Source organism: Tamandua tetradactyla, chromosome 2 (genome assembly GCF_023851605.1).
Source record: "Tamandua tetradactyla isolate mTamTet1 chromosome 2, mTamTet1.pri, whole genome shotgun sequence".
In the NCBI taxonomy this organism is placed as follows: domain Eukaryota; kingdom Metazoa; phylum Chordata; class Mammalia; order Pilosa; family Myrmecophagidae; genus Tamandua; species Tamandua tetradactyla.
The window spans coordinates 210,145,514-210,265,882 of record NC_135328.1 but is presented as its reverse complement, the minus strand read 5'-3'; the positions used below and the strand labels follow the sequence as shown (position 1 = coordinate 210,265,882).

The window sequence follows — 120,369 nt, the reverse complement described above, 5'->3', positions numbered from 1 at the left end:
CCAGAATACTCAGATATTCTACCAAGACAGAGTTAGGGACACTGAAAGATTTTTATTCTCTGGCCGTAATTTTTTTAACTTCCTTGCAGACCAGCAAGCATTAACTTACATGCTAACATTACCTGAAAGTTCATTATATTTTAATGTCTTTCGTTTTAAGACGCATTCTTGTTTCGTTTATGTTCTTTTTGGCACCACAACACTAGGCAAAGAGAACCTCTGCAGGTGGCCAATTTTTCATCTACTTTATATTCACCTTTCAGTTTTGATTTTCTAGACATCCTTACATCCGGGCCTCTACCAGCGGTGTGGCCTTAAATAGGCTGTTCACCCATTAAAGTAGCAAGTATTTATTGAGCAGATTCTAGACTGGGTGCAAGAACGGCACCGTGCTAGGTGCTGCCGGCTGCGAGGGAAAGAAAATAGTCTAAGTAGAGGGCAAGCTGTATTTACATGGTGGGGGCGGGGTAAGGAGCCTTGAAGGAACTGAGAGTCGACAAAGTGCAGGACAGGGGTGGGGGACGGGGGACGCGGCGTGGGGGAAGCGTTCAGGAAGTCAGGCTGGAAATGTAGGGTTCTGCAAAGTAGGCAGGGTAATTTGGGTTTTAATCCTAAATCATTGGAACAGAAAGTAAATTAATCTCTCTGAGCGTCAATTTCTATCTCGGAAAATGTTTTATAATTAACTGCTTACTTACCCGTCTTCTCTACCTGAAAAGAATTCCTTAAGTGCTAGGGCCTCTATTTTTACCCACCTTTATTTACCCAACGCCTAGCACATAGTAGGCGCTTAATAAATGTCTGTTAGATGAATAGATAAAGTTATGGAATACTGCATTGATTTCAGTTATTAAATCAATCGATTAATTCATTTCTTTTCGCCCCATTCCCTTCCTTCCCTTTTCTCTCACCCCCTCCCTCTCCCCTCCCACACTTTCACCCCCTCCAAGCCTCCCCTCGCTTCCCGCCTACTCTCCTCGGCTCCGCCCCTCCATGGCGTCGTGAAGGCTGGAGAGGGTGAGACGAACTTTGCGGCAGTCGCGTTGCGGCGGGGCGGGGCGGGGCGCCAGGAGGCCGGCGCGCTTGGCGGCAGCGGTGGGAGGCAGGCCGGCAGACAGGCAGAGGGACCTGCAGGCTGGTGGTGGCGACTCTGCTCGCTCGTGAGGGCGGGAGGGAGTGAGTCACTGAGCGTGTGTGAGGGAGGGAAGGAGCCAGCGAGGCTCGCGCCGTCAGTCCGCAGCACCAGCCAGGCCCCGCAGCCCCGTGCCGAGGCCGGGCCGAGCCGAGCTGGGTCGGGCCCGGGCCATGCTGCTCACCGTGTACTGTGTGCGGAGGGACCTCTCCGAGGTGACCTTTTCCCTCCAGGTCGACGCCGACTTCGAGCTGCACAACTTCCGTGCTCTGTGCGAGCTCGAGTCCGGCATCCCCGCAGCCGAGAGCCAGGTAAGCTGGGCAGCGGGCGAGGCCTCGGTCCGGAGTGTGTTCTCCCTGCCTGGGGGTTCATACTCCCTCTTTTGCTACGGATAGATAATGGGAGGGAGACCTAAGGGCTGGGCATTCCCAGTTCGCCCCCTCATCCGGGAGCCATCCGGAATCGGTGCTGCCTCCACGCACCCCGAGCGTGGGTTAGGGTGCCAGGGGTGGGAGCGGAGAACCCCGCCTCAGACGTACCGTCTGCACCGTGAGGGGCTAGTGGACACTGTTGGAGAGCCCGCCTCACATTCTGGCACTTGAGCCCCATCTCCCGTAGTCCGAGTTTGGAGAGTCGTCGTGGACCCAGAAGGAGTCCTGGGTTTGCAAGGGTTCATACTTCCAGCTTCCCCAACCAGAAATACCAGTTTAGAAATACCAGTTTGGATCACCGTGGCAGATAGATGTTCATTTCTGTTTTGGAGAGGGTTCCTGCCTAAGTAAATATATGTAATTTACCTTTAAATGTCCCGATTTGCACCTTAGATAGGGGGGAAAGTTTGAGACTTGCACTACCTCGTTTTTGAGGTCTTTGGAAGGGCTCTCTTCCCTATTACATACGTTTCTGGCTCAGTTCTTAAAAAAAAAAATACAGGTTCAATACAAACTATTTGTTTCTCTGTTTTCTTCATTGCTTGTAGACCAAAAGCCCTTCTTTCAGGTCACGATTCAGTTTGGGGCAGTTCAAAGCCCAGTCCTTTATAAGGATATTTGCTTGAAAATGGTCTAGTATTTTCACCTTAGTGTGATTTGGTTGTTTCATTTCCCTAACCTGCTGGAAAGAAGTTCAGCTCTCTTACAGTTTGAATAAGCAAAGTAATTTATTCTCAAATTGCTTTAAGACTGCGGCTAGTCTTTATCAAACACAGTTGGTGGCACTGACTCTATAACCTTTAAATTCTGACTTGATAAGTGAAACTTGAAGTGCATACCTAAACATTGAAGGAAATTATAGAAGCCCTCCAAGGACCCAAAATGTAAATCTTGATTTCCTACTGCAACTATGAAATAGTTCTCCAGGCCATCACCCACTACTGCTTGTTCTGTCCTGTATTAGGGTACAAATATGTGTCAATATTTTGTTCTGAAGTGAGTGTGATTACACTTTGTGAACTTTAGAACCTTGGCATAGAGCTGAATATCAAAAAAGAACTTGTTTCAGGGTTCAAAGTGTCACACAAAATGTTCCTTAGCAACAGGTACCAAAATTTTGTACAAGGGATTTTTTGAAACTTCTTCCGTAAGAAGTTAGTCTACAAAAACTCAGGAAGCAGTTTCTGTTGATGAATCATTCATGTGGAGAATGAGGAAAGGACAATTTAGAGAGAGAAAATCAACTCAAATTTTTGGAGGTGGCTATTTCAATTGTTCTCTTCCCTCTAGCTGCAGTATTACCCTGGTTATAATCACTACCTGGTAAGGGAAATAGAAAATTAAGATGTAAATTGATTTTGTTTTTAGGGCTTGGAAAAAGAGAAAGATTGAGATTGTCTCTATTCTGTACTTTTTTTTTTAACATTTGTTCCCCCTATCATTTATTTTTATTCCATATGTTCTACTCGTCTGTGACAAGGTAGACAAAAGGAGCATCAGACACAAGGTTTTCACAATCACACAGTCACACTGTGAAAGCTATGTCATTATTCAATCATCTTCAAGAAACATGGCTACTGGAACACAGCTCTGCATTTTCAGGCAGTTCCCTCCAGCCTCTCCATTACATCTTGACTAACAAGTTGATATCTCCTTAATGCGTAAGAATAACCTCCAGGATAACCTCTCAACTCTGTTTGGAATCTCTCAGACACTGACACTTTATTTTGTCTCATTTCACTCTTCCCCGTTTTGGTCGAGAAGGTTTTCTCAATCCCTTGATGCTGAGTCTCAGTTCATTTATTCTGTACTTTTTGAGATGACTGTAACAGAAAATTTAAGTGAGTTAAGGGAGGTGTCAGATTGCAAGACAGATGGTCAAGGCATAGTTGTGAGGATAGGAACACCTTACTTAATTGAACAGTTAGATAACTCCATATTTATTCTTGATCATTATGTCAATGTTTTGGTATTTACTTCCTTCACAAGCCGTATTAGCATATAGAAATTTGGGCTCCCACTAATAACCTGTATTACACAGCTGTAAACAGCTCTTGTTTTTCAAGTTTGTTCTTTTGGCTCCATTATAACCTGACAACACAGTATCTATTTTAAGATGTCTGGTGGTCGGTTGTCTTTAATTTGCTTGCCTGTCAGGCAGGAACAGGATCCATCCTAGACACTTGAGTCATTTCCTTTCATAAAATCATAATAGTGAACATCATTATAGTTTTTACCCACAAATATATCATCTTCCCTTACTTGAGTCCCCACCCCCCTCACCTCCCAGGGTTCTTGCACTTTATTCCTCTTGTGATTCCCTGATCTTTTTACCTCACTCCTCTCATTTACGTTCTCCATTCTCATTCTTTCGCCTTCCTTTTCTTAAAAGGAGTATATATTTTTTATGCTTCTGGCTATTCTTTTGGCCACTGTGTGTCCAGACCACTGGTTTTCAAAGTTTTTTGATCATTTACCTTTATCTTTAAGATGTTTTTAAACCTGCATCCTTGTATGTATATAATAAATTGTATATATGAACTAATATACTTTATTATGCATATGTATGTATTATATGTATATGCATATGTAATATACTTTATACATGAATTACGTTATATGCATGAAGTAATGCATCATGTATATTATAAATAGGCACAAAATTGAATTACAGGAGGGTGAAATAAAGTAAATTCAACTGAAAATTCTAGTATTTTTAATTTTCTTTTCACACCCTTAAAGAGTTATCATCCACACCTGCCCCACATTGGGGTTCACTGGTTTAGAATTGTCTTTCACATCAGCACCCATTATGCTTGAGCATAAACTTAGAAAGGTGGTAATTTTTAAGAGCTCCAGTCTGATTTTAATGGTTATAATGCTGTGTTGAGCATGATAACAAATTTAGAATAGCAATCATCTCTACTTTTACTTATGATTAAAGCTAGATGTGTTCCATCTCTTAATGCAAGGAGCCAATCGTGGCTCTGTTTAATGCTTTGCTGTAGACTTGACTGAGTGAACTCAAACAGTTACCAGATTTTGACTTCAATTTAAATTAGTCTTCAAAGTTTTGAAGCATCATTATAATTTACCTCTTTAGGTGGCATGTGGTAAAATGTGTGCAGAATGTTTTTAAGAACCCTCAAATGAAAGGCATATTTAAGAGTCAAATAATAGTAACTCTATGATTCTGCAAGTGGATCTCCACACATAGCATGATTTGTGATTGGTAAAACACTATTTTAAACTAGTGGAAACTGAAATTTTCCATTGTAACCAGTTTTGGATGTTTATTTTCAAAGGTAAGTTTCATGTGTTGCTTTGTTGTTGTTGTTTTTTCTGATTAATACTGCATATTCGTTATAGAAAATGTATAATGAATAAAAAACTGCAAAAACGAGCACAGTCACTTCTTAACCTTGTAACCCAGAGATAACTATGGCTTATTTTTTATTGTATTTTTTCCTAAAAATTTCTCCTTTATATAGTTGATGTGTCTCTTAAACATAATGGGACCTGAACTGTATATACAATGTAATATCTTTCTTCAGTCAACACTGCATTGTCAGCATTTTCCCGTTAAATTTCAGGTTTTTCAAATTTATAATTTTTTTTCAAACTTATGATTTTTAACAGCTACCTAATCCATTATATTAGTGTGCTATAGTTTGAAAATTTATCAATTGCTGTTCATTTGAATTGAAGAACATTGGAAGCATTATGAGTAACATTGTCAGGGATATCCATATACTTATGGCTTTGTCCCATTTCTTATTATTTTCTCAGGACATACTCTTAGATTTGGAATTACCAGGTCAAAATTATAAAACATTTGAAAGACTTAGTAAATATTGTGAAATTGCCTTCCGAAAAGGTTAAAAAGTCAAGCTGGGGTGGGCCACAGTGACTTAGCAGGCAGAGTTTTCACCTGCCGTGCCTGAGACCCGGGTTCGATTCCCAGTGCCTGCCCATGCCAAAAAAAAAAAAAGTGAAGCTGGCCATTACATGGGTAAGCGTATGCAGAGCACACTCAACTAATTGTGGATACTTGGAGCTATTCAGAGTGATTCCAGAGAGTTTATGGCCAGTTTTTGGTCCTCAGTGCTAGAAATGCATTGTTAAGATTTCTGTTAATTGAAGTCTCTTATCAGAGCCAGAAAACATTTGATATCATGCTTAAAGATTTTAGAGTTTTATTACTTAGTCTGTTGTTAAATGTTGATTAAGATTAGAATTCAGTCTCTAGGGTGCCTCCTCTGTCTGGATTAAGTACTAGCAGTTGTGCCAGTTCTGCAGATTTAGACTTCTAGCTGTATAAATTTTCCTGCCTCTTGTATGTTGTCATAAGTAACAAATCTTGAATTATGAGCATTGTATTGTAGCCTTATAGTTGGTTGGATCATTTGAATTGTGGAAGGTGTTACCTCTAAGTCTGGAATACTGTTACCAAACTTTTTAACTGGTAAAGATTTTAAATCATTAGTTCAAAAGATACACATAGTAAGTTTGAAAATCATGACGTAGATTTATTCTGACATTTAAGCTGTCAAATATCTTTCTTATACTCATGTCTCATCTAGCAAAAATCAGTTCTTCGTGAAAAGTGTAATTTCAGCTAAGCTTTTATTTATCTCACCTGAACTATGCCTGTTTTGTCAGAATAAAGAATGTTTTCCTCTTCCATGCTCCCAGTATCTCTAGGAAGTTAGGGGCAGATAACAATATTCCATATTTCAGAAACATGCTTGGTGTTAGTAATTAACTGTAGTGATTACATTTTTATTATTGGATCATACAACCTTAAGAAAAAAAAGATGATCATCTGCTGAGTAAGTATCGTGGCAACTGAATAATGATGGAGTGAGGTATGACATCTGTGAAATGGGAATCCAAATAGCAAGGGATTGGTAGTATTCCTTTCTTTATTGTTGGGGCAGGATAACACTGAACAATGTACAGTATTTTGATCCCCTTGGCAGATATAGCCACTTAGTGGGGATGGATGTCTAAATAGTTCTTGTTGAAGTCACCCAGTTAATTCACCAGGCCACTTTGGGATTACATTTGGGGAAATTGTACATAGTACTAGAAAAGTATGGGCTTTAAAGTCACACAAATGGGGTTCCAAATCCTAGCTCTCAAAATAGCTGTGTGACCTCGGGTCACCTATTTCTCTGTGTCTCAGTTTCCCTGTGTATAAAATGGAACTAATGATGTCCACTTTATATAATGCTTATGAGCCTTAAATGAGAGGATATGAGGACTAAGTGGGAGAATTAAAAAACCTAGTAAGGTGTGGCTCTTAGTAGAAAAGCTCACTAATGGTAGCTGCTATTTGAATTTGGCTTTCCATGTGGCATTTCCTACATAGAGAGAATTTAGTGGTCTTGTCATAGAAACATTCTCATTCTCCCAAATTTGATTCCTAATTGAAAATAAATAAATTGACATTCTCTCATAAGTACAGTTAGACTTTATCATTCCTCTGGAGATTGGTCATGTATCTCTAAAGATTCTGATAGCTGAGTTTCTGAATTTGGAAAATTAAGGAATACTTAGACTACTGGTATCTTTCTTGCTGCACACCTCAATCTGTGACACTTCAGATTTAAGTGTTTTTTTTCCCCCAAGGCAGTCCCCAAGTTATAAATATGATTTATGTTGCTTTGCAAAAAAAAAAATCTGTGTTGATTATGGTATAGTTTTGCTATGCAGTATGTAATTAAATAAGGACATGCTATTGAGATGATGGTGTGACAGGTGCAACCTGTTATGATGTTGCAGATTGAGGGTGAAAACTAATACTTTTCTAGTCATGTATACTTCTTGTAAAGTGTAGTTGAACCTACAAGTTCTGCAAATCAATTTTTTCCTTTCTCTCCAGAAGGACTCAATTTTAGAGGGAACTAAAATCAGTTTCCTATTGGTTCTGTTTCTCAAGTCAGTGTAAATTCTGAGAACAGATATAATAGAATCAGTTTTGTTTTCAGTTTAAATGCTGCATATTCATTTCTGTGCCACGCAATCTTGCTATGAGACCTATGAGGACACGTGAGGAAACACTGTAGAATGCTGGTATAGCAGAAAGAACTTGAAGGGACAACTGCAATGATTAGTCCCAACTGCTTGTTTGAAAAATGGGAAATGTGAGGCTTGAACCAACTGACTGACAGAGCCAGGACAGAACTCAGGTTCTTCAGTTTGCATGTGGCCAGGTGTTTTGTTGTTGTTGTTGTTGTTGTTTGTTTGTTTTTGTATGGACAGGCACCAGGAATCGAATCCAGATTTCTGGCATGGCAGGCGAAAACTCTGCCTGCTGAGCCACTGTGGCCAGCCCATGGCCAGGTGTTTTGTGCCCTAAAAAAGTGACTCATTAGGAAGAAAACCTTTTAAGCCTGAGATTTATTCTAAATGTCCCTCTAGAGCAAATGGTAATACAGAGCAGGTTTCATGTTCCTTCCCGGTAAAATTATAGTATGCCTTTTTGTGTGCTCTTTTTTTCTTTTCACGACACATTGTTTCATCTATTTTTCTTCAATGTTTGATTACGTGTCATAAAAATATTTTTATTGGTAGTACGTTCCTGATCCTTTTGCATCTGTATTTAATTGTTATTTTCTGGATTTCTTCCATTTCTTACTTTTACTCATATACATAAGTGTAATAAAACTTTGGAGATGGAAGAAGAGAAGGAAGAACGCAGAAAGGGTGATATTTGGGAACATTTAGGACCTGCAAGAATACAATGATCATTTAAAGATTTATGCTTTTTTTATTAATATGGTAACATATATAACATAAAATTTCCCATTTTAACCTCTTTCAAATGTGTAATTCAATGGCATTAATTACACTTAACAATGCTTTGCCACCAGTCCCACCACCATTACCAAAACTTTTTTATCATCCCAAACAGAAACTGCACACATCAAGCATTGACTCTCTGTTCCCCACCACCACCACCTATAACCTGTGATACACTTTCTGTCTCTGAATTTGCATTGTCTGGGTTATTTCACATATGTGAAATCATACAATACTTGTCCTTTTGTGTTTGGCTTATTTCATTCAACATGATGGCTTCAAGGCTCATCCATGTTATGGCATGTTACCAGCACTTTTTGTGACTGAATAATATTCCATTGTATGGATAGACCACATTTTGTTTATCCATTCTTCTGCTGATGGACACTTGGGTTGCTTCCACCTTTTTACTATTCTCAATAATACTGTGAACATTTACTTAAAAATATCTGTCATTTGTGCTTTTGATTCTTTGGAGGTATATAACTAGAATGGCATTTCTAGGTCAGATGGTAGTTCTATACTTAACACTCTGAGGAATCCCCAAATTTTTTCCCCTATAGCTGTACCACTGACAAGATATTAGAATTACATTCTCACCAAGAAGATATTAGTGTTCCTATATACTTGCATCCTGAAAGCACCCCTTTTCTTTCTTTTTATTTTAAATAGTCATTCTAGTGGGTGTAAAGTGGCATCTTGTGGTTTTGATTTGCATTTCCCTAATGGCTAATCATGTTGAACATCTTTTAATGGGCTCATTGGCCATTTGAGTATCTTCTTTGGAGAAATGTCCATTTTTTAATTGAGTTGTCTTAGGAATCCCTTTTATGTTCTTGATATTAAACCTTTTCAGATTTCCAAATAATTTCTATCATTCTGTAGGTTGTCTTTTTTTATTTTTTTAGGAAATATGTTATTAGTTTCTATAAGCAAACCATGTAGATAAAACCTTACATATGTAATGCAGTGCGTTATCCCTGTTCAAATGGAAAAAAATTAAGTTTACTCTTTCTAGGCCAGTATGGCTGTTAATTTCTGTGCGATGCTAACTCAACACAGTACAACTGGGATGTTTTTTCCAAAGTTGACATCACAGCTAAAATTTCCAAAAATTAAGATTATGTATATATGTATGTATGTGTATGCATATAAAGACCAATAGCACTATGTTATGTAGCAGTAGCAACAACAGTTTTTCTAGATTCTGCAGTCATCTGAACCAAATTATAGAAACATCCAGCAAACTCATTAAAAAAAAATGTGAAAAAACAAAAATCCAAGAAAACAGCAAGTTCTATTACTGTTATGGTACCTGGCGCCATTTTTTATTAGCTTTTCAATCATCTGGAAAGAAAAAAAAAATCTAGAATAACGGCATTAAAAACAGGTCTGAAGGGGAAAAAAAGCCTGATATAGCACAGTCACTACCATGTATCATTAAGCAGGTAACAAGATATTTTACATTCACAGAGGTATAATACAGTGTTGTTGTAGGTTGTCTTTTCATTCTCTTGATAATGTCCTTTAATGCACAAAAATTTTTTATTTTGATGAAGTCTAGTTTACCTATTTTTTCTTTTGTTGCTTGTGCTTTGGGTGTAAAATCTAGGGATCTATTGCCCAGTACAAAATCCTAAGTTATTCTCTTATGTTTTCCTTCCAAGAATTTTATAGTGTTAGCTGTTTTATCGATCCACTTTGAGTTAATTTTTGTGTACAGTGTGAGGTAGTGGTCCTTTTTCATTCTTTTGCATGTGGTTATCCAGTTTTCCTAACACCGTTTGAAAGAATAGAGACTATTTTTCCCCATTTGAGTGGACTTGGCACTGTTACCTAAAATGAGTGGCCATTATGTGTGGGTTTATTTCTGAACTCTATTCTGTTGGTCTATGTGTCTGTCCTTCTAAAAGTGAACACATTAATTAATATTTCTGTAGTTAGCATACCCAGAGTAAAGCATTGCCATTTTCCTCCCTGCTCAGTATGTAAACCTAAAATTATAACCACTACTTGCATAGATTCATTTATCTTTTAATTCAACAGATATTTGAGCATCAGTTATTTAACAGGCCTTGTTCTAGACCTTGGGGATGTAGTGAACAAAACAAACTCTTTGTCCTCAGGTAGCTTACTTTTCAGTGAGGCAGAAAGACAGTAAACAAACAATAAATACATAGTATATTAGGGGAGGATACATTTCAAGTAGGTTGATTAGGGAAGGCCTCTGAAGAGGTAATGTTTGATCAGGAAGAAAAAATGGCTAGAGAAAAAGTCCTCAGTTGGAGAGAAGAGCAAGCGAAACAGCCCTAATGGCAAGGTTGATCCCTGTTATTTGAGGAACAGCAATCATAGTAGGAAATGAAAGCAGAGAGGGAGATAAGGCCAAATCATTTGGACCTAGAAGTTAATGGAAAGGGCTTTGGGTTTTATTCTAAGTGTGATGGGCAACACTGAAGGGTTTTGAGCAGGAAGTGACATCTGATTAGGAGGAAGCCTGTGGACTTTCTGCTTTATACCTTGTTATTTCTTGATGCTTTGTGCTGTTACATCTTTTCTTGTAGATTGTCTATGCTGAAAGACCTCTCACGGACAACCACAGATCACTGGCTTCTTACGGCTTGAAAGATGGGGATGTCGTGATTTTACGGCAGAAAGAGAATGCAGATCCTCGACCTCCAGTGCAGTTCCCAAGTAAGACATCTCATAACTGGTTAGCGTATCCTAACACACACATCCATAGGTAGCACCGCCTAGTGGTTCCGAGTACAGATGGAGTCAGAATACCAGGGTACACATTCTGACTCTGCCCTTTGCCTGCTGTGGAGACATGGACAAGCTATTTAACTCTCGAATTTACTGTTTCTTCATCTCTGAGATAAGGACCATAATTAACCCCAACTCCTACAGTTGGTGTGAGCATAATGCTTGTAAAACTTTTACCTCATAGTAAGCCCTCAATAATGTTCGCTTCTGTGATATCAGTGATAATTGCACAATAATCTTTATCCTTGGGAGGAACTGTGAAGTTACATATGCCTGACTTTTTATTTATTCATTTTATTTTTTTAAATACAAAAAAACACCAAATAAATGTAAACATTCCTATTTTGATCATTCTGTTCTATATATATAATCAGTAATTCACAATATCATCAACATAGTTGCATATTCATCATCATGATCATTTCTTGGAACATTTCATATGCCTGACTTTTGACTGTCTGACTTTTACTACTTTGTGTCTGGCCCTCAATGGCAGGCCTTTTTGGTGCATTTTCCAGTCAGCCAGGCACATGAGCCCACATTTCACATGATCACATAACTCTCGTTGTGAGGAAAGAGATTCCACTTTACAGTTTTTTATTATTAGCAGATGAAGCTCAGATTTAAAATAATGTCTTCAAAGTTAAATAGCCAACAAGTGAAAGCACAGAAATTAAATCTTGCTGCTTTCTCCATTACACTGAACTTCATGAACATTAAGCAGTGAAACCACCAATTTCCTATTCTTCCCTACAAACTGTGTCAATCGTGTAAAAAGAAACTTACATGTATTCAATGCTCCATCCAGAATAGATGTTTATAACCTGGAATCTGTGCATTAAGATTTAGGAGGTCTGTGTCCCTGAAATAATCTGCAGGGGTGTGTGTGTGTGTGAAAGAGAGAGAGAGAGAAAGGATGTGGGAAGAGGGTACATAGATTTCTTTATAGATTCGAATGGGTTCATAATTGACAAAAAAGTTTATGAGTGTTTTCAGTGTAACTGCTTAATGAAATGTATTTTTTTTCCCATTCTCTACCAAATTCTGGTAGATTTATTTAAACATTGTTTAGTCTCCAGGTCACTGGTTTTAAAGTTTAAGGTAACAGGTGATAGGTGTTCGGGTGATGATAGGCTTCAGCCTGTTATGCAGTGCTTCCATTCAGCCTGAAACTGGAGCTGCAAGAGGTCATCAGGCACCCTCCTTACCAGGTCTGGATTACATTAGTCTCTTGGGGCTCCTGCTAAACTTTAGAAAGAGTAATGGTGAAAATATGCCAATAGGGCGGGCCGCGGTGGCTCAGCGGGCAAAGTGCTTGCCTGCCATGCCGGAGGACCTCGGTTCGATTCCCGGCCCCAGCCCATGTAAAAAACAAACAAACAAAATACAATAAAACAAGAAAATGTTTAAAGATGTTTCCCTTTCTTCCTCCCTTCCTTCCTTCCATCCTTCCTTCCTTCTCTCTGTCTTTCCTTCCCTTCCTCCCTCTCTCTTTAAAAAAAAAAAAAAAAATATGCCAATAAATAAAAATTTGCAAAGGTGGCTAACCAAGTCATCCACTATTTAATGTGCTTGTTCGTTCTAGGATTTGCTTTTCTTTCTTTCTTTTTTTTTTCCTTCCTTTGTTGTCCCTTACAGACAAGAGTGCCAATAGATGAAAACAAAAACTTGGTTTATAAGGTAAACAAATTTTTCAAAATTATTCTGAAGTGAATGGATACTCAAGATAATGTTTAACAGGGGTACTGATAAAATTTCTCAGCCAGCAAAGTCTGCCTGCCCATAGTTGGTATAGAATAACTACCTCAAAGGGATCCTGCCATTCATGTCACCTTTTCACTGGTTGGAGTTCTTAGGTATATACTAGCTGCTGGCTGAAGTCTATTTGGAGAAAGAGGCTGGTTAAACCCATGCCAGGAGGCAATAGCCTTATACCTGAATTTAAGCATTTTGTCGTCAATTTGAGATCCAAAAGGCTTTAAGCTAGCCCCAAAACGTGGGACAAGGGTGACTATCAAGTATATATATATATATATTTTTTTTTTTAACTTTTTTTACTGTATAGTATAACATATATACAAAGCAAAGAAATAAAAAAGCAATAGTTTTCAAAGCACTCTTTCAAATATGTATTTTTTGAGGTTGAAGAAATGTGGGTTCACTCAATCCTGGCCTCTTGTTCTGGCTCTGCTTGTTTACTTTTCTATTTCTAAAAAAAAATAACAGCTTCATTGAGATGGATTTCACATACAATACAATTCATCCATATAAAGGGTACAATTCAGTGGTTTTTAGTCTATTTTTGCAGTGTTTTGCAATCACCTGCACACTCAGTTTTAGAACATTTTCATCACCTTAAAAATAAATTCTGTACCTATTCCCCATTTTCCCCCAACCCCTACGGCTCTGGGCATTCAGCCACAGATCTACTTTCAGTCTCTGTGTTTTTTTCTGTTCTAGGTATTTCACATAAATGGAACCACATATTATGTGGTCCTTTGTGGAATAAAACTCTTAAAAGGACCAAAATTTCCTTTTATTTTCCTTGAATTATAATAAAATCAACTCACCTTGAATTATAGAACCCTAGGAGTTGTAGCTCCCTAAACTTTTGTGGCTTTTGCTGTATTCAGTACTAAGAACCTGTGCAAGTCCCTTCTCTTCTGTCATTCTCTCCTGTAACATAATTGTACGTGCTCTGTCCAGGAGCATGTGCAGTGAGTGATGTTCAGATGAAAGTACACTCTCAAATCACTGTTCAGAAACCTCACAGAATTTAATATCTACTGTTTGTGCTAGTCACTTGATAGGTGTTTTAGTTTCCTAGCTGCTAGAACAAATACGATACAGTGGGTTGGCTTAAAAACAGGTATTTGTTGGTTCACAGTTTCAAAAGCTAGGCTTGTTTTTTCCTGGGATCAGTATCTTCAGGCTGGCTGGCACTCTTTGTGCTTTTGGCTTTTCTGTCACATGGCACTGCACACAACAGCATCTTTACCTTTCTCTTCTGGGTTCCTTCCAGCTTCTGGCTGTTCCCTTTGGCTTCTCCCTCTGTGTCCAGTTTATAAGGACTTCTGCTATTTCAAATTAAGGCTCAATCTCATTTGCTATGTGTACACCTCATTTAATAACATCTTTAAGATCCTGTTTAAAAATGGGTTCACACCCACAGGTCTAGAGGTTGGGATCAGAATATGCTTTTTGCAGGGGAACATGATCGAATCTCCACCAATAGGATAGTATTCTTTATCTAACGTATCAAGGCTCTTTGAAGTATATGTCAGACCAGTCTAGGTGTTTCTCAAGAACCACATCCAGATTTATGAAACGGAGTTTGCTGAAACTAGATTTAAGTTTTTAAAACCATAAATAAATAAAATTAAAAGTTGATATCCATTCTGAGACATTTTATAAGCTGAAAATTTGGGGTTGCTATCATTCTTCCCCTCTCCCCCTTTTCTGTTTCTTATCAGTTCACTCTCATAGACTCCAATCTTCATACTGTAAGTCAGCATAAGAAGGGTAGTGAGAAAGCAAGGCAGAAGGTATTACCATTTAATATCATGGGTTCTTATATAAGGAAATGTTCTGTTTCTTTCAAATGTTTGTATTATGGGGTTACTTGGAGTAAATTTTGAATTGATTTTCCCCAACAGATTTACCCCGAATAGACTTCAGTAGTATAGCTGTGCCTGGCACATCAAGCTCCCGGCAGCAACACCAGCCATCGGGAGCGCAGCCGTCCCACACGTCTCCTGGAGAAATCGCTGCTTCTCCTCAGGGCTTGGACAACCCAGCCTTGCTCCGAGACATGTTGCTGACCAACCCCCACGAGCTGTCCTTGCTGAAGGAACGCAATCCACCCCTGGCAGAAGCTCTGCTCAGTGGAGATCTTGGTAAGCAATAAACTTGGAAGGCTGTCAAGCTGACCTGAGGTGAAATAATTGTGCTGCAGCAAATGTGGAGAGAAGCAAGCAACTGGTTTGTTCAGCTCACTGCGTCAGGTGATTTGTCGAACATACCTTTTGGTCTGTGGGGGGTAAATTAGTGCTAATGTCAAAGGCTGAGTTAACTGGCGATAGTGATAGGATTTTAGGACTACATAGATCCCCGACTTTCATATAGCCCAACCCCTCATTTTATATTTTTTTCTATTTTTTTTTAAACATACAACCCAGGTACTCATTTTCTGGCCCATTCTGTTGAGACTTAAGAAGGAATCAGTAAGCCAGCTGATGCCAGTTGAAATGCTATTATTACTAGAAAACAGGTTCAATACTATCAACTTGTTTGGCAAAATGCAACTCCTTTATTCTCATCCAGCCCAGGTTTGGATAATAATGAGGTCATTGCCAGCAGTTTGTTTGGAGCTGTAGTTGAGCTGTGCTTTTATTAAACATAACAGTTATTTTTCTAGTCATCTTTATGAATAAAGTTCTCTCTGTAAATGTCCCGTTTCACTCTGGGATTATGATGCTGAATTGAATATATATATATATTTTAAATAATTTTTTATTAATTAAAAAAATTACCAGAAAGAAATGCAAACATCTTTAATGTATGTTCATTCTGTTCTACAGATATAATCAGTATGAATTGAATATATTTTAAAAGATAACAGACACTCAAGAATTCTTTCCTGAATTCACCTTTTTTTTTTTTTTTTTTTTTAGTGGAGGTAATAATTATCTACAGAGAAGTACACAGATTGTACTTCGGAATTGTCAGTATATAATTTGATGAGTTTTGATGAACATGCACGCTCAAGTAGCCACCAGCCCAGTCAGGATAGCGAACATATCTATTGCTTTAGAAAGTTCCATTGTGTTTCCTTCTAGTCAGTTTCTTCCCCGTTAGGCTACCACTGTTCTGATAACCATTATAAATTTGTTTTGCCCATTTTAAAATTTCATAATAAATTGAATCATATAGGATGTACTCTTTTGTGTCAGACTTCTTTCACTTAACATAGTGTTTTAGATTCATCCTTGCTGGGTGTATCAGCAGTTCATATGACTAATCTCGATTTCTTAAATTTCTTATGTCCAAAGACTGATGATAACACACTTAAGTTTACACATTTAAATGCATCACTGTTAAAAAATAGTAAAAGATTCTTTTATATATCTTATGGAAGCAGTGTTTTCTCCTTACTAATTTTACTGCATATTGTCCATTAAGACATGACACACAAAATATAGGCTAACAGTAATTTGTATTTAGTTTATGTGGTTTAAGTCAAGATTATTATAGAGGAAAGGGGGGATTGTGGCACTGTTTTATTCCTATTTAATAGCATAATGAGAGCAATGGCAAGGAGAGGAGTGGGGGACATTTATCTGCCACGCTGACTTAAACTGCAAAGTCATTTTCTCTATATAGAAACAATATGGGTACCTTCTTTTTCTTTATTTATTAATTTAAAAATTAACAACAAACTAAAACATTAACACATGATCATTCTGTTCTACATATATGATCAGTAATTCACAATATCACATAGTTGCATATTCATCATTTCTTACATTTGCATCAATTCAGAAAAAGAAATAAAAAGACAACAGAAAAAGAAATAAAACAAAAACAGGAAAAAAAAAAATTATACATACCATACCACTTATCCCTTGCTTTCACTGATCACTAGCATTTCAAACTAAATTTATTTTAACATTTGTTCCCCCTATTATTTATTTTTATTCTATATGTTCTACTCATCTGTTGACAAGGTTGATAAAAGGAGCATCAGACACAAGGTTTTCACAATCACACAGTCACATTGTGAAAGCTATATCATTATTCAATCATCATCAAGAAACATGGCTACTGGGACACAGCTCTACATTTTCAGGCAGTTCCCTCCAGGCTCTCCATTACATCTTGGTTAACAAGGTGATAGCTTCTTAATGCATAAGAATAACCTCCAGGATAACCTCTTGACTCTGTTTGGAATTTCTTAGCCATTGACACTTTGTCTCATTTCCCTCTTTCCCCTTTTAGTCAAGAAGGTTTTCTCAATCCCTTGATTCTAAGACTCAGCTCATTCTAGGTTTTTCTCAATCCCTTCATGCTGAGTCTCAGCTCATTCTAGGATTTCTGCCCCATGTTGTCAGGAAGGTCCACACCCCCTGGGAGTCATGTCCCACAGAGACAGGGGGAGGGCAGTGAGTTTGCTTGTTGTGTTGGCTGGAGAGAGAGGCCACATCTGAGCAATAAAAGAGGTGCTCTTGGGGGTGACTCTTAGGCCTAAATTTTAAATAGACTTGACCTATCCTTTGTGGGGTTAAGTTTCATATGAACAAACCCCAGGACTGGGGGCTCAGCTGTAGCTTTTGTTGTCCACACTGCTTGTGAGAATATCAAGAATTCAACTTGGGGAAGTAGAATTTCTCCCCGTTCTCACCATTCCCCGAAGGGGACTTTACAAATACTTTTCCACTCACTGATCAAATCACTCTGGGATTCATTGGGACATCACTCTGGACAAACCAACAAAATCTCATGTCCTACCCAATATTCCAAGTACTTATGGTGTCCATTCAAGCTATCTACATAAGTTATATTAGGAAATGCACTAGTCAAAATATAAATTTTGTGCCAAGTAAACATTTTTTGCTTTAGTCTCACACTAAGGTGAAATTACTAAATATTAAATACCATCTATTTTCAGCACCCTGCAGTAATAATATTCCTTTGTTCTTCATCATGCAAAAACATTTTTTAAATTTGTACATTTAGTCACTATTATTATACACTCTAGGCACTCCTAGATTGTACCATTTCAATCTTTATCGTCTTTCTTTCTGATTTCACTTATGTCCCCAGCCCTCCTCCCTCTATCATTCTCACATGCAACTTCATTCAGTGTTGTAACATAATTGTATTACAGTTAGGTAGTACAATATGGTTACCTTAACAGAATAAATGATCTTTGCAAATATTTTATTTCTTTACACTGCATTTAAATAAAGAAATAGTCTTGCCTCACAGAATAGAAGCTAAATGTAATTGCTCATTCCAAATAAATTTTAGGTATCTTCTCTGAATCTCTTACAGTTGCATTTTGTGAAATTGTTTGGTCTGCTAAAGTACTAATAAAAAATGAAATTATAGCAGTACTTAGATGTCCCACCCCCTTTTTTTAATGTTTTTATTGAGGAATTTTCATGCACATGCAGTCCATACATGGTATACAATCATTTTCCCCCTTACTTTTGCAGAGAAATTTTCTAAGGTCCTGGTGGAGCAGCAGCAGGACCGAGCGCGGAGAGAGCAAGAAAGAATTCGTCTTTTTTCTGCTGATCCTTTTGATCTTGAAGCTCAGGCAAAGATAGAAGAAGATATAAGGTAATAAGCTATATTAGTTTCTTGTGGCTGCCATAACAAAGAACATAGACTTGGTAGCTTAAAACAACAGAAATGTATTGTCTCACAGTTCTGGAGACTAGAAGTTCTGAAATTAAGGTTTCAGCAGGACCATGCTCCCTATTAAATTGGTCTTAAATTGGTAGGGGAGAATCCTTCCTTGCCTTTTCCTAGCTTCTGGTGGTTTGCCAACAGTTCTTGTTTTTCCTTGGCTTGTAGCTGAAGCACCTGAGTCTCAGTCTCTGTTATCACATGGCATTCTCCCTTCCTTGGTTGGTGCCTCTTCCTCCTTTATAAGATCAGCAGTCATACTGGAATAAGGACTGCCCTATTTCCAAATAAGGTCACATACCAAGGTACTGGGGTTTTGGACTTCAGCATATTTTTTGGAGGACACAGTTTAACCCGTAACGTGATGCCTTCACCCAAGCAAGACTCAGACAATGCAGATTTCCTAAATTGTAGGTAATCTTGCATTAGGTAGGAATCTGCTTTGAAGTAGCCTCCCTCTTTTGCAGTTGAGATAGTAACTTCAGTCTTTTATTATCTCCTCTTCCATTTTCCTCAATTCAACATTACAAAGATACAGGTACCTAACTTAATAACTTTCCTTTCTCCCAAGCTTTTAATAAGGACTCCCTGACAAGCAGAGAGAGCATCATTAAAGTAGCTCCAGGTAGATGATCCCAGGACTGAGCAGAAGCTCCCATCTATGAAACAGTTATATGATTCTCTTTCCTTAGATAGGATGTGAGTCCTGATCAAATCTGGGGCTCAGACATGATTGGATTAGGGAATGGCTCTCCATGAATGGTGCCTTTAGTTCTAAGTCTGTTTCTTTCCACAGTCCTTGTACCACCCTCGTAGGTATATTGGTTGTTGAACACATTTCTGCATCACACATTTCTGTGATGTAGTGATTCTCCCCTAGGGCTACATTAAAATCACATGTGAAGCTTTCAAAAATAGTCAGAATCTTCAGGCATGGAGCCTAAAAAAATACAATGATTCTAATGTCAACCTCGGTCAGTATAAAAGTCACAAGCAAAAAATTGTTCAGTCAGTTCCTTTGAATAAAAGAACAGCTGCTCCCACACACACACATCCCTTTTCACATTTTCTTGCTAATCGTGAAGGCCTTAGTATAACTAAAACCAACATATAACTGTGATGATACTACTTTTAGGCTGAGTAGCCTTTTAGGGCAATGTCATCATTATTGTGTTTACTTAAGTGTAGCCTAACTTGATATGATATTATATTATCAATTTGGTAGTCAAATAGTGCTTTTCTTATTTGTCTGAATACACTGGAAATAAGATAAATGTAAATTGTACACCAGAATCAGTCAAGAGCCTAAGCCATTCACTTGTATTCTTTTGATTAAGTGTTCCCATTAACTGTATCAAATACTAGTGAATATCCTGGAGAAACGTCATGCTAATTAAATTTACCCAGGGAAACAGGAAGATATTTATGTGCTCTGAAGTAGATCCTATTATAGCTATAAGGGAGAACTGGTAGAATTTTCAAGAACAGTTGTGTTATTTCCAGGAAGCAGTGGGTGCATCATAGCCAAACCATGATTCTAAACTGTTGAAAGAATAAAAGTGAAATGGGACATATCCATATGGCTCATATTTCTTCCCTAAAGTGGAGAAAATGCATCTATTCTCTTAAAGGAGAAAGCTGTGCCTCTGAAGAAACCCTTTCAGAGGACTTTTTACTGAAGCTTATCTTGGTTGTAGTCATTGCTAGTTCAGAGGTGCAGAACTAATTTTAGGTTATTTCTCAATTTCATCCTGTGGCTTTGGCAGAGAACTGTGTAATTATAGCAGATACCCATCAAAGTTTTTATTTGGTACACCACACCAGTCTTTAGACAGGTTATATGCATGCTGAGGTATAATAGCTTGCATATTTGCCTAACAAACTAGTATGTCTTTGACTTTCTGAGAAGTTGAATATATTATTACAGAAAGGCTGATAAAGCCATCAAATCTAATTGAGCTAGAAAACTATTGCAAGAGGTCAGGCACTGTAATTTAGAGCAGGGTGGCAGACTTTTTCTGTAAAGGGGGACCAGGTAGTAAATTAGGCTTTTCAGGCCATGTAATCCCTATTGCTAGTGCCCAGCTGTGCCACAGTAGTGCAAAAGCAGCCATAGGAAATATGTGAATGAATGAGTGTGGCTGTTTTCCCATGAAACTTAATTTATACTAACAGGTGGTGGGGCTGTCATTTGTCAACCCCTGCTTTACAGTGTAGTTTACCCCAGAAGAGGGTTCAACCCTTCTGTCATTGTCCCAGTCTTTAGGCAGGTTTTCCAGTTTCTACCTTAGTTTCCAAATGCCACAAATCAATGTTGTTAATATTTTATTTTTAGAGGTATTGGATGGTTAAAAAGAGTTTGGGAATGAAGACATTAAATGTTTGAGTAAGCTAGAATTCCTTTTATATGCTTTTGTTGTATAAGATTTAGAATATGTAGAATTTTTGAAGAAATGATTTGGTGGACCAAATGAACTATGATAGATGTGTGTGTAATTTTAAGGTAGGTAGGTAGATATGTGCATTTTTTGAGCGTCTGCTCTTACATTAGCATTGTATATAAGGTGCTTAGTGCTTCCCAGCAGCCCTGTAATGCAAATTATTATCCTCCTTTCAGCTGATTTGAAAACCCAGTCTTGGAGATGAAGTGGCAGATGCATTTGACTTCAGAGTTATTTCATAACATTAATCATAAAAGCAGTTAACATTTATTAATCTCTGTGTGCCAGATACTGTTCTAAGACTTTCAGGAATATTATACTAATCCTCACATGTGTGGGTATAGTAAAATGAAGCACAAACAGGTGAAATCATTTGCCAGAGATCATACAGGCAGAAATTGATGGATCCAGGATTCAGGTCTAGTGTTAGCACCCCAGTTCCTTACTTTTGCATTAGAGCTCCATTGACTTTATTAAGTATGTGTGGTTTCTTTAAACAAAAGCAGTTGAAGCATCTGCATATTATGATTGCAGACTATTTTCTGAACCAGACAGAGAAAGTGTCCCAAAATTGGAGCCTTCATGAAGTTCTGACATTTTACATAAGAAAATTATGACCCTTGCTCTCCAGAAGTTTATTTCTCTATTTCTGAGCTTGTAAAAGGATCATCATTGTTTTACATTGTTTTATCCCTTTATGCTTTCTGCAACTGTGTATCATCCTACCCTCCTACTAAGTCTCCTTTTGCTGGATGGAGCACCAATTTCCATTTATATGACTCAGCAGCTGTAATTGGAGCAAAAGATATGCACAAATCTGTTTTTAATGTTATGACATTGGAAAAAATTCCTTGTGGAAATAATGCTTTTAGTATCGGTTTGTTGCAGGCAACAGAACATTGAAGAAAACATGACAATAGCTATGGAAGAAGCTCCAGAAAGTTTTGGCCAAGTAGTGATGCTTTATATTAACTGCAAAGTGAACGGACATCCGGTGAAAGCCTTTGTTGACTCAGGTGATGCCTCTACCTTTAGTGTCTTAGTCTCCCCTTTCTGATCTGACACAGGGAAACAGGGAGACTCTTGAGTTTCCATTATGGATGGTGATGGTCCTTTGGATTGCTAACAAGCCTGGGGGTTATTGTTTGACTTGTGGATCTTCTCATTTGTAATAGGTTTATTTCTTTAATTACTTTTTGCCCGGTTTTATATTTTGTGGTCTCTCCTTCCTACTTCCCTTTATTTTGCATCCTGGATTTCTAGGATACCTCTGTAGAAAACTGGGAACAAATAGGTTTAGAATAAGGACCTATAAAAAGAAGTTGTATGGAGTCACACAGCTGTTTGAGCCTGTTCTGTGTGTCAACACTTTGCCAGGTGCTACAAGAATATAAAGATCTATGGGGCATTGTTCTTGCCCTTGAAGAACTTAATGTCCTGGTAAGGAGACAGGAAGTTTCTCCACTTAGATGATCCCTGTACTGATAGGCACCTCTTCTTTAGTAATAATTCTTTACTTTTGAGTAAGAACACAGTAGGTAGTGGTGGGTATGTGAATGAGCGGTCTTATATGTGTTAATTCTAGATATCTTACTTGAGGCTGTAAGATATGGTGAGTTTCCTAGAGTAGAAAAAGCTCCCATTCAAATGATCCTTTTCTCTTTTGTTCATCCACAAGTACTTGAGTGCATGCTTGGTTTCAACTGTCTTTAAGAATTTGTGTCTTGAGACAAGTGTTCCTGAGAAAAATAAATCTGATAATTACTCAGTTCTGAGGACAGCATCTTGTGCTGTGCTCCTTGGGCTACATAGGGCTTTTATCACAGTGAGAAAGCACTCTGCATTTATTGAGTGCTTACTGTATACTAAGCATTATGCTAAGTAGTGCTTAATATACACCATCTCATTCAATTATATTTAGTCCTCAGAACGTCTCTATAAGATAGATGGTCACTTCCTGGTACGCAGAGACATGACCACAGTACTCTGGTTCAGCCTCATATCTGCTTCATGCCAGCACTCTGAACCACTGTACAAAAATCAGATGACTGATAGATGGACATAGAAGCCATAGTCTCACTTTGACAGGGGTGCTCAGGAGTGGTTTCTCAAGAGGGCGTTTGAAGTGAGCTGCCTTCTCACTTCAGAGGCAGAGGTTGTGGCTTCAAGCTGAGACTTGAGAAAAGATAGGAAGGCAGTGAAAAAAGTCTTTCATCCTTGCTCAGTTACTTTAATTGCATCACTAGCTAACTTTTGTGAATTGGAGTTGGGAGGGGGGAAGAAAATAAAGAACTACCTCTCCAAATTACCTTTTTCTTTATTATTTCTGGACCTTCTTGAATCTGATCTTCCTTAAATGCCAAAAGCTTTCAGTGCCTTTTACTTATGAGTTATCTAATGGACAATATGATTTCAATTTGAATGAGAGATGAGATCACTGAGAAAGGAGGGTCAGTCATGGAGGAAGTAGACCTTAGGTGGAATTCAAAAAGGGGGGTGGGGCAGTTATTAGAGGGGCATGGTCTGTGTCAAAGTAAGAGTTGAAAGGTATACATTCCTCCAGCTAAATTGAGGGGTTTAAAGTAGTCAGAATATAAGGCTGGAGATAAACAGTGGGGCCAGAATGAGTTGGAAGCTGTGGTGGTGTGGTTTGCAACTGATCTTATAAAGAATGGGAGGGCGGGCCACAGTGGCTCAGCAGGCAGAGTTCTCACCTGCCATGTGGTCCTGGATTCGATTCCTGGTGCCTGCCCATGCAAAAAAAAAGAGTGGGAGCCATTCAGGGTTTTTAAGCATGAATAAGTGCCCTGAACAAGGTAAAACTTTAGGGGAGCCTGAAGGCAGGAACAGCTCTGGAGAATTCCATACCCCTAAGGGTCAGAACGAGTTCCTTGCTTTAAACTATACATCCACAGATTGATTTAGAAGCCAGAAAAATTGTCCACTTACAAGGAGATTAAGCTGGTTGCTATGGTTAGAAGAAGGAAGGTCAGAAATGGCAGAAATTGCATAGAATTTATTAACAAAATTGGCACAGAGTTTGAGAATCAGTAGTAGGCAAGAGAGAAGTCAAAAGTGAACCACACCTAAGTTTTACCAGCTGATTCCATCGGCAAGGATAGAAAAGAACCAAGTGAGAATTATTAGGGGATAAAAAGTTTTATACCTGTTGACTTTGAGAGGAAAATGATTTATACTTGGGAATGTGGAACTAGAGGCTGAGGAAAAGTTTGGGATTGTGGATGAAGATTAGAGAATTATCATCTTCTGCACAGGTTGATTCCATCTGTGTGAGTGAGTACATGTAATTAGGAGAGAGATTACCTAAATGCCTTCACCTTTATAGGGAAGAGGGTCGAATTGTTGGAGCAGAGAATGGGGAGTCCTAGAAGGAAAAATATGAAAGAATCATATGGTAGTCCATGAGAAACTCTGGAATCTGTCCTGTAACTAATTTTTTTTTTTTTAATATCAGTAACTGAAAATGTATTTAATTTCCCAATTAAAGTAAATAATCAGCAAAAATTCAATTTCATGCTGGTGATCGGTGAAGGGGAGGGGTAAGGGGTATGGTATGTATAAATTTTTTTTTGTTTTCTTTTTATTGCTTTTTCTGAATTGATGCATATGTTCTAAGAAACAATCATGATGATGAATATACAACCATGTGATAGTGTGAGTTATTGATTATATAACAAGAACAGACTGATCATATGATAAGAATGTTTGTGTTTGTATGTGGTAATGTTATCATAAATAAAAATAAATTTAAAAATTTTTTAAAAATCCAATTTCATAATATACACAACAGACATGCCTTAAGCACGGAGATGCAGAAAAGTAACTACTTTTTGAAGAGTGCTTTGAAAACTTCTGGTTTTTTATTTCTTTGCTTTGTATACTATACAGTAAAAAAAAGTTAAAAATTAAAAGAAAATGTTTAGAGATAATCAGTAGTGCTTCATTTTTAGCATTGCCAGCGGTAGACATAGTGGTCATCATTTCAACTTTAGGAAAGTCCTTTCTAGGTAGTTTTGTTTTCTTTTCTTAAGTTTTAAAATATTTAATATATTGTAACAAAATATTCTTTCTCTCAATGTCAAGTTTTCACACTAAGTGTCAGTTCTAGTGTGGGACTGAAAGTTGAATTAAGCATGGCAGGAAACCTGTCGGGTAGGAATGGTTTTACATGGAGAAAGCCTTGAGGTGTACTTGCTTTCTGTTCTGCTCTTAGTGCTGTAATTTAAGTCTTACCACAAACGTGGGTTTTATTTTTATTATCTAAAGTTTCTTTCCCCATTCAGGTGCACAGATGACTATTATGAGCCAAGCTTGTGCAGAAAGATGTAATATAATGAGGCTGGTGGACCGTCGGTGGGCAGGGATTGCCAAAGGAGTCGGCACTCAGAAGATTATTGGAAGAGTACATTTAGGTGAGTGAAAAGCACTGTGAGTTAATTTCTCATTGTAGGGTAATAGTTTTTTTTTTAATTACTTTAAATTGTGGTAAAATATACATAACAAGTATCATTTTAACCATTTTAAGTGGACAATTCTTTGACATTAAGTACATTGACACTACCATGTACCTGTCACCACTGTCTTATTTCCAGACTATTTTCATCATCCCAAATACAGACCCATTCTCGTTTATCAATAACCTCCCCTCACCCCAGTAACCACTATTACACTTTCTGTCTCTAAGAACTTGCTTACTGTAAGTGTTTCATGTAAGAGATATCATATAATATTTTTGTCCTTTTTTGTCTGGTTTTATTTCATTCAACGGAATGTCTTCAAGGTTCATCCATGTTATGGATGTTCCAGCACTTCACTTCTTTTCATAGCTTAATAATATTCCATTGTATGGATATACCACATTTTGTTTAACCATTCATCTGTTGGTGGACACTTAGATGGCTTCCACCTTTTGGTTATTGTGAAAAATGCTGCTATGAACATGTATTACAAATATCTGTTCGATTCCATGCTTTCAATTCTTTTTGGCTTTATTCTTTTGTGATTCAAGCAGGTACATTGTATGATTTCAATATTTTTAAACTTTACAAAGATTTGATTTGTGCCTAATACATAGTCTGTCCAGGAAAATGTTCTATGTGTACTTGAGAAGAATGTGTATTTTGCTGTTGTTGGGTGGAATGTTCTATATATGTCCCTTAGGTTTAATTGGTTAATAGGGTTGTTCAAGTCTTCCATTTCCTTATTGATCCGAATAGATGTTCTATCAGTTATTGAAAATGCTCCACCTATTATTGTAGAACTATCTATTTCTCCTTTCAGTTCTGTCAATTTTTGCTTCAGATATTTTGCGGCTCCTTTGTGAGGTACATATATGTTTATAATCATATCTTCTTGCTGGATTAAACCTTTTGTCAAAGTATAATATCCTTGTCCTTTATACTCTTTTTTGAATTAAAGTCTATTTTGCTTGAGAATAATATAGCCACTCTGGGTCTCTTTTGATTATTGTTTGCATGGAATATCTTTTTCCACCCTTTTACTTTCAACCTTTTTGTATCTTTGTAGCTAAAATATGTCTCTTATAGATAGCATAGAGATGGATAATGCTTTTCATCCAATCAGCCAATCTCTGCCCTTTAATAAGTGAGTTTCATCCATTGATATTTAGGGTAATAACTAAAAAGGACAAATTTACTTTTGCCGTTTGTCTATGTTTTCTCTTTGTCTGGTATGTTTTTGGTTCCTGTTACTATATTGCAGCCTTTTATTGTATTTAGTTTTTTTTTGTAGCACACTGTATTGATTCTCTTCTTCTTTTCTTTTCTGTATGCTTTTTTAGTTATTTTTTTAGTGGTTACTTTTGTAATGACAATTAACAACTTAAACTAAGAACAATCTAGTTCAACTAGTACCAGTCTAGTTTCAGTAGTATACAAATTCACTATCCTAAGTCTCTGTCCCTCCGCCTTTATATTGTTGTTGTCTCAGATTACATCTTTATACATTGTTTGCCCATTAAGATAGACTATTTGCCTAAATCATATGGTGGTGGTGGGGGACGATTACAAATCAAAAGTACAATAATACAAGATTTTATATTTACCTTTGTAGTTACCTTTACCAGTGGTCTTTATTTCTTCTTATGACTTTGAATTACTGCCTTGTGTCCTTTTATTTCAGCCCAAGGAACTCCCTTTAGCAATTCTTTTAGGGCAGGTCTTCTGGTATTGAAATCTTTCAGCTTTTGTTTATCTGTAAATATTTTAACTTATCCTTCATTATAGAAAAATAATTTTCAGAATTGGATATGGAATTCTTGGTTAACAGTTTTTCTTTTTTTTCCTTTAAGGACTTTGAATATTCTGATGCCACTGTCTTCTGACTTTTATGGCTTCTGATGAGAAATCTGTGATTAATCTTACTGGGAATCCCTTGTACATTAAAAGTTGCTTCTCTCTTCCTGCTTTCAAAATCCTCTTTGTCTTTGGAGTTTGATAGTTTGACTATACTATGTCTCTTTGAGTCTGTTCTGCCTAGAGTTCATTTAGCTTCCTGGATATGTAAATTCATGTCTTTCATTGGATTTGGGAAATTTTCATTCATTATTTCTTCAAATACTTTTCCTTCCCCTTTTCACTCTTTTCCTACTGGAACTCCAGTGATGTGTACTTTGGTCCCTAAGATTCTATTCGTTTTTCATCATAATTCATTCTTTTCCTCACACTGGAGTTTCAGTTTTTTTTTCCAAGTTCACTGACCCTTTCTTCTGCTGGTTCAAATCAGCTGTTGAATCCATCTAATGAGGTTTTCATTTCAGTTACTGTATTTTGCACCTCCAGAATTTCTGCTTGGTTCATTTTTATAATTTCCACCTCTCTGTTTTGTTCAGACAGTATTTTCCTGATTGCCTTTAGTTTTTGGTAAATGAATTCCTTTAGCTCATTGAACATACTTGAGACAGTTCATTTAAAGTCTTTGATTAACAGTTCTAATATATGAGCTTCCTCAAGGATGGTTTCTAGCAAATTCTTTTTTTCCTGTGAATGGAACATACTTTCCTGTTTCTTTGTGTATTTTGTAAATTTTTTGTTGCACACTGGACATTGAGTATCATGTTGTTATAACTCTGGGAAACTAGTTCTCCAACTCTGTGATTGCTGGGCTTATTGTTGGTGGTGGTATTCAGGACCAGTGCTGTAAATTTGTGACTTTTCCAAACTATTTTTGCTTCCAAATAGGAATATGAAGAGAAAAACAAAATAGGTACTGCCTCTTTAAGACTTTTCTGCCACTTTTGCCTGGCAGGGGTTGTAACTGATCTCCCAGGTATCAAAAGCAGTGATCACTGACCAGACCATATACACCTGAATTTTGGAGGCCATGTGTTCTTTTAGCACATTAGCAAGCTATACCAGGATCTCAGGCTGTAGTCTCCACTGCTGCCTGCCATGCACTTAGAGATTAGGGGATGGTAGCTGCTACAAAAAGAGTGAAATTCGTCAATATTTACCTCAGTTTACCAGCCTCTTCCTCCATGTCTTCTCTGGATATATCACAAAACCCCCTACTAGATTGCAGAGTTTCAAAATAGTTGATTCACACAGTTCCTACCATTTCAGTGGTTGATTTGGTGAGGGGACCAATTACTGGAGCATCTTACTCCACCATCTTCCCATTATCCTTGCTACTAGGGTAATAGATTTATTTATTTTTTAATTTTTATTTTTTAGGATAATACATCTGCTCCAGTAAGCCTAAGTCCTAGAAATTTAAAATGCTATCATCTGTCAAAATCATGCATGTGTATGTTTTAACTGCTACCCAAAAACATCAGTCCCCTATGTATTTCCATTTCTGCTCCTCAGTGGTAATCCTTTCAACTATTTGAGCTAATTTCTTTTGGTACTTTCTTCCATATTTGTAAACATGCTTATATTTCTGTTTCCTGTTATTATTATGTAAATGCTATTGAGAATTGAGCCATCTAATTGAATGTATTGATTTTGCTTTCATTTTTTTTCTTGTAATTTGTCATTTGGTTTTCTGTGTTCCAATTTATCCCCAGACATTTCCCTAGCTATATAAATCTTTCAACAGTTTCAAGTACATTTTATCCTATTGAAGATACTTCTCACTGGGCCTTCTGACCTACCGGAACCTGGATATTAGCTTTAAGTCTATTTCACATCTGTCGTTTTAGAATCACCCTTGACTGTGTCCTGTAAATTCCCTTCACTTAGGTCCTGGGTTGAATTACATGAATCCCATGCCTTCCTCTTTCTTATTTTGTTCCTCAGTTTATTGGAGTATATCTTGTAGTAACTTCCTAAGAAGGATGCCTGAAATGAATAGCACAATATTACCTACTGTAATACAATTATGTTAAAACACTGAATGAAGCTGAATGTGAGAATGACAGAGGGAGGAGGGCGGGGGCACAAATGAAATCAGAAAGAAAGATAGACGATAAAGACTGAGATGGTATAATCTAGGAATGCCTAGAGTGTATAATGATAGTGACTAAATGTACAAATTTAAAAAATGTTTTTGCATGAGGAAGAACAAAGGAATGTCATTACTGCAGGGTGTTGAAAATAGATGATAATTAATATTTTAAAATTTTAACTTACGTGTGCAACTAAAGCAAAAAATGCTTATTTGGTACAAAATTTATATTTTGACCAGTGCATTTCCTAATATAACTTATGTAGACAGCTTAAGTGAATACCATAAGTGCAGATATTGTTGGTTTGTCCAGAATGATGCCCCAATAAATTCCAGAGTGATTTGACCAGTGTATAAAAAAGTATTTGCAAAGTCCCCTTCGGCAAATGTGAGAAAGGGGGAAAATTCAACTTCCCCAAATTGAATTCTTAATATTCTCACAAATAGTGGAGACAACCAAAGCAATAGGCTGAGCCCCCAGTCTTGAGGTTTGTTCATATGAAATTTAACCCCACAAAGTATAGGTCAAGCCTACTTAAAATTAGGCCTAAGAGTCACCCCCAAGAGAACCTCTTTTGTTGCTCAGATGTGGCCTCTCTCTCCAGCCAACACAACAAGTAAACTCACCGCCCTTCCCCTGTCTACGTGGGACATGACTCCCAGAGGTGTGGACCTTCCTGGCAACATGGGACAGAAAGCCTAGAATGAGCTGAGACTCAGCATCAGGGGACTGAGAAACCTTGACCAAAAGGGGGAAGAGCAAAATGAGACAAAATAAAGTGTCAATGGCTGAGAGATTCCAAACAGAGTTGAGAGGTTATCCTGGAGGTTATTCTTACACATTAAATAGTTATCACCTTGTTAGTCAAGATGTAATGGAGAGCCTGGAGGGAACTGCCTGAAAATGTAGAGCTGTGTTCCAGTAGCCATGTTTCTTGAAGATGATTGTATAATGATACAGCTTTCGTGATGTGACTCTGTGATTGTGAAAACCTTGTGTCTGATGCCCCTTTTATCTACCTTATCAATAGACGAGTAAAACATATGGAATAAAAATAAAAAAGAGGGGTAATAAATGTTAAACTTAGATTGAAATGCTAGTGATCAGTGAAAGGGAGGGGTAAGGGGTATGGTATGTATGAATTTTTTCTATTGTCTTTTTATTTCTTTTTCTGAATTGATGCAAAAGTTCTAAGAAATGATCATGATGATGAATATGCAACTATGTGATATTGTGAATTACTGATTGTATACGTAGAACAGAATGATCATAAGAATGTGTTTGTTTTATTTTTTAAAAAAATTTAAAAAGAAAAAAAAGAGATCATATATGTAAAATATCCAGGATGCTATCAAACATATAATATTGCTCAATGAATAACAGCAGTATGATGAGGAGGAGGATAATGATGATAACTACTAAAAAGGAACATAGGAAAATAAAAATAATTTTAATTGTTGGAAAAAAAAAAAGAAAGAAAAGTGCCTGAGAGTAAGTTGAGACCTTAAATATCACATGTCTTTTTGCCCTACATTCTACAGGGTGGTTAGGTTGGAAATCACTTTCTTTCAGAATTTTGAGGCATTGCCCCTTAACCTTTTCTGTAATTGTTACTGGGGAGAAGCTGAATCAGAGAAGATCTGATTCTTGATCTTTTATATGAAAGATTCTTTTCATTCTCTGAATCTTATAGAATCTTTTCTTTAATTTTGAAATTTCACAAAGATGTATTTTGGTGTGGATCTCTTCATCTACTCTGGTGAAAACGCATGTCCTTCACTTCTGGGGACTTGCTTTAAATTATTTTCATGATGCTTTCCTCCACTCTAGTATATCTTTTGTTCATATAGAATAATCTTCTATCCTGTTTTTGTCTTCTGATTTTCTGTTATCTTTCTTTCATTTTGTTCTGGTGTTTTTGTGTGTGTGTGTTGGCAAGATTCAGGTTTTGAGAAAGAAAAATAATAGTAAGGGAAGAGTCAAAAGAAGCAAAATTATGCAAACAGAAAGCAGATGACAGTGAGGAAAACTGAGAAGTAACCCAATTTACATCACTGAATTCCCAAAAGGCATAGAAATTGGTCACAACTATTTCTGTAGTTTTCCAGCCTTTCTGTTAAGGTTTTTAATTGTCTTTCATTTTCAGTGTTGTTTTTTTAATGTCTTGTGGTCCTCAGCATCTGCTCATATTGATGAGGGGGACACCAAAAGTCAGTTTTGGGTGGACAGCCACATTGATCTTCATGCAGGGTGATCTGGGAGTTGGGAGGGAGAAAAAAAAAGTTAGAGACTGTAAATTTTCACTTAATCCCCTTGGTTTTCAGTAGGTATTCCCTTAATCCCCCTGTCTTTTTCCACATCACCTCTATTTGGAGAGTCTCTGTTTCCCCCTCTCCAGAAAATAAACTTAGATTTACTGCTGGGGTGAAGGGATTGTCACCTGAGTGAGCAGAGTCAAGAGGGGAACCCCAAGGCCTAACTGCACCAACATAAATTTACAGCCAGTCTTCTTGTTTGGCCCCACGTCTGTTGCTGTTTGTAGAAGTAGTTGTGACCAATTTCTATGCCTTTTGGGAATTCAGTGATGTAAATTGGGTTACTTCTCAGTTTTCCTCATTGTCATCTTCTTTCTGTTTCCATAATTTTGTTTCTTTTGACTCTTCCCTCACTGTTATTTTTCTTTCCCAAAGCCTGAAATAAAAGAAAGAAACTTTCTTTAACAGATGGTTATAGTGATATCATTTGTAAGGAAATGCAACTGCTAAAGCAGTTATGATACCACCCTACCACTGTGCATGCTTGCGTGTACATCGCAGTAAAACCATGAAGTTTCACATTTCTGCCTTCAAAATAAATTCCTTGTATGTGCTCTTCAAACAACAACAGCAAAGTAAACAGCAATCCTCACTTCTGTGTTTCCTTTTACATAAATGCATGAGGACATAAGGTTATACCAACACCTTATTTTATCCTTTACTTATTATTATTTCTGTTTGTTTCCAAATGAGCTCTGCAAATAAAAATGTAGTTCTGTGCAGTTTCTAGCAGTGAATCATGAAATGTTTTTTAATTCACAAGTGGAACTAGCTCAATTTAACTTGAGACATTTTCTGAATTCAGTGTGATTTAACAAGTATTTATTGTGTCTGGAATTATATAGACTTTTTGTTTCCTTTTTTTTTTTTTTTTTGCTCTCAGTGGCAGGTATTAATTAAAAGATGTAAAATATTCATTTTGGCTTATTTATAATATTTTGTTATAATAAAACATGTAATTGGGGAGACTGGGAATTCTGTCAACTATAATCCAGACTCTAGTTCAATTCTTCACATCCAGTGTAAAATATGTCACCTCTCAGGCACTTTACTTTTTTTGTTTTACCAATGACATATTCCAACTTTATTCTGAAATGTTGGTTCACATCAGTGGGACCATACAGTATTTTTCCTTTAGTTTTTGGCTAGACTCACTCAGCATAATGTTCTCTAGGTCCATCCATGTTATTACATGCTTCATAAGTTTATCCTGCCTTAAAGCTGCATAATATTCCATCGTATGTATATACCACAGTTTGTTTAGCCATTCTTCTGTTGATGGACATTTTGGCTGTTTCCATCTCTTTGCAATTGTAAATAATGCTGCTATAAACATTGGTGTGCAAATGTCCGTTTGTGTCTTTGCCCTTAAGTCCTTTGAGTAGATACCTAGCAATGGTATTGCTGCGTCGTATGGCAATTCTATATTCAGTTTTTTGAGGAACCGCCAAACTGCCTTCCACAGTGGTTGCACCATTTGACATTCCCACCAACGTGGATAAGTGTGCCTCTTTCTCCGCATCCTCTCCAGCACTTGTCATTTTCTGTTTTGTTGATAATGGCCATTCTGGTGGGTGTGAGATGATATCTCATTGTGGTTTTGATTTGCATTTCTCTAATGGCCAGGGACATTGGGCATCTCTTCATGTGCCTTTTGGCCATTTGTATTTCCTCTTCTGAGAGGTGTCTGTTCAAGTCTTTTTCCCATTTTGTAATTGGGTTGGCTGTCTTTTTATTGTTGAGTTGAACAATCTCTTTATAAATTCTGGATACTAGACCTTTATCTGATATGTCGTTTCCAAATATTGTCTCCCATTGTGTAGGCTGTCTTTCTACTTTCTTATTTTATTTTATTTTATTTTTTTATTAATTAACGGAAAAAAAGAAATTAAGCCAACATTTGGAAATCGTACCATTCTACATATGCAATCAGTAATTCTTAACATCATCACATAGATGCATGATCATCGTTTCTTACTACATTTGCATCTGTTTAGAAGAACTAGCAACACAACAGAAAAAGATATAGAATGTTAATATAGAGAAAAGAAATAAAAGTAATAATAATAGTAAAAAAAAAAAAACCTATAGCTCGGATGCAGCTTCATTCAGTGTTTTAACATGATTACTTTACAATTAGGTATTATTGTGCTGTCCATTTTTGAGTTTTTGTATCTAGTCCTGTTGCAGAGTCTGTATCCCTTCAGCTCCAATTACCCATTATCTTACCCTGTTTCTAACTCCTGCTGGACTCTGTTACCAATGACATATTCCAAGTTTATTCTCGAATGTCCGTTCACATCATTGGGACCATACAGTATTTGTCCTTTAGTTTTTGGCTAGACTCACTCAGCATAATGTTCTCAAGGTCCATCCATGTTATTACATGCTTCATAAGTTTATCCTGTCTTAAAGCTGCATAATATTCCATCGTATGTATATACCACAGTTTGTTTAGCCACTCGTCTGTTGATGGACATTTTGGCTGTTTCCATCTCTTTGCAATTGTAAATAACGCTGCTATAAATATTGGTGTGCAAATGTCCGTTTGTGTCTTTGCCCTAAAGTCCTTTGAGTAGATACCCAGCAATATGGCAATTTTATATTCAGCTTTTTGAGGAACCGCCAAACTGCCTTCCACAGTGGTTGCACCATTTGACATTCCCACCAACAGTGGATAAGTATGCCTCTTTCTCCGTATCCTCTCCAGCACTTTTCTGTTTTGTTGATAATGGCCATTCTGGTGGGTGTGAGATGATATCTCATTGTGGTTTTGATTTGCGTTTCTCTAATGGTCAGGGACATTGAGCATCTCTTCATGTGCCTTTTGGCCATTTGTATTTCCTCTTCTGAGAGGTGTCTGTTCAAGGTAATTGGGTTGCCTGTCTCTTTGTTGTTGAGTTGAACAATCTCTTTATAAATTCTGGATACTAGACCTTTATCTGATATGTCGTTTCCAAATATTGTCTCCCATTGTGTAGGCTGTCTTTCTACTTTTTGATGAAGTTCTTTGATGCACGAAAGTGTTTAATTTTGAGGAGCTCCCATTTATTTATTTCCTTCTTCAGTGCTCTTGCTTTAGGTTTAAGGTTCATAAAACCGCCTCCAATTGTAAGTTTCGTAAGATATCTCCCTACATTTTCCTCTAACTGTTTTATGGTCTTAGACCTAATGTTTAGATCTTCGATCCGTTTTGAGTTAACTTTTGTATAGGGTGTGAGATATGGGTCTTCTTTCATTCTTTTGCCTATGGATATCCAGTTGTCTAGGCACCATTTATTGAAGAGACTGTTCTGTCCCAGGTGAGTTGGCTTGACTGCCTTATCAAAGATCAAATGTCCATAGATGAAAGGGTCTATATCTGAGCACTCTGTTCGATTCCATTGGTCGATATATCTATCTTTATGCCAATACCATGCTGTTTTGACCACTGTGGCTTCATAATATGCCTTAAAGTCAGGCAGCGCGAGACCTCCAGCTTCGTTTTTTTTTCCTCAAGATATTTTTAGCAATTCGGGGCACCCTGCCCTTCCAGATAAATTTGCTTATTGGTTTTTCTATTTCTGAAAAATAAGTTGTTGGGATTTTGATTGGTATTGCATTGAATCTGTAAATCAATTTAGGTAGGATTGACATCTTAACTATATTTAGTCTTCCAATCCATGAACACGGTATGCCCTTCCATCTATTTAGGTCTTCTGTGATTTCTTTTAGCAGTTTTTTGTAGTTTTCTTTATATATGTTTTTTGTCTCTTTAGTTAAATTTATTCCTAGGTATTTTATTCTTTTAGTTGAAATTCTAAATGGGATTCGTTTCTTGATTTCCCCCTCCGCTTGTTCATTGCTAGTGTATAGAAATGCTACAGATTTTTGAATGTTGATCTTGTAACCTGCTACTTTGCTGTACTCATTTATTAGCTCTAGTAGTTTTGTTGTGGATTTTTCCGGGTTTTCGACGTATAGTATCGTATCGTCTGCAAACAGTGATAGTTTTACTTCTTCCTTTCCAATTTTGATGCCTTGTATTTCTTTTTCTTGTCTAATTGCTCTGGCTAGAACCTCCAACACAATGTTGAATAATAGTGGTGATAGTGGACATCCTTGTCTTGTTCCTGATCTTAGGGGGAATGTTTTCAATTTTTCCCCTTTAAGGATGATATTAGCTGTGGGTTTTTCATATATTCCCTCTATCATTTTAAGGAAGTTCCCTTGTATTCCTAACCTTTGAAGTGTTTTCAACAGGAAAGGATGTTGAATCTTGTCAAATGCCTTCTCTGCATCAATTGAGATGATCATGTGATTTTTCTGCTTTAATTTGTTGATATGGTGTATTACATTAATTGATTTTCTTATGTTGAACCATCCTTGCATACCTGGGATGAATCCTACTTGGTCATGATGAATAATTCTTTTAATGTGTTGTTGGATACGATTTGCTAGAATTTTATTGAGGATTTTTGCATCTATATTCATTAGAGAGATCGGCCTGTAGTTTTCTTTTCTTGTAATATCTTTGCCTGGTTTTGGTATGAGGGTAATGTTGGCTTCATAGAATGAATTAGGTAGTTTTCCCTCCACTTCGATTTTTTTGAAGAGTTTGAGGAGAGTTGGTACTAATTCTTTCTGGAATGTTTGATAGAATTCACATGTGAAGCCGTCTGGTCCTGGACTTTTCTTTTTAGGAAGCTTTTGAATGACTGCTTCAATTTCTTTACTTGTGATTGGTTTGTTGAGGTCATCTATCTCTTCTTGAGTCAAAGTTGGTTGTTCATGTCTTTCCAGGAACCCGTCCATTTCCTCTAAATTGTTGTATTTATTAGCGTAAAGCTGTTCATAGTATCCTGTTATTACCTCCTTTATTTCTGTGAGGTCAGTAGTTATGTCTCCTCTTCCATTTCTGATCTTATTTATTTGCATCCTCTCTCTTCTTCTTTCTGTCAATCTTGCTAAAGGCCCATCAATCTTATTGATTTTCTCATAGAACCAACTTCAGGCCTTATTGATTTTCTCTATTGTTTTCAATTTCATTTATTTCTGCTCTAATCTTTGTTATTTCTTTCCTTTTGCTTGCTTTGGGGTTAGTTTGCTGTTCTTTCTCCAGTTCTTCCAAGTGGACAGTTAATTCCTGCATTTTTGCCTTTTCTTCTTTTCTGATATAGGCATTTAGGGCAATAAATTTCCCTCTTAGCACTGCCTTTGCTGCGTCCCATAAGTTTTGATATGTTGTGTTTTCATTTTCATTCGCCTCGAGGTATTTGCTTATTTCTCTAGCAATTTCTTCTTTGACCCACTCGTTGTTTAGGAGTGTGTTGTTGAGCCTCCACGTATTTGTGAATTTTCTGGTACTCCACCTATTATTGATTTCCAACTTCATTCCTTTATGATCCGAGAAAGTGTTGTGTATGATTTCAATCTTTTTAAATTTATTAAGACTTGCTTTGTGACCCAGCATATGGTCTATCTTTGAGAATGATCCATGAGCACTTGAGAAAAAGGTGTATCCTGCTGTTGTGGGATGTAATGTCCTATAAATGTTTGTTAAGTCTAGCTCATTTATAGTAATATTCAGATTCTCTATTTCTTTATTGATCCTCTGTCTAGATGTTCTGTCCATTGATGAGAGTGGTGAATTGAAGTCTCCAACTACTATAGTATATGAGTCTATTTCCCTTTTCAGTGTTTGCAGTGTATTCCTCACGTATTTTGGGGCATTCTGGTTCGGTGCGTAAATATTTATGATTGTTATGTCTTCTTGTTTAATTGTTCCTTTTATTAGTATATAGTGTCCTTCTTTGTCTCTTTTAACTGTTTTACATTTGAAGTCTAATTTGTTGGATATTAGTATAGCCACTCCTGCTCTTGTCTGGTTGTTATTTGCATGAAATATCTTTTCCCAACCTTTCACTTTCAACCTATGTTTATCTTTGGGTCTAAGATGTGTTTCCTGTAGACAGCATATAGAAGGATCCTGTTTTTTAATCCATTCTGCCAATCTATGTCTTTTGATTGGGGAATTCAGTCCATTGACATTTAGAGTTATTACTGTTTGGATAATATTTTCCTCTAACTTTTGCCTTTTGTATTATATATATCATATCTGATTTTCCTTCTTTCTACACTCTTTTCCATATCTCTCTCTTCTGTCTTTTCGTATCTGACTCTAGTACTCCCTTTAGTATTTATTGCAGAGCTGGCCTCTTGGTCACAAATTCTCTCAGTGACTTTTTGTCTGAGAATGTTTTAATTTCTCCCTCATTTTTGAAGGACAATTTTGCTGGATATAGGAGTCTTGGTTGGCAGTTTTTCTCTTTTAGTAATTTAAATATATCATCCCACTGTCTTCTAGCTTCCATGGTTCCTGCTGAGAAATCTACACATAGTCTTATTGGGTTTCCCTTGTATGTGAAGGATTGTTTTTCTCTTGCTGCTTTCAAGATCCTCTCTTTCTCTTTGACCTCTGACATTCTAACTAGTAAGTGTCTTGGAGAACGCCTATTTGGGTCTATTCTCAGCTGCACTTCTTGGATCTGTCATTTTAGGTCTTTCATAAGAGTTGGGAAATTTTCAGTGATAATTTCTTCCATTAGTTTTTCTCCTCCTTTTCCCTTCTCTTCTCCTTCTGGGACACCCACAACACGTATATTTGTGCGGTTCATATTGTCCTTGAGTTCCCTGATATCCTGTTCAAATTTTTCCATTCTTTTCCCGATAGTTTCTGTTTCTTTTTGGAATTCAGATGTTCCATCCTCCAAATCACTAATTCTATCTTCTGTCTCTTTAAATCTATCATTGTAGGTATCCTTTGTTTTTTCCATCTTTTCTACTTTATCCTTCACTTCCATAAGTTCTGTGATTTGTTTTTTCAGTTTTTCTATTTCTTCTTTATGTTCAGCCCATGTCTTCTTCATGTCCTCCCTCAATTTATCAATTTCATTTTTGAAGAGGTTTTCCATTTCTGTTCGTATATTCAGCATTAGTTGTCTCAGGTCTTGTATCTCATTTGAACTATTGGTTTGTTCCTTTGGGCCATATTCTCAATCTTCTGAGCGTGGACCGTTATCTTCTGCTGCTGGAGTCTGGGCATTTAGTCAGATTTCCCTGGGTGTTGGACCCCACAGGTTGAAAGATTTTTCTGTGAAATCTCTGGGTTCTGTTTTTCTTATCCTGCCCAGTAGGTGGCGCTCGTGGCACACGTTTGTCTCACGTGTTTGGAATGGATCCCCCCGGTCACCAATCTCCGCGGCCTGGGGATTTCCGATCCAATTCTCTCCGTTGGTTCAGGGGCCGCGCGTGGTGGGGGCGTCAGCCACCGCGGCTTGAGGGGACCCTGTGGCTGGTTGCCGGCCGCAGCGGGCCCGGGGAATTCGCCACCGGACCAGGAAGTTGCCCGCGGGGGAGGGGCATCGGTCACCGGCCGCCGCGGCCTGGGAAATTCCCCACCGGACCAGGAAGCTGCCCGCGGGGGGGCCACCGCGGCTTGGATAGCCCTCTGATCCGAGACTCGTAGCTGCGGACTCGAAGCCGAGACTCGAAGCCACCCGCAAAAGAGGGGCGCCGGCCGCCTCGACTTGGGAAACTTGCCTCTCCGAGACTCTCAGCCGGCCCGGGAAGGAGGGAGGGAGTAGCTCCGGCCGCTGCAGCTGCCGCTGCTCGGGAAATCACGCACCGCTCGGGGATCTCACCGCAGCCGAGTCTCGCAGCCAGACTAGCCATTCAGACTGGGGTACGCTGTGTGTCCATTCCCTGCCGTAGCCCCGGGAGCTGTTCTGCACTGTTTCAGTTCACCTAGTAGTTGCTTTGGAGGAGGAGGAACTAAGACGCACGTACCTTACTAAGCCGCCATCTTGGCCCCTCTCCGTCCCATAGGTTTTGATATGTTGTGTTTTCGTTTTCATTCGCCTTGAGATATTTACTAATTTCTCTTGCAATTTCTTCCTTGACCCACTGGTTGTTTAAGAGTATGTTGTTGAGCCTCCACGTATTTGTGAATTTTCTGGCACTCCACCTATTATTGATTTCCAACTTCATTCCTTTATGATCTGAGAAAGTGTTGTGTATGATTTCAATCTTTTTGAATTTATTAAGACTTGCTTTGTGACCCAGCATATGGTCTGTCTTTGAGAATGATCCATGAGCACTTGAGAAAAAGGTGTATCCTGCTGTTGTGGGATATAATGTCCTATAAATGTCTGTTAAATCTAGCTCATTTATTGTAATATTCAAATTCTCTATTTCTTTATTGATCCTCTGTCTAGATGTTCTGTCCATTGATGAGAGTGGTGAATTGAAGTCTCCAACTGTTGTGGTATATGTGTCAATTTCCCTTTTCAGTGTTTGCAGTGTTTTCCTCACGTATTTAGGGGCATTCCTGTTCGGTTCATAAATATTTATGATTGTTATGTCTTCCTGTTTAATTGTTCCTTTTATTAGTATATAGTGTCCTTCTTTGTCTCTTTTAACTGTTTTACATTTGAAGTCTAAAATGTTGAATATTAGTATAGCTACTCCTGCTCTTTTCTGGTTGTTATTTGCGTGAAATATCTTTTCCCAACCTTTCACTTTCAACCTATGTTTATCTTTGGGTCTTAGATGTATTTCCTGTAGACAGCATATAGAAGGATCCTGTTTTTTAATCCATTCTGCCAGTCTTTGTCTTTTGATTGCGGAATTCAGTCCATTGACATTTAGTGTTATTACTGTTTGGATAATATTTTCCTCTACCATTTTGCCTTTTGTATTATATATATCATATCTGATTTTCCTTCTTTCTACACTCTTCTCCATACCTCTCTCTTCTGTCTTTTCGTATCTGACTCTAGTGCTCCCTTTAGTATTTCTTGCAGAGCTGGCCTCTTGGTCACAAATTCTCTTAGTGACTTTTTGTCTGAAAATGGTTTAATTTCTCCCTCATTTTTGAAGGACAATTTTGCTGGATATAGAAGTCTTGGTTGGCCGTTTTTCTCTTTTAGTAATTTAAATATATCATCCCACTGTCTTCTAGCTTCCATGGTTCCTGCTGAGAAATCTACACATAGTCTTATTGGGTTTCCCTTGTATGTGAAGGATTGTTTTTCTCTTGCTGCTTTCAAGATCCTCTCTTTCTCTTTGACCTCTGACATTCTAACTAGTAAGTGTCTTGGAGAACGCCTATTTGGGTCTATTCTCAGCTGCACTTCTTGGATCTGTCATTTTAGGTCTTTCATAAGATTTGGGAAATTTTCAGTGACAATTTCTTCTGTTAGTTTTTCTCCTCCTTTTCCCTTCTCTTCTCCTTCTGGGACACCCACAACATGTATATTTGTGTGCTTCATATTATCATTCAGTTCCCTCATCCCCTGCTCAAATTTTTCCATTCTTTTCCCTATAGTTTCTGTTTCTTTTTGGAATTCAGATGTTCCATCCTCCAGTTCACTAATTCTAGCCTCTGCCTCTTTAAATTCACCATTGTAGGTATCCATTGTTTTTTCCATCTTTTCTACTTTGTCCTTTAATCCCATAAGTTCTGTGATTTGTTTTTTCAGACTTTCTATTTCTTCCTTTTGTTCAGCCCATGTCTTCTTCATGTCCTCCCTCAATTTATTGATTTGGTTTTTGAAGAGGTTTTCCATTTCTGTTCGTATATTCAGAATTAGTTGTCTCAGCTCCTGTATCTCATTTGAACTATTGGTTTGTTCCTTTGACTAAGCCATATCTTCAATTTTCCTGGCGTGATCCGTTATTTTTTGCTGGTGTCTGGGCATTTAATCAGATTTCCCTGGGTGTGCGACCCAGCAGGTTGAAAGATTTTCCTGTGAAATCTCTGGGCTCTGTTTTTCTTATCCTGCCCAGTAGGTGGCGTTCATCTGTCTGCGCGTCCCACCGATAAAAGATGCTGTGGCTCCTTTAACATTGGAAGACTCTCGCTGTGGGGGAGGGTCGCCAGCCGAAGCGGCTTGGGAGAGTGCTGATCCGGATCTCCCAGCCGGCCCAGGATCCGCGCGTGGCGGGGGGGGGCGCCGGCCGCCACGGCTTGGGGGAGTGCCAATCCAGATTTCCCAGCTGGCCCGGGATCCTCGCGTGGCGGGGGGTGCCGGCCGCCGCGGCTTGAGGGGACCGCCTGTCCAAATCACCCAGCCGGCCCGGGAACCTGCGCGTGGGGGGGGGGGGCGCCGGCCGCCATGGCTTGAGGGGACCGCCTGTCCAAATCTCCCAGCCGTCCCGGGAAGGAGGGAGGGAGGGGCTCCGGCCACCAGCCGCCACGGCCCGGGGAAGCACACGCCCCTCGAGGATCTCACCGCAGCGGATTCTCCCAGCCAGTTCAGCTGTTCCAGAATGGGGTACACTGTCTTTTTGGTCTCTGTCGTGGCTCCGGGAGCTGTTTTGTACCGTTTCTGTTTCTTTAGTAGCTGTTCTGGAGGAGGAACTAAGACCCGCGCGTCTTACTAAGCCACCATCTTCTCTGGAAATTTCAGGCACTTTACTTTTGAGAATTTAAGTTTCTTCATGGTCATTTAGAGAATCAAAGCAGGAAATTCTAAAACCTTAGCATTTGTTGTAATAAGACTCACATTTCTAGAAATGACAAGTAATGGAAGTCTTGATGAAGGAGCACGAGGCATATCAGTATTTTCTCATTCTTTTCCCTATGCCTGGAGATGGGGCAAAGATCTCATTCTTAAAATCCTTGCTAAATGTTCTCCTTTTAAAAACCTCCCTCTGTCACAAGGTGGAACTAATCAGCCCCTTTTCTGAGCCCCCACTGAAATTCCAAATCATGTCTATTATAAAACACTGCATTACAGTTGTTCATGCATCTCTTTCCCTCCTTGCCTCTTCCAAAAAGTAAGTCCCCTTTGAGGATCTTCCATTGTTTTTGTCCTTATGGATTTGGGACCTTACCAAAAAAACAACAACAAAAAAGCCTTTATTGTAACTTACTGGTAATAAATAAATATTAGTACTGTATTCAATCCTTCATCTCCAATCAATTTTTTTTTCTTTTTGTTTTCTTCATTATCCATTTATAGATACTCATTGTAGGGAATTTCAAAGTATAGAAATGTGAGAAGTAAAACACCTCAGATCCATTCAGTGAGAATCACCTGTCATGGGCATTTGAACATGTCTCCTTCTGGACTTTTTTTCTGTACAAAATGTAGTCATGTGGAGCGTCCAGTGGTAGTTCGTTGGTAGAATTCTCACCTGCCATGCAGGAGACCCAGCTTCAATTCCCAGCACATGCACTTCCAAAAAAAAGCAAACAAAAATTCAACAGATGGTGCTACAATAAGGGATACTCACATGGTAAAAGAATGAACTGTGACCCCATCATATAGCATACAAAAAAAAAGTAGTCATGTGATGTGTAGAACCTTACCTGCTTTTACACTCAGGTGACATTCATAGCATTTCCTCCAGGTCACTGTAAATTTCATAAGCATGATGTAAATAGATGCATAGCATTCAGTTAGTATGGGGTTAAAAAACAACTTTTGGGATTTTTTTTCCCCTAATATTTTGTCATTATAACATGACAGTAAATTTTTTTGTAATTTTGTATACATTTTGACCTAGTTCTTTAATTGAGATTCCTGTAAGTGAAATTGCTAAATCGAGGATTATGAATACTTTAAGGCTCTTAATATATTTTGCTATATAATAACCAATCTGGTTTCTTTAGCACTAAATGAATATGATTTTAATGTCCTTATACTATTATTTTTTTTTAAGTTTTTCTTCTTTAATTTGCAAGTAAAAAGTGTTTTCTTATTTTGTTACTTTTCTTTCAACAGCAAATAATTTTTTTATCCATTTGCATTTTCTCTTTTTTGTAATATCTGTATTTGTTAATTACTTTTTTTCTTTATTGATTTGTGTAGTGTTAAGAAAGATTAAATAGTACTTTACTCATATACTTTCCTACAAACATTAGAACTGAGACTTTGGCAGGAATACCATGATCTTGTTGCTTCACAGGCTGAGTTCTCAGATTTTTCTTGATGTTAAGGAAGAAGAGAATAGGCACAGACAGATGCACCTGTCCCTTATATCCTTCCTTGTGTGGACAAATGGTACTGTCTTGCAACTTAATTTTAGTGTAAAGGCTATGATAGACATGAAGAAAATCCTATAACAATAAAAGAAACTTAAATGAAAGGAGAGCTGTATCGTGGGTTAGAATGTTGAAGATAGTAGTAGCTCTTTCACATTGACCTACAGAAGCAATGTAACACCATCAAATTTCCAACAAATTTTCTCTGGTGGGACTTGATATGGTAATTTTAAACTTTATATAGGCTCTTTATTGTAATAGTAGGCAAGACAGTCTTGAAAAACATATCTTTCCAGATATCAGGACCAAAGGTCTAAAACTGAAACACCCATACTTAACATGGCCCTAATAAATGAGAGTGAAGTTCTTACAGAACAGTGGGGAATATTTCAGGAGATGGTGCTGGGAAAACTGGATATCCATGTATTTAAACAACTTTGAAATCGGACCCTGCTCCACAACACATGTAGAAGTCAGTACAGGGCAGATTAAAGACCTTCACTTGAAAGGCAAAGTCAGAGCTTTTAAAAGAAAACATAGGAGACTAAGTCTTGGGTAGGGAAGGGGTTTTTAAAATAGATATAAGGAAAATGATTGTAAATCCAACTATAAAAAAATGAGAAACTTTTCATCAAAAGAGATCATAAAGAAAGTGAACAAAAACTAACTGGGGAAGGATATTAATACATGTAACTGATAAAGGATTCATTTTCAGAATGTGTTTTGTCCTTCAACTCAGTAAGAAAGTAAGAAAGAAAATGTAGAAATTTATAGAAACATTTGAACAGATGCTTCAAGAGGAAACTAAGTAGGCGGGCCATGATGGCTCAGCAGGCAGAGTTCTCGCCTGCCATGCCTGAGACCCAGGTTTGATTCCTGGTGTCTACCCATGCAAAAAAAGAAAAGAAAAAAAAAAAGAGGAAACTAAGTGGTTAGTAAATGTATGAAACATTGTTTAACCTCTTTGTTAATTAGGGAATTAAAAATTAGATAATCAGATTAGCAAAAGATTGTTAAATATGATAGTATTGAGTGTTGGTGAGATTGTGAAGCAGCGAGAACTCATATACTGCTGGTAATCTTGGAAAATGAATCAGCACCACCCAGTGAAGTTGAGCATACTCTCATCACTCTGTGATTCTGCTTCCTAGAATATACCTTAGAGATACTTGCGTGACACACTGAGAAACATGTACAAGAATGTTCATGATCGTCTGGTGTGTGACAGCAAAAACTGGAAGCAACTCAAAAGTGCAGTAGTAGTAGAATGGATAAATGTGGTGTATTAGACCTTGTAATACCTAAGAGTGCTATAAGGTAAAAAAAATTTAGTCAGATGCATCTAGAGGGGTATATCAGATTTTTTTTTTGAGTGAAAGAAGCAAGTTATAGTTCCAAAACACAACCAAACAATATATTAGAAAAATACGTACAAAACTGGTAAAAATTTTAAAGGAAAGCTGGGAATGATAATACAAACGAGCTGGGAAGAAAAGCAGCAAAGAATAAGTTGTAATGAAGAGGGCATACAGGGGACTTCTGTTTCTTAACCTGAAGAGTGGATGCATGGGTGTTGGTTTATTATACTTTAAACTAACCATATGTTATATGCATCTTCTCTTGGTAAGATACATTTAGTAATAAGATAAAGTAATTTTTAAAATTTTGATATAGATTAAGAAGAATATTTGATAAAATAAGCAAGACAGGAGGTTTCAGGTTAACACTGAATTGTCTCTGATTTAGCAAATAGAAACTTGATTATGACAGGCAACAATGGTTTTTCTTTTGGAGTTAATAAAAAAGGTTCAAAGATTACAGATTTTACGTATCTTTTAGAAGCCCTTTTGTGAATATATAGGAAGTAGTAGTTAATATTGGAATTCTTTTTAATCCTTTAATGCTTGCATTCTTCACCAGCTGAGCATGTGTCAAGCTAGTCATTCGGGTAGTATGGTTCAGCCGGATGCACTTTATATGATGATGTGGCACCTTCATTGGGTATTCATTGGTCTTACTGGATTTTCATAGTTAATCTTCTTGCATGCTTTGCATTTCCACTGATTGCAGGAAGGAAGACAGAGAATGATAGATATACTTCCAAAGCTCATGTGGGGGCTCCTGAAGCAAAAATCAATAACCTTTGTTCTTTTTCATATGCTTTAGCTCAGGTTCAAATTGAAGGAGATTTCCTGGCATGTTCCTTTTCTATACTTGAGGAACAGCCCATGGACATGCTTCTGGGACTGGACATGCTTAAACGGCATCAGGTAATTAACAGCTTTGCTTTCTGTTTGCTTTTTTTTTTTTTTTGGTAAGTTACATGGTTTTTTGCATCGTTTCCGACTTTTCAAACCTGGAAGGGTCCTTATTAATTATTATGATGTCATACAGTGGTTGAAAGTATATATATTAGTAGAATCTATTTTTGTGAATATGTTAAATCTTGCTATCTGTTTCAAAATTCTAATGGACAATTTTGTTCCCTTGTATAATTTTAGATTCTTATTCGATCTCAGCTAGTTTTGTGATAGATTTTTAAAGAGCTTTAGATAATACAGAATGATGATTTCACTGCAAGTGTTAAGTTTAGTAAATCATTAGTAACCTTAGATACTGTCAAACACTACTTGGTAGGAAGATCTTCAAAGTGAAGGAATCTGTACATATGATTTTGGGAGTGAAAATGTCCAATAGTGAGAGAATAATTCATAAATACATTAATTTATGGTGATATATATTTTTCTACTCTGAAGGCTAATAATTTATTTTAAGGTATACCCCGCCTCATTGAAGAAGCAATTAGCAGCCACTGGGCAATAAAATTTTTCATAGTACAGTTTCATATCTTGACAATATTTTTATGTCACTGATACTTTTAAAAAATTCTTATATGTTAAATTCCTGTAAAATAACATGGGTTATATTAATATTTTAATCAAGATACAGCATTCTAAATAGAAGGAATGAGTGCATGTGTATGTGTGTGTATATATATAAAACCTAATTTATTAACTTGTTGCTACCTTTCCGTATTGCATCCTTTTTTGGTCATGTATAGACCAGCAGTCTCCAACATTATAGACATAGTCATTTTTGTCTGCAACTGTCCTATATTAAAAAGAAAGGATAGCCTAAATATGAAATACAACTTCTTTAGAGCTTGCATTGCACTTTTGAGACCCCTAGTTTAGAGTTTAAATATTAAGCTATACTTTACATGATAAGTGGAAGAAGCAAGATGAAAAATTGTGTAAATAGTATGGGCTCAATTTTATAAGAAAAAAATCGTGTTTCTAATAGGTGAGACTACTGATTGATCATGTTTGGCATTTTTCCAAATTTTGTACAGTGAGCATGTAATACATTTATGATCAGAAATGAACATATGTGTTAAAGACAAATAAATATAAACTGTGTCCTATGAAGCTTAGCCTTCTATAAATTTGAATATTTAAAAAAAATGAAATTAACAGACAATATCACCTAGGTTAATGTCTTAATACTTTTATATATAATAGTTTTTTCCCCCTATCTTTTTCCTGTCATTGTTGCTCTATGTGAATGGTGTAACAAAATTCAGAATCAAGATATTTTGCATTGCCTTTTATTTTCTATCATCATTCTTTGGTTTCTTCCATCTAAGTGTTCCATTGACCTCAAAAAAAATGTACTCGTGATCGGCACTACGGGCTCACAGACCACCTTCCTTCCTGAGGGAGAGCTGCCAGAGTGTGCCAGGTTGGCATATGGGGCTGGACGAGAAGAGATGCGACCAGAGGATATTGCAGACCAGGAATTAGCAGAAGCCCTTCAAAAATCTGTAGAGGATGCAGGTATTTGGAATGGCCGAGCTCTTGTGTAAAACCTGTGTTATTGGTGGGTGAACCAGGGAATGCGACTTCAGAAGAGGGGTAGGAACCTTTCCAGTTAGTAATCAGTCTTGTCCAGTAGTAGATATGTTCATTGTTTGTCCTCTTACCTTCACCCATTCTTATTTCAATTAAAAACAAACAAAAAAGCTGTTTCAACAGATCAAGAAACATCAATCCGTTGTTCTGGGCAAAATAGACTGGGAGTTATTTGCTTAGGCACATTTTTGTAGGCTTCCTAAAATCATTTCTTTTTCTAAAGGAAGTTATAATAGCAAGTATGCACTTCCTTTTGAGTTCAGCAATATTTCCTTGAAAATTTATTTCCTTTTCTTAGGTCCATTTATTTTGAAGGATAGCAGCCTTGACCTTTTTGATATTTACTGAAAATGCTTCACCAAAGACAGAAGAACCAACAATAATAAGGAAGCATAATTGAACATTAATCAAAATGCCGTGTTTTTGCTATTAAGATCATAGCAGTGTGTCATTGAACCATTTTAGAACATTATAACTGTTAAAATCAAGCCACTTATACTTTTTTTCTAAGTCTTGATTGTATGGCCTATTTAAATTGGAAGACTAAGCCAAGTTTTCTGGATAAAATGGAGCAACAGAGTTTTGCAGAAATCCCACTTCCATGGATAACTTTCCCCCCATCTGTTACAGAAAAGCGACTCTGGGATGCATTTTCTAGAAGCTGAAAATAATTAACTTTTATGTTTGGGTTATTTTAAAGTCTTGAGCTGGAATTACATCATCACTATGACTAATATCACACATTGCTTTTTCTGGTAGAATAAAATGTATGAGAGTTACAGGTTCAGGGAATATCTCTCTCCTAAAGATGAAAGAGGATGTGGTCTTTAAAAATAAGCAGCCAGGTTATCTGTTAACTTGTGTTTGTTACTAGAAAACTTACATTCTTGAGGCTCTTTGGAATGGGCATGGATGGCTTTGGCATTTTCTAAGCTGGCCTTGTTCTGAATCTACTCCACCACTTTTTGGCTTAGTTTTTGTTTTGTTTTGTTTTTTAACATGGGCAGTCACCGGGAATCGAACCCAGGTCCTCTGGCATGGCAGGCAAGCATTCTTGCCTGCTGAGCCACCGTGGCCCGCCCATGGCTTAGTTTTATATGGGCAGTACAGTTTTGGTTGTAACTTAAGTATTTGGTAGGAAGAGGAGAATCCTGAACAACCAGAGAGGGGGAAACTAACTTGATAGTTCTAATCTTCCCTGTAAGGTAAATTTGAGTACATTTGACATAGCTATTTACAAGGGTTTTTTTTTTTCCGGGTAATTTGTCATCTTAATTCTAATGTTTCTGTTAGTATATTCCTATTTGGGGAAATTTCTGGTTTTCCCCTCATAGTCTCCATGCTTTTATTTGAGAAATACTAGCTGATACAGTAATATTTTCTAACGTTTACCTTCTTTAGGTAATTACCTCCTTTTGATGAAAAAGTTTAGGTGATTAAATTAGAACCAAAGATGTGTAAAGAATTTTTAAAAAATGGCGTTTTACCCATGTGACCTTTTGTTACTGTTATGTATGGCTTATGTTAATTTTTGAAATATATAACTACTGAAATAATTCTACAATGTCATATCCTGTTTGTTGGGAATATCGATTTCCGAGTATCATCAAAATAAACACTCTGGACCTAGTAGGTGAAAGTTTTCCTGAAAGCTGTTTCTTTGATGAATACTTTACACCAAAGTGTCTTCATATTTTCTATCAATTGAAAAATAATTCAGAATAGGAGCTGTATCCAAAATGTTTTCTAAAAACTGATTAAAAGATAAAGAAGATAAGCCAGGATAGAATTTGATAGGTTTGATTTGTTTTCTTTTAAAAATAAATCTAAACTGAGAAAGAAATTTGGAAACACAACTACATGTATTCACTCACTTTATTCCATAAGATTTTCATATCACATAATTCTGTCTAATAGGTCTATGGAGGCCCTTTTTTCACCTGTCTTATATGTTTGCCCATGAATTGTCTGTGTGTAGGTGTGTAAAATTTCTTTCCAAGATTATTGAAATCTGTTGAAGTTGATGCATTGCTTTATGTATGAGAATTGAAGCAACTGACAGACTTTTGATGTCCAAACTACAGAAACATTCCTCAACTTCGATTCTATCAGTTGCTGATTTTAAAGATGGCAAAGGAATGGAGATTATAACCCTGCATGCTGTGTGGTTTGCATTGTTAACCCAAGTTTGCTTGTCTGTTTCCTAATTCAAACAGAGCGTCAGAAGCCATGATGCATGTAGTGTGTGTGTGCTGCAGCTGGAGTGGGCCCCAGACCAGGTATTTATAGACACCGCGTTAAGCCTTCCATCTAGTCATCATCTGTGGTCGGAAAGTCTCTATACATGCAGCAGTTTGGGCACTTAGCTTTGGTCACTTACCATTTCACCTTGTTTAATCTGGTTACAACTAGCCTGTATATATATTTGTATGTTGGCATACATACATATGTAAGTATAATTTCCTTTTTAAAATGTTATCAATTATTAGATCATTCTAAGGAAAAAAATGCCCATTATCCCTACCACATCTGACCATTGTGAATATCATATTAAGAATATTGATACCTTGGCATTTGTTGTTGGAGATAACTGTGCTGCTTTGTTTGGATGTCCTAAGTCCCTTTCCTCTGAAGTTGTTTTTTCACATTACTGCCCACAACTACCTGGTGTTGCTTAGGAGCAGAAATTTTCATTATTTTTGAAAGACTAGGAGGACATTTAGGCCATGTGACTTGTCCATGGTCACAGAGTCAACAGCATAAGTGGACTTTATGTTTTATCCCAACAACAAGAACTGGGACTTTGCATTTCCCTCTCTCTCTCCCTGGCTCAACAGACTTTCCACAGGAGGCACTTTGCTTCTGTTTCCCTGTGGTATAAATATGGTCAGCATCAGCCTGAGTATATTAACTGATATATTAAGAAGAGGAAAGGTGGTCTTTGAAACTACCCACCTAGGAATTTATAGGGTTATGCAGGCTGGTTGTAATTAGATACATAGCATTTAATTTTTTTTTTTTTTTTTTTCGTTTTAAGGCTGGGTTAAAAGCAGGCATAGTTTAATTATTTTTAATATCCATCATACTCATCCTCTTCTGTTATCCTGTAGTACTGACCCAGTCGTCCCTACATTTAAGACTTAGGCCAGTGAAACTGACCATCTCAGCTACAGGAGGACTTTTGCTACTTTCATAATGAGTACAAAATCCACTGAGGCCATGTTCGCCTTGACCTCACCTGGTTGCTTAAAACTGATGTATGAGTGCCAGAAACCATTAGCAGACCCTGCTGTGTTGCTAATGTGGCTATTTCACTTTAATGCATTTTTTGTTGTTGTTAGCATTAGCTCAAAATTGAACCTCTTTGGAAGTCAGCTTTAGGGATTGATAAATAAAACTCGTAACTATGTCTAGACTCTAATGGCTATGGTTTAAACTAAGATAAATGCTGTTTTCTTATTGATCCCTAAACTAAAAGTAAGGTAAGATTATTTCATAAGAAGTCAGTAACTTTCTAACATGTTTTATCTTCTCCTCCTGTTAACTAGCGTTTGGTTAGAATGATTTAGAGCCTTTTGAATCATAACCGCATTGCTTCATAACTACTTAAATCCATGTTGGATGCTAACATTCAGCACAAAGCATTTGAGTTGTCTGTGCCCTAATAGTCTATTGGGAAGTCATTTTTGCTCCCAGCCTTTTGACTTTTAATTGAATATTTTATAACTGCATAGAGGACAACTTTTAACTGGAGTAATGGAAAAATGGGAAGATGTAACTGATGTTTAATGGCATCATATGATGTTTACACTGAGCTAGTATTTAAACCTACCATATTGTGTGAGTAGAGGTCAGAAAGTTATAATGAATCAAAATAGTCATTGCCTGTTGAAAACCTATGATGAACTGTCTCCTCTGCCCCACCTTCCCTTGTACTTAATGTCCTTAAATGTTCTTTCTTAGTGTACTGCCTTAATGTGATAAAGTAACTGATAGTCCTTTTAAAGTTATATTACTTGGTAGGGTAATGATTGAGATTTAATCTATTTGATCTTTAGCTTACTTTTGTTCTCTAAGTCACATGCAATTTTATCATGATTTGGGAGAAGCCTGGTTTGAAATAAAATAAATAGAATGTTTGCATGTCTGTCTTATAGAGGTCCCTGAACATTGCATCCTTATTCTCTTTATAATTCCTCTTCTGTCCAGATATACCTGATTTTAGACTTCTCATTTATAACCTTATTTTTTCACATTTGAAACATGAAAAGTGCATATTGGCATGAGAATTTTTCTAGTGCAGAGATTCTTAGGATTTATAATGTGCTTAAGAATCACTTGAGGAATTTGTTGAAAATGCAGATTAAATGGTTTATTCCCAAGGATGGGGCTCCAGAGTCTGAGTGTTTAACAGGCACCTCAGGTGATTTTAGAGCAAGTGAGAGAGAACACACTTGGAGAGACAGAGTTCTGAGCCCACTGTGAATAAAGACACATAAATATCTTTCAGTCCTGAGCACTAAGCCAGCCAATACGTGGATGCCTATTTACTATTGAATTTGAACAATCATTTTTAATTAAAATATCCAGCGTTTTGTTAAGAATATGCCTACCTGTTATTCCAGTGTTGTGATGTTGAATGGTCTACTACATTGAGAATGGTTCATGTATTTTTTTTTATCATGTCTACGAGTATAAGACACGCCTGAACTTTAAGGACCTGATTTTATTCTATTCTGTTTAGATTTGAGTCCTCTGCTAATTTAGTGGTCTTTGTTACATGCTAATTAATTCTTTTCTTTTCCCCTTTGTTCCATATAGAGAAAAGCGGTAAAGAAACTACCTCACTGGGAATGTCATCATTACCAACTTCAGATGGATGTAACCATCCGGTCCATCCCTCAGGACAAAGTCCTGAGACTGGTAATCCTACGAGTCTTGCTCGCTCTGTCTCTGCTTCAGTCTGCCCGATCAAGCCCAGTGACCCAGGTAGCATTGAACCTAAAGCTGTCAAGGCTTTGAAGGCTTCAGCTGAATTCCAGATAACCTCTAAAAAGAGAGAACTTCTTCCTCTACAGGATCTTTCTGATAGTGCTTCTTCAGCAGACAATGTTCTAGCACACCAGAGTCCAGCTATGCCTTTGCAGAATTCATCAAAAGAAGCAGTTGTTTCAGATAATCTAAAGAAATTTCCTGCTGAAAAAAGCACCCAGGACCCCAAATTTCATCTCTACACAAGATGGGAAGCTAGTTTATCCATCACAACTACTACGATACATGGGTCACAGATGTTTCCAGGTGAAAATGGTCAGCATTCAGAGTATCAGAATCAGAGTCAAGTTAATGGCCTTCAACAGCACAATGAACCAGGGAATGAACAGCGTGATGTTGCACAACTGAATGCTCCATGTGACCGAGAACACCTTTGTAACATAGGAGACCTTGAACTTCTTGGAGAAAGTCAACAGAACCAACAGAAAAATGTTGATTTAGAAGCTGAGATGAAAGGAGACAGGCTACGGCAGAATGTGGACCTTGCAGGTATAGAGAAAAATAATCTACCTTCAGGATGCTTTGGCTGCTCAAATTCAGAAACATTTATGGAAGTAGATGTTGTTGAACAATCCCTAGATGCTGGGCTTAATTCAGTAGGTAGTCAGAATGCCAAGGTTAACATTGGTGCAGCTGAACTCACCTTAGATAATCCCTTGATGGAAATAGAAGCCTCGAAATGTGACCCTTCATCTGAAAGTTTAAGTAATTCCGTTTCCACTCAGGACTTACAGCTCCCAGAAAGTAATATTGAAATGTCTGGAACAAATAAAAAATATGGCAATTGCTCCCCCTCTTTAAGTCTCTGTGGCAGTTGTCAGCCCTCTGTGGAGTCAGCAGAGGAATCTTGTTCATCTATAACAGCAGCCTTGAAGGAACTTCATGAACTTTTGGTCGTTAGTAATAAACCAGGTTCAGAAAATATATCTGAAGAAGTTCTGTGTCAATCAGAAACAGTAGCTGAGGGCCAACCGGTTGTTAAGGACCTTTCTGAAAGATGGATCCAAACCGAGCATCTTATAACTACCCAGAATGAACAGGGTCCACAAGTCTCTCTTCATCAAGCTGTACATGTATCAGTGAAAACAGAAAAATTAACAGGTACTTCACCTGGTGCTGGAATAGAAGATACAGAAAATATTAACTATAGGGGCACAGGTGATGGCATGTCAGCTGATAAGGAAGATGTCCCCAAGTCTAGGGAGTCAATAACTGAGAGCAGTTCTGTCACTGTATCCTCAGCTAAAATGTCTAGTCAGCTACATTGCAGGTTAAGTGCAGAAATCTCACCCAGGCTTTCAGCAGGTGAGGAAGATGCACTCAGTCAGACTTCTGAGCAAACTAAGTCCTTGCCATCCAGTTTCATATTGGTTAAAGACTTGAGTCAGGGCATACAGAATCCAATAACAGACAGACCTGTAACCAGGGAAAATGTCTGTCCTGAAGTGGCAAGGTCATTTCTTGAATTTGAACCACCTATCAGCCATCTGTCATCAAATCCCTCTATTCTACAACCATTAATTTTTCCTGCTGCGGACATTGACCGAATTCTCCGTGCTGGCTTTACTTTGCAGGAAGCTCTTGGGGCTTTGCATAGAGTTGGTGGAAATGCAGATCTTGCTCTTCTTGTTTTGTTAGCAAAGAACATTGTAGTTCCTACGTAACCATGGAAAGGTGGGCTAGACCATACTCCATTCCCTTAAGAAAAGTAGACATACACACGTGCACACACACTCACACATATACAATATATGTAGAAACCTGCAAGCAGAATGTTGAGCCAGATTTTTTTTAAAGATTTCTTTCGGCCAAAGTAATTTATGATCTCTTGTCTGATGAATTTGTCTATTCTATTTGTTAAAATTTGGGCCTTTTAAAATGTATTGGCAGTATGTGCATACAAAAGCTTTTTATTCTCATTAAGATGATGTATTCTGGAATAAAATTGATGGTTTTGTGAATAGCATACCATTTTAGAATAAGAGTGAATGCTTTGAAAAGCAGAAGCCACAAAAAGTCCCACCACCCGTTCAGCTAAAATCAGATCAACTTAACACTGTGTCTGGTTGTGCTGTAGGCAATCTAAGGCTTATTGACTCGGTTGTCAAGTTACAAGCTTCTGACCACATAATTTGGTATTTGGAAATATACGCAGTGCCCTGTATATTATGACTTATTGATTATAACAGGAAATTGAAGAATAATTGAATAATATCTCCTAGAGTGGTATGTTTTTATTTGTGTGCTTAGAATTTGACATTTTAATGGAATGAGTGGGGAGGTTTGTTTAAAACTTGGGCTACTTTGTGCATCACAGGCTGCTGCTTGGATTGCCAAATATCTTATTACACTTGGTGGTACATTGTTGGAGAATTAACATTAGAGTGAAACATGGTGCTTCCCAAGTTAAAGAAAACTATAATTCCATTTATAAATATCTTGGTGATATTTCAAGAACTGTGAGTAAAAATTAATGGCCTAAGCACTGGAATTATTTAGAGATTGGGTTTGCAAGCATCTCATTGATCACACGTCAACCCTTTATAACTAATGATGAACTTCAAGTTCAGCTAATGGGTTGATTGCCATCAGTTTATTTCCCTTCTAAACTCATCTACTAGGAAGTTCTCACACTCAGTTTTAAACTGTGAACTGAGTGAAATATGTGATAACCTTGTCACCAGTTCATCTTAGTGCTTGGAATGATCATTCTATTGGGTGAGTCTCCTTCATGGCAGCGGAAATAGTAATTAGAGTTTCTGACTCAGATGGCCTTGGTAGAATTTCCCATCCCTTTCTTTCCTCAGGAGTTTCTTTTTTAAGCAAGATTCATTACATTTGTGCTTTCCATGTAGAGTGAGGGTCGGGTATGGTATATGGTGTATTTATTGTGGCCTTTTGTATAAGGACTATAGCCCTTGGAAGGCATTGTCCTTTCAGTCCCACAGTGCAATAATCCTACTAGATAGTCTGCTTCTTTCCTAGAAAAGAAACTGTTCTGTTAGGTACATAACAGGTGTCTGAAATCTTGGTTTTATTAGAGAGAATTTTGAGAATGATAATTCCTGATTCCAGATTATAGTTGGCAACATGTTTGAGACAGAAGCTTTGAAAGGATGATTTGTGAACTTAGTATTAAATGATTTTATCAGAAGTCTGACTTTTCAAAAGCTCATTTTTTCCATCAAAATTCAAGTCATCGAGCACAATCAAAATGGAAGGTCATATCTCAGGATTTTTGAAATTTTAATTTGCAGGCACTGAGAGACATTTCTACCCTATTCCAACTCTTTTCTTTTTTGCTATCATGTTTGTACGTATGTTATAAAACTTCAGTGATCAGATGGAAATTCACACAGATTCATCATGATCCTTTCTAAAGTTAGGAAGTAGTTGACAGGAGTTGCAGCTTAACCATTTTAAAGAGGGCCTCAGAATAATAGGGTAGCTAGATTATCTTTGAAATATTCTGTTAGACGATCACATGTAGACCCTTTTGCTTGCCGTACACCAAAGATGTAAGATGCACTGGGAAACTGCGTGTAGGATTTCTGTCAGCTCACTCTTAGAGCTGTGACTGAAGTCAAGTAGTTGGTGCTGTGGTTGAAACAAAATCTAGTAGCAAATCAGTGGGCCCTAGATTTGCTTTATGGGTTTGGGAATTGTTTCTAAGTTTACAGATCTTTGAGGCCATGGGATGTGGTGGATGTGCTATTGGGGGTGGGGGGGACTTACAATGACAAGAGACTCCTCCAAAAAAGCCTTCTGTAAGATCATTCTTCAGCGTTTTCTGTGTGAGTAGACCAAGCTCTAGGGCACTGCTCAGAGGCAAGGCCACTGGATTTTAACCGTGTGGAGATTTGGGAAACAGTCCCAGCTGGAATATAGAATATCAAATATCAGTCTGGTAAAGGTTTCATGACAATAGCTTTTTATGGATGTATATTTATTTTTAGGAGAAAAGTGAATAGGCCCGTGGTTTTACACGTATTCTTTTTGGAAACACTTCGAATGCGCTTAACCCTTTTGCCAAATAGCCTTGTCCCTTTTTGTCGTTTTTTTCCAACATATAATTGCTTTTGACTTTTAAAATCTTGATTCCTGTCCATCATTTATATGAAAATAAAGTTGTTGACATTGTTAGGATTTTGTATTATTTTTAAATTCAGCAGCTCTAGAACAAATGCAAAGGGTATTAAGGAACATGGCTCTAGTGAAACGTCATTGACAGTTTTATGCAATTTTAATACTTGAAGAACTCTAGAAGTACAGAAATTATAGATTAACTTCTAAGAATAAGATCAAATCATCATGAACTCATTTAATTGCCAACAGAACTGATATTGTTCAGCAATGCCCATTACTGAACAGCTTTACTGGATAGCTCCTTTTTGTAACCAGTGATGGACAGACAGCTCTGTTGTCAGAATTTACCTCCAAGTTGGTCTCTTTATTCACCAAAGAGAGGAGGGAATTTTCCCTTATAACTTTCGCAATCTCCCTCTAGTTGGTTCTTTTGTATCAGGATATGCATGGTAACCAGACAGCTACTGAGGCTGCAAATTTTGCCCATTGAAGCTGCAAAGAATTATTTCCAGTTGTAACAGTTTAGGCCTCCAGATATCAGACATCAGCCACTAGTCTCCTCATCCCAGTTTGGGCTTTAGCCACTAACATGTAAAGATAACCAGTTTCTTAGCAGAGGAAAACGGGTAAATAGTGGTTGGATATTAAAACTTTGCTGCCTTGCTGCCTACAGAGCTTTTTAGAGCTCCTCGTCTCCATATGAACTAAAGGAAGACCAAGCCCTGTGTGTTTCTTCCTAAAGAATTTCTCTAGCAAGAGGGTTACATAGAAATGAAAGGATATGATGTGAGATTTGTATTCCTGATTTTATGATAACCAATTAAAATGGAATCTGCCTGTTCTTCCCTAACCACAGCTTTCTCTCTGTAGTGAAAGCCATAAAAATATAGTTGTTTTAACTTTTCAGCTTGTGTGTATATATACATATGTAATATCACTTACACAACGGTGATTGACAAGATTCCTAGAGTTAATTTTACATAGATTAAAATTGACTGATTTTTATATCTACAGATCTATTCTTCTCTTATGGCAGTTTTTGTCTCACTATGTATATAAAAACATCCTTGCAAATAACTGCCCAGGAGAGTTGTAGTGAATTCTTATATCCTTTTCCTGTTTGCCATCTGCATTGAGAGCAAGTGAGAAAAATTGAACTGCTAGATATTTTAGATTTATCATCTGGTAGTGTATCATAAGAGAAGCTAGCTAGATTATGCATTCTTCCATTCTCTATCACAAGTACTCACCAAAAAGCCAAGTTTATTCTCTGAATGTTGGCGAATTTTAATGTAGTCTGGCTGAACTAGAAAGAGAGTTACCAAGAGTTTCCTTTCCTAGAAGATGTTACTTCATGTTAGGAGTTCCATAAAACAAAAACAGCTTTTTCTCTGAGAGAAACACTCCGATTCCCCTTAGCAACAAAGTAAATTAAAAGCACGACCTTCAGTAACTGGAAATTTAAAACATGACCCAAGTTTTATACCTTGGTGATCCCTCAGGAAGTGTTACTAGGAGTTCATTGAATAAACTAAAAGACTTAGGAGTAAACCTTGATGTACTTGATTTTTCTTTTGTGCCTTAGTTTGTACAAATAGAAGCGCCATCAAATTTTGGTGGGATAAAACTGGGTTATTGGGGTGGGGGGAGGGTATTGAAAGCTACCCTCCTGGGTATAGAGGCCATTCTGTGTATAGAGTAGTCCCAAGGCTCATCTCGGTTCATCTCGGTTAAGTTGCTCCAAAATCATCTTGCGCCTAATCATTTAAATTCCAGATAGAAGGCTTATAATCTGGATATTTGTGTCAGACATACCAAAAATGGTTTCTAGACATTTTTTTATGTTCTTTGTACTATCAGTATTGTGAAAGTTAAGGGAAAGGAAAAGCTCAAGAAAATCTTACATATTTCAATAGAAAACTAGTACTCTCTTGAAAGCTATGCAATATAAGTTTTTGAGCAAGAATACAGTGATACTACTTTTGATTCATTCATCAAATATATTGAGTGTCTCCAGTGCCAGGCACTGGTAACTAAAACATTTTATTGAAATTCTGTCTTCATGAAGCTTTCAGTCTGTTAGGAAGGTTTGAAACATATTTTAGCTTCAAGGCAAGACCTATTTTTTTCTGCCTATAAGCATGTTTTTGTTTTTAATAGTCATACTAGAGTGATTTGGTTCAAATTCAGAGCAGACTAGGAAAATCAGGCTCAAAATGGAATCAAAGAAACCAACAAAAAAGTGTTCTAATAGTTGATAGAAATACTTGAAGAGATCAGGTATTCAGAAAAACGTATAGTGCTGGGGAACAAATCGGTAGGATGGGAGGAGTAAAGTGAGTAAGTGGCAAATGATCTTAAATACCCACCAATGTTTCCTTCCATTGTGATCTCCTTCCACCCATGACTGAGGGGTGGAGAGAGCTATGGCCTCTTCCCCACTCCCTTTGAGGACAACCACTGTGAAATACAAATGCTCTGGGTTTACAGGTTTTAGCAGAGGGATTTAGTAGAATGTGCTGTTTTAAGACATGCAAGACGGGACCGGGAACGGGAATTTAGAACAGAAGAACTAGCAGTGATGGTTCTGGAACTGGATGGTGAGCAGAATTGTTTGCAAGAAGATCCAAGGCTCTGCTAAATTTGCGTCCCAGCAAAGGAGTATTGTTTAAGGTGTCACAAGTCGTAATCCTGAGGCATATAATTTGAATTTCTGGATGTTAACTCGTGATTTCTGAGGTTTACAGTTGAAAATGTTCTCAAAGGTTTATCAGTTATATATTGGTGATTGGTAATCTAGACCCTGTGAGGACTGTAAAAAGCGAGAGGATATAGGTGATGAATTTGGGGGCATGATCTTACAATATGAAGTCTGCTCGGAGAAAATGATTCAAGGACAATATAGAATGTTTCTTATACAAAAAAAAAAAAAAAACAGTTAACCGAACTACAAAAAACCTGGGGTGGGGAGTGTGGAATGCAAAATCAAAGTAATTTTACAGAACTATAAATATGTACTTAAGAAGGTTTTCATTAACTGATTTGTAGAGGGGGCATGCTGAGGTTTTTTCCCCGGGAAAAACGCAACTCAGATGGGAAATGACTTTGTTTACAAGAGTTTGTTTTACACAGAACCCTGAATGAATGCATCTGTGACCCAAAGAAAGGTAGATTTGTTTTAATTCCTTACCAGAGACAATCAGATCAGTTTGTTTTCAGATCCTTCTGTCTGAGATGACGTGATGCTGACCAGTCTTCTTTTACTTCCCCAAGAGGCCTACCATCTGAAATCCTTCTGTCTGAATGATTTGCTTTGCATTCTGTACTTCTCTTATCATCCCTTTGCAAGTCTGGTGATAACAGAGCAATTTAACATCTTGATTGAATTTGTCTTTTTACCTGCACCTTCAATGAAAATTGATTTGCTCATTTTTATTCAAAATCTCTTCATGGCAAGTTGGGCTAATGTCTTTTGCACTCAAAAAAAAAAAGAGGTTTGTTTACTAGTTTTATAGCCATATTTGGCAAATTGTAGCAAATAGAAACCCATTTCACAGTTGATTTTTCTTGCAATTTCTCATATATGGCAAGATTTTCTGACTTTTCTTCAAGTTTTGAGACTACTGCATCTTATCAGAACTAGACTGATTGGCAAATTAAGCTTGCCAGTAGCTCAGTCACTCCCATAAAGCTTTGGTTTTGAGAGTTGGGAAAACTCTGAGAACTTTAGGGAACCAAACTCAGGAATCCCAAAGTTGGTTGCATTGTGCCATTGGTTTAGAGGCTGAACATAGGACCTACCTTCACCTGAGTGAACTAGATGCATTTGGGTTTGAGTTTTTGTCAAATACTGAAATGCAAGTCAGCCCTAAATAATCAAAACACTTTATTTTCCTTTTTTAATAGGAAGTTTCTGAAGAAAAACAATGTGTAAAACATTTGATATTTAACAATAAAATTTTTTATCATAAGACTTTTGTTTGGTCAATTTCTTTTAAATTGGGGTGATGACCACTGAACTTCTGTCTATCTCTACCTCCCTGCCCCATTAAATAACTGACTTACGGCCATGTGCCTAAACCCCAGAAAAAATTGGCTTCTCAGAGCCATTAAAATGACTTCTAGATAACTACTGCAAGAAGGTAGCTATCCTCTGATGTCAAAGCTGTGCATTCTGTAGCTTACATAAGTGGTCATATGCACAGTAATAGAAATAACACTGGCAATACAGGAGATACTAATTAAGACTGTATTCTCTAGAACCAGACTGCTTGGGTTTGAACTACAGCTTTGCCAAGCAATGGCTATGTAACTTTGGGTAAGTTGCCTAACCTTTTGTGCCTCCGTTCCCTGGTTGTAGGAATTAAATGAATCAATACACGTTAAGTGTTTAGAACCGTGCCTGGCACATAATAAGTGCTCATTAGATCTTAGCCAGTGATACTCATTGTGTCACTTAAGGGATTAAATGGAACTTCCAGAGAGGGAATAACTTGTGTAACAGGGCTCTTCCATGCAGTCAGTCCCTCCAAGGTCTGAGGCTTGTGGGGCTCTGTGCTCTTCAACGTGGGAGTTGTAAGATTATCCTGCACATAAGCACCCAGCTGGCATACCAGAGAAACAGCTTTCATGGGAAGTTTTACATACCATACCTGAAAGTGCCGTACATCACTTCCCTACCCATATTCTACTGGTTGGAACTCAGTTACATGGCCATAACAAACCACAAGGGAGGCTGTGAAATATAATCTACTTGTGTACCAAGAAGGAATAGGAGTACAGTTTGGTGTCAGCCAGCAGTCCCTCATTTTATCTCACATACAGACCACACGTAATGTTTTCCCCAACAGAGATGGCCCCGTATCCCATCCAGGCCCTCCACTAATGTTGAAGTCCTCAGTCCCCTGTGATTGCCTGTCCTCTCCAGGTCTTGATTGTGACTGCATGTGGTCTGGCTAACTCTGTAATGATAAGCTATCAGATAGCTATCTGCTCCACGTATAGAGGTGGAGTAGCAACAGAATAACTAAAATAAAAACTTCCCTTTGGAAAAAGGAAGAATGGAAAGAGCAGCAGTCACTGGTCCAAGCAATTAGAAAGTTGGAGAAGTTCCTTTATTAGAGTCTGATAAACTCTTTGGAAGAAATTCCCTTGTCCATTGTCCTCCACAGCTCCATCTGAGTTAGGTGTTGAGTTTGCCCTTCTTGGGAGTTATGCAGCTCACTGCTGGTATAAGCTTGGGAGCCTGAGGGTTGTTTATGGGCTTGGAAAAGTCAATGGCTTTTTAAATCTAGGCTTGTGATTTCTTTGGCAAGACAATTTACTTAGTTATGCTTGGACTTCTGATCAATTTGCTTTAGTCCGTTCTGCATGCCAGTAACTGCACTTAAGAGTCCTTTCCTATACACAACTTTCAAGCCTGATTTATTTCTTTGCTCCCTTCCATATTGTTCTCAATGGTGTCTGCCTTGAGGTCATCTGAAATAGGTTTGAGTGGGATAACCTTAATAAGATTTTTGCTGCAGGGCCTGTCTTACTGGGCCTTGGTATTTAAGATCCATCTCAAACTTAGCTTCTTATTGTCTGTGGTCTAGAAAAAGAAAATTGACTTTTACAACCCTTCAAGGCCCCAAATTTCTTGACTCTATCCTTTTCATTTCTGCTTATGACAAGCCAGTTCTTTCCTAAGCATAGCTTTCTTGTAATGCTTATAACAGAAAAATAACACACTAATGTGACTTTTCAACCCTTCCTCTTAGACTAGAGCTACAGATTATCTAGTTAATGTAGTCAACCATCCAAGTTGCCAGAGAAGACCATTTTGCCAAAAGTTTTGCCCCCTGAATAACATGGGTCCCCATTTTTCTAGCCTCCATTATCAACCTCCTTCTTGACCACCAAGCCAATGTCATGTTTTAGGTTTTTGTGATAACATCCCATTTCAGTATCAATTTCTGTATCAGTTAAAGTAGGCTGACTACTATAACAAACCCACCCCAAATATCAGTAGTTTAATACAAAAGAACCTTGTTTCTCCTTCACTAGCTGGCTGATGTGGGTCCAAGTCAATGGAGGTAGGACAGGGTGGGAGAGCCCTCTATGCTGTCATTTGGGGACCCAAACTTCCAGCAACTCTTCCATTTTCGTGTGGTTTCAAGATTGCCCTGGCTTGCAACATTCAGTTGGAAGATGATGAACGGGAGGAGAAAATCAAGCTTGAGAAGTTTTTATGGGTCAGACCTGGAAATGGTGTACGTTGTTTCTCAAGCAAAATCAGCAAAGTCACCTGGCCATGCTAGCTGAAGGAGCGAGGCAAGGAAATGGATATTAGCTGTGTATCTGAAGAGAAGAGAATAGCTAACCAAGTTTTTGCTATTTTGCTAAGAGATAAAGGATGTCAATTTTCTAATATCTGGGTAGGGAGCAGAGTTTTGTCTTAACTTCCAGTCACTCATAAATTGAGACCCATAATTTTGAACTCTTGTGGTACTTAGATTCAGCTTTCAACTTGGCCAGGTGAAGGCACCTAGTGCTGTTGCTGTGGTCTTGAGCCAATGGTACGTGGACATGAGCCAATGGGATGTGAACCTCATCTGTTGTTAATTACATCTCCAGTCAGCTAGGAGGCATGCCTGCTGCAATGAATGAGATTTGACTTAATTGGCTGGTGCTTAAATGAGAGAGCACAATGTAGCACAGCCCAAGCAGCTCGGCATTCCTCATCTCAACACTCGCAGCTCAGCCCAGGCCTTTGGAGATGCAGAAAGAAGTCACCCCGGGGGAAAGTTGTTGGAACCCAGGGGCCTGAAGAGAAGGCTGGCAGAGACCATCCTGTGCCTTCCCACGTAAGAAAGAACCTCAGTGGAAAGTTAGCTGTCTTTCCTCTGAAGAACTAACAAAATAAATCCCCTTTTATTAAAAGCCAATCCGTTTCTGGTGTGTTGCGTTCTGGCAGCTAGCAAACTAGAATTCCCTAGCGTTGATTTCCTATAGTTGAGTTTAAGATAACTTCTTTCATATACTGAAGCTTCCAGGTGATGTGAGTCTGTGTTTCTCCAAAGTGATTTAAAATTAGCCCTGTCAGGACTCGGGAGTAATTTAGAAACATTCAGTGGTATTAAATAGCCAGTGTAGAGTCATTGCTTTGTGTCTGAGTTTGTGCCTCTGAGAGGATTTTAATGTCCATGGACCAATGGGTATACACAGGAAATAGTTTAGAGAAATCCCCCCTTTGTTCTGTTATCCTATTTTTTGCCTATCTAAAGAGAATGGTGAGAGCAAAGGCTATTTCTAGTTGGAGGTAAGACATAATTATTATTTTGCCATTGTTCAGATCTCAATCTTTTGATTTTGATACCCAGTTTCATTTGAAATGAAATTTCTAGTGCTCAAGAGAGCTCTGATTTATAGTGGTAGAATTTACGAATCATTAGTTATTAGAGGTCCTTGGTACAGAGAACTCACTGTGTCTTTATAAAGACCTTCAATAATATCAGGGTAGTACATTCTTTGGGAGTTTTATGGAAGCTAAGAAAAAAGTAGGGTATACATTTAAAAATAAGAATACAAGAAAATAGGGGAAAAAATAAGAGGAAAAAAACCCCGCCATAGTTCTAAATCTGAAAATATGTAGCAAGAAAACCATATTACTACCTTACATAAAACAGCTAAATTCTCACCAGATACTCCTTCCTTGTTCTGAGATAATGAGTGTACTAATGGGATTAACCAGTAACTAATTCTTCTCTATGGTTTTTGTCCTCAAAAAAACACTACAGTAGTCTGGCTTGGTTCCTCCTAGAAAGTTATAGGGAACTAACCTTTTCCCTATTTGTCCTCGGATACCTCAAATAGAAGTGCCCTAAGTCCCAAATCCTCCACCTGCCCCCAACCTGTAGTTCTCACATTCTTCCCCCAAAAAGTAAACAACAACTTCATCCTTACATCCAGTTGCTCAGGCCTAAAACTTTGAGTCCTTTTTTTCACATCCTACATCCAACCCATCCTAAATGTTGTTAGCTCCCCCTCAAAATATATTCAAAATCTCATCACTTCTCACCTGGCTTATTGTCACAGATCTCCTTGCTCCTGCCCCTGTCTGCCTACATCCTGTTCTAAGCACAACAGCCAGCATTATTCTATTAAATCAGATCGTATCTCTCTTCAAAACCCTTCAATTGGTCCCCATCTCACTCAGAGTGAAAGCCATTAAGTCCTTATAATGTCTCTAAGGCCCCCATTCACTTCTTTGCCTTCACCTATTTCCCTTCCCCTCACTTGGCTCTAAATCATCCTAACCTCTGTATGCCTTCGATTCCTTGCTTACTCCCACCTCAGTGCCTTTGTACTTGCTATTTCCTTAGCCTGGAATGTTCTTTCTCCAGATACTTTGATGCCTCTCTTTCTTGCTTCTTTTAAGTCCTTGCTGAAATATCACCTCATAGAAAGAAGTCTTTGCTGGCTACTTTATCAAAAATTTTAGCTGCTCTTCCTTCTTCCTGTGTCACTTTTCTTCATTTTCTCCTTAGCCCTACCACTTCCTAACAAACTCTACATTTCTCTTATATGTCTTATTTATTAATGCTCTCCTGCATTAGGATGTAAGCTCCATGAGGGCAAGGATTTATATCTGTCCTTTTCACTGTGATAACCCCAGTGCCTAGCATGGTGCCTGGTACATCATAGGCACTCAGATACTGTTTTAGTTTCCTTGGCTGCTCAAGTAAATGCCATGCAATAGATTGGTTTAAACAATGGGAATTTATTAGCTCACAGTTTTAAGGCCAGAAAAAAATCCAAATCAAGGTGTCATCAAGGCAATGCTTTCTTCTTGAAGACTGGCATTTTGGTGCTGGTTGCTAGTGGTCGTTAATCCTGGGCTCCTCTGTCACATGACAATGCAATATATAAAGGCTGAATGCAGTCAGTGTTCCAATAATGAGTGTAGAAGCAGAATGGACAAAATGGCTGTGCAGCTTGGTAATGTATTTAGACAGCTGGATAAATGCAGTATTGAGGAAGACCAGTATAAAAATGAGGTTTAATTACTGGAAATGGAAAAATCATAAATCCATTTACAATGTGAAGAACTCAAAACCGAAATTGAACAATTAAAATCTACAAGTCACCAGATAGGAACAGATGTTTCAACTTCAAGTAACATTAAGGAGCCTGTAAATTATACTGACAGAGAAAGTCTCAAACTTTGATCTCTTCAAGTTAATGTAAGACAACTGCTGGTCATGATTATACCTGATCTAGATCTTCAGTAAGTAATTTATGATGTTGATGTAGTTGATGAGATTTTAAGACAAGTTGTTGAACAAATGAATGAAATCAGTAGTACTTAAAGTGTATTTTATGAAATAAAAATATTTTCTCACTCTTTTTGGTTGTACAGCTTTCAAAATATAAACTATATGATGGGTAAGAGAGTGAAGAACCACAATACTTACTGTATTCTATGCACTCAAGTGTGGCCACAAATATTGTGGACACATTATCATACCTTTTAAAGTACCTGTGAATTGTTGGTATTGAGCAGTAGAACATCTGATTCAAGATTCTGTTTTAAAATATAAAAATCTGTAATTAAGTCAGCACATACATTTTTATTGCCCTAGAGGACTTTAGTGTTTTTCATCAAGAGGTTTTCAGGTTACCCCTAATCTTTGTGCAATCTTTTCAGTTTCCCAAAGTGTATTTTTCTCTGAATGGAAGGCTGTGCCATAATACAAACAGAAATGTTACTTTTGATTTTCTTACAACCAAGTTTCAACAAGATTTTAAAAAATATATAAACACACTGATGAGTCTAGTTGTAAGTGAACTGAATATTGTTTCTCTTCTATAAATTCCTATATCCTGAAATATTTGATTCATGCAAATAAAATAAACAGAAACTTACTCCATTTTGCCATCTTGTTCTAGATCACCAAATCATGGTTAGACACCATGTTTTACAGAACATAGAAATGATCTTTAGTATAAAAAAGTATTGAAAATATTAAATGTATCACAACATTTACTTTGAAGCCTATTTTTAGCTGCTTGGTCAAAATAGTATAGGTATGATGACTGCTTAATATTTCTTTTTGTGAAATTTCCTGTGTAGCCTTTTGTAGGATTACTACAGGTTAATGTGAGTTGAGGAAGACAATCTTTCTCAAACAATATTACATACTTTTTATTATACTACAGATCTGTTTTATGGAGATAACACAACAACCTGCCTTAGGATTTATAATACTGCATGCCATAAAACATGCTTTATTAGGCCCATGTTTTTTGCAATTTTAAAGAGATGACTTTCTGTTAAGTATAAGCACATATGTATAATTAAGAAACCATATTTTCCACAATTAAAATGTGCATTATTTTTTTCAAATGTCTTTCATTGCTATTTATTTTTACTTTTGTTTCTGAACATCTGGAACTTGCTCATTTTCTATGTACGCTTAATTCATGTCTGTCATGTACAATATTAAATTTTTATTGTACATTAACTTCTGGAAAGAACAAATGATTGTTTTTATTTGCTTGATAAAGTATTTGAAAGTGCATTTTTTGTATGAGGCGGTTTATTCTCACAAATTGTACCTGTCGAAATTTTAAAATGTCTTGTAATAAAAATATGCTATGGAAAGAAAAAACTATTGAGAAGATATTCATTCAGTAAACACTGAGTATCATGGGACAGACACCGTGTTGATGTTATGAATACAAGCATTGAATGAGCTGAGCAAAGGTGCCTATTCCCATAGAGCTTACATTATAGCAGTCTCTTTGGAGAGACAAACCAGTAGATCCCAGGTAGCAACTAATTCTATGATGAAAATAGTAAACTGACATGCTGGGAGGGACTCGTGGCTACTTAATGTTGAGTAATCAGGTAGAAAGATCTCTCTGAGAAGGCAACATTTAAACTGAGACCTGGCTCACAAGAAGGACCCTGCCAGGTGAGGATTTGGGATGTATTAGGTTAGCCTAGGCTCAGCGAACAATGAGGCCCCAGATTTTCAATGGTTTATAACAACAAAAAAGTTTGTATCTTGCCTATGTTACTGTCTAAGGTGTTTGGCAGGTACTTCCCCTCCAAGTAGTGAGTCAGTTACATTTTATAACTCTGACAGTCCCTTTACTTAAAGTTTCAACAAGATTTTAAAAAATGTATAAACACTGATGAGTCTAGTTGTAAGTGAACTGAATATTGTTTCTCTTCTATATATTCCTATATCCTGAAATATTTGATTCATGCAAATAAAATAAACAGAAACTTACTCCATTTTGCCATCTTGTTCTAGATCACCAAATCATGGTTAAACACTGTGTTTTACAGAACATAGAAATGATCTTTAGTATAAAAAAAGTATTGAAAATATTAAATGTATCACAACATTTACTTTGAAGCCCATTTTTAGCTACTTGGTCAAAATAGCATAGGTATGATAATTGCTTAATATTTCTTTTTGTGAAATTTCCTGTGTAGTCTTTTGTAGGATTAATGTGAGTTGAGGAAGACAATCTTTCTCAAACAATATGGTAGGAGAAGAAACATGGAGGAAGAGTATCCACTGGCTGAGAAGCTCAGACCAGAAGTGGATCGCTTCCATATTCCATTGTAGAGAACGCCATCATACAGAAGTGCCTACTGCAAGGGGAGTATCGTGTAGTGCTGGACCTAGCTCCAATCATATCATGTAAAAACAGAGATTTGGGTGAACCCCTAGAGGCTTCTGCCACACCACAAAAGAGCATTCCCAGCAAAGGCCCTCAGGTCTGAATAAGCTAGCTATGTTTGAGAAACAGAAGGCTGATATGGGCTGGCACATGTCAGCAGAGAGATTAAGGTGGTGACTCAGAGGGAGGCTGGGTCAGATCACCTATAGCTTTAAGTCAGAGAAAAAATGTATGGCTTTTATTCCAAATGCAATGACAGGAAGACATTGGAGGTTTTTAAACTAGGAGATTAAACAATATCCTGGTTTCTACCAATCCATTTTGCTGGTAATGAGGACTGAATGGACACTGGACACTTCAAAATAACATCAGCTAGATCAAGGCTACCTTGCTTTAGTCTAGCCAGTTCTAGGGTTGCATATTGCTTGCACTTCTTATAGGTGCTGGAGTTAAGAAATGGGCACCTGGGCCATTGCCGTTATGTACAACCAGCCTCTCCAATCTCCCCTCTTCAGACTGGGGATCAAATGGCTTTAGAGCCCGACAGCCGAGGAAATCTGTACTCCCTCTTCTGGAGACGCAAATACATTTGCCTTGAGTTTGGGGGGTGGGAGGAAGAGCTGGGGAGGAGACTGGTCCCTAAATCATGCCCTACTTTTTCTTACAATTGTCCTATGACCTTTAGGAGTGCAGCAGGATATAGCTGCCAGCATTTTTTTCCCTAGCTCTTTTGCCCTTTGAGGCGGCACACGGTGTTTGGAAAGAAAAGGAGACAGTGTTCTTCTCTAGGGTCTTGATTTCCTTCCCAACATTTACCCTCATCTGATGAAGTTTAGCCGTGTGAGACTTAAATGAGGACAATATTAAAAACAAAACCCTTTTTCCTTTGTGGCTGCTTCAGAAACTAAGGCAAAGTGACTTGCCAGAGGCCTCAGCGTGAGTCAGTTGAGGCTTTTGACTCAGAGTCTCGTGCACATGCCACATGATCAGCTGCGATCTTGTGCAATAAATGAATGGGCTTCAATTCTGAGTTTTAATGATTCCCAATAACAGGATTAATAGGCATCCTGGTTTTTCTGTTTGTTTTGTTTTTTCAGGTTTGCCTCGTTCTTGTTAGGATGGATTCCATGTGTGAACTCGAGGCACAGTGCGATTATCTGCTCACGAACACACACACACACACACACACTCTTGGTCCTGTCCTCTTCCCTGCAAGGCTTGTTAGGACTAAAGTACACCCCTCCTCTCCCACTCACTCCCGTGCCTTCTGTACCTCAGGAACCAGGCAGGCAGCTACACCTCATGTTTTCCTGAATGTTTCATCCTCCCAGGGGCAAAGATGAAAACATCACGGTAGGTCCTCCAATGCCCGACATGCAGCGGCTCTCGCGCCCGTACCCAGGGACCGACGAGATGGTGAGAGGAGACTAGTAGGCACACAAGGCCAACACGACGTAAATTCATGGGGTAAATTCCTTTCAGCCGGCTGAGTACAGGGATGTCAGTCACCGTCTCCTCAGGAGGGGGGAAGTGAACGGCGCACATTTTTCTCGACCCTAATGGCGCCGTGCACGTTCTCGTCAGCGGCCTTTACCGCCGTGACGCCTCAGCTCTGCGGGAAGAAACTGAAGTAACTTCCGATAACCTCAATCACTGTCCAGCTGGCAGAGGCTTTCAGAGGCAGATAAAATTGCAAGCAGGCTGGACCAAAGACGTCGAAGGCGCGCGCCGGCCGTGCCCCATCTGCACTGTCAGGCGGGAGCACGCGGGCGCCGCCATCTAAGAGGAAGTGGGAGGGCCGTGAGGCCGCGCAGGCGCCGTTGGCGCAGCCCCGGGTGGGGCCGAGGGCACCCCGGAGAGGTAGGCAGGCGCCTGGGGAAGGCCAAGTGGGCTTCGAGAGGTGACATGGTTATCGGGGTGCGGCGATCACAAAGCAAGGAGGAACCTTTCCCTCCTCTCCCAACCACACCCCTTACTCTGCTCAAGTACAAAATACGCCGTACTCTGGACAGCGCTGATCCGCTGTCACTGATGATTGGTCATTTTTTTTGATGGAATCACACCGGGTGTACTCTTTTTTTATCCAGCTTCTTTCAGCCAGCTTTATTGTTTTCAAATTCATTCCTGTGTTGTGACCTTTATTAATAGTTCGTCCGCTTTGGTGGCTTGGTATTCCATTGTGTGGGTGTTCAGAATGTGTTTAATCATTTCACCCGTTTTGAAATTTTAATGGAACTACAGTGGGTTATTCGTGTCACACAAATAAAATGACCGCAAAGAAAAACAAAATTATGGTAGAGAGTCCACTGCTGCCTGAAACTGCAGATCAGGTAGACACCCCAGGTATAGAACCAAGCAATGACAATATCTACTGAAGCTGCCATATGCCCAGGCCCAGAGCAGCCATTTGTAGGAAGGTGGAGCCCAGCGGAAGATGGCCTGCTAACAGCAGGGGAGGGTCACAAAGCTCATTGGTTCAACTTTGGGCTGAATGGATCCTTGTGAGCTGGAGCTGGGTCAGACATGTTGGGGCCTGTAGCACTTGAGCCTGGGTTGTCTCGAAAAGGGAGGGCACCAAAGCTAATAAACTAGTCATTCAAGCCGGATTTCCTCCTACTTGCCACAAACAGCTTTGGACACTTGGCTATTTCTTTTCTCATTCAAGTACTGTGTCTTATACCATCAGTCTCTCCTCTAGCTGTCCCGTGTCTGCAGCCTTGATCCCCGTCTTTATTCTGCCCTCCGACCAGCTCCACGGAGGCTATTATATCCTATTTTCCTGAATTCAGTACAAATAAGAAAATGCCCTGGATACTAGGTTTATAGAGACCTTGCTTCTTCCAATAAAGAGTAAGACCAAGCCCCTGTGGAGTAGTATACAAATAAATAAAAACATCCTTGGGCCAGAAAAGGATGCAAAATTGTCACTCGAGGTAGGTTTCTTGGGTTGACATCTTGGCTCCACCCCTCAGTTTCTTCATCTGTACAAGAATTGTGTGAAGATTACAAGACTAGTGTATATAAAGCCCTCAGTGGCCCACAGTTAATACTATACTGATTATGATAATTATCATTAAGAACTCTTGCCCTAGGCCCTGTGTGCGCATCAATCCTAGCTTCTCAAGTTGTTCTCTTTCCTTTACTTGAGGTTATTCTTGTCCCCTTCTCCAGTCAAATAAAAAACAAAACAAAATAATAACTACTACCATTTTGGATCTCTCTTTGGGAAACTGAGGGATGAGAAGGGATCTTTTGGGTATATGGCAGTGGGGTGGGGTGGGGTGGGGTCCATCTTGGATAAGTTGTAGAACCAGTGTTTCAGATGTGGTGCTACAGCGACTGGGTCTGGGAGGCTTGAGCAGAGGAGAGGCAGGACTAGGAGCTGGAGTTGGGAACTGGGGTGCCTAAGAATAAAGTGGGGGAACTAGTGAGTGTAAGAGGAATGTATTTACCTGGAGATCAAATACGTGAATGAGCCAGTAGGAGACAACTCCAAAGAGTAAGAGGCTTAAGTGATGGTAGCTTCAAGGATAAGAGGAATTGAAAAGGTTGCAAGGGCTGAGGGAGTGAGACTCCGGGGCTATGTGGGGCTGAAGAAGTGGGATAAGGAGAAAAGTAGGAAAGGGAGTTGCAATTGAAGTGAGAGGGTATGTTTTGGAGGTGGGGAGGGACACTAGGGACCTAAGATGGTCAGAAAGTTTAGGACTTGACAGTGAGAGCAGAGGGACCCTGGGTCTGTAGGCAGGGCTGGGTGGAGGTGTTGGGGTCTCCGGACTGCTAAAAGCCAGGGGGCCTGGGTCTCTGGGCTGAGGAGGACCGGGCTCTGTGTGTTGAGGGGTTCTTAGGCCCTCGGGTTGGGTACCTCTCTGCTGAGGAAGGGTGCAGACAGGGTCTGTGGGGTAAGGGGGACCCCGGTCTCCAACTGGCGGGGGTGGGATCTCTAGGATCCCGGGGGTCTGTGGCTTTAAGGGGACTCCGGGCTCCCCAGTCAGCGGGGATGGGGAGACTCTGGGATGTCCGAGGGGGGCCCGAGGTCCTGAGGTTTGTGGGCTGAGGAAGACGGGGAGAGAGAGGACAGCGGGTTCTCAAGGTCCCCAGGGGTCTCCGGGCGGCGCGGTTTGGGCAGCCAGGGGTCTGTGTCGTGGGCGCGAGAGCCGAAGCCAGCGCGGGATGCCCGGGCTCCCCGGCGTCTCCGGCGTCCCAGCCGCCGCCGCGGGCCTTGGCCCCGCCCCGCCTGACATCAGTTCCTGCCGCCGCCGCCGCCGCCGCCGCCGCACACAGCCCGCGGCCTCCTTTCCGCGGCCGCGCTCCGGAACCCCGGGCCGCGGCGGAGCGAGGGGCCGGGCGAGGCGAGGGCCGGGCGGTGGGCGCCGGGCCCCGCGGCCGGCACGACGGAGTCCCCGCACGGCCGGCGGCAGCGGTTGGCGGCAGCGCCCGGCCCCCGGCGCGGGAAGAGGCGGCGGGGCGGCGGCGGCGGCGGCGGCGCCATGGAGCCGCGGGAGGTGAAGGACCGGATCCTCGAGAACATCTCGCTGTCGGTGAAGAAGGTGAGCGCGGCCGCGGCGCCCTCCTCGGGGCCCGGTTCTCAGCCCCGGTCCCCTGGTCCAAGCCGGGCCGCCCTGCCTGGGCCCCCTGACCCCATCCAGCTCCCCCTGCTCCCACCCAGTCGCTCGCCGGGGCCGGGGTCCCTCTTGTCCCCGGGGCTCGGGGACACGGCACTTCGCCTCCGCCCCCCCTGGGCCGCGGAGCCGCCGCCAGCCCCGGGCTGATGGAGGGGAAGCGGGGCCACTCACGTGAGCGCCGCGGCCTCCGTGCTATTTTAAAGAACCAAGTTGAGGTCAGCATCCTCGGAGCCTCCAGAAGGCAGGTCCCGGGGCCCTGCTTCACCCGGCGACCCGCCAGTGCCCCCACTCAGCCAGCAGCACCTCCAGGAACGCCCCCGGGAGGACCCCGAGCGGCCGCGCATCCTGGGCAGAACCCCCGCAGCCTCGCCTCGCCTCCCGGCCGTCGCGGAGGGTATCTGACCGTGGTCACGGTGAAGGCAGATTTAAAAGCCAATTCCAGTTTTTCCGGTTCGGTGTTTTGGAAGTTCCCTGAATAATCTTACTCAAGGATGGCAATTTTGAAGAGTCTTATTTCCGAACTTTGGTTGAGAATTTGAAGAATTGCCTGGGAATTGCTTTTGGAGGGTGAGCGGTGGAACTTGGCACCGAAGACACTGCTGCGTGGGGCTTGCTGCTGTAGAGAGCATTTTCCCAATTTCAGGTGGAAGTTATGACCCAGCAAAGGCATGTAACTGTTTTTCGTGGTGAAGTCATCTTCTCTGAAAAGGGGCTTGTGCTAGACGGTAGAATTCATATTCATCTAAAACCTAAATGACCAAATCAGAATTGACAGTTACTTAAATAATGTTATTGGATTTTTTTCCTCATTTGAATTCCTGTCTTACCCGGTAGTCTCAGAACCTAGAAAAAGAATGACTTGCCGTGTGTGTCTGTGTGTGTGTGTGTGTGTGTGTGTGCGTGTGTGTGTAAAAGATTCACTAGTTTATTTTACTACCTCAGTGAACCGAAATGAAGAGAATTTATTAAATCAACCATTATATTTTGAAAACTGTGCTTTTTTCCCCAACAGTAATACAGGCAAGCAATTTTACATTTCGAAGAGGTAAATGTGGCTTAAAAAGAAAAGCAGAACAGAGCAGACCACCGTGGTGCAATAGGCAGAGTTCTCACCTGCCATGCCAGAGACCTGGGTTCAATTCCTGGTGCCTGCCCAAGCAGGAAAAAAAAAAAAAGCTCTTACCAAAATGTTTCTCTGAAAGTACTGTTAAAAGTTTACCACCACTGAAACCCAACAAGAGTTGTATTAATTTTCTGGAGCTCTGCTAATGCAATGGGATATAGTTTTTGCTTACTCAAGGAGAGTAGGAGGAGCAAAATACTCAGTTAAAGTATTTGCATCTTTCATAATGGGAGAGAAAGCAAGACTGCTGATGTTTCCAATAGAATCTGGATCGATTATGGCTACATTTGGGCTGAACATTTTGTCTTTCGATTCTAGATATATGGGGACGGTCCCTGGATGAGTAGGTGATGCCATGGGCAGTCTGTTCCTATGTGAGCACGGGTCTTTTGAAGGCACGGATCCATTGTGAAGGCACGGATCCATTGTGGAGGCACGGATCCATTGTAAACCAGGCTCTCATTTATGAAAGAGTTGAGTGTGTTTGCCAAGATACTTATAGTTGTGTACATTTGGACAAGCACATTTGACTGAGCTATAATGACCTCCAGAAAATGTAAGTTGCTCTCTAGAAACTGGAACTGGGTGCATAATCAAAGATGTGACTAGTTTCATGGTTAAGAACATGGATTCTAGAGTCTGGCTGCTGGGCTTGCATCCCCATCTTGTCAATTAATAATCCTTAATTAAGAGTTCTACCACTCCGTGCCTCAGTTTCCTCATCTGTAAAGCAGAGGTAGCATTAGGGTTGATGTGAAGATTAAATGAAATTATGTATGTAGGATATTTAGCGTGGTGCCTGACACCCCCCGCCCCCATCTTAATAAATGGTAGCTTGTTTGTGGTAGAGCCAATTTCTCACTTTTACAAGGTCTGAAGATGTCTCAAGTGCTAAAGGTTGTTATATAATACCATTTAGACCTGTTAGCCACTTCCTTTGTATGCTTTATTTCAGAGAACTGTGATACGATTCTTGCATTATCAAGTGTATTTGGTTTTCTGAATCAGAGTCGCTGCTTCTAGTAAGAATCTGTAAATTTGCCTTAAGTAGTAGGTGTTGAAGGTCAGCAGTCTTGGGGTTAGATTTGTCTTTGAAGACCAGTCTCACTTAAATTTGTTCTACAGCGCCTTAATAGTTGCATGGCCTTTTTCTTCCATCCTACCACTAGTAAAGTGCCTTCCCTAAGGATGTTACATAAATGAGATGTGTAAATTCTGCAAAGAAAGATGCATTATGTATCTCTGTGTTTGCATATAACTTACCTACAGAAAAGCACACAGATCCTAAGGGTGCAGCTTGAGTTCTCACAAAGTGAATACACCCACATATCCAGCACCCCAATCAAGGAACAGAACATGACAAGCATCCCAGAAGCCCTGCTCATGTGTCCCTTCCCTGAAACCACACCCCCAACAGTGATCACCATCCCCAAGCAGCATTGGTGAGTTGAACTATTTTCACACCTAGATTTTGTGATAACAAGCATGCACTGGAAGACCAAATTGATGCATCAGCTGTTATCCCACCCACAGTGAAGGAAACCTGTGTTCTCTGATACGGAGCCAGGCTTCTCCGGGGTTAAGGGAAATTGGGGGATTTAATAGTTGATACAAATAAAGACAATAAGGAGAAGCAAGTGTCATACTTTTCAGAAGAGGGATAGCAAAAACATCCCAGGTGCAGATAACAAAGCTTGTGGTTACTGATTTAATACTTAAAGAGAAAGGTCCAAGGCAGCTATAATGTTGATGTTGGAATTGGCGTGTGGTAATACTGAATAGTAGCATCTTCTCCAGGAGAGGGAAGCCAGTGGTTTTCATGGGAGTTTTATTTAACATCTGAAGCGCATTGAGTGTTTGTTGCATTTGCATGCAGTGTGAACTAAGGCTTTGTGCTATAAGAAGCAATCTCTGGGGCGGGCCACAGTGGCTCAGCAGGTAAGAGTGCTTGCCTGCCAAGCCTGAGGACCTGGGTTCAATTCCCAGTGCCTGCCCATGTAAAAAAAAGAAAAGAAAAGAAAAGAAAAGCAGCAGTCTCTGCCCTCCAACAGTTTGTATATTGGCTGGGGAGAGAATTAAAAAAAAAAAAAACTAGGACAAGGAGAAGCCCTCAGTGAAGGAAGGCTGAATTGATTTTGACAGATGGGTAGAATTCAGAGAAAGAAAATAAGTAGGTGTACAAGATGGGAGGAGTCTAAGCCTCCCCACGGAAGTGGGGGTGTTCAGGTGGTCTTTTGGGGACAGTGAGGAGACAGACCAGTTTCAAGAGCACTGGGGGTTCTGCTACATGTGGCTGGAAAGTGCTTTTGTGAAAACCGTATGAATATAAGTTGCAACAGAGATAAACAGATGTGGGTCCAGGTTCCGATTCTGGGTCCCTCACTGACCATGGTAGCCCCAGAAAATTACTGGACCTCTTTTAGCCTCAGCAGCCAGAACTTACATCTAGCATTGTAATGAGAATTAAATTACATGAGATAATATACTTAAAGCACTTAGCATAATACCTAGCACATAGGGCCAAAATAAAATGCTAGCTACTATTATTACATACAAATGTCATGTGAGCCTGCAGTTTACTCAGGGAAGTTTTTAAGTTAAAGTCTTATAGCATTTCTCAGTTTCTTGAAGCTCAGGGTTCTGCAAATTTTTTCTTAAAAGACCAGATAGTAAATATTTTTATGGGTCATATGCGCCCTTGTAGCTCACAAGCAACCGTAGGTAATCCGTAAACATATAGATGTGGCTGTGTTCTAATAAAACTTTATCTATAAAATTAGGCAGCAGGCTGGATTTGGCCCTCAGGCTGTAGTTTCCTGACCCCTGTTATTTTCCTTGACCCAAACCCTTGTCTCAAAAGTATATATCAGGTTTAGAGAAGAGAAATGAACCATAGTTACAGACAAGAACATGTATATGTGTATGTATGAGTGTGTGCCCAAGAAGTCCTCACCCAGGTAGACTGGGAATCACTCTCAGAGAAGTTGGTGTGACCAGTCCTGCACTTACCCACCTCTCTGTTGTGACTGTCTTTGCCCATCAGGTCAGCCTTGTCGAGGGAACTGGACACTTTTAAGTCCCATCAAGTGTCTATGCATTCAGTTATTTGAAAATATTTGCTGAACACTTACTATGTGTTGGCACTGTTCTAGGCCTAAGGGTTATGGGAGTGAACAAAGGCAAATCAGGTCTGTGCCCTTATGGAGCTGATATTCAAGTAGCAGACGATGAGTGATAAATTAATAGACAGATAATAAAAAGATTAATTTGGATCCCAGTAAGTGTTAAGAAGGCACTAGGCAGGATAATATAAGGAATCAGCCAGAAGCTTGCTTTGGAGGAGGTGGTCCCAGAAGACTTCCCTAAGGACGTGATGTTGTATCCAGCAAGAAACACTGACTAGGATAACAAGGAAAAATCATTCTAAATATATAATAAGTAGTTATTTTTAAAAATACACAAATCCTCAGGCAGAGTTCTTGCCTGCCATGCCGGAGACCCGGGTTCAATTTCTGGTGCCTGCCCATGCGAAAAAACAAAACACAAATCCTATTTTGGGGTGATGAAAAGATTTTGTAGTGAAAAGAGATGATGGTACCATAATGCTGTAAAAATAACTAATGTCATAGAATTTGTATGCTTCAAAATGGTTGAAATGGCAAATTTTCATGTTGCTTATATATGTTACCACAATACTAATAATAAAAAGCCACACAAATTGCTCAAAAGTGTATGATGTAAAAAAATGAGTCCCCTTTTCTCCCTCTCCTCTGCCATGATTCCGCTCCCCTAAAGTAGGACAAATGAATTTTAAGAAACAGTCATCCCTCAGCGCCCGTGACTGAGCCACAGCCATCTCTTCCTAGGCCTCCCGCCTGCCTCCTCGATGTGGCAGGCACTTACGCCCGGCCACGTGAGGCCCTGAGTGCAGTTCTATTTCCGGCCGGGCACACCCCATGCTGAGCAGGAGTCCCAGTCAGGATCTACCAAGCTGCAGCTGTTGCTCAACCCGGCCCGTCTGGGTGGCTGCAGGGCCCCCCTGGGCTGATGAGCTTTTCCCTATTTTCCCACTCCACACATAAGTTAGATCTGCTACTGCGTTAAAAATTAGCTGCTGATTGAAAATTCTGGAGAAGGACTGGTTGATATCTGTGAGAATCATGTTGGCCATTTGGTTTAGATTAATTGGGTTTTTCTCTCTAATCTCATGGAAAAAAACTCTTAAGAGTTTTAAATGTTCTGAAATCCCTGAGGACCTACACCAGGGCAAAGATCTAAATAAAATACTTCAGGCACATGTATTTTACTGTGGAAGTGGTAAGGACCAGGTTTCCTTCTCCTGGCTTCCTCTTCCTCTGCCTATGTGCTCATGTTGGTAGCAGAGGCCGCAGCTATTTCTCTTCTCCTTTCCTCTCTTCTACAGAATCGAGGCCATCCAGAAGGTCCCCAGCCAGGATCCTCTGAGGTGTGCACAGCGGGCTCCCCAGCCTATGAGTAACTCCATCCAATAGGCTCCCTGTTTGAAAGGGGTGAACTACAGCTGACTTTCTGATCACAGCAACCATTAACACTTGGGAGTTTCAGATGGAGCACTGAAAAGAAATTCCCAGCAAGATTTCTTGGGGTGGGTGGGGGTGGGGGTGAGAGGGTGGGACTAGGTCCAGAATATGGGAAGAAAGGAGCTGGTGTTAAGAGTGTGAGCACGGTGGGGAGAGTTAGGTTGGCATTTGTAGATCCCGTGGGGTTCTCTGGGTCCTTCTGCACTCTTGGGTCACTGGTGCTTGTCTCAGACCTCAGGATTCATCACCATGGCAAGAGCGTGAAGCTCGTGGAACCCCTGTGTCTAAGGAAAGTCTTTTCTCCCTTAGGATAAAGGACTTTTCCAGGTAGTCTCACTGATAAGGCAGTTTTCTCAGCTGGAGCTCTGCAGTGCAGAAACCTGGTAAAATGAACAACTCCAAACCCAGAATCTCTTCCTTGAGAGTAAACTAGCCAGCAGGCCTGGCTTGTTTGAGCAAACTTTCATTTCCAGCCCTGTCCGTCTCCTCATTGTTGCTTGCTCAAGGTGCAAACATCCTAAAACTTCCATTTGAGACAGAACAAGGAAGATTTCTGGGTGAGTCCATTTGGCTGGAGCTGTTGTTTATTGTAACTGTCCCAGGGCCCTGAATGCAGGTCCGCTCTTCTCAACAAAGCGGCTGGCCCTGCCTCCCCATCATTATCTCCCATTCTACGTATTTGTGATTTATCTTTCCCCCCTTGCTTATAAGTGTGTACAAATATTATGGAAATTAATGAGAAAGAAAGTATTAGTTTCCTATAATCCCCACAATTTGTATTTAAGGTTGGAACTAACAGATTCTAAGAAGCCTAATCAGATGTGAGAACAAGGAAGAGACTAGTGAAATCCATAAAAATCTCTAGACTTAATGTTAGTGAGAAATTAACTTTTTCTCTTCACGTTTTCCCCCAAAGTCCTTTGTTTTTTCGGTGTTAACAGACTACTGAGGCATGAAGTATCCAAACGCAATGGGAGGCAGGGGAGTTACAGAACCTCCAAGAATCCTTACACTGAGTCAGCACCTGCTGTATGCCAGGCACTGTGTGATGTGTTTTCACGTGCTTTCTCATCTCGTCTCGGAGCAGGTCTACAGGATGGCTTATGATCCAGTGTTATACATGAGGGAGGTGAGATTTGGAGACGTAAGGTTATGACGCTTGTAGGGGCAGAGTTGGGATTTGAACTATTTTCTGGCTCCTGCTCCTTCAATCTCTGAGTCTTTTCCATCTCTGTGATGTCTGTCTTGAGATTATGACAGGTAATATGTCCCCACAGGTCAGTCCTGTGGGCTGGTCCCCCATAAAACCACCCATTCATTTAACAAGTATTTGTTGAATGACTGTTCTGTGCTGAGTACATTCCTAGGCATTAGGAATCAGCAGTGATCAAAACATACCAAGAAGCTTCTGTCCCCATGGGGCTTATATTCTAGATGGGGAGACAGACATGAAACAAATTGCAGTGGGACAGTGTACACCCTCCCAGACATTCCTGTGGATTTGTAGTCCATGAAGTTCTCATTCTTCTTAGCCCTGGATTTACATTTTCAATCTGTGAAGTATTTGTGTTATCTGGGACTTGGAAAGCAGGCAAGGATCTCCCCAGTGACCTCCAGACCTAATGTGATTTAAACAGGGATTTGATGACGCTTTTTCCGTAGTAACAAACAGGGCATCATGCACTCATGAGGTCATGTTGTAGGTCCAGCAGAGGAAAAGGGAAGTGAGAGATGAACACAGACCCGGTAAAGCCTTCTTTGCTTTGGAGGACTGGCTAAAATGATGCTTTGAAAACTCTCTTCCTCCTGCCAGTGCCACACACAGCACTGAGCGTGGGGCGCTCAGAAAGCACGGCCCTGGCACGGGGATCCTGCAGCTCCAGTCCTGTCCCAGCAGAAAAGGGCTTGAGTGGACTCGTGGTTGCTGCATGTTCCTTCTGGCCATTGGTTGCCTTCTGGTTGTTTGCCTAGGGACCTCTTGGCGGAGCCTTTTACCATCTTCCCTCCCACTTTGAAAGGAATCCGTGGTTCTTATGTACGAGGTCAAGCTCTGCTGAGTTCAGAGGCGGAACAATCATTGTTCCTTGAGCTTGGACACTTGCCTTGTAAGAAGGAAAAGGATTTAACTGCCTTGGGGAACCATAGGTTGTGAAAATACCTAAGCGTTCTGGTCCCTACGAGGCTCGTCCCTTCAGTTGTCACACTCTTTCTGTTGTCTAAATACGTTTGTTCTCCACGGGGCCAGTAGGGAGGATGCTGTTACCTGGCGACCTCTCCCTGGGCAGCAGAAGGGAGCTGCACATCCCTTGTGGTGAGCAGGGATCAGCGGCACAGCCATGGAGCACAGAGTGGTCAGACAGTTTAAAACATGCACGCCGCTTCCCTGTCTAGCCTCACAAACTCTCTCGAGGTGGGTAGGGGAAGTAGTTTTTTATCCTGCTCCATAAATATAGAAGTGGTGACCCTTCTCTCCCCCCACCTCCACCTCCAGTACAGCCTGCGAGCTGGTAGCAGAGTTAGAATCCAGAGCACCCGATCTGTTTAGTATTATAACCTCTTCTTGGTTTTGCTCGACCAGGGAGAATGTACAAAAGGAGGGCATCCATAACCATTTTATTTTCATTTCGCCATTTATAACCTTTCACAGCCATCTTAGGGTTAGCTTTTACAGACCAATTCTGGAAAGATTGTTTGGTGTCAACCATAGTACTAGAAATAGTTTTGCATTCTTTGTGTGTCTATAAGAGAGAAATGAGACAGAGAGGGCTAGGCTCTGGCAGCTCAGAGCAAACAGAGTGTGGGACCAACCCTAATTAAAATGCTCAGTGCAGGCATTTCTTGGCCTGCTGGAGAAAGCCACCCACGTTTCCCTGCAGCCACGGGACCTGGCGCAATCCGGGAAGGCCAGTCTTCCCCAAGTTCTTAGGAGGAGCGCCATCCTCCTGGCTTTGAGAGACAGCCCCAACGGGTGCAGCCCACCCGTTCTCAGTCTCAGGGCCTAAGCAAGTTCGAGGAATCAGGAGCAGGCAAAGAGCAGCCTAGCAAATCCAAGGTATAAGGTGTGGTCTCTGAACGTGACTCGTAGTTAATGGACTCCAGGGAGAAACAACTTTAACAAAAAATCACTTTATTTTGCCCCCTCTCATCATTCTCAGCTGACCTTGCTTATTTAGTTGTTTTATTTTCTTCTGACCTTTGTCTTCCCATCACCAAGAATACCAACCCACCTTCATCTGTGCCTGCCATCCTGAGCTCCCATCTGTGGCCACACAGCCCTGGGGCAGTGGGTCCCATCTGGACCTTCCTGCTCAAGGACTTTACTCCTTTACTCCAACCCCTTTTCCTGCCACACTTTTGGCAAAACTGGTCAAATGAGTTTTCTGCATTTGCTGTCTCTCCTCCCCTCCCTTCCTCTTCTTTCCTCTCCTCTCCTCCCCCCCAAAGCAGAAATAGACAGTAGACAGAACAGTGTAATGAAACACATGATCCCATCGCCCAGTTCAGCTCTTATCATCTTATGGCCTATCTGTGTCAGCCACCCTCTGTCCTCTCACAGATCGCGGTCAGCCATAACTACTTCAGTATATCTCTCTAAAAGAAGAGGATTCAGGTTTTTCACATACAGACAACACCGTTTTGCATGCTTAAAAATTAATAATTACTTTTTCTTTAATATCATCAACTACCAAGTTCTCAAGATTCCAACTGTCTAATGAATGTCATTCTAGAAAAGGCCTTGTTTACTTGAAAAAGGATCCAAATAAGTATCTGCTCCCTTTGAGGCTTTCCCATCAGGCTTTCATTCCCTTCCCCTTCTCCAAAATCACTTTCATTCATGTTCCGAGCGCCTCCCTGCTAGGTCCTCGTCTCACTTGGCCCCGATAAACTGATCATTTCTTGCCTGTGAGGACCTTCTTTGCTCAGCTTCTGGAATATATTGTGTCCTGGTTTTCCACCCACCTTGCTGGCTTTGCCTTCTCAAAATAAAGCAGAGCTCCTCAGCCCTGGCTGTGCTTTGGAGTGACCCGGGAGGCTTCACAAATCCATTCAGATTCCTGGCCCCTCCTCCAGAGTTTCTGATTTAGTGAGTTTGAGAAGGGGCCTGGGCACGTTATTTTTTCAGGATCCCCAAGTGATTCTGTTGTACGGCTTGGGTGAGGGCCCCTGGTCTCCTGTTGGAGTACCCCCACCTTGATACCCTTCTCGTTCTGCACTCCCATGATGGTCCTGTCCGATTCCACGGCTTTAAATTCCATCTCAGCACTGGTGGCAGCCCTCTCCCTGAACGCAGACCCATTTGTACCACTCTCCCTCAACCACCAGCCCCAAGCCTCCATTATCCCCCATCTACACTGCTGGGGTCGCCTCCTGACCATTCTCCCTGCCTCCCACTTTGCCTTCCACAGTCTTTCTATATACCACACAGCGGCTGTAGCGGCCTTGTGAAATATATATCAGATTATGCCACTCACCTGTTTTCAACCTTCCAAACACTTCCCATCAAACCGGTAAAGAAATAGTCCTCCCATGACCTGCCGTGATCTGGCCTCTGGCTGCCTCCCTGACCTCTCACCACTCATATCCTCACTGCTGAAGCTCCAGCCACATGGGTCTGCTCACTCTTGTGCCTGCCTCAGGATCTTTTCATCTGCTGTTCTCTTATCTAGAATGCTCCTCCCATAAACATCTCGGTTATCATTTTCTTAGAGTGATTTCTCTGACCGTGTTTTATAAAACCGTAGATCTTTCCTTGCCTAGCTTTTTTTTATTAGTATTTACTGCTCCTTGACACCCTGTTATATAATTGCACATGGTTTATCTCCACCACCAGAATCTCAGTTTTCTGAGGGCAAAGATTTTCTTCATTACTTTATCAGAACAGTATCTGATAAATCCATAGTAGGTGCTTAGTAAATATTTGCAGAAATGTATAAATCTTCAAGGCTTGGGCTTCTGGCTACTGCTGAACTGAACTTTAGGCAAGAGATAGCTCCCCAGTCCAGCCTGTCACAAGACTCTTGTCACAGGAGTGCCTTCTTCGCCATCTCTGCTAAAGCCTCTAGAGCAGGGGTTGGCAAACTTTTTCTATTAAAGGCCAGAGAATAAATATTTTAGGCTTTGAGGGCCATGTGGTCTCTGCTGTGTCTGCTCAACTCTGTCATCATAGCCAAAAGCGGCCATAGATAATAAGTAAACAGGTGAGTGTAGATGTGTTGCAATAAAACTTTATCTACAAAAATAGGAGACAGGCTGACCCCTGCTCTGGACTCCTTCTAACTGGAAATTTCCATCTTTTCGCCAAAGCTAAGAGGGCAGAAAAGAAACACACAGACCCACTTGGCAGTTTGATCAGCAGGCTCAATTTCTTCCCAGGAATGGGGAAAATCTTCTCCTAGAACAGCTGTGACTTGTTTGAACCAAACAGTAATACTTCTTCACTATTGGGGAGCTGCAAGGATGGCAGAATAACAGACAAGCTTTCTTCTTAAAGAAGCTGTACTGGCTTTTCTCTTATGTCCATCTTCCAAGAAGCAGAGCTACAGAAGAGGCGAAGTTCTAATACACCACAGGCTTTTGGTTCTTATGATTTAAAGGGAGAGGAGGGCTGCATTTCTCTTTCTTGTATTCTCCTAATATCATATTAGAAGGGGACTTTACTAGAGGATAACATCTTTTATTATATTGTTCATTCAGGTATCTTGAACCCAGATTTGGTGAAAAGATCTGGACTTAAAATCTGGCCCTCACTAGCTCTGTGGCCTCCTTTGTGGGATTGCTCTGATGATTAAATTAAATGGTGTTTGTATAGTGCATCATCATCAACATCATCATCATAGCTGCTAAAATTTATTAAGTGTTTATGAGGTGCTAGATCCTTTGATAAACACTGTGTAAGCATTCTCTGAATACTCACAACAACCTATAAGGAGGGTACTATTACTAAGCCTATTTTACAAATGAGGAAGCTGAATTTGGAAAGGTTAAGTAATTTGCCCCAAATCATACAGTAAGTAGTAGTGAAGATATTTAAGTCCGAGTTTTCCAACTCCAGAATCCACACTCCGAACCACTCTGCCACCTTCCAGAGCACAGAGGAAGAATCAACAAATGATCGCTGTGCTTTAGCTGACATTAGCTCCTCCACTGGGTATTGTAGATAACTGAAGAGTACCATAAAAGTTGATAATTGTGCATCAGGTTGAGTTACATTCATTATGCTTGTTCCATTAATTCTGTTGTCCCAGAGTCCTCATTTCTTCCATGTTTGCTTTCTTTCCATTTCCCCCTATTCTGTCCTTTCAGATCCTGCTGATCCTTCTGGCGCAGTGAGGGGGGTGGTTCCTCAACTGCTCCCCACCAGGACTTAGGGAGTGGACGTCTGCCTTTGTTTACCTGTGTCATGCTTTGTTGAGCAACTCCCTCAAAATGGGATTTCAAGCACTTGATAGAGCTCCTAAAGTTCTTCTGTCATTGAGTCTTAGACATTCTCTTTACCCTCTCTGTTCCTTTCAAGAATCCTGCTGTCGGTAGAATCAATTCAGAATCTCCTTGTCCGCTGAGATTGTGGAACATCTTTCTCAACCTGCTGTAAAAGAGGGATTAAAGAGTCAGCTTTAGAAGTATCTGCTAGTGAAGAGAATATTGGTTATTGGGAGCAGAGTGCATCTTCTTGTCTTCTTTGCACTTGTGTTTATATTTAGCCTTCTTTGCACCTGTATTTATATTTAGCCAAGTTTCACCAAGAATACAGGTTCATTTTTGTTAATGATATCAATTAATGTTTACGGAGCATTTGATGCTTACCAGGCTCTATGCTAAGCATTTGCATGCTTTATATCATTTGATTCCCCTAAACCAGTACTGTCCAATAGAATGTTCTGCAGTGATGGAAATGTCCTGTATCTGCACTGACCACTCTATTAGCTGTTAACCACATGCGAACACCAGTGTTTAATTTTAAATAATTTAAATAGCCATATGTGGCTACTTTATTAGATAGCTCGGCTCTAAACAATACTTTTAGCCCATTTTACAGATGAGGAAAAATGAGGGTTAGAGGGTTAAGTAATTTGCTAAAGGTGCCCAACTTTATAGTAGCAGAGTCAAGATTCAAACCCATGCTTCCTAACTCTAGAGCTGTCACTCTTCATCACCACTTTATAAACTCTTTATATTGAATTTCTTACAGAAATTGTTTCATGGTTACAGATTGTTCCTTAGCTAATAATACTATGTGAATATATGCAACCCACTTTGAAGTAAATGGGCAAGACATACCAAGAAAAAGCTACAAAGCTTACTAAAGGATATAAAAGAAGACCTGGGGTGGAAAGAAATGAATAGGTGGAAAGAAATTCCACTTTCCTGCATGGGAAGACTCAATATTGCAAAGTTATCATTTATCCACCCCCCAACTCCAATTTCTGGATTCAGTATAATTCTAATCCATATCCCAAAAGGAATTAAATGAAAATTCTAAAAGAATGTACCAAAAACAGCTTTGTAAAAGAATATTTGGGGAATGGGGTAGACTTGTTCTACCCAAATCAAAATGTTGAATGAAGTGGAAATAATTAAAAGTGGGGGACTGGCACAGCCAGTTGGTTCTACAAATCAACAGAACAAATTGTCTAGGAAGGTGTATATTAAATTACTAATCAGTAGGGGAGAGTCTGGACCATTGATAATGTGAGTAAAACCGGTCATCCATCTAAAAAAACACCATAAGCAATGTTTAAAAGTCTATCAATATTAAAAAAATAATAAAACTTGCAAAATAACCTTATTAAGATAATTCAATGGCCTGAACACAGCAGAAAATCACAAAGCATGTGAAGATCCAAGCAGAAATGGCCTAGCCAAATGACCAAATCAAAACACAAAGGGGACATAGAAATGGAATAACCACTCAGGGATATTTATAAAGAGAAGGGATATAAAGGAAGACACTAGAAGAGCATAAAGAAGAATTTAAAAAATTAAATAGAAAAATGGCAGCTCTCACAGAGATGAAAGGTACAGTAGACCAAATAAGAAATATATTAGAGATACATGATAGCAGATTTTAAGAAGCATAAGGAAGACCAAGTGAGATAGAAGACAGAAGAATCAAACAAGAGCGCACAAAAGAAATGGCAAGAAAGATGGAAAAAACAGAACTAGATCTTAGGGAAATGATGGACAATAAAAGGCATACAAATAAAAGAATCATTAATGTCCCAAAAGGAGAAGAAATAGTAAAGGGCTGGAAGGTTAGTTGAAGATATAATTAGGGAAAACTTTTCAACACTTATAAAAGACATAAATATGCAAATCAAAGAGGCCTAAGGAACCCCAAAGAGAATAAATCCAAATAGACCTACTCTAAGACAATACTAATCAAACTGTCAAATGTTGAAGGAAAGTAGAAAGTCCTGAAAGCAGCATAAGAAAAGCAATCTACTACATACAAGGGAAAACACATAAGACTGAGTTTGGACTACTCAATAGGCATCATGGAGGCAAGAAGGTAGTGGTGTAATTTATTTAAGATCCTGAACAAGAAAGGCTTCCAGACAAGAATCCTTTATCCAGCCATGTTGTCCTTTGAAATCGAGGGAGAGTTTAAAATCTTCAAAGACAAAGACTGAGCGAATGAGTTAACAAGAGACCTACCTTACAAGAAATACTAAAGTGAGTCTTGTCAGCTGGGGAAAAGAAAAAAAAAAGACAGGAAAGGGAGGTCTGGAGGAGGGTCCAGAATTGAAGAGTACCAAAACGAGTAATTAAAGGATTAAAAGAGAGAGTGGGAAAATAATATGCAGATCTGACAAATGAAAGCTAAAGGATAAGATGGTAGATTCCAAAACTGCTATTCGAGTAATAACTTTGAATGTTAATGGACTAAACTCACCAGTTAAAAGATACAGATTGGCAAAATGGGTTAAAAAATATAATCCACTTATATGGTGTTTGCAAGACATACATCTTAGACCAAAAACACAAATAGATTGACATGAAAGGATGGGAAAAGATGTCTATGCAGGCTGTAACCAAAAGAAAGCAGGAATGGTTATACTAATATCAGATAAAATAGACTTTAAATGTAAAGATGTCATAAGAGACAAAGAGGGACACTACATTATAGTGAAAGGGACAATTCACCAAGAGAAAATAACAATCATAAATATTTATACTCCCAATCAAGGAGCACCAAAGTACATGAGGCAAACATTGACACAACTGAAAGGAGCTATAGATGATTCAACAATGATAGTGGGAGACCTCAATGCTCCACTCTCCACTATAGATAGAACAACTAGACAGAAGGAATAGAGAACCTAAGCATGCAATATACCCCAAAACAGCAAGCTATACATTCTTCTCTAGAGCACGTGAAAAATTCTCCAGGATAGATCATATGCTAAGACACAAAATGAGTCTTTATACATTTTTTAAGTTTGAAATTATCCAAACCAGTTTCTCTGACCACGACTTAATGAAGCTGAAAATCAGTAATCATCACAGAACCAGAACTTTCACAAATACATGGCGATTAAACAACACACTCTTCGGCAATCAGTGGGTCAAAGGAGAAATTGCTAGAGAAATTGGTAAATTTCTAGAGACAAATGATAATGAGAATACATATATCAAAACTTAGGGGCTACGGCAAGGGCAGTGCTGAGAAGGAAATTTATTGCCTTAAATGCCTATATTAAAAAGCAAGAGCAAGGATGGGCCACAGTGGCTCAGTGGCAGAGTTCTCGCCTGCCGTGTCGGAGCCCTAGGTTCAATTCCCGGTGCGTGCCCATGCCAAAAAAAAAAAAGCAAGAACAAGCAAAACTTGCCTTAGCTGCTCATCTGGAAAATTTAGAGAAAGAATAGCAGACTAACTCCAAAGCAAATGAAACAAGAAAAATAACAAAGAGTAAAGCAGAAATAAATACTGGAGAACAATCTAAAAATAGAATCAACCAAATCTGAAGTTGATTCTTTGCCAATAAAATTGATGGACCCCTAGCTAGATTAACTAAGAAAAGAAAAAAAAGCACAAATAAAATCAGAAATGAAGGGGGGTCATTACCATGAATCCTGAAGAAATTTTAAAAATCCTAAGAGAATACTATGAACAATCGTATTCCAACAAACTAGACAACTTAGATGAAATGGACAAATTCCTAGAAGCACATAAACTACTTATACTGATTCGAGAAGAAATAGAAGATCTCAAAAACACAATTACAAGTAAAGCAACTCAATCAGTCATCAAAAATCTTCCCACAAAGAACAGCCCAGGAGCAGATGGCTTCACAGGGGAATTTTATCAAACATTACAAAAAAGAATGAACACCAGTCCTGCTCAAACTCTTCCAAAAAATTGAGGAAAACAGAATGCTACCTAATTCATTGTATGAAGCTGACATCACTTTAATACCAAAACCAGATAATGATGCTACAAGAAAGGAAAACTACAGGCCATTCTCCCTAATGAACAAGATGGAAAAATTCTTAACAAAATACTAGCAAATTGAATCCAACAACACATTAAAAGAATTATGTATCATGACTAAGTTGCGTGTATACTAGGAACGCAAGGGTGGTTAAACACAAGAAAATCAATGTAATATGGCACATTAAAAAATCGAAAGGGAAAATCACATGATCATATTGATTGATGCTAAAAAAGCATTTGACAAAATCCATCATCCTTTCATGATAAAAACACTTCAAAAGGTTGTAATCAAAGGAAACTTTCTCAGTATCAAAAAGGATGTATGTGGAAAACCATAGCTAGCATCAAACTTAGCAGCGAGAGACTGAAAGCCTCCCCTGAGAGTGGGAACGGGACAAGGATGCTCATTGTCATCACCATTATTCAGCATTGTTCCAGAAGTCCTCGCTGGAGTGATTAGATGAGAAAGAAAGAAAAGGCATCCAAATAGGAAAGGAAGAAGTAAAACTTTCATTATTTGCAGATGACATGATCCTATAATTAAAAACCCTGAGAAATCTACAACAGAGCTGCTTGAGCTGATAAACAGATTCAGCAAAATGGCAGGATACAAGATTAATGTACAAAAATCAGTAATACTTCTATACACAAGCAATGACCTATCTGAGGAGACAGTTAAGGGAAAAATTCCATTCAAAATAGCAACCAAAAGAATCAGGTATCTAAGAATAAGCCTAGCCAGGGATGTCAAGGACTTGTACACAGAAAATGACTGTGTACAGCTAAAAGAAATTAAAAATTACCTAAATAGAGGGAAAGGCATTCCATGCTCATGGATAAGAAGGATTGAATGTCGTTAAAATGTCAATTCTACCCAAACTGATTTACAAATTCAATGCACTACCAACAAAATCCCAACAACTTACTTTGACAACTTGGAAAAACTAGTTATCAAATTTATTTGGAAGAGGAAGAGACCCCAAATAGCTAAAGATACCCTAAAAAAGAAGAGCAAAGTGGGAAAACTATTACTTTCTAACTTTAAAATAGTGTAAAAACCACGATGGTCAAAATAGCATAGTACTGACACAAAGATAGATGCCAGTGGAGTCTAAACGAGAATGTGAAGATAACCACCAAAGCTATGGACAGTTGATCTTCAATAAGGCCCTCAAATCCACTGAACTGGGACAGAATAGTCTTCAATAAATTGGCATGGGAGAATTGTATATCAATAGCCAAAAGAATGAAAGATGACCCCTACTTTATACCCTATACAAAAATTAATTCAAAATAGATTAACGACCTAAATGTGGGAGCCAGTACCATAAAATTTCTGGAAGAAAATGCAGGGAAACATCTTCAAGTTTGGTAATAGGAGATCACTTCTTAAACTTTACACTTAAAGTACAAGCAGCAAAAGAAGACAGACAAATGGGAACTCCTTAAGATCAAGAGCCTCTGTGCCTCAAAGGACATTTTCAAAAAGGTGACCAGGCAGCCAACTCAATGGGAGAAAATATTTGGAAATCATATATCAGAGAAAATAGGATTTAATAAATGAGTTTGACTGCTGAATCACTATATTGATCTTTTTCTAGGTCCAGTGTTTGGGAGCAGCTAGAAGGAAAAGTCTGAATTGTAGCCCATAACAAACTCTGAAATTTGTTCTGTAACTACCTGTTGAAGTGTACTTTGAAAATTACTGCTTTTTCTTTCTTTTCTTTGTATATATGTTATATTTCACAGTAAAAAAAAAAGTTTAAAGATGAATGAATGAATGAAATGCTTTCCTGTATTTCCCTAGTGTTATAGTGGGTGTGGCTACTTTTATGATCAAGAACTAAACTTCTGTATTGTTTTTTTTTTAATGAGGTAGTTGGACTAGTTCTCTAAGGACTTTCTGACTCTAACATCTAAGACTTTGATCTCAGGTTAACCTGGATTTGAAAATTAAAAAAAAAACAAAACCTGACACCAACATTTTGGTGCTTAATACTAAAGTGTATGAGGACACCTTCTGTCATTGCTGCGAGGGAGCTGTGCAGTTTTCACAGGCTTGTTAGGTTTTCTTTCAGTTCTGAAAACCTTCCGTCTCAGTGGCCTGGTTTGCTGCCTCTCTGGATGGAGAGCAGAACCTGCAGGACCAAGGCCTGTCCCCTGGCCAGCAGAGCTGCTGGGCTCCGCTCAGGCCCCAGAGAAGAGAGGCTTTTTTCATTGTGGTGGCTGAATGGTTGGCCTCTCTCCAAGGAGCGCGTGCTTGTTGGTATGGTTGATAGATCTTGCCTGCTGCCACCGCCTCTCCCACTTCCAAAGTGCTGGAGAATGCTTGTCCAGCCCCGAGAGCTGAGCCCTGAGACCAGTATATGAGGACTGTGCTGTTTTCTTGTTTTCTTCCCTCTTCTTGCCATGAAAGTACAAGTATGGCCAGGGCATACATACCTAACATAAAGCTGGAGGAACTGATTTCCTAGGGCTTTAATAAAAGGGGCCCCCTTTCCGTGACTGCAGAGTGCTCAGTCCAAGAAACCAAGTGTTCTGGGCCTGAATTAAGCTGATTGAACTGCCTTCACTTTCCACAGCCTTATAGGCTTTGCTCAGTGCTGCAGTTCATCTCTCCTCCTGCCCAAACTGCTTTTAATTAGTCCATCCTTGGGACACTGACCTTCTTGGTGTGGGGATTGACATAAGCCTGATGTGCACCCAGGTCTATATCCAACCTGGTCACATTCCCTTAGGCAAGTCCAAAATCTCACATCAGCCTCTGGCAAGGCCATCAGGGTAGGTGTCCCTGTCTGTTAACTCTGAACACATACCATGGGGCAGCTCCAAGCAGGACCACTTTGTCGCACAACGATAGGGTGGGCTGGGGGGTACTCACATTGGGCCACAGTAGGCCATTTATACAGACCGCACTTATGAAAGCTGTGCAGTGCGGGGACCCTGACCCCAATCTTGGTATCACCTGAGACTTATGCTTGAGCCACAAGTCTCTCGTCACATCACGTTGTCATCATGCAAAGCTCTTACTGGATGCCTTTTGGGGCCCAGACTGTGGATCTAGCCTTTGTCTCTAGAACCCCCTGCATAGGATAAGCAGCCAGTACATGGCAGTTTGACGTGGAAATCTCTTTTGGTTATGACAGATGCATCGTTTAACTATGGTTTTCTCAGTTACCTCGATTCTGCAACTTCTCTAGCCCTCTTCTTCATCCATTTCTAATTTTGGAGGGGGGTGTTTTTTTCCTTTCAGTTGCAGAGCTACTTTGCTGCATGTGAGGATGAGACCCCAGCCATCCGGAACCATGATAAGGTCCTGCAACGCCTGTGTGAGCACTTGGACCACGCCCTGCTGTATGGGTAAGGTGAAGAGAAAATCTGGAGGAGATGGTAGGGCCCGATGGGGCCCAACTCGGGCCCTGAGAAGCCTCCAGAAAAATCCCTTGCCTGTCCACCTTTGTTTTTTCTTTCATTTGTCTGAAAGGGACTTTGCCTCACGCAGGTTCTCTGCAGGTTGTCTGAGGCTATCCCACTAAATTGTCTCTGGGAAAATATAAATGGGGAAAAAATTAGCAGTGAATCAATGATGGTCTGAAAGTGAGGAGCTCACCCACGGATGCACTGGGAAATGCATGGCTTTGTGCCCTGAGCTCTCTCCTGACACAAAGGCGGGCAGACCAACATACTGCAGCTTCCCAGCACGGCCCAACCCAGTTCACACAAGCCCCTGTCCTGTTTTCTCAGGCTACAAGACCTCTCCTCTGGCTACTGGGTGCTCGTAGTGCATTTCACCCGGAAAGAGGCCATCAAACAGATTGAGGTGCTGCAGCATGTGTCCACCAACCTGGGGCGCAGTGAGTAGTACAGGGAGACGCTGGGGAGCATGGGACGCAGCGTGACTTCAGAATCAGCCCTGTTGATCGCCAAAGGGGTTAATATGCGCTCTCCCTGAGACCTCTCTTCGACCTAGAAATGAGAGTTGGATTATTAGTGACGAGGTGAAGGAGAGTGATGGGTACTGAGGAGAACTGGGCTCCTGTTGAGTTCTAGCTCCAACACGAGACAAGAAGTCTCGTTTCTTCTGAGCTGGGATGAATGTTTGCCCCCAGTGTCGGTGCTCTAGTTTGCTAGCTGCCGGAATGCAATATACCAGAAACGGAATGGCTTTTAACAAGGGGAATTTAATTGCTAAGTTACACTTCTAAGGTCGAGAAAATGTCCCAATTAAAACAAGTCTATAGAAATGTCCAATCTGAGGCATCCAGGGAAAGATACCTTAGTTCAAGAAGGCCGATGAAGTTCAGGGTTTCTCTCTCAAGTGAGAAGTCACATGGCAAACACAGTCAGGGCTTCTCTCTCGGCTGGAAGGGCACATGGCGAACACGGCGTCATCTGCTAGCTTTCTCTCCTGGCTTCCTATTTCATGACGCTCCCCGGGAGGCGTTCTCCCTCTTCATCTCCGAAGGCCGCTGGCTGGCGGACTCTCTGCTTCACGGTGCTGCAGCGTTCTCTGCTCTCTCTGAGTCTCCCTCTCCAGAATGTCTCCTCCTTTATAGGACCTCAGAAACCAATCAAGACCCACCCACATGGGCGGAGACATATCGTCCCTTAATCCAGTTTAACAACCACTCTTGACCAAATCACATCATCCAGGGAGATGATCTAACTACAGCCTCAAACATACAGCATTGAATAGGGACCACTCTACCCCTATGAAATTTATATTAAAACATGGCTTTTCTTAGGGGGCATACTTCCCTTCAAACCAGGACAATCGGTGAGGACTCCTGTGTTTCTCAATCCATCTGATGTTGGCAGTCTGTCCTCTTAGGGTTTCCTCACCTATATCCCAGGCAGACTGAAAAATAAAGATTGCAGTGGTTACAGTACCCCAACAAGTAAGAAAGCTGCTGGCATCATTGGTCCCCTCACCTACTCTTTCTTTCCTTTCTGTCCTTGCTTGGCCAGAAGGCCAGTGCCCTGACAACCTTCCTTGTGATTACTCCTCCTCTTTGTTTGCAGGCCGGGCCTGGCTGTACCTGGCCCTCAATGAGAACTCCCTGGAGAGCTACCTACGGCTATTCCAGGAGAACCTGGCTCTGCTGCATAAGTACTATGTCAAGTGAGTAATAGCACAGTCTGTCTCATGTAGCCTGAGATTCCCCTTAGAGTCCCGTCCCAGACAGTCTATTCTTGTGCAGATCCCTTGGAAAGCCACCACAGAGGCCTAGCCTGGCATTGCATGCTGAGGGCATATCAGTGGTGGCCAGAGAGCCACCTTACCAGGCAGTGCACTTGCTTCCCCAGAAGTCCCAGTATCCACTGGGCTGCTGTGGGCAGTTTAGTGATCAGCCTCCACCTCACCCTCCAATGAGGCCTCCCACTGACTAGGGTGCGCATTCCCCCGTTGGCTTAGCTTTTCCTGGGATTGCTACAGAAAAGAGTATTTATAGCAGCTGCCCAAAACCTGATGAACCTCATACTACAGGCCCCTTATCTGGAGACACTGGCAGTAAAGCACTTTACAGCTCTAAAGCTGGTGGGAGATGCCAGAAAGGAGTGGGTGAAGACTGTATCAGCTGGGTGCCCTCTGGAGGAGTTGGCTTGTTGGTGAGGTTGGGTCAAGCTGGCCATCAGCCCCAGACCTCAGCATCCCTTCCTTGTCTTAAAGGAACGCCCTGGTCTGCAGCCACGATCACCTGACTCTCTTCCTGACCTTGGTATCTGGGCTGGAGTTCATTCGATTTGAGCTGGATCTGGTGAGAGGCCACAGCCCTTGCTGCCTGTGCAGAGCAGGAGGAGGGGACAGGTGGGGTGGGTGGTTCTGGTTTTCACGTCCCTCTCAGGGAGATTGCTGAGTATAATAGTGCTTGAGCAGCACCCTTGTTTACCCAGGTCACAGAAAGTTTTCAGGATCTGAACAGAGGAGATGAGCAAAAGGCTGGTGATTCCCTTTTGACTTATTTATGGTCAGAATTTCTGCTGGAATTCTGCTTCTTCCTTTCTCTCTATCCCAACTTGGAGAAAAGCCAAGGTGCTTCGAGCATTTTAGCACTGAAGTGCTCACCTTCACGAGTCTTGGAGAGGGGCGAGGTGAATTCAGCCCTGGGCTTCCTAGGATTCGGGCATGTACTATTGGCTCTGTGCTTCCCAACTGATGTGCCCTCTGCCACCCTATTCAGATCCTCTGGCTTCCCTCACTACACATACTGTAGAAATAAGATGCTGGCCCAGAAAGAGCTAAAAAGGCCCCCAAAGCTCCTCCTGGCCTCGGGTTCATCAGGATGGACATAGCTGCCCTGTCCTAATGGAATCACCTACCTTGGTCCTACCGCAACAGCAGAGACTGAAAAAAGAACTTGGCTAGTAGTAGAAATTAGAGAAAATGAATGACTCTAATAGGAAAAGAGAGTGAGAAGGTGTCAGAGGGCATAGCTTATAGTTGGATTCTGACAGCTCTGTTAACTCTCTCAGCCTGAAACCCACAACTTTAAAAGCCAGAGCCATTGCTGTTACTCTTTTTAGCAGCTTGTCTCTGAGTTTACTACCTTAAGCCCATTGATTTCCCAAAGGAAAAATAGTGTGTAGAACCATGGCCCTTAATCCTAGTCAGTAACCGTGGAGGGCCATATTCTCTGGCCTACCTGAGCCTTCCACCAAGCATCCCTTCTCCACTCTTTCCACAGGATGCTCCTTACTTAGACCTGGCCCCCTACATGCCTGACTACTATAAACCTCAGTACCTGCTGGACTTCGAAGATCGCCTTCCTAGCTCAGTCCATGGCTCGGATAGCCTGTCCCTCAACTCCTTCAACTCTGTCACATCCACCAACTTGGAATGGGATGACAGTGCAATTGCCCCATCTAGTGAGGGTGAGTGGCCCTGGCCTGGAGCAGAAAGGAGCTTCTGCTGTGAAACTGATCTAGAACTTCTAAAGCCTGGCTGAGCGATGTCTTTTCTTAGCTTGTTTTGATCCACTGGTTGAAATTTAACCAGGACCAGTCATTACCTCAGACTCCCTTTAGTGGCTAAGAAGAAACTGATTCTGGGGTCAAGAAGCCAAAATGAGATTTTACAAATGTTGGGCCCTTTTCCCAGGGGCAGTCTGAGTGAGGAGGGATTAGCAGAACAAGCTGGAAAGTCTTGCCTAGCATTGAGTTTTCCAGCTTTGGAGAGATGTCCTCCTAGATTCTAGGCAAAAATAAGCTGAGTAACCCATAGGAGAAGAAAGAACCAAGCAGGTAAATAAGTTCAGAGTAAACTTGCCACAGTTTCTCATATCCCCACCTGATTTGCTGTAGTCCCACCTACACTTGCCAGTGTGTTAGAGGTAATTGCATCCATTGCATCAGAGACCCGGAAAGGAACGTCATCATGTCTAATGTTCATTTTGTTGTCTTGATCAAACAACTTCCTAGAACAGCCTGATTTCTTTGTACCTTTGGCCTCCATGTTCAGTTCTAAAATTAGTCATTTCCTCACCTTCATCCCAGGTGCAAAGCAAGATCTCTTCACTTACTTCACCTCACCTCACCTTTGAAGAAGAGATTACAAGCCCAAGTTCAGCCCCTGGGGCTCCCTAGAATTGCCTCAGCATTGAAACCTTGACCTTCTCTTTCTTTATTTCTATTTTTACAGTGGGTCATATGTCCCAGGGGAAAGGGTTACCTTCAGACTTGCTGTTAGCAAGACTTGTAATTGTTCGTTGTACAAGCTGAAAATGGCAGCTTGTCTCCTTGGGTTAAGCTCATAGATGTGAGAAGTCGGATGGATAAACCTTGAAGGAACAGGCAGACTGTTCATGGATGCAGGTGTTCCCTTGAGTCCCTCTTGTCTTAGCAACTTAATCTACAGCCCAAGCTGTTGATCCAAGACCTCATCACCTGCTGGGGTGTGAAGGGAAGGAAGGCAAGGGATTGAAAATGAAGTCAGGTACGAGGGGCCAAGGCTCTTCTCTGTCAGAACCAGGTCCTGGGTTTGGAAAGGGGCCATCCCCAGAGGCCTTTCTAGCCTATCAGAGGCCACTGGGTTAGTGTCTGAGCCAAGAAGCAGCTGGGGTCTTAGTAAACAATCCTGAGGTTGTTAGAAAAAAGGTGAAAAGTTTGATTTATTTTTTTTCCTCTCTCATTTTCTCCCCATGTTTGCCAACCTGTTACCCCTGCCCTCCCTGTTCTTCCACTTGCTGTGTTTCTAATCTTCAGTTTTGTCCCTCGTTTTTATAGATTATGATTTTGGAGATGTGTTTCCAGCAGTGCCGTCTGTACCCAGCACAGACTGGGAAGGTGGGACAGAGTCTGCTGTTACCCTCTTTTCCTGTTTTGCAACGTTTCCATGCCAAGCTTGCTGCATGTCTCAGAATCAGCTCCTTATTGTTGATAATAATGTCATTGATCATAATAAAACCAAATTTGGTGTTCCAATAGATGGAATTCTGCAATAGAACTTGATCTAGGCAAATCCCTCTCCCTATGCAGGCCTCCTGCCTTTACCCTGCGGCCAGTGGAGTTACTAAGTGACTGCATTTCCTGGACATGCAGGTAGATCCCCCTTCCTGACTCTGTGCCCAGTGATGCACAGAACGAACAGGATGGCTCACCGTGGGGTGCCTTTGGCAAGTGCCCCAGGGATTCGACCAAGTGGGCAGAGACTTGTTCTGGAAAAACAGTGCCTTTAAAAATGCAGCTTATAAGCTCTTTAGGTCAGATGAGCTCCTGTGTCAGAAGCATCAAAGAGAGCTTGGTTCTTCCAATCCATGCCTGATGGTTTACTCTCAGATTTTCCGAAAGAGGTTGTGATCCAATAAGGGAATCTATCTAGGCATCGCTGAAACTTCCTGCAGAGAAATTCTCTTTTTAGGGTGGATTAAAATCTGCTATTTTCTAGGTTCCCATGTTTACTCAAAGCAAAGGGCAGTTTCTGACAAGGATAACGTTTCCTCCTTCAATCTGAGGCCATAACCAGATCCTCCTTAATTAAGAGCCCCTTGCCCTGTGGGCCCCTTCTGGTTTGGGGCCCAGCCTCAGGAAGAACAAGATGTTCACTGCCTCACCCTGCATAAAGGTGAGGACCAGGCAGCTCCTCCATTGCCCCAGAGCTGTCAGCTTTGAAATTAAAGCTGTGATCATTGAGTAATGAATGACAGATGATCTTTCCCCAAGTAATGCGAGTATGAAATTGCTTAACTTTGAAGGAAATAAGATATGGTGTGGGGAAGGATAAATTATATCATCCAGCCAAAACAGTAGCCTTGAAAAATTCCACGTTTTAGCATGGATTGGTTTGTCATCCAGAATTCCATCATGACATCATTTACCCTCTCAGCCTCTCTCCTTGCAGCCCACATGCTGGGCATTGATTTTTTTTTTTTCTCTTCTGATTTAATAACTAACCCCCATCCCCATCCCAGCTACTTCCTGCCTGTTGCAGTCACCTGACAAGCAGGACCTGCCCTTCCTCTGCAGTCCTTCAGAGTTCCCCATGGCCTGAGAACTAACAGTCCACATTGCACTGCTTGCTGGGGGCCCGGGGTGGGGGCGCAGGGAAGGGTGAGCTTTATCCCAGCACTGGTCTCTTACTTTCCTAACTTCCTTGAGTACCAAAGAATTCCTGAGCATGCTTACCAGGAGAGGCTCTATCTTCTTCTCCTTGGATTGGGAAGAAAGCAAGACCTAAGACAGCTCCAAACTCTGGGCCCTCGGTTGGGATTTGGGGCAGCCTTTCTGTGGTCTTTGGCTTATTCTCAGAACTGATGGGTATCCTAGCCTTGGTACCCAGCGCATCCAGTAGCCTGTTCATTCACTTCCCAGGTGCATATGCTAGGAGCATCACAAGGCTGACACAAGGACACGTGGGCTTTGTGGGAGCCCTCTTTGAAACCCAAGGGCATAGTTTTCTGCATCTGAGAACTAAGGATTTGGGGCCCTGGGAAAACTGAGTATCTCATAAATTGCTGATATTTTTTGGCAGAGTTGGCAACTACTTTTAGTCTCCTCCTTTGTCCTTATATTAAAAGACTGTGTATGTTTAAAAAGTTGGATAACGTGCTACATCAGCAGACAGCTGCCCAGCGGTTTCCAAGACCCACTAAGAAGTTGACAGCAGGTTGGGCCCTACCTGACAGGGCTGTGGGGAGCAGGTTTGCCACATCTCTTCTGTGCAAATATGGCCAGCAAGATGTGTAAACTGGCAGATGGAGTGTCAGTGACTTTATCCCGTAACATTAACCCTCACCCAGGCTGTTCCACCAGCCAGGCCTCAGCTCTAATTGGGTATCTCCGCATATGCTGTTGGGTGAATGCCCTGTGTGTTCTTCCCGCTGGGCCCTCCTCCTCTCCAGTGGCTTGGAAGGAATGGTTGGGGCGAGAGGTATTTAAGCAGCTCTTCTAGGGATGGAGAGCTCCTTTGAGTCATCCCCCTGACTTCTGAGGGTGGAGCTGTAGGTGAGGACCCAGAGATGGCCAGCAGACAAGCTGAGATTTGGATGAAATCAAGTTCTTAGCACCCTCTTAAAGGGTCATCTGGGTTCTATCCCTGGGAATATGCTGGTGGGATATCTAGAGAGAAGGAGCCTATGGGTCAGTCATCCCCGAAGGGCCTGTGTGGCCTCTCTTAGAGGGGGGGTGGCAACCCTTTGGTGCCCCTTTCTTTTCCCCTTTGCATATCACCCTTGCTGCCTCTGTCCTGTCATCTCATTCTCTCTGCTCTATGCTTTGGGTCCTTCTTTCTGTCCCTTTTGGCTCCCATCCTCTCAGCCTCTACTTCTAACACTGTATTACTCATTTTCTCTGACCCCTGTTTGCTTCCTTCTATTCTTTCTTCCTTTATGTTCCTTTTAATCTACATCTGCATGTGCCCTCAGAGGAACCTTTTGGCATTTTTTGACCCTGCTATTGGCATGAGGGCTTAAGGGGCTGCTGGGTACCCCCTAACATCCTCTGACAGGAGGGCTCTAAGGTAACCTAAGAGGTGTGTGGCCATGTCTTCTTCATGGCCCCCACTAGCCTTGGAGGCATCAAGGTCATCTTCCTTGAGGGACTTCGGCTTAGAGGCTGCTTAACCTGGGGCTCTTAACATGAAAGTGGTTAAGTTGCTGTGAGCGCTTCAGGGCTCCAGTGGTGGAGGTGTGGTGATTCTCCCTATCGCTTTTAAAGCACAGTCCCATCTTGAAATAAGACTACCCTGATCAGATTTCCTTGGGAGGAATTCACCTGCCTCCTTTCTTAGGTAAGGCATATTTGGGGGCCTGGGTTCCAAACTAGCTTCTGATGGGGTGTCTCCTGTTTTCTCATTCTCCCAGATGGGGATCTCACAGACACTGTTAGCGGCCCCCACTCTACTGCTTCGGACCCAAACAGCAGCAAAGCTTCCACGAAGAGTCCCACCCAGCGCCACAACCCCTTCAATGAGGACCAGGCAGAGACTGTGTCCTCCTCTGATACCACCCCTGTGCATACCACCTCTCAGGACAAGAGGGAGCCCCATTCCATGGACTTGTCAGAGGCCTGCCCAGAACTTGAAGTCATCAGGTCTGCAGGGGGTGCCCAGAGAAAGTGGGAACCTGTGCTGAACTTAGTCTTTCAGTCAGGATAGACTGGGACTCCCTGGAAGGCAATTGGACATCTTCCTGGAGTCTAAGAAGTAACCCCACCCTTCTTTTGGTAGTTTGTAGGGTAAGAGGAAAGAGAAGCCCAAGCCTTGGAGATGAGTGGCACTGGCCGCACAACATTGGCTGGCATCTGAGGCTATGCCAGGGCTGCCAGTGGCCTTCATCCATCTAGGAACAGAAAGCACCCTCCAGGCTGGACTTCTTTCCAAGGAAGTTCTTGGAAGTGAATGCACACTTTTTGTGATTTGTACAAGTTCTCATTCAGCCTGCATCATTGAAAGAAAAATCACTTCATCCTATCATCAGGGACATAAAAGGGAAGGAGGAGGTAGATGATATGGAGGGAAACTCAGCCCAGAGTCTTGTCAGCTCCGACCTCCCCTGGCTCCTGCTCTTAATGCCCTTGGCACTTTTTTTCTTGGTCTGATCTCCAGGGGAAAGGGGTAGCATTGCTCTCCAGGGTGGGGAACCAAGGTCCTATCTTCCCAAGCTGGCTCAAGTCCACAGTAGCCTTAATGGCTCAGAATTGTGGTCACTGAGCCAAGCCCACTCTTGCCAAATTGGAACCAAAAAATGGTGACTAGGTGTTTGAACTCAGAAAATTTTGAGTACATTTCTGGGCAGTTTACCCATGATGATAACTAATTCGAAGCGAGGTCAACTCAGGGTCCACTGCCAACATCCTAAGGGGAAGGCTGAGTGAAGAGGGTCAGTGGCCTAACCAGTCATGGAATGCTGTCCAATTGCTGGCTGGGAGGTGAAGCACAGCTAGCTCTGTTGTTCCCAGCAGCAGGAGTTCATAGGACCTGCTCAGGGGTTCTTGTGGCTGCTGCCATCTGTGCCTCCCTAGTGCTGGTCCCCGATCCCTGTCCCCCACCCTTTCCTGCCTCGGCCAGCAATAGGGGATACCTCGCTCCCAAGCCACTGTTGTCCACCGGCCCGAGCCCCAGAGATCGCATGCCCGGGATCGTCTTTCTTGACCCAGTCTCTCGTATTTCCCTTATTACTGTGGTGCTCAGACACATGTTAAATCTCTCTCAATCCTACCATCCCAGGGTCACCAAGAAGAAGAAAATTGGCAAGAAGAAGAAGACCAGGTCAGATGAGGAAGCAAGTCCACTTCACCCAGCCTCAACCCAGCAGAAATGTGCCAGGCATGGGGATGGTGACAGCCTTGGCAGTGGCCCAGGCCTTGAGCAGTTCTCGCCAGACACTAACGTGACTCCCACCCAGGAGGAGAGGGGGGAGCCCAGCAGCACAGCTGAGAGCAGCAGTGAGCGTGCAGAGCTGGGCCAGGTGGGCCTGCTTATCCCTGCAATGAAGGATACCTCCATGGAGCGCTTGGGGCAGCCCTTGAGTAAGGTCATTAACCAGCTCAATGGGCAGCTGGACCCTAGCACCTGGCATGCCCTTGTTGAGCCCCCAGACCAGTCCTTTCGGACCGGATCTCCCGGGAATGCCCCGGAGAAGCCACCATGTTGCGACTTTAGTGAAGGGCTTTCAGCCCCAATGGACTTCTACCGCTTTACCGTCGAGAGTCCAAGCACTGCTCCACCAGGTGGTGGCAACCATGACCCTGCAGGGCCTTGCCAACCGCTGCATGTTCCTGGTGGCCCTGCGGCTGCTGGCCAAGAAAAGGAGGGAGGAGGGGGAGGAGAGGGACAGGCACTTAGGCTCCTAGGGGACACCCGCGAGGAGACTCAAGAGCCAGAGACCCAGGAGCTGGAGCCCCAGGAACAGCTGCCACAGGTCGGTGAGGCACCTGTGCCCGAGCCAGGGAGCCAGGAGGCTCTTGGCCAGCTCAAGCGAGACCAGCCCAGCCCATGTCTGAGCAGCGCCGAGGACTCTGGGGTGGATGAAGGGCAGGGGAGCCCTTCAGAGATGATTCATGCATCAGAATTCAGGTGAGCAAAGCTGTCTCTGCAACTGGTGGGAGAGAGTCTCCCAGTCCTTGGAGCAGGGGACATTGGGCCTTTGGCCCCCAAATAAATTAAGCAGAAACTGCTGGAGACTCAGGCTGGGTTCAAAGAAGAAAGGGGTGTGATTCCCTCCGTGACGGGAGCCAGGGCCACTCCAGCCTTATTGCCTCCACCTGCGCACGTGTGAGCATATGTGCATACATGTGTGAGTGTGTCACCCCTACCACGCCCCTGCCCTGACACCCCATCCTCCCTATACTTGTCCCCCTCAGAGTAGACAACAATCACCTGCTCCTGCTGATGATCCATGTGTTTCGAGAAAATGAAGAGCAGCTATTCAAAGTAAGTCCCAGGAATTCAAGAATAAGCAACAGGCTGGGCTGTGAACCTGAGGGATGGCTCAGAGGAAAAGATGCCATCCCAGGGCAGGGTGGGCCACAGCCCCTAAGCCCTCTCCTCCGCCCTCAGATGATCCGGATGAGCACGGGGCACATGGAGGGTAACCTGCAGTTGCTGTATGTGCTGCTCACAGACTGCTACGTCTACCTGCTCCGCAAAGGTACCTGCCGCCCCAGGCGAGGCCCGGGCAGCTGCTGAGAACAGGCTGATGAGGGGGCGACTGCCACCCTTCCCCAGTCACCCCACACCCGCTGAGTGTCTCTCAGCTATCTGGTGTGTTCACGAAAAGGCACTCCAAGGAAGGTGTTGCTAGTCCCAGCAGCCCCAAGGTATGCGCCTGGGGGTCCTTTCCTCCACGAGCACCCCGTGTTAATCCCCTATTCCATAATTTTAGCTCACAGGCCAAGGAGGGGTCCTCAATGAGAAAGGGGAGCCAGGTGTTGAAAATGGGGGAGTCATTTTGGGGGACAATAGGCATTTGGGGTCTCCTCTCTCAGGGGCCACAGAGAAGCCATACCTGGTGGAGGAGGCTGTTTCTTACAATGAACTTGACTACGTGTCGGTGAGTCCAGGCCCCACAGTTGGTGTGCCTGCTGTAGGGCAGGGCTCCTGGGCTACCACCCTGAGAGCCACAGAACCAGGAGTGTCCCTGACTTTGCCCCTGGGATTGGCTGCCAATTTAGCTCTCAAAGAAGCCTCTATGCCTGAAGCAGGGGGATGAGAACCAGGTTTGAGGACACCTCTCCCTCCATATTATTTCTGACCATCCACCCTAACTCTTGCCAGGGCTTCAGGCCTTTAAGACTTTACTTCCTGAAGACCCCAGAGTGTGCTTCCTCCTTCCCCAGCCTACCCTCAATCTGGCCATGGCTGCCTAGTCTGCCAGGCCTTGGCCAAAGCCACATGCGCATTAGGGTGTATTTTCTGGCAGGTGGGCCTCGACCAGCAGACCGTGAAGCTGGTGTGCACCAACCGTAGGAAGCAGTTTCTGCTGGACACAGCTGATGTGGCCCTGGCTGAGTAAGTGACATTCATTCCCAGCCTCCCCCCCTCCCCAGGACTGGAGAATGAGCAGCTGCCATTGGCGTGGCACTGCCCTTGGGAGTGAGGGTGGGAAGTGGGTACAAAGAAGGAGAAAACAGATATGTTCCCTCTGGAGCGGTGTCTTAGTCAGAGAGGCAGGAAAGTCACGCCACAACAGCCGGTGCCCTCAGACCCTGGGTGGCCTCCAAAGAAGAAGGGAGCCTGGCCCAAGCTCTCCAAGAGAGCAGAGGGCATGAAGCCTTGGCTCCCATGTGAGCATGACGTATAGTAAGATCGTGGCATCCTGCTGACTGTCCCCTTGTCCAGAACCCAAGGCACTGTGGCCATGAGGAGGGGCTAGCCCTGCTCCTGGTCACCCAGTGGCCACTGTATTGTGACCCACCTGCCAAGTCCTGTCATTTAGGGGGTGAGGGTGGGGACTCCACAGGCCTCCAATAGCAAATCCATTTCCCATGCAGGTTCTTCTTGGCTTCTTTGAAGTCAGCCATGATCAAAGGCTGTCGGGAACCACCCTATCCCAGCATCCTGACTGATGCCACCATGGAGAAGCTGGCATTGGCCAAATTTGTGGCCCAGGAATCTAAGTGTGAGGTGAGAGCCCGCGGAGAAGGAGTGTAGTGTCCCTGGGACAGAGGTTTTCTGCTGCCAGCCCTGGAACAAGAGGGAATGGATACAAATAGAGGAGTCTCAGCCTGGGGCTCTCCCCTCTTCCCTACATACACACACACACACACATAAACACACACACATGCACACACACGAGCCCTGGCCTGTCCTCCCACTTGGAGTGTATCCTGAGGTGAAAACCTCCTTGTGCTGTCAGCAGCTCACCTGGTACTCAGCCTCCTGCTGGCCCGACCTCACCGGCTCTGTCCGCTGCCCCCCTCTGCAGGCGTCCGCTGTCGCTGTGCGCTTCTACGGCCTTGTGCACTGGGAGGACCCCACGGACGAGTCCCTGGGCCCTGTTCCCTGCCACTGCCCACCCCCCGAGGGCACCGTCACCAAAGAAGGCATGCTGCATTACAAGGCGGGCACCTCCTACCTGGGCAAGGAGCACTGGAAGACCTGTTTTGTGGTGCTCAGGTGGGAGCCCCAGCCGCTCTGGGCCTGAGTGATGGGCTGTCAGTTCCTGGGCTCGGATCTCGGCTGCAGTTTCCTTTTCCACGGGGGCTTTGGAGTAGACATGCCCCAGGATTTGAGAGCTTCTCTGTAAAACCAGCTGTCTTTGGTCCCAGGGAATCCCAGAACCCTCAGGTGAAGACCTGGGCTGGGTCCCACTGATGGACCATAAGCTGTCCCCCAAGGCTAGAGGGGGACAGCCTTCCCCTGCTGTCCCTCTCCGATTTTTTGGTTCTTCACATTCTCTCCCGTAGGAAACAAGCATCTGGCCTCCTTGGCTTCTGGGGTTCATTGTCATAGTTGAGGTGGGGATCCCTGGGGTCTGGGCCCTGCCTGGACCCCAATTCCTTGGACAGGCCTCAACCCTGCCATGGTGTGTTCCTGCAGCAATGGGATTCTCTACCAGTATCCCGACCGCACCGACGTCATCCCTCTGCTCTCGGTGAACATGGGGTGAGTGTCCCAGACGATGGAGGGGCTGGGCAGGTGCTGGGCCTGGCATTGCTGCCTGAAGGCCAAGGCAGCGCTGAGCCTGGGGCCGAGTTCCTCCTCCCTGTTTTGAGGTTTTCCTCCTTGTCTGGCCAGCCCCTCCCCCGTCCCGCAGCTCTGATCAGAGCCCTGGGGTTTTCCCAACTCTTGAGTGCTAGGAGGACCCCCAAGAAGGAGGGAAGCAATGAGGGGCTCCTGACTGAGGAAGGGTCTGGACTGACAGGGGAGGCAGGCCCTTTCCCGGGGAGCCCCCGCCTGAAGGGGAAGCGGGACACACACGTATCTGGAAAACACACCAGGCCAGTCACGGATGGACTTGTGCCAGTCCCTGGCAGGCCAGAGCCGAGAGCTGGTTCTCAGCCCCTCGCCAGGTCATGATTAGGTACCTAGAAACACCATGGTGATCACAGAAATAAAAGGCGTGCAGAAGCGGGGGGGCTGCTGAACAGCTTCAAACCCTCCCTGGGAGCCCGAGGGGTGTGGACAGCCTTGTGGGATCCTGCAGGCCTTGGAACTGTGGGGCAAACCCTTGTGTCTGTGTGCTTCAAGCCCACCCCAGGGGCTCTCAACATACCCTCCTGCCTCCCCGCCTCCTGTTTCACCCCTCCTCCTCTGGCCCAGGGGGGAGCAGTGCGGTGGCTGTCGGAGGTCCAACACCACGGATCGGCCCCACGCCTTCCAGGTCATCCTTGCCGACCGGCCCTGCCTGGAGCTGAGTGCTGACAGCGAGGCCGAGATGGCCGATTGGATGCAGCATCTCTGCCAGGCCGTGTCCAAAGGGGTGAGCAGCTCCTGCCTTCACCATCACCTGGCCCACCCAGTGCATCCGGGAGCTCTGGGGCCCCTTCCCTAAACCCAGCCCAGCCATGGAACAACATCTGAGGGCCTAAACAGGTGGCCTTTGGGGGCAGCCCAGGCACTGATGATCCTGGAGCTCAGGGCCACCTGGGGCCAGGATCATTCCCTCTGTCACTCCTCCCCACTACCCATACTCCTGAGGTGGTCAGAGTCTTCCTGGCTCTAAGGGGAGGGGCAGAAGGGCTGGCTGGGTCCCTGGAAGATTGTAGAGCTGAGGAGATTTGCCTCCCCACCAACACCCTCCCAGGTCATCCCGCAGGGTGTGGCTCCCAGCCCCTGCATCCCCTGCTGCCTGGTGATCACAGATGACCGCCTCTTCACGTGCCACGAGGACTGCCAGACAGGCTTCTTCCGCTCCCTTGGCACAGCCCAGCTGGCTGACATCAGTGCCATTTGCACTGAGCCGGACAAGGAGTACTGTGTGCTGGTGAGCTGGAAGGGAGGAGATGGAGGCAGGCCCCCTGCAAAGGGAAGCTGTGTCTGCTCACCTGGAGGCCCCGTCTCTGCCTAGGAGTTCTCCCATGACAGCCAGCAACTGCTCCCAGCTTGGGTCCTCTACCTGAGCTGTACTTCTGAACTGGACCGATTCCTGTCTGCGCTGAGCTCTGAATGGAAAACCATCTACCAGGTAGCTCGCTGCCCAGGCCCAGCCCTGAGGATCAGCCAGGGAGGTTGGGAGAGGAGCCTCTAGCTGCTCCCAGGGCCTGGCTCTGTGTGGCACAGACCAAGGCCAGAGGTGGGGTCTTGCCTCTAGGATCCCGAGGACAACGACCTAGCAGTAGCCCTGAGATTATGTCAACGTGTAGGGCCACAGAGGTAAATTCAGGCTCCCTAGTGAGTCTGTCTTGAGGCTAAAGCTGAAAATAGAACAGGAAACCACTTCCTGGCCTCCTCAAATCCAGTCAGAACACATGAATTAAGTGCTGATGGTGAGCCTGGAGCTGTACCTGAATGGTAGGGTCAGGATTGGAAGGGCACTCCTCTTTACCCTCAGAGCTCAACGCCTGTCAGATAGGATACTCATTTCAACCCAGGGCAACTTGTTTTTTTAATGTATGCTGTATACCAGCCCTGTGGAAGCTCTGGCCTAGCTTCCGACAGGATCTTTTCAGGCGCACAGCCCATTGCTTGGGCCTGCCTGAGAGCTGAGGCTTCCCAGGAAGGAGGGGGCTCAGGAGCACCGCCTGCTGCCTGCAGAGGCCCCTGGGGCTGCTCAGGCCCTTCCTCGAAGCTATTCTGGGGAGAGGCTAAAGCTAGAGCCCAGGAACCTCAGCCTCCAGCTCCCAGAACATAGGGGCCCTGTGCTGCACCCCTTACGGATTTCCTGCATGCCACCAACACAGGTGGACCTACCCCACAAGGCCATCCAGGAAGTTTCCAGCAAGAAGAAATTCGAAGATGCCCTGAGCCTCATTCACAGTGCTTGGCAGCGGAGTGACAGTCTCTGCCGTGGCAGAGCCTCCCGGGACCCCTGGTGCTGAAGCCAGAGTTGGCTGGCTTCCTAGGGGGGAGCAGAAAAGGGAGGCCCACTGACCAGCACTTCACTGTCATCGCTGTGTCCTCGCGTGCACAGAGCTGGCTTCCCTACCTGCTCGCTACTGACTCCTGCCCTGGGTGGCAGAACCACTAAGCAGAGCTTAACACAGGGTCATTGAGCCTGGTGTGTCCACTCCAGGGGCCCATAATGTGCCCAGCACTCGCCATCCTGCCCAATGGTGGTGACTAAAGAGAGCTGGAGTCAGAGGGTCCGAGCCCCATGGGCTCTGTGGGCACTCCCTCCTCCCCGGGCGCCTCCACCTTCAGTCTGAGTCATCTCTGCAGGATGGTGCCGAGATGGTACGCTAAAGGGCACAACAGGGAGTCGGGGGGCTAGAACGCCCTTCTTCCTCGCCTCAGGTTGGGGCCCCACGTAGAGGCTCCTGGCCTCCCCAGGGCACTGAGTGCCTGGCCATTCTGGTTCGTTTTTGAACACTTGCCCAGGCCGTGCAGGGAAGCTGGAATACTGAGATCTCCGTGCATGTTTTCCCCTGACTAACTCCATCCTGGGCACCGCCGCCCGCCTTGTAGGTCCTGCCGGGGGAGGCCCTGCATGCCCACCGCCCCGGCCCACCTCCACCCCTCTCTCCTCCCCACCCCCACCCCACAGCTGAGCGTGGGAGCAGGCAATCAGGCCATCTCCTTCTGCCAGGAGCAGGGGGAAGGAGAAGGGGCTTAGGGAAGTGCCCAGCCCACCAGCCTGCAATGTGGTGGCCACATGGATGCCTCCTGACTGTCCCCCACTTGGCTGGAGTGGGGCTCTTTTTGAGAGCTTTGTCAAGGACCCTTGTGGAGGAAAGGATTAGGTGGTTTGGGTTCTGTTTTTGTTTTTTAAATAAAGTAGACATGTTATATTGCCATGACTTTTCATTGACAATTTTCTGACCAGGGTGCGGGGGTGGAGTCTCCAGCTCCTTCTCTTGGGTCCTCCCATTTCTTCGCTCGTTCATTTATTCTGCACATGTTCCTTGATCTGTCGTCTGCTCTGGGCCCAAGGCTCCAGCCACCCTCTTGGCATTTGCTGTCTGAAGGCGCTCAGGCCCAGGGGGTTCTCGGCCTGACATTTGTCCTCCCTCTTGTTTCCTGCAGCTGCCAGACCCCGCCCCAGGGCCCTCTCCCCTGCCTACTTGCCTGCTCACCTAACCCCCAGGGATGGGCAAGCCAAGCCTGACTCCTGCCTCCCCGCTCTGGGGGGTGAGTGCCAGCCGCTGTAGGGGTCAACTCATGAGTTTGAACCATCCCTGTGGCCTCTTGCTGAGCCTTCTGGTCCAGGGCTAGATGGTAGGGGTGTGGGGAGGTGGCAGGGGAGCTCGAAGGCCTTTCCGCCATTTAGGATTACTACCTTAAGGGCTTCACCTAAGCAGGAAAGGGGTGCTCTGCTGGAGAGGTGGGGTAAAAGCTACAAAGGTGTGGGTCCCAGGCAAGGTGGATCTTGCTCCAGATTTGATGTGGACTTGGGTGATTTGGGGTGACCCCAGCAGAAGAGAGCTGCCTTGGAGGCAGAGGTCCAGGTGGGCGTGGCGGTGCTGGACCCCAGCCTGAGCAGATGGGTGCCCGGTGGCCGTGCTGGGGGTACCGTTCCTTCTCACCAGGCACCCAAGGGCCATTTCCACCCAGGGCCTGGCTCTCCTCTACCAGCCTTTCCTTCCACATGGACAAAGCCAGAACCAGTTGCTGCAGTGTCTCCTGCCCCAATCCAGGAGAGGGTTCTGCCAGGAGGAGGGGACAGGTCTGGTGGGCAAGTGATCATGGTGTGAGGGACTAAAGCCACGAGGTCACTTCTTGTATCACGATGGCCCTTCCGCCTCCTATACCCCAAAGGCCCTGAGGTCTTGGGGGGCAGGAAGGGAGGATTAGGAGCTAGTAAGGCAGAGGCAGCAGGGGACGGGGGTGGAATATGGCCGAAGCACTGTGCTAGGCCATCCATCTCTAATCCTCCAAAGAACCTTTGGAAGTGGGATCAATATTCCACTTTACAAATAAAGATACGCTCAGAGAGAGCCAATGACTTGCCCACAGTCACACATATTAGCTGAGCTGCAATTCAAACACAGTTCCACAGGGCTCTGGAGCTTTTCTCTGCCTCTGTGGGAGACAGATTGGAAGACCGAGGCTCAGAAAGGAAAAGCCAAATAGATGGTGGCAGGGGTGGGAGCAGGGCAGTTGCTGTGTGCCAGGAGCTTCCTGGGGCAATTGCCCTGTACCCAGGGCCCTGAGCTGCAGCCTGACTGGCTAAACCAGAGGTGGGGCAGGGGCACTGGCCCTTCACCCCAGGGCCAGAGTGAGGCAGGAGGGCAGGAGAGGCAGGAGGAGGTGCCTGGGCTGGTTGGCACCTTCTCCCGGTGCCCACTCTTCCTGCAGCCCCTGGTGACCTTTCCCCCAGATCCCAGGGTCCAGGCCCTCCCCCGGCCGGGAGGTGTGGGAGGCAGAGGCAGCTGGGATTGGTCAGAGCTGGCACAGGCGGGTCCTAGGCGCCGGCAGTCCCAGTGACTGAGCCAAGCAGGTGACAGACGCAGATCAGGGGCTGCCAGGCAGTCTCTGTGATTCCCGGCCCTCCAGACATGGCCCCAGGCCTCCTCAATCCCCGGCCCTGTGGCCCTTTGGGGTTGCAGATAGCTTAAGCGCCGCCCCGGCCAAAGCCCGCACTCATGCCTATGCCTCGGGCACAGCCGGCTCCTGGCACGGAGGCCACGGAGGAGGTGCCCCCAGTGGTGGACCTGGTGCTGGGTGCTTCGGCCTGTTGCCTGGCCTGTGTCTTCACCAACCCCCTGGAGGTGGTGAAGACGCGGCTGCAGCTGCAGGGGGAGCTGCAAGCCCGGGGCACCTACCCACGGCCCTACAGGGGCTTTGTGGCCTCCGTGGTGGCCGTGGCCCGGGCCGACGGGCTATGGGGCCTGCAGAAGGGACTGGCCGCCGGCCTCCTCTACCAAGGCCTCATGAACAGTGTCCGCTTCTACTGCTACAGCCTGGCGTGCCAGGCCGGCCTCGCCCAGCAGCCTGGGGGCATCGTGGTCGCGGGTGCCGTGGCTGGGGCCCTGGGAGCCTTTGTGGGGAGCCCTGCTTACCTGGTGAGTGAGTGCCTGTCCCCTTCCTCCACCGCCCCGTGACCCGCTCCCATGGGACGCTGTAGCCTCCAAGGCCGGGCAAAGTGGGCTGGGTGGGGTGGGGCGGGGAGCGCTGCTCCCTGGGAACAACCAAGCCCAGGCTGGAATCTGCCCCTTGACCCAGGTAGCACTCCCCGGGGCCCTGCCCTGCCAGGCCTGAGCCAGGGAAGGGGCAGAGAGCAGCAGGGGGTGTGACAGCTCAAACTCTGGAGTTGTCACTTTTCTTCCCATGTGGCCTTGTGCAAGCGAAGAATAAACGCTGCCACTGGGCGAGGGCTTCCCTGTCCCAGCATTGGCTGGGTGCTGCCCAGTCCCACCATCTCATTTGGTTCTCCAAACGGCCCTCCAAGGGCAAGGAAACAGAGGCATGGAGAAGGCTAAGTAACTTGCCCCGAGTCACCCTACGTTGCAAACCCAGACAGACTCCCCCTCAGCCCTCTTCCATGATTTCCTCTAAACTTCAGGAGTGGGGTTGGAAAGGCCTGGGTTTGGGGGGCCCTGAGGGATGCCCCTCAACATGCACACCTCCCTCCGCTGCCCTGCACTCCTTCCCCAAGCCCTCAGCTCCCTCTGCTCTCACAGGTCAAAACTCAACTGCAGGCCCAGACGGTGGCCGCGGTGGCCGTGGGGCACCAGCACCATCACCAGGTGAGAGCTGCTCTCCCCGTGGCCAGGGCCAGACGGGCTCTCAGTGACCCCGCGCCCCCTCCCCACAGAGCGTTCTGGGTGCCTTGACGACCATCTGGCGGCAGCAGGGCCTGGCGGGGCTGTGGCGGGGCGTGGGGGGCGCCGTGCCCCGCGTCATGGTGGGCTCGGCTGCCCAGCTGGCCACCTTCACCTCCTCCAAGGCCTGGGTGCAGAAGCAACAGGTGAGGGCCTGGGGGCCTCCACTGGCATAGAAGGTCCCTGTCTCCTTTCTTCCCATCGCACCCCAGACATCCCCAACTGGAGCCCTGCACGGGGAAGTTGAGGGGGTGGTGACATTCGAGCCCCTTAAGAGAGCTTGGGGCCCTGCCTCTGTCCTCCTTGTCGGGTGGGGGGGGGGTGCAGCAGTGAACCCTGCAGCTGGTAAGGCCTGGGGATTGGAGTGGGGAGGGGAATGGCTGGAGGGTCGTTCCTGCGGCTCTCCCAGCCCCCACGTGCTGGGAGGGTGGGGGGGCTGCCTAGGGAGGACAGGAGGACCGTTGCAGGGGTCAGCAGCCCACACCATCCCCCAGTGGCTCCCAGAGGACAGTTGGCTGGTGGCCCTGGCTGGGGGCATGATCAGCAGCGTGGCCGTGGTTGCAGTCATGACACCCTTCGATGTGGTCAGCACGCGCCTGTACAATCAGCCCGTGGACGGAGCTGGCAGGGTGAGCTGGGGACGGGCTGGGAGAGGATGTGGGAGCTGGGGGGCATGCCTCCCAACACACACACAGCCAGAGACCTGCAGGCCCGCGCCGCACAGGCAGACACACCGATTCAGCTTGTTTGCTGAGTGCCTGTGTCCCAGGCACACCCTAAGAGCTTTCATGTCTCATCTTACCCCATTCCTACAAGAGCACCAATCTCAAGACGAAACCAAGGCTCAGAGAGATTGAGTGATCTGCCTGAGGTCACCCAGGGGTTGGCAGAGGAGCGGGAACTGAAATCCAGCCAACTTGGAAGCACAGGGTCATGCATATGACTGGGCAGTTTGTGCCCATACAAATGTGCCCACCACGGGGCAAGTTAGGGGTGAAATCCACCACATGCCACCACCCAGGCCAAGCACCCTAGCCTGGGGCTGGGGCTTCCTAGAGGAAGAGACCCCCTTTTCTAATATCGCAGCCCATAGGGTCCCCTTTTTGTAATTTTCCCAACCAGGGGTAGGGTACCCTTTTCTGGTTGGCCCAAAGGCACCATAGTTACCAACAGAAGCCCTGGAATCAGCTGTGTCAGCCCAGGCCCACCGGCCCCTTTAGTGACGCTGCCCATGTCCGTCCCCAGGGCCGGCTGTACGGGGGCCTCGCCGACTGCCTGGTGAAGATCTGGCGGCAGGAGGGTCCCCTGGGGCTGTTCAAGGGCCTGGGCCTCGCCTACCTGCGCCTGGGCCCCCACACCATTCTCAGCATGCTCTTCTGGGACGAGCTCCGGAAACTGGTGGGGTGGGCCCAGCAGCAGGGCACCTAGGGGCCCCCCACCCCACCCCAGGCACTGACACAGCCCCACACTCAGGCGGGAGAAAAGGCCAACCCAAGTGGGGCAGGGTGGACCGCCCCATGGCCCAGCCGGGCCAGAGCAGCCACCGGGTCACTGCCTACTCCGCTCCCCTCCAGAAAGTTCTCTTTCCTCTCTGTGTGGGGTTAACACACCGCAGAGTCTTGCTCAGTCTTACAATAGCCGCTCCTGGCACAGACACTCGCCCCGAGCTGGGTGACCTACGTGCATCAGCTTGCTCAGGCCTCAGACAGCAGTAGGAGGCAGGCAAGACTCCTCCTCTGCCCACGAAGAAGCTGCGGCTCAGAGAAGTGGAATAACTTTGACCAAAACCACATAGTGACAGTCAGGACTGGAACTCTGCCGCCCCAGACCTGTGCTTCTGACAATCGGGACCCACCAGGCCAGGACCATGGGGGACAGGAACGCCCCCTAAGGGACCCTCAGGACCCCACGGGAAGACCCTCAGGTGCACAGTGAGGCTGCGGCATCATCATCGGAGGATGTTTATTGATGGCCCCCCATTTGTACACATCCTTATGACAATTCTTGAAAGGGAGTTCTCGGGATGCCCATTGCTCAGATGAGGACACTGAGGCCAGGGAAGGGAAGCAACTACGCCCTTTCCCCGGACTCCAACAAAACCCCTTCCCTGCCATGGGCATGCGCTTAAGGCCCCACGCTGACTCTGTGCTACAGATGTGGACACTGAGTCCCCGGAAGGGACAGGCCTGGCCCAGGGTCAGGCAGTCTGAACCCCTTTCCCCACCATGCCCCACATCCACCAAGACTGCCCCACCTCCCACCCCGCACACTCCAAACCAATAAAGTTTTCTACTTTGTTTATTTCAACGAGTCCCCGCCGCTGGCAGCCTCTCTCCCCACCCCGACCCCCACCCTCCGCCCTTTCTGTGGGATTCCAGCAGGCCAGCCCCACCCCACCTGGCCCAGGTGACGCCTGCCACCTAGTGGCCGCAAGGGGAACGTCACGGCTGATTCAGGCCTGTGGGAGGGGAGGGCCCCGAGCCGGACGGACCCCAGAAGAGGGGTTCCCAACCCCAGGCTTTGGGAGGACAGCCCTTAGGCGTCAGGCTGAGAGGGCAGAGACTGGCGTCAGGCTGTGAGGTACAGACATCCCCCTCGCAGACCTTGGGCTGAGAAGGTGGGCAAGGCCCACCTGCAGAGAGGGCAGAACCCAGACCTAAGCCTGTGGCTTCCGGAAGCTGTTGTGTGGTTCAGGCACTAGGGGAGGATGAGAAAAGTGGATCTCAGGATTCACAGGATGAGCCCCAGATACCCCTTTACTCCATGCCATCCAGAAGGGGAGCATGCAGGCACAGGTTGGCTTCCAACACCCCTTGTCCCTGGACATGGGGCCAGGCCTCCTAAGGCCCTGGAAGGGTTAAGGCTCTGGCCCTTCTCCTTCCCCTCCCTTCCCCTCCCCGGGCAGGCCCCTGCCTCGGCCTTTGACCCCTCCCAGCCGCTGCTGATAACTTTGCCCCGCCCGCCCGCCCGCCCGTGAGGCGATGTGTTTGTCTCTCCCAGAGCAGACCTTGCCAGAGCTGGGCCCAGGCCGCCATGCTCACCCTGCCCCTCCTCTCCTGGCTCCCCAGCCTCCCCTCCCTTGAGTGGGGCTCCAGCCTGCTGGACAGCCTCCTGCAAGGTGAGCCGCCTCCTCCCCATTCCTGCCTCAGCCTCGCCCCCTTCTGGGCACCCTCAGGGACAGGGTGGGCCCCCCCCACGTGAGGGCACCTCGGCTGCCCCTCCCCCAGACCCCACCCACCAGGCCTACCCCCCCAGCCCGCCCAGTGCCCCTCGTCCCCGGCCCCTGCTGCCACCCTCGCAGGCCTCATCGGGGCGTGCGGAGTCTCGGTCCTGAGCAGCCTCCTGAAGGTTTACTTCTTCGTGGGCTGTGCCAAGTGAGTGCCCACCTCCCTGTCCCGCTCCTGTCCCTCGGCCCCAGGGCCCTGGGCCGTGGCCCCGGCCTCTGAGGGGAGGGCAGCGGGGAGAGGCCACCCCTTCCTCTCAGGGAGTAGGGCTGGGGCCACCTTTGCTCACCCCACTCTGCCCTCAGTGACCCCAAGCGGAGTCTGGAAAAGGAGCGGCTGCAGGCCCAGTGGGGCTCGCTGGAGCTACTGCACGTGGCCGGGCTGGCCTTGTTCCTGGCCATCGTGGGGTCCCGGGTGGCCGCCCTCGTAGTGCTCGAGTTTTCCCTCAGGGCCGTCTCCTCGCTGCTGGCCCTGGGCAAGGTGAGACTGCGGGCAGTGGGGCTGCTGATGGCTCTGGCCGCTGGGCCTCAGTTTTCAGCCCCGGGACACAGGAGGCTGGACCCCACAGAGCACCCCCGCCCCCTCCCCCCCCCCCCGTCATTTTGCCACCCCTTTTCTGTAAGGTTGTGAGTCGAGGTTGCAGGTTGCTTCCTCGGGTTTTGACAGCCAAAGCAAAGTCTTCACCTGGAGTGGATACAACCCCAGTTTCAGGAAAACCAGAGCGACAGCTCCTGGGTATCAAGAGCTTCCCAAATGCCAGGCCCTGGGCCAGACACTCAAAGGGGAGCCATCCCACTGAAGCCTCACTATGCAGGGGAAAGGGTTTGCTGTGGGCCCCACGCACAGAGAAGGAAACCGAGGCTCTGTGAGGTTGAGAGTCTTGTCTGCAAGGCAGAGGCAGCCTTTGGAGAAAGGTCTTGGAGGCTCTGAACCACCCCCCTCAAACAAACACATGCATCCCAAGTAATAAGACATGACTGAAAAAAAGCCGAAAGGAATGGTCCCTTACGGTTTGACCCAAAGCCAGTATTCCCTCTCTGGGAGCAATTCCCAAGGCCCCCCAGGCTCCTACCTCCTGTAGAGTGCAGTGTCTGTAACCCGACAGCCCTCTTGGTCCTGCCACCCACCTCCCCTGTCCCTACCTCCCCCCAGGACTTGCGGGGCACCGAGAAGCTGCAGCTCTACCTGCTGGGCCAGTACTCGCTGGGCTGCGGCCTGACCTGCGGCCTGAGCTTCCTGCAGGAAGGCGCCCCTCACAGCACGCTCAACCTGCTGCTGGGCCTCGGGCTGGCCGCCCTGCTGGGCACGTGGGCCCGGCGCCTCCGCCGCCACATCTACTGCCTCTACGAGCTGCACAGCAGCCAGCACTACTGTGGCATGTGCCTGGGCCTGCTGGCCGGCGCCCACGACCTCCCGCAGCTGCTGGGACGCGCCCTGGCCGTGGCCTTGGCTGTGGGAGACCTGGCGGCTGTGGCCCTCATCAACCAGGACTTCCTGACCACCTCGGAGGCCGTGCGCTTCTGGACACCACTCACCATCTGCTACACGCTGCTGGTTATCCACATGCAGGGTGAGGCTTGCGGGTGGAAGCTGCAGGGGGGCCTGGCAGCGCGCGGCTGAGTCACTCAGCATTCACATCCCGCTCGCTGGCCTGTGAGGACAGTTCCGGAGGGCCGGGTCCCGGGGCAGTGGTTCAGACAAGGGGACAGTGTTTAGTGGGAGCACCAAGGGATACAGTGTTTGAATTGGGCTTTGAAGTATAAGCAGGAGCTCCCTGGGAGAGATAAGAAGGGAAAGAGATTCTGGGCAGAGCGGACCTCATTTGCCAAAGCCCAGAGGTGAGAGAGAGCATGGAGTGTAGAGGGGATGAGGCTGGCCAGGTTTATAGGGGTTTGATTACAAGCCCCTTGTCAACCAGGCTGGATAGTCTGATGAGAAGCTGTTGCTGATTTTTAGGCAGAGGAGTGCCTAGCTCACATGTGGCCCCTAAGAAGCACCCCTGACTGCAGAGTGGGGTTGGGGTGGAAGCAGTAGGGGCGGGAAGAGAAGTCCAGGCAGAGGGAACAGCAAGTGCCAGAGCCCTGGGGTGGAAATGAGCTTGCCATGTTCAGGGAACAAACAAAAGCACAGGGTAGTGAGCATGGGGGGCTGGGTCAGAGGTGAGTAGGGAGTAAGTTGTGTGGGTTTGGGTCAGATCCGGCAAGAGGTGCTTGCAGGCAAGGGAAGGAGTTGGGATTTTTCTCCATGTGCAGAGGGAAGTCATGGGAAGTTGTCAGCCGAGCGGTGACCTCATCTAGTTGAGCTTTGTAAAAGATCACTTTAGCTGCTGGGTAGACGGGGGATCCTAGGATGAGACACAGTCTCCGGCCAGGGTGGGGCAGCAGGAGCGGCAGGAAGTGCTCGGTGCCATGTATTGTGCAGAAAGAGCCGTGGGCTTACTGCGGGACGGGTGGGCACGCGGGCAAGAGCGGAGGCAGGACGACTCCTGCACAGGGAGCCTGGCGGGGCCCCATCCCGAGCTGGCGAGACCCCAGGAGGCACAGGCAGGCAGGGAGGCCTGCGGGATGAGCCGCAGGTCCCGGGACGCAGGGGTGCCAGGCGCCTAGTACAGGGCTCAGAGAGTGGGCTGGGGAGGGGAGGAAGGCAGGAGGGCTGCAAGGGGAAAGAGGGCGGATGGGGAAGCCAGGAGGTCCCAGCACAGGCCCTGCGGGACCCTGGGGTGGGCCCAGGGTGCGGCGGGCCGTAACCGGCATCCCGCCTGCCCCCACCGCAGAGGAGCAGCGGCAGCGCGCAGGCGCACAAGGCCAGGTCCAGACGGTGCTGGTGCGCATGGGCGGCCTCTTCGTGCTGCTGTTGACCGTGGGCCGCTGGCTGGACCTCTTGGGTGTCCTGGTCTCCCTACTGGGCGAACTTTGGTGTCTGGTGGGCGTCCGCACCCTGCTTGACCTTTGCCAGATGCAGGTGGGTCGCTCCTACCCCATGCATGCCCCCCGCACTGAAGTCCTGCTGCAGACAGCCCTGGGAGCCTCGAGAGGCCAAATTCAAGAGGAGTGGGGTGGGGGCAAGGGGAGGTTAGCCCAGTGTTAACCTTTGCGCCCTCTGTAGCCAGCCTGGGGCGTCCTCTGGGTCTCTGGACGGGGGCCAGTTGAGCAACAGCCCCCCCCCCCCCCCAGTCTGCATCCCACTCCATGCTGCACCCACAGACCCCTGCCAGAAGCCCCAGAACGGGAGAGAGGTCCCTTCTGATAAGTGGTGGGCGGACTGAGGACCTCCTCAAGGAAGATGGGGAAATGGGTGGTGTCCTCCCTCGTTTTCTCTCCACCCTCCCTTAGGATTTTCCATCCCAGAGGCCTTCAGTGGCAGCTCCAAGACAGCCTCTGCCCTCAGCACCTGCCCAGCCCCAGAAGACGGACCCCTCCTGACCTGCATCAGAGAGGACTCGGAGTCGTCTCAGGCCGCAACAGTCTGCCCGGCCCAGGCCTGGGTGCCCAGTTGCTGGTGCTGCCTGGAGTGGGGGGTGGGGGGTGGTGGTGGTCAGGGCTGGCCCCCACCTGAAGCTTGGGGTGGACGCCGGGGGCCCCAGGGGACAAGGGAGGGCATCCCTTCCCCATCCGCTAGGGCCGAGCCCCTGAGAGGTTGGGGACATCTGGAGGCTGCTTGGGTTGGTCCCCTTTTTCTCAGGGTGGGCAGTGGATACACCCCCCTCAGACTGGTGTTCCCAGGCAGGATGGAGGTAAGAGGGGTAGAACGGAATCCTCAGAACAGCCTCCCCCTTTTCCGGCCTCCCTTGCCCTCTCCACAAACAATAAAGGTGATTTTCTCAACCTGTGCCTTAGAATCATGAGTACACAGAGAGGGTAAGAGGCTTTTCTGAAGTCACACAGCTCTTTGAGCTGGGGCAGCTCCTGGGATATATGTCTCAAGGCTGGTTCCCTTGGGGGTCAGGACAGAGGAAAGGAGTTCAGGGTTGAGGTGAAGAGGGGAGCAGCAGCCCTTAGTGCCATTGGATATTGAGGTGGGTGAGGAGATGATGTGGATGGAGAGGGTTGGTGCATGTCACTTGGCCAAGGGCCCAAATGTAGGCTTGGGTGGCCAGTGCCCACATCCTGTCCCAACCCAGCCTGAGAGGCAGCTGGAGGGAGCACAGGGACCCCAGGGCCTCCTTGGGGACTTGGGTTCCCAGCCCTGGCTCAGCCGAACCCGCAAGTATCTTCCCATTTCAACTGCATTCAGCCTCAGATCCCTGCAGGGCCCAGCTCAGGTTGGCCTCAGAGTGTATGGAAAAAGGCCCAGCCACCGGGCCAGCTCCACTGCCCACCTACTAGGTGACCTCAGACAAGCCACTGACCCTCTCTGAGCTGTCACAAGAACAGCTACTGTGCATGGGGTTGGCACCCACACTCACTATCTCATTTTTTGTTGACAACATCCCCAAGAAGCAGGTGCTGTTATTAGTCCTTTATACAGATTCAGAAGAGGTGACATAAACTACTCAAGGCCACATAACCAGTAAGTGGCAAGGCCAGATGTGAATCCAGGCAGCCTGACCCTGGAGCTCAAGTGCTTTGCATACTCCCTGCTGTTTCCTTCTTGTTGGAAATTTGGAGCCAACAAATCAGGATTGTGTGAAAAATAAGGAATGTTCTGGAATGTGTTTCAGCCACCTTTGTCCAGGAGCCAGAGGCTCTACTGCGATAATCATCTGTTGTCCCAGGCATCCAAGCCGTAGGGCAATTTGATTCCGTGGGGACTGAGGCCCCAGCTCAGGGCTCTTTCTAGGAGAAGCCCCGTAGGGCAAAAGAGACAAGCAGCCAGTGAGCTTCCTGTGGGTGGTGAGAGCCAGGGTTGCCTGGGAGCAGCTGGGAAGGCATCCTGGAGGAGGTGAGGCCTGGAGAAGGTGCTTGAGGGTTCCAGCTTTGACGGGCCTCAGCCTCACAGCAAAGATGCCACGGTCACGGGAAAGCTGCTGCTTCAGAGCAGACGGAAACTGGCCTTTACTGCCCTCCCTGCAGCACCTGGGAGTCTGGACCCAAGACTGGGGCCGGGTGGCTTCAGCTCATTCCTGCAAGAATGGCTGCCCTTCCGTTAGCTTAAGACCAAATTCTGAACTGTTGCTC

The 120,369-nt window shown here is 43.4% G+C and overlaps 5 protein-coding genes and 1 long non-coding RNA gene across 10 annotated transcripts; 5 read left to right on the top strand and 1 right to left on the bottom strand.

The window, feature by feature from the left end:
• The first annotated feature begins 1,099 nt into the window (after window positions 1-1,099).
• Window positions 1,100-49,954, top strand: DDI2 (DDI proteasomal shuttling factor 2). Its single transcript, XM_077151196.1, has 9 exons — window positions 1,100-1,443; window positions 10,935-11,064; window positions 14,793-15,032; window positions 18,354-18,480; window positions 21,879-22,006; window positions 25,295-25,423; window positions 45,931-46,034; window positions 47,411-47,600; window positions 49,892-49,954. The coding sequence occupies exons 1-9, from the start codon at window positions 1,306-1,308 to the stop codon at window positions 49,906-49,908; spliced, it is 1,203 nt and encodes a 400-aa protein (XP_077007311.1). The 5' UTR covers window positions 1,100-1,305; the 3' UTR covers window positions 49,909-49,954.
• Window positions 49,955-52,528: 2,574 nt separating this feature from the next.
• On the top strand, window positions 52,529-60,786 carry RSC1A1 (regulator of solute carriers 1). The gene has a single exon (XM_077151194.1). The coding sequence runs from the start codon at window positions 52,529-52,531 to the stop codon at window positions 54,389-54,391; it is 1,863 nt and encodes a 620-aa protein (XP_077007309.1). The 3' UTR covers window positions 54,392-60,786.
• A 12,134-nt stretch (window positions 60,787-72,920) lies between these two features.
• Window positions 72,921-109,064, top strand: PLEKHM2 (pleckstrin homology and RUN domain containing M2). Of its 5 annotated transcripts, XM_077151187.1 has the most exons (21): window positions 78,926-79,353; window positions 79,738-79,925; window positions 92,485-92,591; window positions 92,976-93,085; window positions 94,254-94,353; window positions 94,903-94,990; window positions 95,918-96,104; window positions 97,455-97,514; window positions 100,529-100,757; window positions 101,893-102,741; window positions 103,029-103,098; window positions 103,225-103,315; window positions 103,653-103,717; window positions 104,087-104,175; window positions 104,658-104,790; window positions 105,092-105,282; window positions 105,706-105,771; window positions 106,429-106,588; window positions 106,913-107,092; window positions 107,177-107,293; window positions 108,009-109,064. In XM_077151187.1, exons 2-21 carry the CDS (start codon window positions 79,749-79,751, stop codon window positions 108,144-108,146), a joined length of 3,207 nt encoding a protein of 1,068 aa, XP_077007302.1. In that variant the 5' UTR covers window positions 78,926-79,353; window positions 79,738-79,748; the 3' UTR covers window positions 108,147-109,064. The 5 variants fall into 5 exon arrangements, 4 of the variants coding, with proteins under 4 accessions (XP_077007305.1, XP_077007302.1, XP_077007304.1 ...); XM_077151190.1 differs by lacking the exons at window positions 78,926-79,353; window positions 79,738-79,925 and adding an exon at window positions 72,921-73,039; XM_077151188.1 differs by lacking the exon at window positions 78,926-79,353 and having other exon boundaries at window positions 79,756-79,925.
• Window positions 109,065-110,082: 1,018 nt separating this feature from the next.
• SLC25A34 (solute carrier family 25 member 34) lies at window positions 110,083-114,329 on the top strand. The gene is made up of 5 exons (XM_077151193.1): window positions 110,083-111,269; window positions 111,888-111,953; window positions 112,022-112,174; window positions 112,523-112,657; window positions 113,274-114,329. The coding sequence occupies exons 1-5, from the start codon at window positions 110,850-110,852 to the stop codon at window positions 113,454-113,456; spliced, it is 957 nt and encodes a 318-aa protein (XP_077007308.1). The 5' UTR covers window positions 110,083-110,849; the 3' UTR covers window positions 113,457-114,329.
• On the bottom strand, window positions 113,837-118,022 carry LOC143674873 (uncharacterized). Its single transcript, XR_013171251.1, has 3 exons — window positions 116,788-118,022; window positions 115,542-115,723; window positions 113,837-114,725 (listed from the first exon to the last, which is right to left on the bottom strand). It is a non-coding gene; the product is annotated as an uncharacterized LOC143674873 (long non-coding RNA).
• On the top strand, window positions 115,007-119,068 carry TMEM82 (transmembrane protein 82). The gene is made up of 6 exons (XM_077151191.1): window positions 115,007-115,146; window positions 115,330-115,402; window positions 115,558-115,732; window positions 116,405-116,822; window positions 118,026-118,213; window positions 118,585-119,068. Exons 1-6 carry the CDS (start codon window positions 115,062-115,064, stop codon window positions 118,672-118,674), a joined length of 1,029 nt encoding a protein of 342 aa, XP_077007306.1. The 5' UTR covers window positions 115,007-115,061; the 3' UTR covers window positions 118,675-119,068.
• The last annotated feature ends 1,301 nt before the right edge of the window (window positions 119,069-120,369 follow it).

What these genes read in the sequence shown, in the direction of transcription:
- DDI2 (XM_077151196.1), top strand. Translation starts at nt 1,306, where the DNA reads ATGCTGCTCACCGTGTACTGTGTGCGGAGGGACCTCTCCGAGGTGACC. An exon ending in TCTGCTCAGTGGAGATCTTG is followed by an intron (nt 15,033 to 18,353) that starts GTAAGCAATAAA and finishes TTACTTTTGCAG; the next exon opens with AGAAATTTTCTAAGGTCCTG. An exon ending in AAGATAGAAGAAGATATAAG is followed by an intron (nt 18,481 to 21,878) that starts GTAATAAGCTAT and finishes GGTTTGTTGCAG; the next exon opens with GCAACAGAACATTGAAGAAA.
- RSC1A1 (XM_077151194.1), top strand. Translation starts at nt 52,529, where the DNA reads ATGTCATCATTACCAACTTCAGATGGATGTAACCATCCGGTCCATCCC.
- PLEKHM2 (XM_077151187.1), top strand. Translation starts at nt 79,749, where the DNA reads ATGAAGTATCCAAACGCAATGGGAGGCAGGGGAGTTACAGAACCTCCA. An exon ending in ACCCAGCACAGACTGGGAAG is followed by an intron (nt 97,515 to 100,528) that starts GTGGGACAGAGT and finishes TCATTCTCCCAG; the next exon opens with ATGGGGATCTCACAGACACT. An exon ending in ATGAAGAGCAGCTATTCAAA is followed by an intron (nt 103,099 to 103,224) that starts GTAAGTCCCAGG and finishes CTCCGCCCTCAG; the next exon opens with ATGATCCGGATGAGCACGGG.
- SLC25A34 (XM_077151193.1), top strand. Translation starts at nt 110,850, where the DNA reads ATGCCTATGCCTCGGGCACAGCCGGCTCCTGGCACGGAGGCCACGGAG. An exon ending in GGCACCAGCACCATCACCAG is followed by an intron (nt 111,954 to 112,021) that starts GTGAGAGCTGCT and finishes CCCTCCCCACAG; the next exon opens with AGCGTTCTGGGTGCCTTGAC. An exon ending in CCGTGGACGGAGCTGGCAGG is followed by an intron (nt 112,658 to 113,273) that starts GTGAGCTGGGGA and finishes GTCCGTCCCCAG; the next exon opens with GGCCGGCTGTACGGGGGCCT.
- TMEM82 (XM_077151191.1), top strand. Translation starts at nt 115,062, where the DNA reads ATGCTCACCCTGCCCCTCCTCTCCTGGCTCCCCAGCCTCCCCTCCCTT. An exon ending in CGCTGCTGGCCCTGGGCAAG is followed by an intron (nt 115,733 to 116,404) that starts GTGAGACTGCGG and finishes ACCTCCCCCCAG; the next exon opens with GACTTGCGGGGCACCGAGAA. An exon ending in GCTGGTTATCCACATGCAGG is followed by an intron (nt 116,823 to 118,025) that starts GTGAGGCTTGCG and finishes CCCCCACCGCAG; the next exon opens with AGGAGCAGCGGCAGCGCGCA.